Source organism: Oreochromis aureus, linkage group 16, assembly GCF_013358895.1.
Source record: "Oreochromis aureus strain Israel breed Guangdong linkage group 16, ZZ_aureus, whole genome shotgun sequence".
NCBI lineage: Eukaryota > Metazoa > Chordata > Actinopteri > Cichliformes > Cichlidae > Oreochromis > Oreochromis aureus.
In genome coordinates this window covers 28,467,670-28,611,848 of record NC_052957.1, presented here as the reverse complement: position 1 = coordinate 28,611,848, position 144,179 = coordinate 28,467,670, and the positions used below count along the sequence as shown (strand labels likewise).

General features: G+C 41.3%; 10 protein-coding genes and 4 pseudogenes across 10 annotated transcripts; 1 reads left to right on the top strand and 13 right to left on the bottom strand.

Moving 5' to 3' along the window:
• Window positions 1–8,693: 8,693 nt before the first annotated feature.
• Window positions 8,694–9,642, bottom strand: LOC120433500 (annotated as a pseudogene).
• An 18,487-nt stretch (window positions 9,643–28,129) lies between these two features.
• Window positions 28,130–29,077, bottom strand: LOC120433499 (olfactory receptor 13C2-like). Its single transcript, XM_039599777.1, has one exon. It carries the CDS (start codon window positions 29,075–29,077, stop codon window positions 28,130–28,132), a length of 948 nt encoding a protein of 315 aa, XP_039455711.1.
• Window positions 29,078–39,051: 9,974 nt separating this feature from the next.
• LOC120433498 lies at window positions 39,052–39,999 on the bottom strand (annotated as a pseudogene).
• Window positions 40,000–46,850: 6,851 nt separating this feature from the next.
• Window positions 46,851–47,786, bottom strand: LOC120433497 (olfactory receptor 6N2-like). The gene has a single exon (XM_039599776.1). It carries the CDS (start codon window positions 47,784–47,786, stop codon window positions 46,851–46,853), a length of 936 nt encoding a protein of 311 aa, XP_039455710.1.
• Window positions 47,787–54,707: 6,921 nt separating this feature from the next.
• On the bottom strand, window positions 54,708–55,643 carry LOC116316163 (olfactory receptor 6N2-like). Its single transcript, XM_031734674.2, has one exon. The coding sequence runs from the start codon at window positions 55,641–55,643 to the stop codon at window positions 54,708–54,710; it is 936 nt and encodes a 311-aa protein (XP_031590534.2).
• Window positions 55,644–60,722: 5,079 nt separating this feature from the next.
• Window positions 60,723–61,670, bottom strand: LOC120433496 (olfactory receptor 13C2-like). The gene has a single exon (XM_039599775.1). The coding sequence runs from the start codon at window positions 61,668–61,670 to the stop codon at window positions 60,723–60,725; it is 948 nt and encodes a 315-aa protein (XP_039455709.1).
• Window positions 61,671–67,805: 6,135 nt separating this feature from the next.
• On the top strand, window positions 67,806–68,726 carry LOC116316174 (olfactory receptor 11A1-like). Its single transcript, XM_039599773.1, has one exon. It carries the CDS (start codon window positions 67,806–67,808, stop codon window positions 68,724–68,726), a length of 921 nt encoding a protein of 306 aa, XP_039455707.1.
• A 3,902-nt stretch (window positions 68,727–72,628) lies between these two features.
• On the bottom strand, window positions 72,629–73,528 carry LOC116316184 (olfactory receptor 6N2-like). The gene has a single exon (XM_031734697.2). It carries the CDS (start codon window positions 73,526–73,528, stop codon window positions 72,629–72,631), a length of 900 nt encoding a protein of 299 aa, XP_031590557.2.
• A 2,165-nt stretch (window positions 73,529–75,693) lies between these two features.
• Window positions 75,694–81,333, bottom strand: LOC120433495 (olfactory receptor 6N2-like). The gene is made up of 2 exons (XM_039599772.1): window positions 80,422–81,333; window positions 75,694–75,843 (listed from the first exon to the last, which is right to left on the bottom strand). The coding sequence occupies exons 1-2, from the start codon at window positions 81,331–81,333 to the stop codon at window positions 75,694–75,696; spliced, it is 1,062 nt and encodes a 353-aa protein (XP_039455706.1).
• Window positions 81,334–88,708: 7,375 nt separating this feature from the next.
• On the bottom strand, window positions 88,709–89,629 carry LOC120433494 (olfactory receptor 6N2-like). Its single transcript, XM_039599771.1, has one exon. It carries the CDS (start codon window positions 89,627–89,629, stop codon window positions 88,709–88,711), a length of 921 nt encoding a protein of 306 aa, XP_039455705.1.
• A 16,794-nt stretch (window positions 89,630–106,423) lies between these two features.
• LOC120433493 (olfactory receptor 6N2-like) lies at window positions 106,424–107,344 on the bottom strand. The gene has a single exon (XM_039599770.1). It carries the CDS (start codon window positions 107,342–107,344, stop codon window positions 106,424–106,426), a length of 921 nt encoding a protein of 306 aa, XP_039455704.1.
• Window positions 107,345–121,335: 13,991 nt separating this feature from the next.
• Window positions 121,336–122,252, bottom strand: LOC120433492 (annotated as a pseudogene).
• Window positions 122,253–128,240: 5,988 nt separating this feature from the next.
• Window positions 128,241–129,161, bottom strand: LOC120433491 (olfactory receptor 6N2-like). The gene has a single exon (XM_039599769.1). It carries the CDS (start codon window positions 129,159–129,161, stop codon window positions 128,241–128,243), a length of 921 nt encoding a protein of 306 aa, XP_039455703.1.
• Window positions 129,162–132,828: 3,667 nt separating this feature from the next.
• Window positions 132,829–133,747, bottom strand: LOC120433490 (annotated as a pseudogene).
• Between the last annotated feature and the right edge of the window lie 10,432 nt (window positions 133,748–144,179).

The window sequence follows — 144,179 nt, the reverse complement described above, 5'->3', positions numbered from 1 at the left end:
CACAGAGGGCAGCTATTAAATACTCAGAACTAAAGAGAATACAAGAAGGCCAAACTAAGACACTAGACTAAAGAATAAACTGGGGGAACAAAGGGAACAAAGACCACAATACAAAACTCAGAGACACAAGAAACTCAAAACACTGGGTCACTGACCCAGGACCATGACACTATATTGCTAAAAGCATGGTTGTCTGCTTTCATACACATATGAATTTGAGTGACATCCCATTTTTAATCCATAGAGGTTAATATGACGTCAGCCCACCTTTTGCAACTATAACAGCTTCAACTTTTCTAGGATTTCTGACCCCCAGATTTAGGAATGTATTCAGGGGAATTTTTCACCATTCTTCCAGAAGTGCATTTGTGAGGTCAGACACTGATGTTGTACAAGAAGCCCTGGCTCGCAGACTCCACTCTAATTTATTTCATAGGTGTTCTATCAGGTTCAGGTCAAGACTGACTCATATAGGTCTTTATAGACTTTGCTTTGTACACTGACGCACAGTCATTTTGGAACAGCAAGGGGCTATCCCAAACTGTCACCACAAAGTTGGGAACATGAAATATAATCCCCCCTCCACCAAACTTTACATTAAGGACATAGCAGTCAGAGAACCACCATTCTCCTGGCAAACAAAGAACCCAGAGATGTCCATTGGATTGAAAGATGGAGAACTGTTACAAGTCAATCCAGAGAACACATCTCCGTTGCTATAGAGTCCAGCAGCCTTTTTGCTATGAGGTGGTAGCACTAACCACTCCTCCACTCCACCTAGCACTGTTACAGCTACAAACTGAAATGACAGTACGTGGTGGTTTCCAGCTCAGCTGCAAGTGAGGCAGAGTGATTCAGTGAGTAGTGTCAGGTGAGGTTCTCCTTACATCTAATGTAAATTTGTCAATTATCTTCTCTCTTCTTATGTGTTAGAAGTGAGGCTAGTTGAAGAGTCACAAACACAACTCTGCCCACATAGCAGACAGGTCTGGCCCGGATCTGGTGTCAAGTCGGCACTGCTGGCTGATGTGAAGAATAGAAATATTTTCCTGCTATTATTTGCTGCTATTAGTATAATCATCATTAACATTTCATGATTGAGAGTGATGTTGCATTCAGATGCATTCAGATGTTCAAATATATTGGTATTATATAAGTCTTTATTATAGGTCCAGTAAGAACCACTTTAAATTGTTGAGTTGAATCTATAATTTAAAGGTTTTTGAATGTTTTGTATTCTTATACTGAAGTCTTCAGTGGGTGAGAAGCTGACTGCAGGCTGACAGGAAATGCGTCTGCAAGCCATGCTTTTGCAGAAGTGAAACTGTTCAGAGAGCAGATGCACATCTGTGCACCCACAGACAGACGAGACATACACACACACTTAGTTAGAGGGATCACTGATAGGGAAAGTTCAAATTGCTTTGCTTGGGGTTGCTTTTAGACTATATTAGGAGGAGCAAACATATTGGCAGATCTGAGAAGGAAAACCTGTGTTATGAAAATGATTTTAATCTTTTATACATGATTGCATTTGAACTTATTAAAGAGCTGTGGCTCCTGGTCAAGTGAAGGTCAGAAACTCTTGGCGAGCTGTTATGATCTGCCAATACACGGTGAGGAGGACAGGAGCTCTGAAAGGAATTGCAACACACCTGCTTACATGACATATGCCTGAGTTATATCCTTATATTCTTATATTCTTTAGAGCTAAGAGTTAAGTTTGTATCATTTATCACTTATATCCTTTTGAGTAAGTCTTAAGTTTCATTTATGTTCAGTTTGAGTAAGTTTCCTTCATGGTTTGAGTATCATCATTTGAGTGTGACATTTAGAAGTCACACATAGTTCAGCTGTGCACGAGCACAGGCCTTATGTCTGGCTAGGACGAGGGGTGTGAGGTGAGCCGGAGTGCAGGAGAGGTCATGACACATACATAGCATACACTGCAGACACACACATACACACCATAATAGATCTATTTTGGTAAGTAAGAAGTGAAGATGGGTTTTTGCTGCAATTGCAGAATTGTGCCGAAGTACTTAGAGGAAGTGCACCAGATGTCCCAGGAGATAAGCGACAGCGAAGGCGGGCTGACAGGAAGCATCTGCCGTTGACCCGAAGAAGATGTTCTATTTTAGACTATGTTAAGAGTCATTGTGGTTTTGGAGTTGACGTATGCTGTATTAAATCTGCCTAGCAACAGAAAAGGGGGCTGTACTATCTTAACCCTATAAAACCGTTGTCTGAATATGGTAAAGCAGTTCAATACTGATTGGGTTGTTGAACTCACACATGTGTTCATTAAAATGCCGTCTAAATTGCACACGCCTGGATCTGTGGTTATTTATGGATTCCTCTCTCAACATTTGAACCCTAACACTGACTTCTGGCATGGTAAGTGGTATGTCATCCAGATATGGGCCAGGCCTGGTCCAAAACCTGCTCTACGTCTCAGGAGGTAGAGCAGGTCATCTTCTGATCGGAAGGTTAGTGGTTCAATCCCTGGCTCCTCTAGCCTGCATGTCAGGACTATGAATGTAGTTAGGAAGCACTCGGTTTAGAGAAAGTGTGTGAATGTGACATGTTGTATGGAGCACTTTTAGTAATCTGGGAGAGTAGAAAATCACTATGCAAGAATCAATCCATCCACTGTCTGAACAGAGTTTTGTCATGTTACTTTTGCACTATTATGTTCTGGCACATGTTGTTATTACATGGCTTCATTAAGGTACACATTAGGCTGACATGTGGGGCCAGAGCTGAAACTGTTCTGGGCCAGCACAGGGCCAGCAGTGTGTCTGCAACTGGCTTTGTGCTGGCCCATGTGTGGGCCACCTCTGGCAAACCAGATCTGGGCCACCAAAGGGCCGTCATTCTTTGTGGTATGTAGGCCATGTGTAAGCACATTGTGTGGGCCAGATCTGGGCCATACCAATTTTGCTATGTGGGTACCTTGGGCCAATGTGATGTGGATGACAGTAAAAGAGAATTACTGTGGAAAGCTTGGGCTTCTAGTGTGATTCCCAGCGATGGGAAGTAATAAAGTTACTTTTGATTGAAGACGTGATGGAAGTTTTTATTTCCCAGCAGCTTCTTCAGTTCTAGGGTCAAATGGTGGAGTGTCCCAGATTTAAGCTCTGTGGGAGTATCCCTCCAAGAGGAACAATGGACCCGTAATGATCCTCTACCTAATCACACGAGCCAAGGTGTGTGGCGGTGTAGGTCACAATCAGCCAAAGTTTGGTTGAGCTCATTGTGAAACCTAACCCCACGCTATTATGTGATTTCCTGAAGTCAGATGGCCCAGGATGTGAGTGGGCATTAAGGCGTCTGGGAAGGGATCTCAAAACTGGATTATAGATGGCAGACAGTTTGTGTCGTAAGCCACTGCCTCTGTTCATCTATATCCACTGTTGTTCACAGCGGATATAGATGGGTTCTTTCACTACTCTTTCAAACCATCTGTCTTCTCTGTCCAAAATGTGAACATTGGCATCCTTGAAAGAGTGACCTTTGTCCTTTAGATGCAGATGGACAGCCGAGTCTTGTTCCATGGAGGTGGCTCTTCTATGTTGTGCCATGCGTTTATTAAGTGGCTGTTCGGTTTCTCCAATGTAGAGGTCTGGGCATTCCTCGCTACACTGTACAGCATACACTACATTCTTAAATTTGTGTTTAGGAGTTCTGTCTTTGGGATGAACCAGTTTCTGTCTGAGTGTGTTGCTGCGCCTGAAGTATACTGGGATGTCGTGCTTGGAGAAGACTCTCCTGAGTTTTTCCGAAACACCGGCTACCAGTGTTGTTGCGTTTGTCTTTCTGATCCTCCCTAGTTGGTGTCTGATCTTATTTTCTGTGCATCTTGCTCTTGTGCAGGCAGGGATGGAAGTTTACTTTGATGAACACACCATGTGGCCAATCACATGCAAAGACAGACTAGGACAGGCCCTCAAAAGACAGCAAATGTAATGGTACAGGCCAGGTGTTGGGAAGGTTACTTTTAAAATGTATTCCACTACAGATTACAGAATACATACCCCAAAATGTATTTTGTAACGTATTCCGTTAAGTTACTCAATGAGAGTAACGTATTCTGCATACTTTGGAATACTTAATATATTGTCATGCTTTTTACAACTGCATGAATGTACTATTGCTATGTGATTTATTACTTTTACTGAAGGTTATTCACCATAGCAATACCAACTAGATTTTTAAATCTTAATATAAAATGAGTAACAGTAGGGCGAACATCAGGTAAGGCTGCACTTTTTGCAGTGAACTCGTATAGAAAACAATTTCTGTATCAGTAATATATCTTCTTTTTGTCTCTTAATAATCATGTGGAACTGCACATGATTATTTGCAGCTAGAAGCTTGTTAATGCTATCCATCAAGTCTAAAAACAGCATGGTAATACGAGAAGATCCTGAAGGCTGCGCCAGAAATTATCAGAATATATTTTAAATATTTGTTCAATTCTCTTCCAAACCCCAGCTGTCTATTGTCAGTTTGGAGTGTTTATTAAAATAAAAATAAAAGCGTTCTAACATCTCACTTGTTTGTTTTTATTCAGGCATACATGTATACTATTTTTATTAAGAGAGATAAAGTTTATGTTTCTGCCAGGTAGTGATTGTGCTCAACGTATGAACCTTATGAAACAGATGATACGATGATGATAACAGATGATCTTAGTGCCTAAGATACTTATTTAAATTATCCTTTTTTCCTTAAAGAAATCTGCTACATCATGTGTATTTTTTTCATGTCATGTGTAATTTACATTGCAAATATTAATCAATTTTTTTTTTTTTTTTTTCCCCCAGCCTGTCCCGTCTGGTTCTTTTGCCATCAGAATTATTGTCTAAAGGCAAAGAAAGATGCCCCATGGATTTACTTTACCAAATGGACCATCCCGGTCTTGCCGTATTGGTTTATTTGATTCACCTTTGCTTTTATTGTTTATTTTATTTTATTTTCACTTGCTACACACAGGACAGACATGACTGGGGGAAAGAAAAGGGAGAAAGAAAGAGAGGTAGGAAAAGCAAAACAGCGGGGAAGAGGAACGGTGATAAAGGGCAAAAAACAAAAATCAACAAAACAAACAGACAAAAAATACATATATCGATCACCTGGATCATCTGTTGAGAAAGAAAAAAGAGAAAACAAGCAAAAAAAGAGAGCAATATAATAAACAACATCATCGCGATAATCTATGTGAATATAACAGTAAATACTAAATATTGAATATTATTCTGCAGCACGTAGGATCGACAGCGCACAGTGTGCTTTGAGGTAGGAGCCAAAAAGGGTGTAGTTTGTGTGTGTGAGCACCCGTGTGTACACCTGTGAGCGCGCTTGTATTTAAAAGGTTCCTTCATGTAATGATCTGCTAGAGTGTGTGGGGGGCCATAGCCCCTTCCTCCAGGCATGAAGCAGGTATGGAGGAGATCCAGGCTCCCGACATCCAGAGGCCCCCAGAGCACAAGAGACCAAGGAAGACCAACAGAGGGGCAACCGTGCCACTCTCCCGGAAAGAGCTGAGGAGAGCCGCAGATGAGGGGTCACTCAGCAGCCGCGGAGCAGAAGCTAGAGGGGGTTGCAGTGACGTGCCCGTGAACTCCGCCGGCAGCCAGCTGTGCCAGAGTGACCAAGCCCCAGGCCGAGAGGCCGAGGGCACCCCACCCCCGAAGGGGCCTGAGCGAGCCCCAGGCTCCAGGCCCCGACAAGCAGCCACCAGGAGTGAGCCGGTGCGTACCTGGACGCCCATCCCCGGACACAAAGAACCACCAATGCACCGATGTCTGAGGGCCTCCCCTGCACCCTGGTGACACACCTTCACCCCAAGGCCCTGCATGTGTGGGTGATTGTGGTGGAGCGGGAAGAGGGAAGCAGCTGGAGATGGGGAGGGAAGGAAGGAGGGCAGTGGCCTCCTGGGGCCAGCTCCCCCGCTGACCCCAGTAGGCACCCCCATACTCTGCAACCCACCAAGGCAAGGGGGCCCAGAACCATCCGGACTGGGTCCCAGTTCAGCAGCGCCGCCCAGCCCCACAGAGCACGAGACAGCCCACCCGACCCCACCACTGAGAAAACTGCACCCACCCCGTCATCCACTCATCTTCCAGACTACACAAGAATATAGACACCCAGGCTGAGTTCTTCTTCCACCTCTCCTATATCTCCCCCACCTGCAGAGTGAGTTCCTGGAGAGAGGAGACCTCCTGCAAGATGTAACAGCCTCCCCCACCAGTTGAAGAGCCCCTCAGGTGGCTCGATGCACTGGCGGCCCCCCGTACCAGGGCTTAGCCCCCATGTACCCACCCGCCCACAACCCCGGCGACACACCAACCAGGACCCAAACCCCCAAGGCCCAGCCAGCGCCCCAGCCCGGAGACGGAGCACCCCCAGAACCCCACGCCCGCCCCGGATCCACCCAGGGGCAACCAGGCTACCAGGTCAGTAACCCACGTCCGTCAGCACAGACCCTCCCCTAGCCCCGCTGCACGCAGCCACGAGGAAACCATCACCTAAGAGCCAACAGAGCCCTTAACAGGCCATGACCGCAACCCTGGGTTGAGCCCTCCAAGGAAGACGCTCCTGGGGAATCCCCCGACGCCCCAAGCCTGTCCCTACCCCCACACCAATCACAACAGTGAAGGTGGGACCAAACTATGACCCCCCACCCCCACTAATATTAATCAAAATTAAATTAAGAGGGGATAGTAGTAAAAATGCCAGAGCCGTGATGTCATCACGTACACTGCCGTTTCAATGTAGAATGATCGAGCTGCATTCTCGGGAACTTACGAAGTCCGGACTAGCAAGAACGGGAGTACGGACTCGCATACTTGAGTATTTAGAAATACTAATACTGCCAAACAGTCTGCAGTCTATGAACTAACCTCAGCTAATGCCAGCTAACAATGTTAGCTCGGTTGCGAGCAGCCTTCATTGACAGTAATAAAAATCACACAGCAATAGTACATCGAAGATACTGAACTTTCACCCATCCCATTCTTCTTATGAAGTGGTGTCAGAAATTCCAAGTAAGAAATGCATTTCTGCCCGTGCACTGCTGGCTCCGGGTCCATTGTGTAACTGACGCCACCAACATTAGCAGGAGACTTACATTAGACATGATTATTGTGTGTTTTGTTTGGGTTTCCAGCAATCAAAATCAGAGAAACTTTATTAATCCCAGATGGAAATTGAGTACAAAAAAAAAAAAAATTATAGAAAGGGCCGCGGATCGTATTCGAAACAGGGCTGGCTGTTCTCAGTCATGCGATATATGATTACATGCTCATGCAACTGAGCTAAACCTGCGCCTAACAAATAAAACAGGAAATGATTGCCGTGTATTCTATTTTTTTCAACAAAGTAACTGTATTCTGATTACCACCTATTTAAATGGTAACTGTAACGGAATACAGTTACTCATATTTCCTATTTTAAATATGGAACGCCGGTACATGTATTCTGTTACTCCTCAACACTGACCATAGGGAAGATTTTGAACCCACCCTGCAACAACAGAAGTAATGACAAAGATGCCATGTCATGAAAAAAACATTATAATTTTCATCTACTTTTCCCAATGATATATTCATTATAGTTAGATTTGACAAAAGAACTTAAGATTGAGTTTAGAAGTTTCATTTGTTTTACTAATTATTTATATAATTTAATTACATGTTGTGAAGTTAGATTCTAGAACCTATCTGTCTGTAGTGGTGTTAATATTTTTCATGAAATGGTAAAATATTGAACTTTCATTTCAAAACATTTGATATGTTTTTAATGTTCTATAGTGAATAAAAGATGGGTTTATGAGAGCAATTTTTTACTTTTTTTTTCATTCTTGTTTTTTTCACATCTTTTTTCATTTTCATGTTACACGGTGTCCCAATTTTTTTGTAATTTAGATTGTACTTTTTAAAAGGTTTTTTTCTACATACATCTGTTTGGTTAATAACTCACAATGACTGATAAAATGTGACAAGTGGTGAAGATGAAGGACCTTATGCAACAGTGACTTATCCACTTATTCCTTCAGTGGATAATCTATGTTCCACTTATAGCATACTGTAAATAAGAATCAGTAATAATGTAAAAATAAGGAAATACAAAAGTTTAAAAACATTAATCTGAAAATTGATTTATTACCTATCATTTTACCTATGGCAAAATGGATATGTTAAGACAACTGCATACATTTTTCATTAATTGCTTCTCCAAAAGCTCTTAGGTTGTGACTTACCAAAAGTCTATAGCTCTGAAACTGTAGGTATTGCATCCATTTACATGAGCATTGTACTGAGTACAGCAACATACAATTTAAAAAAAAAATAAAAAAAGAATTGTGTGAAATGAAATTTATGTGGAATTTATTTTGCTTAAATATGTTTTCTTTAAAAAGATTGATTACTCTGTCAGACTTGTAATTATTAGAAACTACAGAAAAACATGTTGAGGAGTAGTATATCTACAAAATAAACTTTGAACATGTTTGTCCTATTATCAATATGGACTTGGATATGGACTATATCTACAGCAAATAATTGCAATAATTTATGAATAATTAAATGAGTAAAAATGACATTTTTATGTTTTACTTTTTGATTATGTTAAATGAAAGGTGTTTTCAGTAACTTTGACAAACTGATTACATAACGAATTACGGCACATTAGCATTCATAGTTAATACACGTAATGATTCTGGCATGACAAAAGAATCTTTTTAGCTGTTTAGAAATTTCCTTCATTTTGAGCCCATAAATGAATGGATTAAACAATGGATGATAGAGCACTATTTGTAATGTCATTAGTAATCGAGCAATTTTTGGAAAATCTGATTCCACTCGAGCTATGCTTATATCATAGATACTTTAGACAGGAAATACTGATTAAAACTAACAGGTGGGGTAAACAGGTCTCTGCAGCTTTCTTCCTAATTTCTTTACAACTTTGATATGAGATGATAAAAATGTTTGTATAAGTGAAAACTATGAAGAGCAGAGGAAGTATTATAAGATCTATTAAACCAACAACTCCAAATACAATAATTAATCTTGACCTTACACACTGAAGAGTGTAAACTGCATTATTACAAAATATTCCCTTTAAATTAAAGTTACACAGTGTTGCTTCAGCACTCCCTATTGCTTGGACTGCAACATGAAAAGCAGGTATAAGCCAAGATACAACCAGGAAAATGCTCACAGTGGTTTTGTTCATGATAGTTGGATATTCAAGAGGTTTACAAATAGCCACATATCTGTCATAGGCCATGGCTGCCAAGAGAAAGAACTCCGAACTGCCTAAAGTGTAAAACATAAAAAACTGAAAGAGACAGGCTGAATATGTTATGACTTGTTTTTCAGATAAAAAGTCAATCAGAAGTTTGGGGTAAATAGTTGTGCTGTAAAGGAGACAGTTCAGTAGCAAAGCTGCAATGAAAATGTACATAGGCTCATGAAGATTTTTATGAATCCAGATCACGTACACGATGGTAGAATTACTGCAGATTATTATAATGTATAATGTAAAGATAATACAAAAATAAACATATCTGTACTTGTTAACTTCAATGTATCCATCTAGAGTTACATAGGTGGTATTTAACTCCTCATCCATGAATTAAAAAAGATAAAAATCCTTTAACAATAAAACAGATATATAGCAGCATAACCAGTTTACATGAAGAAAAAAAATCTAAATTGCACTAACATGCAACCTGTGTTGTCTGTATTATTCTTTTAAAGATATCTGAACTTCAAATGCAAGTACACTCTTTAATCAAATGCATATAGTGAATCATATGTATGTGGATTGAAGAAGAGTTTTATTGGTTTGCTTCATCGTTAAGGGAGCTGAACTGTGAAAGTCGCTTACATCATGGATCGTCATCATCAGCCTCTTTTACTTGAGGCTTTAGTAGTTACAACTAATGGATCATAGGTTGCCGCTAACAATGACAATGATCAGCCAACTTCTAATAATCTAGTATAAAATTTTTATAATGTAGCAAGATTTTATTGTTGAGTGTATTCTGGCTTTGGATAACCACAATACTAAATAATAATAATAAAACCTTAATTAATAAAGGACATCAAGCTTGTGCATTACAAATATCCAACTTGTCATAAGTTTTCTTTTTTATATTTATAGTCTAAATGACCTAAAAAGGCTCTTGGTTGTATGTTCACAGAGTGAACAGTTGTTATGTGGTAAGTTCTTGGATCATCCTCATCCACAAAGGAACTCATTTACAACCACCAATGCAGATTATAGCAAGAACAGAATTTAAATAAACCCAGAGGCCTGAAATTACACCAGTGTTTTACTTTTTGATGTGCCAAGATAAACAATCTTATTATACACAATCTGGAAAAGTGTTGTTATTTTTATGGCGTTTATCCTCTGTCTTCTTATGTGTTAGAAGTGAGGCTAGTCAAAGAGTCACAAACACTTACCTTGGGCCAATGTGATGTGGATGACAGTAAAAAGAGAATTACTGTGGAGAGCTTGTGCTTCTAGTGCTTCTAGTGTGATTCCCTGCAGTGGGAAGTAATAAAGTACAAATTAAGTTCTTTACTTGAGCATTTATTTTTCTGACAACTTGTATTTTCTACAGGATTATTACTTTTGATTTGAGACATGTGATGGAAGTTTTTATTTCCCAGCTCTAAACACCTTCAAACATCAAAGCAATTTTAGCTTGAACAGTAACACATGAAAGGCAGCCCTGTTGGTGTATTAGTCACCAGAGGTTATCGTAAAGAAATGAAAGAGGCAAAGTCATATCATTTACGCATTACTTACAGTGACATGGTCAGGGGTAATGTGGGCTGATGTTTATTGGTACAACACCTGAACTAGTCCAGATGTCTGTGAGCTGTGGTTGCGGTGCATGAACATCATCTAGCTAGTCCTAAAGAGGAGGAGCAAGCAAAAAAGGAGTTTTTTTTTTTTTTTTAAATTAGCAGCTAATTTAAAATATAAAGTTTCTATCAGTTCAACAAATCTCAGCAAATACACAAACTGTTTGTGTTCAGTTAGTGCCTGGTCTAAGAGACAATTCTTCTTAGGGAATATGAAGATCTGACTTCTGTCAAGAGAGCTGAATCTTCACCTGCTGTCGTGCAGGCAGGAATGGGAGTTTACTTTGATGAACACAGCGGGCAGACCCCGAAAGACAGCAAGTGTAGTGGTACGGGACCAGGTACAAAGAGGAACAGAGAGATGGGGAAATGAGTGACATTTGTAGTCTCCATTATCACTGACGGCACTGGTGGCATTTCAATGATGTTGGAGACTACAAAACTAAGTGCAGTCAATAATAAACCTGCACAGATTACTACGAAGCTGGAGTAGACCTTCCCCTCGCTCCTCTAGCTGCCATCGACTGACCCTATAAAAGTATCCTGTTGTGAGCCAAGTACTTCTGCTTTAGCATCTACTATCTTGTGAAAAACTCCAAGTATACCACAGACTTCTGCAACTCAAACCAAAAGAAGCGCATTTGTTCTAAAACATATGACCACAGCCAAATAAATAAGTGTTGATGAGGAGCTGGCTAAGACGATAGATAGTGACATTTAAACATTTTGATTGTGAAATACAAAACATTTCAAACTTTTGTCAAGGCCTTAAACCCTATGTATATTCTCTCCAGTAGTAGAAAATGCATAAAAACAAAAATAAAAAAATGAAGTTAATACTGAAAGTATAACCATTCGGAAGCTGTGAGAGCCAGTTCTATTAAGGGAGCTGAGCCAAACGAACCAAATCTTTAACAGAAGCTGGATTTCCTATTATTATTTGCTTCACTTGTTGGGAAAATGCTGCAAGGTAAGTGAGCAGGGCAATTCTGTAGTATAGTAGCAGTATAGAAACGAAAAATTGGCAGCATTGAACATGGGACAGCACCAGACTGTGACAGGGACAACGCCTACTGGCTGAAAAAGCTGACTGCACTCCACAAGTGTCTGGCAGCACACATGAAGCAGCTTCTAGTTGATGAGAGACACCCAGAATGGCTAACCGAAGGCCGGACAGTCCTGATCCTCAAGGATGTCCAGAAGGGACCGGTCCAATCCAAATACCAACCAATAATCTGCCTCAGTACCACGTGGAAGGTCCTGTCAGGCATCATAAAGGCTAAGATGACTAGGCACACGCCTCAATACATGAGTGGGGCACAGAAAGGAATTGCAAGAATACCAGAGGTGCAAAACACTAGCTACTGGTAGACAGAGCAGTCACCCAAGACTGCAAGACTAGGCTGACCAACCTGTGCACTGTGTGGATTGATTACAAGAAGGCCTATGACTCGATGCCCCACTCCTGGATTCTGGAATGCCTAGAACTATACAAGATCAACAGATCCCTAATCATCTGGAATTCAATTGGGATGTGGCAGACAACACTAGAGGACAACTTCAAGCCAATAGCACAAGTAACCATCAAGTGCAGGATCTACCAAGGAGATGCTCTGTCCCCACTGCTTTTCTGCATAGGCCTGAACCCCTCAGTAAAATCATTAACAAAACTGGTTACAGATACCGACTACAGAATGGAGCACTTGACAGCCACCTCCTCTACATGGATGACATCAAGCTGTATGACAAGATTGAACGAGACATCGATTCACTGATTCACACCACCAGGATGTACAGCAATGACACTGGAATATCGTTCAGACTGGAGAAGTGTAGTCAGATGATAACGAGAGAGGGAAGGTGAGACAATCCAGCACATAACAGCAGGGTGCAAGATGCTAGCAGGCAGGGCATACATGGCATGCTATCACCAAGTGGCTGGCATAGCATACAGAAATATCTTTTTTGAATATGGCGTGGAGGTGGTGGAGAATGACCGAGCTAAGATCCTGTGGGACTTCCAGATACAGACAGAAAAAATGGTGGTGGCTAACCAACCGGACATAGTGGTGGTAGACAAACCGAAGAAGACAGCTCTAGTGATAGATGTAGCGGTTCGGAATGACAGCAACATGAGGAAGAAGGAACATGAGAAGCTTGAGAAGTACCAAGGGCTCAGAGAAGAGTTTGAGAAGATTTGTAGGGTGGATGTAACAGTGCTCCCAGTGGTAATCGGAGCGCTAGATGCGGTGACTCCCAAGGCGAGTGGCTCCAGTAGATCCCAGAAACAACATTCGAGATCTCTGTCCAGAAGAGCACAATCCTAGGAACAGCTAAGATATTTGCAGGACCCTCAAGCTCCCAGGTCTCTGGTAGAGGACCCAAGCTTGAAGGATAGACCTCCCACAGGGGCGAGAGGGTCAAAAAAATGTGTGTACCAGAACTGCCTGAGGTTAAAAAAGGTAAGGTAAGGTTACCCAAACGGAAAAATAATGTACATTATACAAAAAGGCCTTTTTAGGGAACACAAAATGGGTTAACAATTTAAAGCTGTTCTGCAGCAATGGCAGTTGATCAAGCCTTGAAAACTGGCGCTACTAATTTTTACAGGTGTTCCAACTTTTCTGGATTGCTTAGTACTAGTGCTGTCAGTATTAATCTCGTTAAAATGGCGTTAACGGCATAACCGCAGTAATTCTGCAAATCTCTGTTAGCGAAGTTAGCGCGGATTTCCCCCGTGCGTGGGGCTGCACGGCGTCACATTAGCGCCATTACTGTTAAACAGTTACTGTTTATTTATTTGTTCCATTAAACACTTGTGTGAAAATCCCTTGATGTTTTGTTAAAATAAAAATGCTAATTTTAAATCAATTAGTTGTTTGCTTATAAATTTACTAAATGGCTATAAACAGAAAATGTGACTGTGACTCTTGGGCATTACCTTGAGGCAACAAATCAATTTCACGTGGGGGTAATTTACGGATTCATATATAAAACAGTAGTCCCAACTCCCAAAAAGTAGGGTTTTCTCTGAAAAGCTAACATTCATGCCATAGTAATGGTATTATAACAAAGTGTAAGTGACTAAGAATGACAGCAACTGCATAGATTTTAACAGAATGGGTTTCCATGACCCAGCAGGTGCATCCAAGCAAGATCAGGCTCAGTGCAAAGAGTCAGACGCAGTAGTTTTGTACCTTGTGTGCTTTTTCTGTTGCTGCTGCATAGTACTTCTAACATTCCACAAGTTAATGTTGCTGTCACGCTATTCATAAAGCACTGACTTTCTTGAGTACGCCCACCTACAAGATAATGGTGAAAAGTCTTTCCTTAAAATAAGCCTCATTATTGTCTTTTTTGGGTTATTACCTGAAAACTGTCTACAAATAATATTGTATGACATTATATGACCAATGATGATCAAGATTGACTTGATTAATTAAACTTTCAGTACTTGTTTTAATGAGCCACATAGTGCCCATAATAATATCTGTTTACTTTGACTATGTTTCGTTGTTGTTGAAGGGTACTCTTTGAAGGGTATGCCTATTAATACCAAGCTGAAGTTTAATTGCTCTCTTGGGCCAAAGACATAATAACCTGTTGACCACCTTATCATTTTGACAGTTACATCTCTTAACTTAGCAACTAATTATGGCGGCAAATGAAGGAAACATTCTCTGGTCTTAAGACCCAAAGGTATACTGGATGTTTATTGTGATATAATACATTAGATCAGTTCCATGGGTCATAATAATGGGAGAACCTGCTCATTGTAGCGACTGAGTCATAATTAGCTGTTTAGAGACTGGCTGTAGTCCAGCCACTCCTATGAGGCTTGGCTTGTTGTCTTACACAGTCCAGGTGGCACAGATGTAAACTCACTAATGATACTCATTACAGAATCCTTATATCACCTGTGGGCTGTCAGTTTACTTTCTGTACCATCATACACGTGCATTTGCAACACACAAAACAAAAGCCAAAACAAAACAGGAGCACCAGAAAACACAACACGAGCCCAAAACCAAAAGAAGATAAAAAGGAAACACACCAGAGCACAGGAAAACAGGCCAAAACAGAACACCACAGGGGCTGGCTGTGAGGATGGCGACGTGGACACAGTTCAGGGGGACGGCCAGGGGGCCAACAGCACCGGAGCCCAAACAGTTCAGGGGGCCGGCCGTGCGGACGGCAGCGGCGGTGACGTGGGCACAGCTCAGGGGGCCGGCCGTGCGGACGGCAGCGGCGCCGACGTGGGCACAGTTCAGGGGGCCGGCCGTGCGGACGGCAGCGGCGCCGACGTGGGCACAGTTCAGGGGGCCGGCAGTGCGGACGGCAGCGGCGCCCGACGTGGGCACAGTTCAGGGGTCGGCCGTGAGGACGGCAGCGGCGGCGACTCAGGCGAAGGCGGTCCGGGGCCGCCCCACGACGGCGATGTCGCCTGGCCAGTGGCCTGGAAAGTGGCCAGTCAGCTGCAGACCCCGACGGGGTAGGACCAGGCGACGCTGAAGACTCGGAGGCTGGACCAGGCGACGCTGAAGACTCGGAGGCTGGACCAGGCGACGCTGAAGACTCGGAGGCTGGACCAGGCGACGCTGAAGACTCGGAGGCTGCTGCTGGCGTGGCTGATGAGGCCGCAGGTGACGGCGAGGAAGCCGGAGACTAAGAGGCCGCAGGTGACGGCGAGGAAGCCGGAGACCAAGAGGTCGCAGGTGACGGCGAGGAAGCCGGAGACCTAAGAGGCCGCAGGTGACGGCGAGGAAGCCGGAGACTAAGAGGCCGCAGGTGACGGGCGAGGAAGCCGGAGATTTAAGAGGCCGCAGGTGACGGCGAGGGAGACGGAGACGAAGAGGCCGCAGGTGACGGCGTGGGAGACGGAGGCGCTGCAGCTGGCGGCGTAGATGGTGAGGCTGCCGCTGGCGTGAATGAAGAGGCGGCAGCTGGCGTTGAAGCCGGAGACGGAAGCGCTGCAACTGGCGTGAATGAAGAGGCGGCAGCTGGCGTGGAAGCCGGAGACGGAAGCGCTGCAACTGGCGTGAATGAAGAGGCGGCAGCTGGCGTGGAAACCGGAGACGGTGGCGCTGCAGGCGGCGGCGTGGAAGCCGGAGGCGGTGGCGCTGCAGCTGGCGTGAATGAAGAGGCGGCAGCTGGCGTGGAAGCCGGAGACGGTGGCGCTGCAGGCGGCGGCGTGGAAGCCGGAGGCGGTGGCGCTGCAGGCGGCGGCGTGGAAGCCGGAGGCGGTGGCGCTGCAGCTGGCGTGAATGAAGAGGCTGCAGGCGGCGTGGAAGCCGGAGACGGAGGCGCTGCAGCTGGCGTGAATGAAGAGGCTGCAGGCGGTGTGGAAGCCGGAGACGGAAGCGCTGCAGCTGGCGTGAATGAAGAGGCGGCAGCTGGCGTGGAAGCCGGAGACGGAGGCGCTGCAGCTGGCGTGAATGAAGAGGCGGCAGCTGGCGTGGAAGCTGGAGACGGTGGCGCTGCAGGCGGCGGCGTGGAAGCCGGAGGCGGTGGCGCTGCAGGCGGCGGCGTGGAAGCCGGAGGCGGTGGCGCTGCAGCTGGCGTGAATGAAGAGGCTGCAGGCGGCGCGTGGAAGCCGGAGGCGGTGGCGCTGCAGCTGGCGTGAATGAAGAGGCTGCAGCTGGCGTGGAAGCCGGAGACGGAGGCGCTGCAGGCGGCGGCGTGGAAGCCGGAGACGGAAGCGCTGCAGGCGGCGGCGGCGTGGAAGCCGTGGATGAAGAGGCTGCAGGCGACGGCGTGGAAGGTGAGGCTGCAGCTGGCGGCGGCGTGGAAGCCGGAGACGGAGGCGCTGCAGCTGGCGGCGGCGTGGAAGCCGGAGACGGAGGCGCTGCAGGCTGGACGGATCCCTTGGACCCTCCAGCGGAGACACGAGGCAAAGGCCGGAGCGGTCCTTCGGACCCTCCAGCGGAGACACGAGGCAAAGGTCGGAGCGGTCCTTCGGACCTCCAGCGACGACAGGAAGCAAAGGTCGGAGCGGTCCTTCGACCTCCAGCAGAGACACGAGGCAAAGGTCGGAGCGGTCCTTCGGACCCTCCAGCGGAGACACGAGACAAAGAGTCCACTAGCCCGACATAAAGGCAGCTGGCACTGCACGGAGCACTGGCTTTGCCCAGGCAACACTAACATGGAGGAGTTCTCTGAGGGCTGCTTAATCTTCAGGGGTCCAGTAATAGCTGGGGTGAAACCTAGCTTCTGGGAAGCCCTGGAGTGCATTACTTCGCCTGAAGCAGCTAAAGAGCAAGAATCTCCTGGGTGGAACTAAGACCTTCTCCCTGCCTAAAGCGAGAGTGTGAGACTGGAGCTATGGGGGACACTGGAGCTACGGGGGACACCGGGGCCTGAACTACAGGCGGCACAGGGGCCTGGGCTGCGGGTGAAACTGGGAGCACTGGAGGCTGGGCAGCTAAGTGAGCTACTGGAGGCTGGGCAGCTAAGTGAGCTACTGGAGGCTGGGCAGCTAAGTGAGCTACTGGAGGCTGGGCAGCTAAGTGAGCTACTGGAGGCTGGGCAGCTAAGTGAGCTACTGGAGGCTGGGCAGCTAAGTGAGCTACTGGAGGCTGGGCAGCTAAGTGAGCTACTGGAGGCTGGGCAGCTAAGTGAGCTACTGGAGGCTGGGCAGCTAAGTGAGCTACTGGAGGCTGGGCAGCTAAGTGAGCTACTGGAGGCTGGGACGAGGAGGTGGGAAGTTTGTGTAGCTCCGAACATGGAAGTCCCAAAAACAAAGCAAAGGATTGTAGCGGAGTAAGCCCAGTGTCCTCCACCACATAATCCTTCCTTCGCCGCTGCTTGCTCCTCCTGCAGGGCCTGGCTTCTGAAAGCAGCGGTGGAGTGACACCAGGAAACTGAGCAGAGAGCGGCTGCTGAGCAGGCGATGAGCTGTTCTCAAAATCATCTGCCGCACAGAAGACAGCCCCAGAATGAACAGTCACATAGTCCGAAAAAGAGCCCTCACTCTCCACAACCCGGCGAATTAAAAGTCCGGATGTCCGGCTGTGGGGTGGCGCGCGCGGCGGCGCGATCGACATTTCCTCCCGCACGGCGGCTCCGACGGGCCAGGCAAGATCACATTCGGCGAGTCGGGCGGCGAGGCAGGAGTGGCAGAGAGCAGGTGAGGTGTGCGCTGAAGGAAGGCCTGAATGGTCGGAGAGAGCGAGCCAAACAGCCACGGAAGACCAGAGAAGAGCCGCTGTAGGCGTGTTTCCACAGCGACAAAGCTCCTCCGGGATGTTCCAACCACAGGCTGAGAAGGTTCTCAACGGAGAAAATGATGTCATCCCTCAGCTCCTCCGAAGGGTCGCAAGCTGCTGGGTCCATGTTGGCTGGTTCGTGCTGTCACGGTTTGCGGGTGCAAGCCGTGTGGAAGTTAATTAGGACCGGGCAGCGGCAGCTCAAGTGCAGGTAAGAATTTATTAACAGTAAGGCAAATAAACAGAAATGGCGAGTGACACTAACAGGTAACCTAAACTGGGAAAACTAACAAAGCAAACCAGAAACGAAGATGCAGGGAGGTCCGAGGAAACACATATGGAGACGCAGGGACATCGAGGGGAAACAACACAGACGAACCAGCAACTAACAGAGGCAGACACGAGGTTTAAATACACAGAAGGATAACGAGGAATGAGACACAAAAGGAGGGCACAGCTGGGAGTAATCAGACCTGACGAGACAGGGGAAGAGTAAACTGAACACACTGAGATAAGACAGAGACCTTTAAAGTAAAACAGGAAACACATGCACGTAATGACACCGACTCAAAACGCAGACTAAACACAGGGATACACTGGTAGGAAAGAATGAACACTAACCGAGGAAGAACAGAACCAAAATTACAATAATAGAAAACACAAAACGCTGGGTCAAAAGGACCCAGGATCATGACAAATATGACCTTCTTGACTTCCTAAATGATACAGCTTTACAGCAGTGGTTAAGAATGCATCTTCAGCAACATTCTCTCACTTATTAGCTGATATGGTTTCAGTATGTTAATTATAAGCTCAGCAAAATTCTCTGTTCTGTGACTACCAAGAAAAGTCTGGCCAGCCTGCACAAATGCTATCCAAGCTGTGGATGTGGATTTTCACTTTTTCATGGATTTCAGGGCCAACAAAAATACGTTCCTTAATTTTGGCTTTGATATTTGAAAGACAAAACAATTTCTTAATTGCTGAAATTGCTGAATGTCTGCAAGAATGAGTTACGGGAAATTCCAAAAGAATTTTTCATTCAAAAACACACCTTTCTTAAGTACTGTAAACTTGTAGCTGAAGGAAGTCATCTAGCAATTGGTCATGTGCTCAGCTATAGACTAGTACATGTAAACAAGCCACAATGTGAGTGTGTGTTATCGATCCAATACAAATACTACTATCATATCACTATAAATGAAAGGCTTTGAAATGTTCTGATGTTTGATAGGATTAATATAAAAATCTCATTTTTTTGCCCTGAGAAATGCATCTTTTACTCAATATATACAGCTTACTTAGCTGCATATAATTATAAGATAAGATAAGATAAGATAACCTTTAACAGAATACTTCAACCATGCACTGGATTGTGATGAATATTCACATTTGAATCATTTATTGAGGACAACAATGCATAAAATCAATTATTGGAAACCAAATTTATAAGTGTTTCAATTTAAATACATTTCAGTTCAATTCGGTTGTACCCCAAATCACAACAACAGTCACAAGACGCTTTAGCCATGTCCAAATTCATAGGTTGCATCCTCCTGAGGACCCAGCTTTCGCGGCCTACGTGGGCCGGGTCCTTCGAAGGGTAGGCCGGAAGTGAGCGACTGTGAAATTGGACAGTCTAGCCTTCAGTTATCTGTCACCAGCTGTCTCGGTGGAGTTTAATAATCTCAGCCGTCTGCTCCTTGCTATCTAAAATATAATTGGACACTGGCATAAATTCTTGATCATCTCACACTTCTGTTTATTCAGTTTTCCGTTTGACTTCAAAAGTGGATTCTGTTCATCTGGACGTAGCGTTTTAGGGAGAAACGTTTCATCACTCATCCAAGTAAGAAGTCACTTGGATGAGTAGCCCACGCATGTGCCTTCATCTTTGCTGCTATGATGCTTGACATGAGCTTCTATGTGGTACTGAAGCAGGTTATTTGCCTGTAGGTGGATGGGACCAGTCCCTTCTGTTGCTACTATGATATTACTTGAATATTAAGTGGTTATTACTTTGGTAATCGCACAGAAAGTGCTGCCACAATTTGAATTTGAAAAAAAAAGGGGTTTTCCTTTCATTGACATTGATATGTCAGTTACAATACTAAAAGGGCGTTCTGCATCACTGAGAGACCGGTAGCATTTGATTTATTTTACTAAATTGTTTTTTGTGCATTTACAAACATCAATAGTAAATAATCATCTCTGACAAAAAAAAGGAAAATGTTAAATGCAGGCAAATAAGCTGTTCAGTCATCAAATATTACCAGCAACAGTAACATGACAAAACAATATCTTGAGGCTTTTTAAAATTTCATTCATTTTGAGTCCATATATAATAGGATTTAAAAGAGGATGGAATAAAATTGACTGAAAAGTCAATATTAAGCGAAGAGTTTTGATAAATCAGATTCCAGTTGAACTATAACTACATCAAAACAATAAAACAGGAAAAGTTGATTAACACCAGCAAGTGGGGTAAACATGTCTTTACAGCTTTTTTCCTCACTTCTCTGCAACTTTGGTAAGATATTCTGACAATCCTGATGTATGTAAAAAGTATGAAAAGCATTGGTAGAAGGGCAATATTTATCAACATGACCACACCATATATCGATATTGCTACTGAGGACACACACTGAAGCTTATACCCTGAATTGTTACAAAAAATTCCTGTCAGAGTAAAGCTACAGAGTTTTACATTAGAATACAATACAATACAATACAATACAATTTTATTTATATAGCACATTTAAAAACCCGAAGGCACACCAAAGTGCTTCACAGTAACATGTAGAGTCAACATAAATCAATAACAGGGTACAAATCAGGCACTAGCACAGACAGGATAGAGGCACTAACAGACCAGGAGATTTAGGTAAATACAAAATCTGCTAAGACAAAAACAGCAGTAAAATTAATAAAAAATAATAATAAATTTAATAAAATCTAATAAAAGATTTAACAGATTAAAATTTAAAAGATTAAAAGGGTGTTAACTGGTCAGGAAAGCCAAGTCAAACAGATATGCTTTTAATCTTGATTTAAAGGATTGGACAGAATTGGAATACAACACAACTGACACTGCTGTCTCAAAAGCAGGTATAATCCAAGCTAAAACTAGAGAGACATATATAGTTATTCTATTCATAATAACTGCATATTGCAGGGGTTTGCATATAGACACATACCTGTCATATGCCATTGCTGCCAACAGTAAAAACTCTGACCCAGCTGAGGTGTAATATAAAAATCCTTGGAAAAGACAAAGTGGATACAATATAATTTGTTTTTCAGACAAAACATCAGATAAAAGCTTTGGATAGATAGTCATGCTGTAAAGAACAGAGTTGATTAACAAAGCTGCAATAAAATATACATTGGCTCATGAAGGTTTTGTGAGTCCAGATAAGGCACACTATAGTGGAATTAAAGCAGAGTATCAGAATATAAAGTGTGAATATAACCACAAAATAGAGATACCTGTATTTGTGCAATTCTGCAAACCCACCAAGAGTTAACAATGTTACATTTAATTCAACATCCATTGAATGAACAAAAATGTTATTGACCATGGAACTAGATTACATAAACTGTATTCATGAATAACAAATGAGAAGACAAGTGTTAGAGTATTGGAGTAATATATTTCTAACACTAAACTAAGAAGGTAAGTGACTGACTATGTGGCTTTGTTTTATCAGAAAACCTTCAATCCTCTGTGGGACTCATTAAGTTCTCCACTAACATGTAAACAACTTCAGGGAATCTGACCAGTTGACATTTATAGTCCTATGCCCTTCATTGTGTTTGGCCACACATTTTTTTAAATCTATGGGACTAGTAAAGGCTTAGTAGCATAGGCAAAAGGACGGTGTTGATGACAAAAAGGCTAAAGAAACACCTTAAATAAGAAGGTCTGTTTTTTTTCTTGTTTCCATATGTGAATGAGGATGATTAAAGTCTTATAGCTGTGGGTTGGACCTCTAACTCTATTCAACCTGCGAGTCCCCTCAAGCTGGGGTCTTCTACCAGAGACCTGGGAACTTAAGGGTACTATGCAGTATTTTAATGTTCCTAGGATTCCGCTCCTCTGGACAGAGATCTCGGATGGCGTTTCGCTATCTGGTCATTGCCTTGAGTGCTCTGATTATCACAGAAACAACTGTGGCTTTCAACCGCTACATCTTCTCATGTTCCTTTCTCAGTTTTTTAGTCTCAAGCTTATGGTAAATGGTAAACGGCCTGTATTTGTATAGCGCTTTTACTAGTCCCTAAGGACCCCAAAGCGTTTTACACATTCAGTCATTCACCCATTCACACACGGGTGATGGCAAGCTACATTGTAGCCACAGCCACCCTGGGGCGCACTGATAGAGGCGAGGCTGCCGGACACTGGCGCCACCGGGCCCTTTGACCACCACCAGTAGGCAACGGGTGAAGTGTCTTGCCCAAGGACACAACGACCGAGACTGTCGGAGCCGGGGCTCGAACCGGCAACCTTCCGATTACAAGATGAACTGCCAACTCTTGAGCCACGATCGCCCCACAAGCTTATCGTGTTTCTTCTTCCCGATGTTGTTATCACTTCTACGTATTTAAAAGTAGAATGGGAGGCAGAGCCTTCAGTTTTCAGGCCCCTCTTCTGTGGAACCAGCTTCCAGTTTGGATTCGGGAGACAGACACTATCTCTACTTTCAAGATTAGGCTTAAAACTTTCCTTTTTCTAAAGCATATAGTTAGGGCTGGACCAGGTGACCCTGAATCCTCCCTTAGTTATGCTGCAATAGACGTGAGGCTGCCGGGGATTCCCATGATGCATTGAGTTTTTCCTTTCCAGCCACTCACTATGTGTTAATAGACCCTCTGCATCGAATCATATCTGTTATTAATTTCTGTCTCTCTTCCACAGCATGTCTTTCATCCTGTTTTCCTTCTTCACCCCAACCGGTCGCAGCAGATGGCCGCCCCTCCCTGAGCCTGGTTCTGCCGGAGGTTTCTTCCTGTTAAAGGGAGTTTTCCTTCCCACTGTCGCCAAAGTGCTTGCTCATAGGGGGTCATATGATATGATTGTTGGGGTTTTTCTGTATTTATTATTGTGCGATCTATTGTACAATATAAAGCGCCTTGAGGCGACTTTTGTTGTGATTTGGCGCTATATAAATAAAATTGAATTGAATTGAATTGAATTGAACTTTGTATAGAGAAATCTATCACTACAGCTGTTCATGTATATTATGTCCGCCATCTGGTTATGGCGTTCCATGTATGCCCTGCCTACTAGCATCTTCCACCAAGCTGTTATGTGCTGAATTGTCTCAGGGGCATCTTTGCACAGTCTGCACATGGGGTCTCTCCTGGGTTGGTAGACCCTAGCCTCTATGGATCTTGTGCTCAGAGCTTGTTCCTGTGATGCCATGATTCATGCCTCTGTGCTGTCTCTCAGTCCGGCTTTGTCCAGCTACTGGTTGGATTCTTTTGAATGTTAGCCACTTCTTCTATCTGCTGGTGGTACATACCATGCAGGGCCTATCCTTCCATGATGGTTCTTCTCCTTGCTCCTCTTCTTTCTTGGGTTTCTGCCGCCTGAAGTACTCACTAAGGAATTAACAACCCTAGTCTGTAAGAAAGTCAGCAAAGAAGGAGGTAAAGCTATAAAACTCCACTGTATTATTCACCAACAAGTACACTGTGCTAAACATTTGAAATATGACCATGTTATGAAACTGGTGATAAAGGCTATTAATTATATTCGCTCCAAAGCCCTGTGCCACTGCCAGTTTCAACAGATTCTACTCAACATCCAGGCTGAATACGGAGATGTTGTGTATTACAATGACATGAGATGGCTCACTCGGAGGTCTGCACTGCAGCGGTTCTACTCTCTTAGGGAGGAAATCGGACAATTTTTTTTGAATTTCACCGTCATATCCCCTGATGCAAAATGTTCTGTTCAGTATTTAAACAGCTGACTCTGAATTAAATCCAACATTAAAAAATGTTTAAATTCAACAGGAAACATTTTCATAATATAACAGGTGAAATTCAAAATATACTGACAGCTCTCCAAGTAAGACTTCACTATTAAATAAAATAGTCTAGTTATGAAGTTGAACTTTAATCTCAGCCAAAACCGATTTACTCAGGAACAAATCAAACACAGAAATAAACCAAACATTGACATTTAGAAGTTCTCTAAGTGACTTATATCATGTTTAATCCAAGTAGCGAAAGACTGCAGGGGGTTTAGGGGGGTTGAAAACGATGTGCCTTGTCATGGTCCTGGGTCTTTTGACCCAGTGTTTTGAGTTTTTGTGCAGTTTTGATCATTCTGTATTATTTGGTTCCTAGGTTATTCTGTTCACCATGGTTTGTTAGATTTCCCCTTGTGTCTTTGCCCTCTGTCTCCCCCTGTGCATCTGTGTTTATTTAGTTGTGCGAGTCCTTGTCCCTTGTTTCGAATCCTTGTGTTTTAGTCCATCATGTTTCCCCAGCCCGTCATGTCTGTGCTCTCCCTTGTGTTACCTTGCAACCTCTAGCCTGCCTCTCCTCCACTCACACATCATGTTTCCTGTTTTATTGTAAAGGTCCCATGTTTTCATGTTCATTCCGTTTAGTCTAGCTTCCCCTGTCTCGTTATGGTTGTTCGTATCAGCTGTGTGTGTCCTCACGTCCCTGTCATCCCTCTGTGTATTTAGGTCAGCGTCTCTCTCAGTTCTGTCCTCCCTCATGGCTGTGTGTCTCTCCCTGTGTTTCCCTGAGTAATTAGATTAGATTAGCATTAGAATTTCCCAGTTTAGTTTTGCATTTTGTCTTGTATGGCCTTTTCCCCCATTCAGTAATAAAGCTGTATCTTGAGTTAAGTCCCGTTTTCCGTGAGTTTGCGTTTGGGTCCTCTCCTGCCAGCACACAGATGTTTCACGACAGTCAAATGAGAAGCTTGGCTCCTAGTGGTCTGCAACACTGCAAAGTAAATACAGGTTCAGCATTACTGATACTGAGTACTGATTTTGATACTTTTAACTTATAAAGGCAGCTTATATGGCAGAGAGCCGTGTGTGTCTTGATTTATCAAATAAATCATCATCAATTTGAAAATTCGGAGCACATTTTAATGACAATTAAATCACCTTCCACAAGAAATAGTTAACACAATAAAACAGACCTGTCAGCTTGCCATATATTTAGGAACTGGGTTTCTTTAAGACTTGGAATGTAAATGTAAGTTTCCTTTTTCTTTTGGTCAACTTCTGTTGATTATTGTGCTATATAAATAAAGTGAACTTGACAGTCAACACAAAAGGTTATCATATTCAGATATTTTTCATAATTCAAAATTGTGTAAACATGGGAATGACTGAGTAGATTACAATTCAATGGCCCATCTCGGTGGAACGGAACCAAAGCTATGAGAGAGGATTAGAGCAGGACCCCCAGAGCCTAGATGCTGGTGGTGGAGATGAAGATTGCTTGAATGGAAAAGTGGGAGTGATAAAACTTAGATTTAGCTGGCAGCACCTGGGAATGCACAGATATGAATATTCACCTATATCTTGTCGTGGAATTTTTTAAAATAAAATGCAAACACTTGATGAGTGTCTTTGAAGTGAGTTTTATTCACGCTGCAGCAAGAGAGACCAATTCAGGAGACTGAATAGATTTGAATGTCTGAATGTAGTAAGTAAAAAGTTTATTTATATAGCACTACTCAAGAACAAAATTCACAAGTGCTTTACAAAATAACAGTAGGTAAACACCAGATTAAAATAGCGAAGAAATAAAACTAAATAAAAGAAAGCCAGCACAGGTGGGTCTTAAGTTTCATTTAAAGATCAACAGTGTCCACAGATCTTAGTTCCACCGCTTTGGGGCCACAACCTCAAAAGCACCGTCACTTTTGGTCTTTAACCTGGTCCTAGCAACAAGCATTAATCAGTAGACCTCAGAGCCAACATGGTTTTCCATCCAGTTCTTTATAACAAGAATGCAGTCTTGAGGAATAGATCCATTGGCTACATTCTGGGGTTCGAAAGACATACAACTGAATATCACCTCTATAACAATGATAGGATGTGTCTTTAAAGCTATTCAGGGTGTGCCTAAGTGGGAGCATGTATAGTGCAAATAGGATAGGTCTAAGAACCAAACCTTAGGGTACACCACAAGATAAGATAGCAAAGGAGGACACAAAATTGGCAAGCACAACCAAAAAATTCCTATGAGAGAGAAAGGAAGAAAACCAGCCAAGAGTTGACCCAGAAATCCCCACCAAAACTCTCCTAATAAGTATACTATGATCAACTGTGTCAAAGACAGATCAGTACAAGGACTGAATATTCACCTATATCTTGTCATGGAATTTTTAAAAATAAAATCCAAACACTTGATGAGTGTCTTTGAAGTGAGTTTTATTCACGCTGCAGCAAGAGAAGGAGTCCAGTCAGTCAAAGTCAAGCCAGAGTCTCTAAAGCAGAAGCAGAGCTGTGCTTCCCTTATACAGTCAGGCACACAGACACACAACTTTCATAACTTGTAGCACAACTTATCATTTCCATATAAGGTGTTGGTGGTTTATTCCTCAGTTCTTCCTTGGAACACACACAGCGTCTACTCCCTGAAAGCAGTAAAGCAGTAACAGTCATACCCAAAGAGGGATATGTTTTGCAGATTATCATGTCTTACTAGTGCTGTGATGAGTGTCTGTCCCACCATGCTTCAAATAAACATGTTATATATGTGTTATTGTCAGAACAGGTAATCAATACACTAAGGAAAAATACAGTTTCATTACAATCTCTACACATTAAAATATCAAATGCTATGATGACTAATTGGGTTGTTATAATACTAGAATTTCAAACTCGATACATATTAACCAGGAAAATACTTGATACCATATTTGATATCATGGGGAAGATTCTGAACCCACCCTGCAACGACAGAAGTAATGGCAAAGATGTCATATCACGAAAAAAAAAGAAGTTTTAATTTTCATCTACTTTTCCCAATTATATATTTATTATAGTTAGATCTGACAAAAGAAGAACTTAAGATTAAGTTTAGAAGTTTCATTTGTTTTACAAATTATTTATATAATTTAATTACAGATTGTGAAGGTAGATTTTAGAACCTATCTGTTGTAAAGGTGTTAATATTTTTCATGAAATGGTAAAATATTGAACTTTCATTTCAAAACATTTGACATGTTTTTGATGTTCTATTGTTAATAATATTGTGGGTTTATGAGATGAGGTAAATTTTTACATTTCTTTTTTTTCATTTCTACATACATCTGTTTGGTTAATAACTCACACTGACCGATAAAATGTGACAAGTGGTGAAGATGCACGCCCTGGACAACAGTTACAAAGTGTTACCACTTATTCCTTTAGTGGAGAATCTATGTTTCACTATGTTCCAATTATAGCATATTGTAAAAAAAGAATCAGCAATAATGTAAAAATGAAGAAATACAAAGTTTAAAAACATTAATCTGAAAATGGATTTAATTACCTATCATTTTACCTATGGCAGAATGGATATGTTTATGTTAAGACAAATGCATACATTTTTCATTAATTGCTTCTCCAACAGCTCTTATGTTGTAACTTACCAAAACTCTTTAGCTCTGAAACTGTAGGTATTACATCCTGTTTAGATGAGCATTGTACTGAGCACAGCAACATACAACTTAAGAAAATAAAAAAAGAATTGTGGGAAATGGATTAAAACTAATGTCATTTATTTTGCTTAAATATGTTTTCTTTAAAAAGATTGTTTACTCTGTTAGACTTGTAATTATTAGAAACTACAGAAAAACATGTTGAGGAGTAGTATATCTACAAAATAAACTTTGAACATGTTTGTCCTATTATCAATATGGACTATACCTACGGCAAATAATTGCAATAATTTATGAATAATTAAATGACTAAAAATGACATTTTTATGTTTTACTTTTTGATTATGTTAAATGAAAGGTGTTTTCAGTAACTTCAGCAAACTGATTACATAACGAATTACGGCACATTAGCATTCATAGTTAATACACGTAATGATTCTGGCATGACAAAAGAATCTTTTTAGCTGTTTAGAAATTTCCTTCATTTTGAGCCCATAAATGAATGGATTAAACAATGGATGATAGAGCACTATTTGTAATGTCATTAGCAATCGTGCAGTTTTTGGAAAATCTGATTCCACTCGAGCTATGCTTACATCATAGATACTTAAACAGGAAATACTGATTAAAACTAACAGGTGGGGTAAACAGGTCTCTGCAGCTTTCTTCCTAACTTCTTTACAACTTTGATATGAGATGATAAAAATGTTTGTATAAGTGAAAACTATGAAGAGCAGAGGAAGTATTATAAGATCTATTAAAGCAACCACTCCAAATACAATAATTAATCTTGACCTTACACACTGAAGAGTGTAAACTGCATTATTACAAAATATTCCCTTTAAATTAAAGTTACACAGTGTTGCTTCAGCACTCCCTATTGCTTGGACTGCAATATGAAAAGCAGGTATAAGCCAAGATACAACCAGGAAAATGCTCACAGTGGTTTTGTTCATGATAGTTGGATATTCAAGAGGTTTACAAATAGCCACATATCTGTCATAGGCCATGGCTGCCAAGAGAAAGAACTCCGAACTGCCTAAAGTGTAAAATATAAAAAACTGAAAGAGACAGGCTGAATATGATACGACTTGTTTTTCAGATAAAAAGTCAATCAGAAGTTTGGGGTAAATAGTTGTGCTGTAAAGGAGACAGTTCAGTAGCAAAGCTGCAATGAAAATGTACATAGGCTCATGAAGATTTTTATGAATCCAGATCACGTACATGATGGTAGAATTACTGCAGATTATTATAATGTATAATGTAAAGATAATACAAAAATAAACATATCTGTACTTGTTAACTTCAATGTATCCATCTAGAGTTACATAGGTGGTATTTAACTCCTCATCCATGAATTTTAAAAAATAAAGGTTTTAATTACAAAACAGATGTTTAGCAACAGAAACAGTATATATGAAGAAAAAAAATCTAATTGCACTAACATGCAACCTGTGTTGCCTGTATTATTCTTTTAAAGATATCTCAACTTCAAATACAAGTACACTCATCAATCAAATGCATATAGTGAATCATATGTATGTGGATTGAAGAAGAGTTTTATTGGTTTGCTTCATCCTTGAGGGAGCTGAACTATGAAAGTCAGTTACATCATTGTTCAGCCTCTTTTACTTGAGGCTTTAGTAGTTACAACTAATGGATCATAAATTGCAGCTAACAATAACAATGATCAGCCAACTTCTAATGTAGCAAGATTTTATTGTTGAGTGTATCCTGGCTTTTGTGCACTCAGGTTCATACCTTATTTTTATCAGGAGTTTTTATTTGGTTACCATTCCAGGTAATGTGGTCTTATGCCTTGTGTATATATAAAGTGCGATGTAGTTCATCACCAAAAAAAAAAAAAAAAACAAAAACAAAAAAACTTGGATAATAAAATAAAATTCTAATAAAGGACATCAGGTTTATGTGTCATAACTTGTCTTTCAAAAGTCTTTTTATTAAACAAAGGTTTCAATGCAATGTATACAATAACACAAAGTGCTTCAGAATTTTTCAAAATTTCAATCTTGTTCCCACCCTGACCCTTAAAACAACAAATAATTGGCAGCCTGCTGCCCAACTAAACCAAAAACACAGAGATAATGAAAAGTAATGAAAAGTTTAATGTTCTGAGCCTGGAGTTGGACAGATTCAAATTCTGGACCGCACCAAACATAGCACAGAGTGGCTCTGGTTCAATTTGATGCTGCAGGACATCAGACATCGTATGGAAAACAGATTTCCAAAAGGTGGACAATGAAGGACAGGACCAGTACATATGAAACAATGTACCAGGAGCACCCCCACACCTTATACAGGCTGGGTCCACCCCTGGGTATATGTGTGCCAGCCTATCCCTGGACCAATGCCCCCGATGAACTATCTTAAATTGGATAAGTGTATGTCGAGCACACATTGATATATTGTGAACCAACCAAGAGCCATTATGTGGTAAATTCTTGGATCATCCTCATCCACAAAGGAACTCATTTACCACCACCAATGCAGGTTATAGCAAAGAAAAAATTCAAATAAACCCAGAGGCCTGAAATTATACCAGTGTTTTACTTTTTTGATATCATACACCATATGGAAAAGTGTTGCTATTTTCTGTACAAACCACTATTTGCCTCTTTGAAGATTAGAGACTTGTATAGGTACAGTTTCAGATCTCAGTTTACTGACATACACTATATGTGATGATTCGGCTGTGTGGCAGGCAGGAAGTGGACCCAAACGCAAGCTTGCGGAGGCAGGAATAAACTCAAAACACAGCTTTATTGCTGGACAGGAAAACGGCGAAGCAAACTGACATGAAACTAAACTGGGAAACAATATACAGGTACACGGAGAAACACACGGCCATGAATGAGGGAGAACGCGACACTGACACAGGGAAACGCAGGGCTAAAATACACTGGGACGTAACGAGGGGAATGAGACACAGAAGGGGAGCACAGCTGGGAGAAATCAGAACTGACGAGACGAGGGAGCAAAGTAGAATACACTCACAAGAGACATGGACCTTCAAAGTAAAACAGGAAGTAGCACAGACGCATAAACTAGACTAGGGGAGACGGAGCAACTAAGAAACACAGAACAACAACAAAGAGACACAGAGGGCAGCTATTAAATACTCAGAACTAAAGAGAATACAAGAAGGCCAAACTAAGACACTAGACTAAAGAATAAACTGGGGAACAAAGGGAACAAAGACCACAATACAAAACTCAGAGACACAAGAAACTCAAAACACTGGGTCACTGACCCAGGACCATGACACTATATTGCTAAAAGCATGGTTGTCTGCTTTCATACACATATGAATTTGAGTGACATCCCATTTTTAATCCATAGAGGTTAATATGATGTCAGCCCACCTTTTGCAACTATAACAGCTTCAACTTTTCTAGGATTTCTGACCCCAGATTTAGGAATGTATTCAGGGAATTTTCACCATTCTTCCAGAAGTGCATTTGTGAGGTCAGACACTGATGTTGTACAAGAAGCCCTGGCTCGCAGACTCCACTCTAATTTATTTCATAGGTGTTCTATCAGGTTCAGGTCAAGACTGACTCATATAGGTCTTTATAGACTTTGCTTTTTGTACACTGACGCACAGTCATTTTGGAACAGCAAGGGCTATCCCAAACTGTCACCACAAAGTTGGGAACATGAAATATAATCCCCTCCACCAAACTTTACATTAAGGACATAGCAGTCAGAGAACCACCATTCTCCTGGCAAACAAAGAACCCAGAGATGTCCATTGGATTGAAAGATGGAGAACTGTTACAAGTCAATCCAAAGAACACATCTCCGTTGCTATAGAGTCCAGCAGCCTTTTTGCTATGAGGTGGTAGCACTAACCACTCCTCCACTCCATCTAGCACTGTTACAGCTACAAACTGAAATGACAGTACGTGGTGGTTTCCAGCTCAGCTGCAAGTGAGGCAGAGTGATTCAGTGAGTAGTGTCAGGTGAGGTTCTCCTTACATCTAATGTAAATTTGTCAATTATCTTCTCTCTTCTTATGTGTTAGAAGTGAGGCTAGTTGAAGAGTCACAAACACAACTCTGCCCACATAGCAGACAGGTCTGGCCCGGATCTGGTGTCAAGTCGGCACTGCTGGCTGACTTCTGGCATGGTAAGTGGTATGTCATCCAGATATGGGCCAGGCCTGGTCCAAAACCTACTGAGGGTTTACCCAAGTTTGCCACCGGGTGGCTGTAGCTCAGGAGGTAGAGCAGGTCATCTTCTGATCGGAAGGTTAGTGGTTCAATCCCTGGCTCCTCTAGCCTGCATGTCAGGACTATGAATGTAGTTAGGAAGCACTCGGTTTAGAGAAAGTGTGTGAATGTGACATGTTGTATAGAGCACTTTCAGTAATCTGGGAGAGTAGAAAATCACTATGCAAGAATCAATCCATCCACTGTCTGAACAGAGTTTTGTCATGTTACTTTTGCACTATTATGTTCTGGCACATGTTGTTATTACATGGCTTCATTAAGGTACACATTAGGCTGACATGTGGGGCCAGAGCTGAAACTGTTCTGGGCCAGCACAGGGCCAGCAGTGTGTCTGCAACTGGCTTTGTGCTGGCCCATGTGTGGGCCACCTCTGGCAAACCAGATCTGGGCCACCAAAGGGCCGTCATTCTTTGTGGTATGTAGGCCATGTGTAAGCACATTGTGTGGGCCAGATCTGGGCCATACCAATTTTGCTATGTGGGTACCTTGGGCCAATGTGATGTGGATGACAGTAAAAAGAGAATTACTGTGGAAAGCTTGGGCTTCTAGTGTGATTCCCAGCGATGGGAAGTAATAAAGTTACTTTTGATTGAAGACGTGATGGAAGTTTTTATTTCCCAGCAGCTTCTTCAGTTCTAGGGTCAAATGGTGGAGTGTCCCAGATTTAAGCTCTGTGGGAGTATCCCTCCAAGAGGAACAATGGACCCCGTAATGATCCTCTACCTAATCACACGAGCCAAGGTGTGAAAACGCGTGTAGGTCACAATCAGCCAAAGTTTCGGTTGAGCTCATTGTGAAACCTAACCCCACGCTATTATGTGATTTCCTGAAGTCAGATGGCCCAGGATGTGAGTGGGCATTAAGGCGGCTGGGAAGGGATCTCAAAACTGGATTATAGATGGCAGACAGTTTGTGTCGTAAGCCACTGCCTCTGTTCATCTATATCCACTGTTGTTCACAGCGGATATAGACAGTGTTGGGGAGTAACGGAATACATGTACCGCCGTTACGTATTCAGAATACAAAATATGAGTAACTGTATTCCGTTACAGTTACCGTTTAAAAAGGTGGTATTCAGAATACAGTTACTTTGTTGAAATAAATGGATTACACGGCGGTACTTCCCTGTTTCATATTGTCGCTGGTCAGGACTGTTTGGGTTTGTTTGACAGCTATGTTCTGTTGTTCCAGGCGGCAGCGTTACGGTTGCCATGGTTACAGGGTGACGCGCTCTCTCTGCGTGTTTCTTTGGTGAGAGAGCGCCTTTTGTTGTTGTTGTTGTGCTAAGCTAAAAGGCAGAATGCTACAGGCATAGCTCTAAAGCATGTAGCCTCATGGGCAGTGTAGTCCGTGCTGCAGGGAGAATGGACTACCATACCCGTTATGTGTCTGTGAGCGAGGGAGGAGAGAAAGGAAAAGTCCGAGCTGTCACGAGCAAAAGCGGGAGCTGGAAGCATGTAAATATAATAATAACCACAGCAGCCAAGAAGAGTGCCTGACGAGCCCATTTGTAAGTAAGCTATTAAGACTCAACTGTACACTGTGTTCGTGTTTTCCTCCGGAAAAATAAGTTCCATTGGAGCAGCCTTTCAACGCCTCTCTCTGTCTCCCGCAAGCAAAGTTGACCCAGACAACAAAGTAAAGCTAGTTTTCGGCTACCAGCCCGACACAGAACCCGACGTATTAGCCAGAGGTCCCTTTACTACGTTTCGAGCCGCGGACCTTCAGTAACAGTAATAAATCACAGCAATAGGACATTCATGTAGTTGTAAACAGCATGATAATATATTAAGTATTCCAAAGTATTCAGAATACGTTACTCTCATTGAGTAACGTAACGGAATACGTTACAGAATACATTTTGGGGCATGTATTCAGTATTCTGTAGTGGAATACATTTTAAAAGTAACCTTCCCAACCAGTGTTGGTCAAGTTACTTGAAAAAAGTAATCAGTTACTAATTACTGATTACTTCCCCCAAAAAGTAATCCCGTTACTTTACTGATTACTTATTTTCAAAAGTAATCAATTACTTAGTTACTTAGTTACTTTTTAAAAACACGATTTACAACCTGAATAGGTGATAAAGCGATAGATCTTTCAGCCCAATTCTACTTTTTCTGCATAATTCATCATACAAAATGTAATCAAATGGAAAAGTCTCTTTTAAAACTTGTTTTATTAGTTTTAATCTTTTAACTTTATGCATCAAGCAAAAATTAAATTATATGCAACATTCTCTGACTGGAAGAAATTTGTTTAACATTTAAACCTATTTTCTGCACATTCCAGCACATAAAATATTTTTTGTGTTTACACTCACTCTTTCAAATAGATGCAAGTAAAACACAGCAGAAAATAAATAAAATCAAAGACTAGCGGTCCTGTTGCTCTATTTTCACCTGTAAAGCAGGACTGGGGTAGGCGGAGGAGGTTTACCCTGGTGCAGGTGTGCTGCAGCGGTCAGTGGAAGAATCCATGAGTTTCTCTGTGAATTTCACATTACGTCGTAGTACACTCGGTGCTTGCTTGGAAGTTTAGGGTTTTTTCGCTGTAAAAGAAGTTTTCTTCCACGCACAACGGACACTAATGTTTTTGTCACTTTTATGGACTCAAACTCAAAATAAGGTCAGTACTTCCACGCTTTAAACGCTGCATGCTACACTCTGTCCCGCACTCGATATATTATGATCTGCAGACAGCTGTTGTCACGAACGTCGCACTCGCTTACGTCACTGTCATGAGACGTTCTCATAAAAATCACGGTTTTAGTAACGCAGTAACGCAGGCGTTCCTACGTGAAAGTAACGGTAATCTAATTACCGTTTTGCAATAGTAAACCCTTACATTACTCGTTACTTGAAAAAAGTAATCAGATTACAGTAACGCGTTACAAGTAACGCGTTACTGCCCATCTCTGTTCCCAACACTGGATATAGATGGGTTCTTTCACTACTCTTTCAAACCATCTGTCTTCTCTGTCCAAAATGTGAACATTGGCATCCTTGAAAGAGTGACCTTTGTCCTTTAGATGCAGATGGACAGCCGAGTCTTGTTCCATGGAGGTGGCTCTTCTATGTTGTGCCATGCGTTTATTAAGTGGCTGTTCGGTTTCTCCAATGTAGAGGTCTGGGCATTCCTCGCTACACTGTACAGCATACACTACATTCTTAAATTTGTGTTTAGGAGTTCTGTCTTTGGGATGAACCAGTTTCTGTCTGAGTGTGTTGCTGCGCCTGAAGTATACTGGGATGTCGTGCTTGGAGAAGACTCTCCTGAGTTTTTCCGAAAACACCGGCTACCAGTGTTGTTGCGTTTGTCTTTCTGATCCTCCCTAGTTGGTGTCTGATCTTATTTTCTGTGCATCTTGCTCTTGTGCAGGCAGGGATGGAAGTTTACTTTGATGAACACACCATGTGGCCAATCACATGCAAAGACAGACTAGGACAGGCCCTCAAAAGACAGCAAATGTAATGGTACAGGCCAGGTGTTGGGAAGGTTACTTTTAAAATGTATTCCACCACAGATTACAGAATACATGCCCCAAAATGTATTTTGTAACGTATTCCGTTAAGTTACTCAATGAGAGTAACGTATTCTGCATACTTTGGAATACTTAATATATTGTCATGCTTTTTACAACTCCATGAATGTACTATTGCTGTGTGATTTATTACTTTTACTGAAGGTTATTAGCCATAGCAATACCAACTAGATTTTTAAATCTTAATATAAAATGAGTAACAGTAGAGGCTTAACATCAGGTAAGGCTGCACTTTTGCAGTGAACTCGTATAGAAAACAACTTCTGTATCAGTAATATATTTTCTTTTTGTCTCTTAATAATCATGTGGAACTGCACATGATTATTTGCAGCTAGAAGCTTGTTAATGCTATCCATCAAGTCTAAAAACAGCATGGTAATACGAGAAGATCCTGAAGGCTGCGCCAGAAATTATCAGAATATATTTTAAATATTTGTTCAATTCTCTTCCAAACCCCAGCTGTCTATTGTCAGTTTGGAGTGTTTATTAAAATAAAAATAAAAGCGTTCTAACATCTCACTTGTTTGTTTTTATTCAGGCATACATGTATACTATTTTTATTAAGAGAGATAAAGTTTATGTTTCTGCCAGGTAGTGATTGTGCTCAACGTATGAACCTTATGAAACAGATGATACGATGATGATAACAGATGATCTTAGTGCCTAAGATACTTATTTAAATTATCCTTTTTCCTTAAAGAAATCTGCTACATCATGTGTATTTTTTTCATGTCATGTGTAATTTACATTGCAAATATTAATCAATTTTTTTTTTTTTTTCCCCCCAGCCTGTCCCGTCTGGTTCTTTTGCCATCAGAATTATTGTCTAAAGGCAAAGAAAGATGCCGCATGGATTTACTTTTACCAAATGGACCATCCCGGTCTTGCCGTATTGGTCTATTTGATTCACCTTGCTTTTATTGTTTATTTTATTTTATTTTCACTTGCTACACAGGACAGACATGACTGGGGAAAGAAAAGGGAGAAAGAAAGAGAGGTAGGAAAAGCAAAACAGCGGGGAGAGGAACGGTGATAAAGGGCAAAAAAAAAAAACAAAAATCAACAAAACAAACAGACAAAAAATACATATATCGATCACCTGGATCATCTGTTGAGAAAGAAAAGAGAAAACAAGCAAAAAGAGAGCAATATAATAAACAACATCATCGCGATAATCTATGTGAATATAACAGTAAATACTAAATATTGAATATTATTCTGCAGCACGTAGGATCGACAGCGCACAGTGTGCTTTTGAGGTAGGAGCCAAAAAAAGGGTGTAGTTTGTGTGTGAGCACCGTGTGTACACCTGTGAGCGCGCTTGTATTTAAAAGGTTCCTTCATGTAATGATCTGCTAGAGTGTGTGGGGGCCATAGCCCCTTCCTCCAGGCATGAAGCAGGTATGGAGGAGATCCAGGCTCCCGACATCCAGAGGCCCCCAGAGCACAAGAGACCAAGGAAGACCAACAGAGGGGCAACCGTGCCACTCTCCCGGAAAGAGCTGAGGAGAGCCGCAGATGAGGGGTCACTCAGCAGCCATGAGCAGAAGCTAGAGGGGTTGCAGTGGCGTGCCCGTGAACTCCGCCCGGCAGCCAGCTGTGCCAGAGTGACCAAGCCCCAGGCCGAGGCCGAGGGCACCCCACCCCGAAGGGGCCTGAGCGAGCCCCAGGCTCCAGGCCCCGACAAGCAGCCACCAGGAGTGAGCCGGTGCGTACCTGGACACCCATCCCCGGACACAAAGAACCACCAATGCACCGATGTCTGAGGGCCTCCCTGCACCCTGGTGACACACCTTCACCCCAAGGCCCTGCATGTGTGGGTGATTGTGGTGGAGCGGAAGAGGAAGCAGCTGGAGATGGGGAGGGAAGGAAGGGAGGGGCAGTGTGGCCCTCCCTGGGGCCAGCTCCCCGCTGACCCCAGTAGGCACCCCCATACTCTGCAACCCACCAAGGCAGGGGCCCAGAACCATCCGGAGTGGGTCCCAGTTCAGCAGCGCCCGCCCAGCCCCACAGAGCACGAGACAGCCCACCCGACCCCACCACTGAGAAAACTGCACCCACCCCGTCATCCACTCATCTTCCAGACTACACAAGACAATAGACACCCAGGCTGAGTTCTTCTTCCACCTCTCCTATATCTCCCCCACCTGCAGAGTGAGTTCCTGGAGAGAGAGACCTCCTGCAAGATGTAACAGCCTCCCCCACCAGTTGAAGAGCCCCTCAGGTGGCTCGATGCACTGGCGGCCCCCGCACCAGGGCTTAGCCCCATGTACCCACCCGCCCACAACCCCGGCGACACACCAACCAGGACCCAAACCCCCAAGGCCCAACATGTATTCTGTTACTCCTCAACACTGACCATAGGGAAGATTTTGAACCCACCCTGCAACAACAGAAGTAATGACAAAGATGCCATTTCATGAAAAAAACATTATAATTTTCATCTACTTTTCCCAATGATATATTCATTATAGTTAGATTTGACAAAAGAACTTAAGATTGAGTTTAGAAGTTTCATTTGTTTTACTAATTATTTATATAATTTAATTACATGTTGTGAAGTTAGATTCTAGAACCTATCTGTCTGTAGTGGTGTTAATATTTTTCATGAAATGGTAAAATATTGAACTTTCATTTCAAAACATTTGATATGTTTTTAATGTTCTATTGTGAATAAAAGATGGGTTTATGAGAGCAATTTTTTACTTTTTTTTTCATTCTTGTTTTTTTCACATCTTTTTTCATTTTCATGTTACACGGTGTCCCAATTTTTTTGTAATTTGGATTTTTCTACATACATCTGTTTGGTTAATAACTCACAATGACTGATAAAATGTGACAAGTGGTGAAGATGCAGGACCTTATGCAACAGTGACTTATCCACTTATTCCTTCAGTGGATAATCTATGTTCCACTTATAGCATACGGTAAATAAGAATCAGTAATAATGTAAAAATAAGGAAATACAAAAGTTTAAAAACATTAATCTGAAAATTGATTTATTACCTATTATTTTACCTATGGCAGAATGGATATGTTAAGACAACTGCATACATTTTTCATTAATTGCTTCTCCAAAAGCTCTTAGGTTGTGACTTACCAAAAGTCTATAGCTCTGAAACTGTAGGTATTGCATCCCATTTACATGAGCATTGTACTGAGTACAGCAACATACAATTTAAAAAATAAAAATAAAAAAAGAATTGTGTGAAATGGATTAAAACTAATGTCATTTATTTTGCTTAAATATGTTTTCTTTAAAAAGATTGATTACTCTGTTAGACTTGTAATTATTAGAAACTACAGAAAAACATGTTGAGGAGTAGTATATCTACAAAATAAAAGTAGAACATGTTTGTCCTATTATCAATATGGACTTGGATATGGACTATATCTACGGCAAATAATTGCAATAATTTATGAATAATTAAATGAGTAAAAATGACATTTTATGTTTTACTTTTGATTATGTTAAATGAAAAGTGTTTTCAGTAACTTTCGACAAACTGATTACATAATGAATTACGGCACATTAGCATTCATAGTTAATACACGTAATGATTCTGGCATGACAAAAGAATCTTTTTAGCTGTTTAGAAATTTCCTTCATTTTGAGCCCATAAATGAATGGATTAAACAATGGATGATAGAGCACTATTTGTAATGTCATTAGCAATCGAGCAATTTTTGGAAAATCTGATTCCACTCGAGCTATGCTTATATCATAGATACTTAGACAGGAAATACTGATTAAAACTAACAGGTGGGGTAAACAGGTCTCTGCAGCTTTCTTCCTAATTTCTTTACAACTTTGATATGAGATGATAAAAATGTTTGTATAAGTGAAAACTATGAAGAGCAGAGGAAGTATTGTAAGATCTATTAAAGCAACCACTCCAAATACAATAATTAATCTTGACCTTACACACTGAAGAGTGTAAACTGCATTATTACAAAATATTCCCTTTAAATTAAAGTTACACAGTGTTGCTTCAGCACTCCCTATTGCTTGGACTGCAACATGAAAAGCAGGTATAAGCCAAGATACAACCAGGAAAATGCTCACAGTGGTTTTGTTCATGATAGTTGGATATTCAAGAGGTTTACAAATAGCCACATATCTGTCATAGGCCATGGCTGCCAAGAGAAAGAACTCCGAACTGCCTAAAGTGTAAAACATAAAAAACTGAAAGAGACAGGCTGAATATGTTATGACTTGTTTTTCAGATAAAAAGTCAATCAGAAGTTTTGGGTAAATAGTTGTGCTGTAAAGGAGACAGTTCAGTAGCAAAGCTGCAATGAAAATGTACATAGGCTCATGAAGATTTTTATGAATCCAGATCACGCATTACGATGGTAGAATTACTGCAGATTATTATAATGTATAATGTAAAGATAATACAAAATAAACATATCTGTACTTGTTAACTTCAATGTATCCATCTAGAGTTACATAGGTGGTATTTAACTCCTCATCCATGAATTAAAAAGATAAAATCCTTTAACAATAAAACAGATATATAGCAGCATAACCAGTTTACATGAAGAAAAAAATCTAAATTGCACTAACATGCAACCTGTGTTGTCTGTATTATTCTTTTAAAGATATCTGAACTTCAAATGCAAGTACACTCTTTAATCAAATGCATATAGTGAATCATATGTATGTGGATTGAAGAAGAGTTTTATTGGTTTGCTTCATCGTTAAGGGAGCTGAACTGTGAAAGTCGCTACATCATGGATCGTCATCATCAGCCTCTTTTACTTGAGGCTTTAGTATTTACAACTAATGGATCATAGGTTGCCGCTAACAATGACAATGATCAGCCAACTTCTAATAATCTAGTATAAAATTTTTATAATGTAGCAAGATTTTATTGTTGAGTGTATCCTGGCTTTGGATAACCACAATACTAAATAATAATAATAAAACCTTAATTAATAAAGGACATCAAGCTTGTGCATTACAAATATCCAACTTGTCATAAGTTTTCTTTTTTAGATTTATAGTCTAAATGACCTAAAAAGGCTCTTGGTTGTATGTTCACAGAGTGAACAGTTGTTATGTGGTAAGTTCTTGGATCATCCTCATCCACAAAGGAACTCATTTACAACCACCAATGCAGATTATAGCAAGAACAGAATTTAAATAAACCCAGAGGCCTGAAATTACACCAGTGTTTTACTTTTTGATGTGCCAAGATAAACAATCTTATTATACACAATATGGAAAAGTGTTGTTTTTTTATGGCGTTTATCCTCTGTCTTCTTATGTGTTAGAAGTGAGGCTAGTCAAAGAGTCACAAACACTTACCTTGGGCCAATGTGATGTGGATGACAGTAAAAAGAGAATCACTGTGGAGAGCTTGTGCTTCTAGTGCTCCTAGTGTGATTCCCTGCAGTGGGAAGTAATAAAGTACAAATTAAGTTCTTTACTTGAGCATTTATTTTTCTGACAACTTGTATTTTCTACAGGATTATTACTTTTCATTTGAGACATGTGATGGAAGTTTTTATTTCCCAGCTCTAAACACCTTCAAACATCAAAGCAATTTTAGCTTAAACAGTAACACATGAAAGGCAGCCCTGTTGGTGTATTAGTCACCAGAGGTTATCGTAAAGAAATGAAAGAGGCAAAGTCATATCATTTATGCATTACTTACAGTGACATGGTCAGGGGTAATGTGGGCTGATGTTTATTGGTACAACACCTGAACTAGTCCAGATGTCCGTGAGCTGTGGTTGCGGTGCATGAACATCATCTAGCTAGTCCTAAAGAGGAGGAGCAAGCAAAAAAAGGAGTTTTTTTTTTTTTTAAATTAGCAGCTAATTTAAAATATAAAGTTTCTATCAGTTCAACAAATCTCAGCAAATACACAAACTGTTTGTGTTCAGTTAGTGCCTGGTCTAAGAGACAATTCTTCTTAGGGAATATGAAGATCTGACTCCTGTCAAGAGAGCTGAATCTTCACCTGCTGTCGTGCAGGCAGGAATGGGAGTTTACTTTGATGAACACAGCGGGCAGACCCCCGAAAGACAGCAAGTGTAGTGGTACGGACCAGGTACAAAGAGGAACAGAGAGATGGGGAAATGAGTGACATTTGTAGTCTCCATTATCACTGACGGCACTGGTGGCATTTCAATGATGTTGGAGACTACAAAACTAAGTGCAGTCAATAATAAACCTGCACAGATTACTACGAAGCTGGAGTAGACCTTCCCCTCGCTCCTCTAGCTGCCATCGACTGACCCTATAAAAGTATCCTGTTGTGAGCCAAGTACTTCTGCTTTAGCATCTACTATCTTGTGAAAAACTCCAAGTATACCACAGACTTCTGCAACTCAAACCAAAAGAAGCGCATTTGTTCTAAAACATATGACCACAGCCAAATAAATAAGTGTTGATGAGGAGCTGGCTAAGATGATAGATAGTGACATTTAAACATTTTGATTGTGAAATACAAAACATTTCAAACTTTTGTCAAGGCCTTAAACCCTATGTATATTCTCTCCAGTAGTAGAAAATGCATAAAACAAAAATAAAAAATGAAGTTAATACTGAAAGTATAACCATTCGGAAGCTGTGAGAGCCAGTTCTATTAAGGGAGCTGAGCCAAAAGAACCAAATCTTTAACAGAAGCTGGATTTCCTATTATTATTTGCTTCACTTGTTGGGCAAATGCTGCAAGGTAAGTAAGCAGGGCAATTCTGTAGTATAGTAGCAGTATAGAAACGAAAAATAGGCAGCATTGAACATGGGACAGCACCAGACTGTGACAGGGACAACGCCTACTGGCTGAAAAAGCTGACTGCACTCCACAAGTGTCTGGCAGCACACATGAAGCAGCTTCTAGTTGATGAGAGACACCCAGAATGGCTAACCGAAGGCCGGACAGTACTGATCCTCAAGGATCTCCAGAAGGGACCGTTCCAATCCAAATACCAACCAATAATCTGCCTCAGTACCACGTGGAAGGTCCTGTCAGGCATCATAAAGGCTAAGATGACTAGGCACATGCCTCAATACATGAGTAGGGCACAGAAAGGAATTGCAAGAATACCAGAGGTGCAAAACACTAGCTACTGGTAGACAGAGCAGTCACCCAAGACTGCAAGACTAGGCTGACCAACCTGTGCACTGTGTGGATTGATTACAAGAAGGCCTATGACTCGATGCCCCACTCCTGGATTCTGGAATGCCTAGAACTATACAAGATCAACAGATCCCTAATCATCTGGAATTCAATTGGGATGTGGCAGACAACACTAGAGGACAACTTCAAGCCAATAGCACAAGTAACCATCAAGTGCAGGATCTACCAAGGAGATGCTCTGTCCCCACTGCTTTTCTGCATAGGCCTGAACCCCCTCAGTAAAATCATTAACAAAACTGGTTACAGATACCGACTACAGAATGGAGCACTTGACAGCCACCTCCTCTACATGGATGACATCAAGCTGTATAACAAGATTGAACGAGACATCGATTCATTGATTCACACCACCAGGATGTACAGCAATGACACTGGAATATCGTTCAGACTGGAGAAGTGTAGTCAGATGATAACGAGAGAGGGAAGGTGAGACAATCCAGCACATAACAGCAGGGTGCAAGATGCTAGCAGGCAGGGCATACATGGCATGCTATCACCAAGTGGCTGGCATAGCATACAGAAATATCTGTTTTGAATATGGCGTGGAGGTGGTGGAGAATGACCGAGCTAAGATCCTGTGGGACTTCCAGATACAGACAGAAAAAATGGTGGTGGCTAACCAACCGGACATAGTGGTGGTAGACAAACCGATGAAGACAGCTGTAGTGATAGATGTAGCGGTTCGGAATGACAGCAACATCAGGAAGAAGGAACATGAGAAGCTGGAGAAGTACCAAGGGCTCAGAGAAGAGTTTGAGAAGATTTGTAGGGTGGATGTAACAGTGCTCCCAGTGGTAATTGGAGCGCTAGATGCGGTGACTCCTAAGGTAGGCGAGTGGCTCCAGTAGATCCCAGAAACAACATTCGAGATCTCTGTCCAGAAGAGCACAATCCTAGGAACAGCTAAGATACTCTGCAGGACCCTCAAGCTCCCAGGTCTCTGGTAGAGGACCCAAGCTTGAAGGATAGACCTCCCACAGGGGCGAGAGGGTCAAAAAAATGTGTGTACCAGAACTGCCTGAGGTTAAAAAAAGGTAAGGTAAGGTTACCCGAAACGGAAAAATAATGTACATTATACAAAAAGGCCTTTTTTAGGGAACACAAAATGGGTTAACAATTTAAAGCTGTTCTGCAGCAACGGCAGTTGATCAAGCCTTGAAAACTGGCGCTACTAATTTTTACAGGTGTTCCAACTTTTCTGGATTGCTTAGTACTAGTGCTGTCAGTGTTAATCTCGTTAAAATGACGTTAACGGCATAACCGCATTAACTCTGCAAATCTCTGTTAGCGAGTTAGCGCGGATTGCCCCGTGCGTGGGGCTGCACGGCGTCACATTAGCGCCATTACTGTTAAACAGTTACTGTTTATTTATTTGTTCCATTAAACACTTGTGTGAAAATCCCTGTTAAAATAAAAATGCTAATTTTAAATCAATTAGTTGTTTGCTTATAAATTTACTAAATGGCTATAAACAGAAAATGTGACTGTGACTCTTGGGCATTACCTTGAGGCAACAAATCAATTTCACGTGGGGGGGGGGTAATTTACGGATTTATATATAAAACAGTAGTCCCAACTCCCAAAAAGTAGGGTTTTCTCTGAAAAGCTAACATTCATGCCATAGTAATGGTATTATAACAAAGTGTAAGTGACTAAGAATGACAGCAACTGCATAGATTTTAACGGAATGGGTTTCCATGACCCAGCAGGTGCATCCAAGCAAGATCAGGCTCAGTGCAAAGAGTCAGACGCAGTAGTTTTGTACCTTGTGTGCTTTTTCTGTTGCTGCTGCATAGTACTTCTAACATTCCACAAGTTAATGTTGCTGTCACGCTATTCATAAAGCACTGACTTTCTTGAGTACGTCCACCTACAAGATAATGGTGAAAAGTCTTTCCTTAAAATAAGCCTCATTATTGTCTTTTTTGGGTTATTACCTGAAAACTGTCTACAAATAATATTGTATGACATTATATGACCAATGATGATCAAGATTGACTTGATTAATTAAACTTTCAGTACTTGTTTTAATGAGCCACATAGTGCCCATAATAATATCTGTTTACTTTGACTATGTTTCGTTGTTGTTGAAGGGTACTCTTTGAAGGGTATGCCTATTAATACCAAGCTGAAGTTTAATTGCTCTCTTGGGCCAAAGACATAATAACCTGTTGACCACCTTATCATTTTGACAGTTACATCTCTTAACTTAGCAACTAATTATGGCGGCAAATGAAGGAAACATTCTCTGGTCTTAAGACCCAAAGGTATACTGGATGTTTATTGTGATATAATACATTAGATCAGTTCCATGGGTCATAATAATGGGAGAACCTGCTCATTGTAGCGACTGAGTCATAATTAGCTGTTTAGAGACTGGCTGTAGTCCAGCCACTCCTATGAGGCTTGGCTTGTTGTCTTACACAGTCCAGGTGGCACAGATGTAAACTCACTAATGATACTCATTACAGAATCCTTATATCACCTGTGGGCTGTCAGTTTACTTTCTGTACCATCATACACGTGCATTTGCAACACACAATTGGAAAAGATTTTTTTTTTATTCTTCTAAGGCACACATGGTCTCACACACACACACACACACACACACATATTACGTTCCCATAATATGACTTTCTTGACTTCCTAAATGATACAGCTTTACAGCAGTGGTTAAGAATGCATCTTCAGCAACATTCTCTCACTCATTAGCTAATATGGTTTCAGCATGTTAATTACAAGCTCAGCAAAATTCTCTGTTCTGTGACTACCAAGAAAAGTCTGGCCAGCCTGCACAAATGCTATCCAAGCTGTGGATGTGGATTTTCACTTTTTCATGGATTTCAGGGCCAACAAAAATACGTTCCTTAATTTTGGCTTTGATATTTGAAAGACAAAACAATTTCTTAATTGCTGAAATTGCTGAATGTCTGCAAGAATGAGTTACGGAAATTCCAAAAGAATTTTCATTCAAAAAACACACCTTTCTTAAGTACTGTAAACTTGTAGCTGAAGGAAGTCATCTAGCAATTGGTCATGTGCTCAGCTATAGACTAGTACATGTAAACAAGCCACAATGTGAGTGTGTGTTATCGATCCAATACAAATACTACTATCATATCACTATAAATGAAAGGCTTTGAAATGTTCTGATGTTTGATAGGATTAATATAAAAATCTCATTTTTTTGCCCTGAGAAATGTATCATTTACTCAATATATACAGCTTACTTAGCTGCATATAATTATACAACTAAGTAACAGAATACTTCAACCATGCACTGGATTGTGATGAATATTCACATTTGAATCATTTATTGAGGACAACAATGCATAAAATCAATTATTGGAAACCAAATTTATAAGTGTTTCAATTTAAATACATTTCAGTTCAATTCGGTTGTACCAGAAATCACAACAACAGTCACAAGACGCTTTAGCCATGTCCAAATTCATAGGTTGCATCCTCCTGAGGACCCAGCTTTCGCGGCCTACGTGGGCCGGGTCCTTCGAAGGGTAGGCCGGAAGTGACCGACTGTGAAATTGTACAGTCTAGCCTTCAGTTATCTGTCACCAGCTGTCTCGGTGGAGTTTAATAAACTCAGTCGTCTGCTCCTTGCTATCTAAAATATAATTGGACACTGGCATAAATTCTTGATCATCTCACACTTCTGTTTATTCAGTTTTTCGTTTGACTTCAAAAGTGGATTCTGTTCATCTGGACGTAGCGTTTTAGGGAGAAACGTTTCATCACTCATCCAAGTAAGAAGTCACTTGGATCAGTAGCCCACGCATGTGCCTTCATCTTTGCCGCTATGATGCTTGACATGAGCTTCTATGTGGTACTGAAGCAGGTTATTTGCCTGTAGGTGGATGGGACCAGTCCATTCTGTTGCTACTATGATATTACTGGAATATTAAGTGGTTATTACTTTGGTAATTGCATAGAAAGTGCTGCCACAATTTGAATTTGAAAAAAAAAGGGGGGTTTTCCCTTTCATTGACATTGATATGTCAGTGACAATACTAAAAAGGGCGTTCTGCATCACTGAGAGACCGGTAGCATTTGATTTATTTTACTAAATTGTTTTTGTGCATTTACAAACAACAATAGTAAATAATCATCTCTGACAAAAAAAAGGAAAATGTTAAATGCAGGCAAATAAGCTGTTTAGTCATCAAATATTACCAGCAACAGTAACATGACAAAACAATATCTTGAGGCTTCTAAAAATTTCATTCATTTTGAGTCCATATATAATAGGATTTAAAAGAGGATGGAATAAAATTGACTGAAAAGTCAATATTAAGCGAAGAGTTTTTGATAAATCAGATTCCAGTCGAACTATAACTACATCAAAAACAATAAAACAGGAAAAGTTGATTAACACCAGCAAGTGGGGTAAACATGTCTTTACAGCTTTTTTCCTCACTTCTCTGCAACTTTGGTAAGATATTCTGACAATCCTGATGTATGTAAAAAGTATGAAAAGCATTGGTAGAAGGGCAATATTTATCAACATGACCACACCATATATCGATATTGCTACTGACTGCACACACTGAAGCTTATATCCTGAATTGTTACAAAAAATTCCTGTCAGAGTAAAGCTACAGAGTTTTACATTAGAATACAACACAACTGGCACTGCTGTCTCAAAAGCAGGTATAATCCAAGCTAAAACTAGAGAGACATATATAGTTATTCTATTCATAATAACTGCATATTGCAGGGGTTTGCATATAGACACATACCTGTCATATGCCATTGCTGCCAACAGTAAAAACTCTGACCCAGCTGAGGTGTAATATAAAAATCCTTGGAAAAGACAAAGTGGATACGATATAATTTGCTTTTCAGACAAAACATCAGATAAAAGCTTTGGATAGATAGTCATGCTGTAAAGAACAGAGTTGATTAACAAAGCTGCAATAAAAATATACATTGGCTCATGAAGGTTTTTGTGAGTCCAGATAAGGCACACTATAGTGGAATTAAAGCAGAGTATCAGAATATAAAGTGTGAATATAACCACAAAATAGAGATACCTGTATTTGTGCAATTCTGCAAACCCACCAAGAGTTAACAATGTTACATTTAATTCAACATCCATTGAATGAACAAAAATGTTATTGACCATGGAACTAGATTACATAAACTGTATTCATGAATAACAAATGAGAAGACAAGTGTTAGAGTATTGGAGTAATATATTTCTAACACTAAACTAAGAAGGTAAGTGACTGACTATGTGGCTTTGTTTTATCAGAAAACCTTCAATCCTCTGTGGGACTCATTAAGTTCTCCACTAACATGTAAACAACTTCAGGAATCTGACCAGTTGACATTTATAGTCCTATGCCCTTCATTGTGTTTGGCCACACATTTTTTAAATCTATGGGACTAGTAAAGGCTTAGTAGCATAGGCAAAAGGACGGTGTTGATGACAAAAGGCTAAAGAAACACCTTAAATAAGAAGGTCTGTTTTTTTCTTGTTTCCATATGTGAATGAGGATGATTAAAGTCTTATAGCTGTGGGTTGGACCTCTAACTCTATTCAACCTGGGAGTCTCCTCAAGCTGGGGTCTTCTACCAGAGACCTGGGAACTTAAGGGTACTATGCAGTATTTTAATGTTCCTAGGATTCCGCTCCTCTGGACAGAGATCTCGGATGCGTTTTCGCTATCTGGTCATTGCCTTGAGTGCTCTGATTATCACAGAAACAACTGTGGCTTTCAACCGCTACATCTTCTCATGTTCCTTTCTCAGTTTTTAGTCTCAAGCTTATGGTAAATGGTAAATGGCCTGTATTTGTATAGCGCTTTTACTAGTCCCTAAGGACCCCAAAGCGCTTTTACACATTCAGTCATTCACCCATTCACACACTGGTGATGGCAAGCTACATTGTAGCCACAGCCACCCTGGGCGCACTGACAGAGGCGAGGCTGCGGACACTGGCGCCACCGGGCCCTCTGACCACCACCAGTAGGCAACGGGTGAAGTGTCTTGCTCAAGGACACAACGACCGAGACTGTCGGAGCCGGGGCTCGAACCGGCAACCTTCCGATTACAAGACGAACTGCCAACTCTTGAGCCACGATCGCCCCACAAGCTTATCGTGTTTCTTCGTCCCGATGTTGTTATCACTTTGTATAGAGAAATCTATCACTACAGCTGTTCATGTATATTATGTCCGCCATCTGGTTATGGCGTTCCATGTATGCCCTGCCTACTAGCATCTTCCACCAAGCTGTTATGTGCTGAATTGTCTCAGGGGCATCTTTGCACAGTCTGCACATGGGGTCTCTCCTGGGTTGGTAGACCCTAGCCTCTATGGATCTTGTGCTCAGAGCTTGTTCCTGTGATGCCATGATTCATGCCTCTGTGCTGTCTCTCAGTCCGGCTTTGTCCAGCTACTGGTTGGATTCTTTTGAATGTTAGCCACTTCTTCTATCTGCTGGTGGTACATACCATGCAGGGCCTATCCTTCCATGATGGTTCTTCTCCTTGCTCCTCTTCTTTCTTGGGTTTCTGCCGCCTGAAGTACTCACTAAGGAATTAACAACCCTAGTCTGTAAGAAAGTCAGCAAAGAAGGAAGTAAAGCTATAAAACTCCACTGTATTATTCACCAACAAGTACTCTGTGCTAAACATTTGAAATATGACCATGTTATGAAACTGGTGATAAAGGCTATTAATTATATTCGCTCCAAAGCCCTGTGCCACTGCCAGTTTCAACAGATTCTACTCAACATCCAGGCTGAATACGGAGATGTTGTGTATTACAATGACATGAGATGGCTCACTCGGAGGTCTGCACTGCAGCGGTTCTACTCTCTTAGGGAGGAAATCGGACAATTCTTTTTTGAATTTCACCGTCATATCCCCTGATGCAAAATGTTCTGTTCTTATTTAAACAGCTGACTCTGAATTAAATCCAACATTAAAAATGTTTAAATTCAACAGGAAACATTTTCATAATATAACAGGTGAAATTCAAAATATACTGACAGCTCTCCAAGTAAGACTTCACTATTAAATAAAATAGTCTAGTTATGAAGTTGAACTTTAATCTCAGCCAAAACCGATTTACTCAGGAACAAATCAAACACAGAAATAAACCAAACATTGACATTTAGAAGTTCTCTAAGTGACTTATATCATGTTTAATCCAAGTAGCGAAAGACTGCAGGGGTTTAGGGGGTTGAAAACGATGTGCCTTGTCATGGTCCTGGGTCTTTTGACCCAGTGTTTTGAGTTTTTGTGCAGTTTTGATCATTCTGTATTATTTGGTTCCTAGGTTATTCTGTTCACTATGGTTTGTTAGATTTCCCCTTGTGTCTTTGCCCTCTGTCTCCCCCTGTGCATCTGTGTTTATTTAGTTGTGCGAGTCCTTGTCCCTTGTTTGAATCCTTGTGTTTTAGTCCATCATGTTTCCCCAGCCCGTCATGTCTGTGCTCTCCTTGTGTTACCTTACAACCTCTAGCCTGCCTCTCCTCCACTCACACATCATGTTTCCTGTTTTATTGTAAAGGTCCCATGTTTTCATGTTCATTCCGTTTAGTCTAGCTTCCCCTGTCTCGTTATGGTTGTTCGTATCAGCTGTGTGTGTCCTCACGTCCCTGTCATCCCTCTGTGTATTTAGGTCAGCGTCTCTCTCAGTTCTGTCCTCCCTCATGGCTGTGTGTCTCTCCCTGTGTTTCCCTGAGTAATTAGATTAGATTAGCATTAGAATTTCCCAGTTTAGTTTTGCATTTTGTCTTGTATGGCCTTTTCCCCATTCAGTAATAAAGCTGTATCTTGAGTTAAGTCCCGTTTTCCATGAGTTTGCGTTTGGGTCCTCTCCTCCCAGCACACAGATGTTTCACGACAGTCAAATGAGAAGCTTGGCTCCTAGTGGTCTGCAACACTGCAAAGTAAATACAGGTTCAGCATTACTGATACTGAGTACTGATTTTGATACTTTTAACTTATAAAGGCAGCTTATATGGCAGAGAGCCGTGTGTGTCTTGATTTATCAAATAAATCATCATCAATTTGAAAATTGGAGCACATTTTAATGACAATTAAATCACCTTCCACAAGAAATAGTTAACACAATACAACAGACCTGTCAGCTTGCCATATATTTAGGAACTGGGTTTCTTTAAGACTTGGAATGTAAATGTAAGTTTCCTTTTTTCTTTTGGTCAACTTCTGTTGATTATTGTGCTATATAAATAAAGTGAACTTGACAGTCAACACAAAAAGGTTATTATATTCAGATATTTTCATAATTCAAAATTGTGTAAACATGGGAATGACTGAGTAGATTACAATTCAATGGCCCATCTCGGTGGAACGGAACCAAAGCTATGAGAGGGATTAGAGCAGGACCCCCAGAGCCTAGATGCTGGTGGTGGAGATGAAGATTGCTTGAATGGAAAAGTGGGAGTGATAAAACTTATATTTAGCTGGCAGCACCTGGGAATGCACAGATATGAATATTCACCTATATCTTGTCGTGGAATTTTTAAAATAAAATGCAAACACTTGATGAGTGTCTTTGAAGTGAGTTTTATTCACGCTGCAGCAAGAGAGACCAATTCAGGAGACTGAATAGATTTGAATGTCTGAATGTAGTAAGTAAAAAAAGTTTATTTATATAGCACTACTCAAGAACAAAGTTCACAAGTGCTTTACAAAATAAAAGTAGGTAAACACCAGATTAAAATAGCGCGAAGAAATAAAACTAAATAAAAGAAAGCCAGCACAGGTGGGTCTTAAGTTTCATTTTAAAGATCAACAGTGTCCACAGATCTTAGTTCCACAGCTTTGGGGCCACAACCTCAAACGCACCGTCACTTTTGGTCTTTAACCTGGTCCTAGCCAACAAGCATTAATCAGTAGACCTCAGAGCCAACATGGTTTTCCATCCAGTTCTTTATAACAAGAATGCAGTCTTGAGGAATAGATCCATTGGCTACATTCTGGGGTTCGAAAGACATATACAACTGAATATCACCTCTATAACAATGATAGGATGTGTCTTTAAAGCTATTCAGGGTGTGCCTAAGTGGGAGCATGTATAGTGCAAATAGGATAGGTCTAAGAACCAAACCTTAGGGTACACCACAAGATAAGATAGCAAAGGAGGACACAAAATTGGCAAGCACAACCAAAAATTCCTATGAGAGAAAGGAAGAAAACCAGCCAAGAGTTGACCCAGAAATCCCCACCAAAACTCTCCTAATAAGTATACTATGATCAACTGTGTCAAAGACAGATCAGTACAAGGACTGAATATTCACCTATATCTTGTCGTGGAATTTTTTAAAATAAAATGCAAACACTTGATGAGTGTCTTTGAAGTGAGTTTTATTCACGCTGCAGCAAGAGAAGGAGTCCAGTCAGTCAAAGTCAAGCCAGAGTCTCTAAAGCAGAAGCAGAGCTGTGCTTCCCTTATACAGTCAGGCACACAGACACACAACTTTCATAACTTGTAGCACAACTTATCATTTCCATATAAGGTGTTGGTGGTTTATTCCTCAGTTCTTCCTTGGAACACACACAGCGTCTACTCCCTGAAAGCAGTAAAGCAGTAACAGTCATACCCAAAGAGGGATATGTTTTGCAGATTATCATGTCTTACTAGTGCTGTGATGAGTGTCTGTCCCACCATGCTTCAAATAAACATGTTATATATGTGTTATTGTCAGAACAGGTAATCAATACACTAAGGAAAAATACAGTTTCGTTACAATCTCTACACATTAAAATATCAAATGCTATGATGACTAATTGGGTTGTTATAATACTAGAATTTCAAACTCGATACATATTAACCAGGAAAATACTTGATACCATATTTGATATCATGGGGAAGATTCTGAACCCACCCTGCAACGACAGAAGTAATGGCAAAGATGTCATATCACGAAAAAAAAAGTTTTCATTTTCATCTACTTTTCCCAATTATATATTTATTATATAATAAATAAATAATCCTGAACTCTGCCTCCTGACATCTGACCCACGTTAAACTCATGGACTGAACATACACACACCCACAACCACTAGCACTTTATCACTATCACAATTATCCTAACTGCACTACTGTATAGTTCTGTGTAAATATCATTCTGTACATATGATAATTTTTAATCCTACAACTGTTTATAACCTGCATAGTTCACATTTCTGTATAACTGTATATCTCAGATTTCTGTATAGTTTTTATTTCATATTTATATCCTGTTCATAGCCTGTACATAGCTTGTACTCACTACAGCCTGTACATACTTATAGTTATAGAATATTCATAACATACTTCACACCGTGTACATTATAACATACAATAATAGACCCATTTCTGTAATATACTTACACATCCATATTATTGCTAATATATATTGTAATATATCTATATCACGGCTAAAGCACTTCTGGATGGATGCAAACTGCATTTCGTTGCCCTGTACCTGTGCATGTGCAATGACAATAAAGTTGAATTCTATTCTATTCTATTATATTCTATTATAGTTAGGCACACATGGTCTCACACACACACACACACACACATATTACGTTCCCATAATATGACTTTCTTGACTTCCTAAATGATACAGCTTTACAGCAGTGGTTAAGAATGCATCTTCAGCAACATTCTCTCACTCATTAGCTAATATGGTTTCAGCATGTTAATTACAAGCTCAGCAAAATTCTCTGTTCTGTGACTACCAAGAAAAGTCTGGCCAGCCTGCACAAATGCTATCCAAGCTGTGGATGTGGATTTTCACTTTTTCATGGATTTCAGGGCCAACAAAAATACGTTCCTTAATTTTGGCTTTGATATTTGAAAGACAAAACAATTTCTTAATTGCTGAAATTGCTGAATGTCTGCAAGAATGAGTTACGGGAAATTCCAAAAGAATTTTTCATTCAAAAAAACACACCTTTCTTAAGTACTGTAAACTTGTAGCTGAAGGAAGTCATCTAGCAATTGGTCATGTGCTCAGCTATAGACTAGTACATGTAAACAAGCCACAATGTGAGTGTGTGTTATCGATCCAATACAAATACTACTATCATATCACTATAAATGAAAGGCTTTGAAATGTTCTGATGTTTGATAGGATTAATATAAAAATCTCATTTTTTTGCCCTGAGAAATGTATCTTTTACTCAATATATACAGCTTACTTAGCTGCATATAATTATACAACTAAGTAACAGAATACTTCAACCATGCAAAATACATTTCAGTTCAATTCGGTTGTACCCCAAATCACAACAACAGTCACAAGACGCTTTAGCCATGTCCAAATTCATAGGTTGCATCCTCCTGAGGACCCAGCTTTCGCGGCCTCACGTGGGCGGGTCCTCAAGGGTAGGCGGAAGTGAGCGACTGTGAAATTGTACAGTCTAGCCTTCAGTTATCTGTCACCAGCTGTCTCGGTGGAGTTTAATAAACTCAGTCGTCTGCTCCTTGCTATCTAAAATATAATTGGACACTGGCATAAATTCTTGATCATCTCACACTTCTGTTTATTCAGTTTTCCGTTTGACTTCAAAAGTGGATTCTGTTCATCTGGACGTAGCGTTTTAGGGAGAAACGTTTCATCACTCATCCAAGTAAGAAGTCACTTGGATCAGTAGCCCACGCATGTGCCTTCATCTTTGCCGCTATGATGCTTGACATGAGCTTCTATGTGGTACTGAAGCAGGTTATTTGCCTGTAGGTGGATGGGACCAGTCCCTTCTGTTGCTACTATGATATTACTTGAATATTAAGTGGTTATTACTTTGGTAATCGCATAGAAAGTGCTGCCACAATTTGAATTTGAAAAAAAAGGGGTTTTTTTCCCTTTCATTGACATTGATATGTCAGTTACAATACTAAAAAGGGCGTTCTGCATCACTGAGAGACCGGTAGCATTTGATTTATTTTACTAAATTGTTTTTGTGCATTTACAAACAACAATAGTAAATAATCATCTCTGACAAAAAAAAAAAAAGGAAAATGTTAAATGCAGGCAAATAAGCTGTTTAGTCATCAAATATTACCAGCAACAGTAACATGACAAAACAATATCTTGAGGCTTTTAAAAATTTCATTCATTTTGAGTCCATATATAATAGGATTTAAAAGAGGATGGAATAAAATTGACTGAAAAGTCAATATTAAGCGAAGAGTTTTTGATAAATCAGATTCCAGTCGAACTATAACTACATCAAAAACAATAAAACAGGAAAAGTTGATTAACACCAGCAAGTGGGGTAAACATGTCTTTACAGCTTTTTTCCTCACTTCTCTGCAACTTTGGTAAGATATTCTGACAATCCTGATGTATGTAAAAAGTATGAAAAGCATTGGTAGAAGGGCAATATTTATCAACATGACCACACCATATATCGATATTGCTACTGAGGACACACACTGAAGCTTATACCCTGAATTGTTACAAAAAATTCCTGTCAGAGTAAAGCTACAGAGTTTTACATTAGAATACAACACAACTGACACTGCAATCTCAAAAGCAGGTATAATCCAAGCTAAAACTAGAGAGACATATATAGTTATTCTATTCATAATAACTGCATATTGCAGGGGTTTGCATATAGACACATACCTGTCATATGCCATTGCTGCCAACAGTAAAAACTCTGACCCAGCTGAGGTGTAATATAAAAATCCTTGGAAAAGACAAAGTGGATACGATATAATTTGTTTTTCAGACAAAACATCAGATAAAAGCTTTGGATAGATAGTCATGCTGTAAAGAACAGAGTTGATTAACAAAGCTGCAATAAAAATATACATTGGCTCATGAAGGTTTGTGTGAGTCCAGATAAGGCACACTATAGTGGAATTAAAGCAGAGTATCAGAATATAAAGTGTGAATGTAACCACAAAATAGAGATACCTGTATTTGTGCAATTCTGCAAACCCACCAAGAGTTAACAATGTTACATTTAATTCAACATCCATTGAATGAACAAAAATGTTATTGACCATGGAACTAGATTACATAAACTGTATTCATGAATAACAAATGAGAAGACAAGTGTTAGAGTATTGGAGTAATATATTTCTAACACTAAACTAAGAAGGTAAGTGACTGACTATGTGGCTTTGTTTTATCAGAAAACCTTCAATCCTCTGTGGGACTCATTAAGTTCTCCACTAACATGTAAACAACTTCAGGGAATCTGACCAGTTGACATTTATAGTCCTATGCCCTTCATTGTGTTTGGCCACACATTTTTTTAAATCTATGGGACTAGTAAAGGCTTAGTAGCATAGGCAAAAGGACGGTGTTGATGACAAAAGGCTAAAGAAACACCTTAAATAAGAAGGTCTGTTTTTTTCTTGTTTCCATATGTGAATGAGGATGATTAAAGTCTTATAGCTGTGGGTTGGACCTCTAACTCTATTCAACCTGCGAGTCCCTCAAGCTGGGGTCTTCTACCAGAGACCTGGGAACTTAAGGGTACTATGCAGTATTTTAATGTTCCTAGGATTCCGCTCCTCTGGACAGAGATCTCGGATGCGTTTCGCTATCTGGTCATTGCCTTGAGTGCTCTGATTATCACAGAAACAACTGTGGCTTTCAACCGCTACATCTTCTCATGTTCCATTCTCAGTTTTTTAGTCTCAAGCTTATGGTAAATGGTAAATGGCCTGTATTTGTATAGCGCTTTTACTAGTCCCTAAGGATCCCAAAGCGTTTTACACATTCAGTCATTCACCCATTCACACACTGGTGATGGCAAGCTACATTGTAGCCACAGCCACCCTGGGGCGCACTGACAGAGGTGAGGCTGCCGGACACTGGCGCCACCGGGCCCTCTGACCACCACCAGTAGGCAACGGGTGAAGTGTCTTGCTCAAGGACACAACGACCGAGACTGTCGGAGTCGGGGCTCGAACCGCAACCTTCCGATTACAAGACGAACTGCCAACTCTTGAGCCACGATCGCCCCACAAGCTTATCGTGTTTCTTTGTCCCGATGTTGTTATCACTTTGTATAGAGAAATCTATCACTACAGCTGTTCATGTATATTATGTCCGCCATCTGGTTATGGCGTTCCATGTATGCCCTGCCTACTAGCATCTTCCACCAAGCTGTTATGTGCTGAATTGTCTCAGGGGCATCTTTGCACAGTCTGCACATGGGGTCTCTCCTGGGTTGGTAGACCCTAGCCTCTATGGATCTTGTGCTCAGAGCTTGTTCCTGTGATGCCATGATTCATGCCTCTGTGCTGTCTCTCAGTCCGGCTTTGTCCAGCTACTGGTTGGATTCTTTTGAATGTTAGCCACTTCTTCTATCTGCTGGTGGTACATACCATGCAGGGCCTATCCTTCCATGATGGTTCTTCTCCTTGCTCCTCTTCTTTCTTGGGTTTCTGCCGCCTGAAGTACTCACTAAGGAATTAACAACCCTAGTCTGTAAGAAAGTCAGCAAAGAAGGAAGTAAAGCTATAAAACTCCACTGTATTATTCACCAACAAGTACACTGTGCTAAACATTTGAAATATGACCATGTTATGAAACTGGTGATAAAGGCTATTAATTATATTCGCTCCAAAGCCCTGTGCCACTGCCAGTTTCAACAGATTCTACTCAACATCCAGGCTGAATACGGAGATGTTGTGTATTACAATGACATGAGATGGCTCACTCGGAGGTCTGCACTGCAGCGGTTCTACTCTCTTAGGGAGGAAATCGGACAATTCTTTTTTTGAATTTCACCCGTCATATCCCCTGATGCAAAATGTTCTGTTCGTATTTAAACAGCTGACTCTGAATTAAATCCAACATTAAAAAATGTTTAAATTCAACAGGAAACATTTTCATAATATAACAGGTGAAATTCAAAATATACTGACAGCTCTCCAAGTAAGACTTCACTATTAAATAAAATAGTCTAGTTATGAAGTTGAACTTTAATCTCAGCCAAAACCGATTTACTCAGGAACAAATCAAACACAGAAATAAACCAAACATTGACATTTAGAAGTTCTCTAAGTGACTTATATCATGTTTAATCCAAGCAGCGAAAGACTGCAGGGGTTTAGGGGGTTGAAAACGATGTGCCTTGTCATGGTCCTGGGTCTTTTGACCCAGTGTTTTGAGTTTTTGTGCAGTTTTGATCATTCTGTATTATTTGGTTCCTAGGTTATTCTGTTCACTATGGTTTGTTAGATTTCCTTGTGTCTTTGCCCTCTGTCTCCCCTGTGCATCTGTGTTTATTTAGTTGTGCGAGTCCTTGTCCCTTGTTTGAATCCTTGTGTTTTAGTCCATCATGTTTCCCCAGCCCGTCATGTCTGTGCTCTCCCTTGTGTTACCTTACAACCTCTAGCCTGCCTCTCCTCCACTCACACATCATGTTTCCTGTTTTATTGTAAAGGTCCCATGTTTTCATGTTCATTCCGTTTAGTCTAGCTTCCCTGTCTCGTTATGGTTGTTCGTATCAGCTGTGTGTGTCCTCACGTCCCTGTCATCCCTCTGTGTATTTAGGTCAGCGTCTCTCTCAGTTCTGTCCTCCCTCATGGCTGTGTGTCTCTCCCTGTGTTTCCCTGAGTAATTAGATTAGATTAGCATTAGAATTTCCCAGTTTAGTTTTGCATTTTGTCTTGTATGGCCTTTTCCCCATTCAGTAATAAAGCTGTATCTTGAGTTAAGTCCCGTTTTCCGTGAGTTTTGCGTTTGGGTCCTCTCCTGCCAGCACACAGATGTTTCACGACAGTCAAATGAGAAGCTTGGCTCCTAGTGGTCTGCAACACTGCAAAGTAAATACAGGTTCAGCATTACTGATACTGAGTACTGATTTTGATACTTTTAACTTATAAAGGCAGCTTATATGGCAGAGAGCCGTGTGTGTCTTGATTTATCAAATAAATCATCATCAATTTGAAAATTCGGAGCACATTTTAATGACAATTAAATCACCTTCCACAAGAAATAGTTAACACAATACAACAGACCTGTCAGCTTGCCATATATTTAGGAACTGGGTTTCTTTAAGACTTGGAATGTAAATGTAAGTTTCCTTTTTTCTTTTGGTCAACTTCTGTTGATTATTGTGCTATATAAATAAAGTGAACTTGACAGTCAACACAAAAAGGTTATTATATTCAGATATTTTTCATAATTCAAAATTGTGTAAACATGGGAATGACTGAGTAGATTACAATTCAATGGCCCATCTCGGTGGAACGGAACCAAAGCTATGAGAGGGATTAGAGCAGGACCCCCCAGAGCCTAGATGCTGGTGGTGGAGATGAAGATTGCTTGAATGGAAAAGTGGGAGTGATAAAACTTAGATTTAGCTGGCAGCACCTGGGAATGCACAGATATGAATATTCACCTATATCTTGTCGTGGAATTTTTTAAAATAAAATGCAAACACTTGATGAGTGTCTTTGAAGTGAGTTTTATTCACGCTGCAGCAAGAGAAGGAGTCCAGTCAGTCAAAGTCAAGCCAGAGTCTCTAAAGCAGAAGCAGAGCTGTGCTTCCCTTATACAGTCAGGCACACAGACACACAACTTTCATAACTTGTAGCACAACTTATCATTTCCATATAAGGTGTTGGTGGTTTATTCCTCAGTTCTTCCTTGGAACACACACAGCGTCTACTCCCTGAAAGCAGTAAAGCAGTAACAGTCATACCCAAAGAGGGATATGTTTTGCAGATTATCATGTCTTACTAGTGCTGTGATGAGTGTCTGTCCCACCATGCTTCAAATAAACATGTTATATATGTGTTATTGTCAGAACAGGTAATCAATACACTAAGGAAAAATACAGTTTCGTTACAATCTCTACACATTAAAATATCAAATGCTATGATGACTAATTGGGTTGTTATAATACTAGAATTTCAAACTCGATACATATTAACCAGGAAAATACTTGATACCATATTTGATATCATGGGGAAGATTCTGAACCCACCCTGCAACGACAGAAGTAATGGCAAAGATGTCATATCACGAAAAAAAGTTTTAATTTTCATCTACTTTTCCCAATTATATATTTATTATAGTTAGATCTGACAAAAGAAGAACTTAAGATTAAGTTTAGAAGTTTCATTTGTTTTACAAATTATTTATATAATTTAATTACAGATTGTGAAGGTAGATTTTAGAACCTATCTGTTGTAAAGGTGTTAATATTTTTCATGAAATGGTAAAATATTGAACTTTCATTTCAAAACATTTGACATGTTTTTGATGTTCTATTGTTAATAATATTGTGGGTTTATGAGATGAGGTAAATTTTTACATTTCTTTTTTTTCATTTCTACATACATCTGTTTGGTTAATAACTCACACTGACCGATAAAATGTGACAAGTGGTGAAGATGCACGTCCTTGGACAACAGTTACAAAGTGTTACCACTTATTCCTTTAGTGGAGAATCTATGTTTCACTATGTTCCAATTATAGCATATTGTAAAAAAGAATCAGCAATAATGTAAAAATGAAGAAATACAAAAGTTTAAAAACATTAATCTGAAAATGGATTTAATTACCTATCATTTTACCTATGGCAGAATGGATATGTTTATGTTAAGACAAATGCATACATTTTTCATTAATTGCTTCTCCAAAAGCTCTTATGTTGTAACTTACCAAAACTCTTTAGCTCTGAAACTGTAGGTATTACATCCTGTTTAGATGAGCATTGTACTGAGCACAGCAACATACAACTAAAGAAAATAAAAAAAGAATTGTGGGAAATGGATTAAAACTAATGTCATTTATTTTGCTTAAATATGTTTTCTTTAAAAAGATTGATTACTCTGATAGACTTGTAATTATTAGAAACTACAGAAAAACATGTTGAGGAGTAGTATATCTACAAAATAAACTTTGAACATGTTTGTCCTATTATCAATATGGACTTGGATATGGACTATATCTACAGCAAATAATTGCAATAATTTATGAATAATTAAATGACTAAAAATGACATTTTTATGTTTTACTTTTTGATTATGTTAAATGAAAAGTGTTTTCAGTAACTTCGACAAACTGATTACATAATGAATTACGGCACATTAGCATTCATAGTTAATACACGTAATGATTCTGGCATGACAAAAGAATCTTTTTAGCTGTTTAGAAATTTCCTTCATTTTGAGCCCATAAATGAATGGATTAAACAATGGATGATAGAGCACTATTTGTAATGTCATCAGGAATCGAGCAATTTTTGGAAAATCTGATTCCACTCGAGCTATGCTTACATCATAGATACTTAGACAGGAAATACTGATTAAAACTAACAGGTGGGGTAAACAGGTCTCTGCAGCTTTCTTCCTAATTTCTTTACAACTTTGATATGAAATGATAAAAATGTTTGTATAAGTGAAAACTATGAAGAGCAGAGGAAGTATTATAAGATCTATTAAAGTAACAACTCCAAATACAATAATTAATCTTGACCTTACACACTGAAGAGTGTAAACTGCATTATTACAAAATATTCCCTTTAAGTTAAAGTTACACAGTGTTGCTTCAGCACTCGCTATTGCTTGGACTGCAATATGAAAAGCAGGTATAAGCCAAGATACAACCAGGAAAATGCTCACAGTGGTTTTGTTCATGATAGTTGGATATTCAAGAGGTTTACAAATAGCCACATATCTGTCATAGGCCATGGCTGCCAAGAGAAACAACTCTGAACTGCCTAAAGTGTAAAATATAAAAAACTGAAAGAGACAGGCTGAATATGTTATGACTTGTTTTTCAGATAAAAAGTCAATCAGAAGTTTTGGGTAAACAGATGTGATGCAAAGGAGACAGTTCAGTAGCAAAGCTGCAATGAAAATGTACATAGGCTCATGAAGATTTTTATGAATCCAGATCACGTACACGATGGTAGAATTACTGCAGATTATTATAATGTATAATGTAAAGATAATACAAAAATAAACATATCTGTACTTGTTAACTTCAATGTATCCATCTAGAGTTACATAGGTGGTATTTAACTCCTCATCCATGAAATAAAAAAGATAAAAATGCTACAAAAAAGATATATAGCAGCATAACCAGTTTACATGAAGAAATAGAATCAAAATTGCACTAAAACTGTGTTGTCTGTATTATTCTTTTGAAGATATCAGAACTTAAATACAAGTACACTCATCAATCAAATGCATTTAGTGAATCATATGTATGTAGATTGAAGAAGAGTTTTATTGGTTTGCTTCATCCTTGAGGGAGCTGAACTGTGAAAGTCGGTTACATCATTGTTCAGCCTCTTTTACTTGAGGCTTTAGTAGTTACAACTAATGGATCATAAGTTGCAGCTAACAATGACAATGATCAGCCAACTTCTAATAATCTAGTATAGAATTTTAATAATGTAGCAAGATTTTATTGTTGAATGTATCCTGGCTTTTGTGCACTTGGGTTCATATCTTCTTTTATCAGGAGTTTTTATTTGGTTTCCATTTCAGGTGCAGTGGTCTTATGCCTTGTGTACATTTTCAGTGTAAAAAAAACTTGGATAACTAACATACTATATAATAACAATGATAAAAATAATAATTAAAAAAACTTTAACAAAACCAAGGACATCAAGCTTGTGCATTACAAATGTCCAACTTTTCATAAGTTGTTTTATTTATACCCTATAAATAAAGCCTATATATAGCATACATGGAAAAAATTCCCCCGCTCGCCCCTGCGCGCGGTCTATCCTACAAGCTCGGGTCCTCTACCAGAGGCCTGGGAGTTTGAGGGTCCTGCGCAGCATCTTAGCTGTTCCTAGGACTGCGCTCTTCTGGACAGAGATCTCCGATGTTGTTGGGAGTCACCGCACCTAGTGCTCCGATTACCACTGGGACCACTGTTAACTTCATCCTCCACATCCTCTCGAGCTCTTCTCTGAGCCCTTGGTATTTCTCGAGCTTCTCGTGTTCCGTCTTCCTGATGTTGCTGTCATTGGGAACCGCTACATCTATCACTACGGCCGTCTTCTTCTGTTTGTCTACCACCACTATGTCCGGTTGGTTAGCCACCACCATTTTGTCCGTCTGTATCTGGAAGTCCCACAGGATATTAGCTTGGTCATTCTCCACCACCCCTAGGGGGCATCTCCCATTTCGACCTCAAGATTTTAAGGCCATACTCGGCACAGATGTTCCTGTACACTATGCCAACCACTTGGTTATGGTGTTCCATGTATGCCCTGCCTGCTAGCATCTTACACATTGCTGTTATGTGCTGGATTAGCTCAGGAGCATCTTTACACAGCCTGCACCTGGGGTCTTGCCTGGTGTGATAGACCCCAGCCTCTATCAATCTTGTGCTCAGAGCTTGTTCCTGTGCTGCCATGATTAGTGTCTCTGTGCTGTGTTTTAGTCCAGCTTTGTCCAGCCACTGGTAGGATTTCTGGATGTCAGCCACTTCCTGTATCCTCATGTCCTTCTATGATGGTTCCTTCTCTTCCTCCTCTTTCTTGAGTTTCTGCTGCCTGAGGTATTCCCTGAGCATGTGGTCTGTCGTGGCCATCTTCCTGATGTATTCATGGATGTTTGCTGTCTCATCCTGGACTGTGGTGCTGACACAACAGTCCCCGGCCTCCTTCCTTTTGCTTAGCATACAGCCTCAGGGTGCTGGATTTGGGGTGAAACCCTCCATGCATGGTCAGAATTTCCTGGTCACTGATGTCACTGGCTTCTATCTCCACCTTTGGCCAACTTATTATGCCAGCAGGGTACCTGATAAAGGGCAGGGCGTAGGTGTTGATAGCCCAGATCTTGTTCTTACCACTCAGCTGACTCCTCAGGACTTGCCTGACCCTCTGCAGGTAGTGTTACGACCGAAAAGGCCAGGCTGTGTGTGTGAACTCAAGTGCAGACACAGACGGAGGAAAGATTGACGTGGATACAGTGCTTTATTTACAGTGACTAATTTGATAACAATGAACAGTAATTTTGCAAGAAATTCTGAAGGCTATGAACTATAAACTGTGAGGTTGAGAACTATGAACTATGAGACAAAACTATGAAACGCGAATCCTAAACTGTGAACTATGGCTAGATTCAATCCAGTGAATCACAGCCAGTTTGCTAAACGATGTTGTAATGGCTTACGAGTTGCAGGTGAAGACGTCGTGGGAGGAGGGAGTCCAAGGGGTCCGGGTGAGCAATGATCCAGAAAGAGTCCAGAATGTACTTGATCCAACAGCTGTGGCAGGGAGGCAGGCAGGTGGAGCCCCACAATGAAGGGAGTGTGACCTGATAGCAGAAAACCAGCGTCCAAACAGAGGTGAGTATTGTTCCAGCTGTGAAGCATGATGACCAAGCGGGTAACTATGGCAGAGAGAAAATACTATGAAATCAAATTCAAATTTTATTTGTCACATAAAAAGTACAACATGTAGTGAAATGTTTGTGTCCGAGCTGCAGATGCAGCCGTGCCATTCCAGGGCTTGGTTTTAGCATGGGAGGTCTAGCCAGGACCCTTATACTAGGTGGAAATCGAACTTGTGATTCCCTTTCCGAAGGTGTGTAGTCTTACCACTACACTATCCAACTGCATGAGCAAAACCGACCAGTAACTAAATTAATCTAGAATGCATGATGAAAATGTTCACAAATGGGTAAAAATGTTCTCTCTTTCACAGTGAAATTTCTATCCCAGCTGCATCCTGAGTTGGACCTTCCAGACAATGCAGGATGGTTCCTCAATTGAATCTAGAGGTGAAACCAAACTAAAGTTAGCTGCTTCAGGTTTGGCTAATACTTTACTGTCTAAGTCTGGCCTGTTGCAGTGGTATGCGTCTAACTAACAAACAGTATGGTCCTGACAAGATGCTAACTTGTTGAACTTCTGCTCAGCAGCACAGTGTTTTAGACGCTTGATTATCTATGCATTCCTGGCTTGGCCACCAAGCCAATGTCCACTTTGTTCAAGACAGTCCAATGAAATCTAAAAACCATTGCATTCTTCAGTTATTCAGTTGTCACCCCACTCTGCCCAACTGAATCCAGTTCTGGGACTGATAGAGTACGACCACCCAAGAGCTCCGTGTTGAAAAATCCATGAGAAGACTTTAACAAAGACGCTTCCTTTAAATCAGAATCAGAATCAGCATACTTTATTAATCCCTTGTGAAATTATGTGGGTTACGGGTTGCTCCAGTACGGTGACATTAGAAAAAACAATAACAAAAACAAAAACAGACTATTAACAATACAATATCTTAAGATCTAAGGAATAGCACAATATATACAAATCACCAAATAATAAATATCCAGGGGTGACAGATGTGATTGCAAATAAATATCAAGAAAATAGACAGCAACATTACAGGGTAAGAAGAGAGCGTGTGCAAAAGGATGTAACTATTGCAGTGTTTACAGTGTATTAGATGGAGGAGTTGTACAGGGAGATGGCCACAGGCAGGAATGATTTCCTGTGTCGTTCAGTGGTTTTTGGTAATCTCAGTCTCTCACTGAACGTAAATGTGGTACTACAGAACTTTAATAACTTTTATCTGAGTAGAGTGAGTTTCACTTTAGTGGACCTAAGCCTCCTAGTTTTTTCTCATGAAAGACAGAATAAGTTAATCAAGTTTTGGTTGTTTTTATTTTTTCTTTACTACCCTAAGAGATCAATTGTCAAAGCACCTTAAGTAGATGGTAGGGCTGCTCGATTATGGCAAAAATGATAATCACGATTATTTTCACTGAAATTGAGATCTCGATTATTTGACGATATTTATTTAACAATAACAATGTATTGAATAATGGCTTTAAAGATTGTCAAAAAATAATATAAAATAGTGTGCAAATACTGATTACAGTGCAAATGTTTGCAATATAAAAAATAAATGAAAAATGTAAACATCTATGTTTAGTGAACTTCAAAATACTGCTTAATATTTGATCCACGTCTGACTCCGCGAACCCATAATGTTTCCACCAATGTTCCCTCAAATATTTCATGTGTCTGAGCGAACACACAAACTCCCTGAGCGATCCCTTGGACCACTGTGAGCGACATCAGACGTGTGCACTGTGGTCACGCCAGCATCGAATCCTTCCAAGTTACATGGTTTATTAAAATAATCAAATTACAGCATTTACATTTATGTTAGACTACTTTTAATTAACTTCTTTAGCCCACTTACAATGAAAATTTAAAAATCCTGTTCATGACCTGTGTAGTATGTTAACACTATTGGAAGTAAAATAACTTTAACTCCAATTTTGAAAACACAACTTTCTTTCTTTTTTTTTTTTTTCATAAAGCTCTGACTTGTATTATGAGTCTGTGGTCTGCGAGAGAGTCCTGTAACTCTCTGTCTGCAAAATACAGTATATAATGACCAATGTTGGGCAATTAATTATATAGTTACTTCTTCAAAAAAGTAACTCAGTTTGGCAAACAACAAAGTTTTTGCAGCTATTTATTTTTTTTAATGCAGCCAGCGTTTTTTAAATAAACATTTCAAACTATTTACAGAACAATCAGCTGTTCTGCATCAAATCTGATGCCACACAAATTATTTGTGCCACTCCAAAAATAATTTCTGTCCAATATGAGATAAAGGAGAACAACAGCCTGATACCTGCAGGCCTGACAACAGGAGATGTATCACTCCTGTAACACCTGTAACATTCAGCAGTCGCCTCATTGTTCTGACACACACAACAAAACTATTGACTGCACTACACACTAACTACACACTAACTACACAAGATTTGCGCTAAATGTCTCAAATCTCTCACATCTCAGAACACCGCCGTCGCTCCTAAAACTTCCCCCGTTTCTTAACAACTAGATGCCACGTTGCCATATCATTTTTTGATTGGTCGACACAGTACATTTTTCGACCAATAGGAAAGGGTGGGGGGTTTTGGTTTTGTTTTTGCTCACAGGCGGAGAGTGCTTTCGAGCGTTTTCCTTATAAAACGCAGTTTTTACCGTTTCTTCCCGCAGTAAATATAAACAACGACAGTATTCAGGAAGAAAACCAAACATTGCATATATTTTTATCATAACTCTGGTTTTACGTGGCTATCAACACAATTTAAAAACTGGTATGAAGTCCACACTTTTTCCGTCAATTGTTCCGTCTGTCCTGCTCACATTTCCAATGGTTGTACACGTTGTCATTAATGTGGCTTCACTGCACATCAGCCACGCCGCTTTGCTCGCTAAAACACCGGTGTCGGCACATAAGGACGCTGTCATAGCCTGTCAACAACGTTGATTAGCTGCGTATATACGAATGTGAATCGCATTATTGGCTGGGCTATAGGATAAGGTGGCATCGTTCTAATCCCATACAGGAGCAGCCAGTCACTTACTGACTAACACTGCAAAAGAGAATTGTTAAAGTTTTAATTTTAATTTCAATTCAGGTTAGATTTTTTTGTGCGCAACGCAGATTTTCTGTGCGCAGACACCGTGCCAGCAGTGCGCATTGCGCACGTGCGCAGCTTAGAGGGAACATTGGTTTCCACACCACTGAAGTTGTTTTACCTCTCTTTTCAACCAACGGCATTCTTTCTTCAGCAGCCATTATCCTCTCCTCTCCAAATAACTTCTGCTTAGCTTTCCGAGCTTTCCGAGCTTCCCTCGGGTCCTCTTAATTGTTGTGACGGGTGTTCGAAACGCAGAGAGGTGCGCTCGATTTGCCACACGGAGCAGCGCGAGAGTAAAGCACGAGGGAGGTGCTAATAATCGGCTCAGTCATTTTTAATGATCGTTGAAAACCCAGATCATAATCGAGATTAAAATTCGATTAATTGAGCAGCCCTAGTAGATGGCATAATAAATTCAAGCTTTGAAGTAAATTGTGATTCTATTGCTTTGTATGCAAAAACAGAATTACGATTTAGCCATACTACTTGCATGCTGATGTAGGCTCATTAAGTTACATATCTTTGCCACTGTTTTTTAGACACTGAACTTGTGGACTGCAAAGCTGCCTCGAAGTCCGGCAAAAAAACTCTTCAGTTTAAAGAAGGTCACATGAATGCCTGTTGTGGTGGAGAGTTTGCTGAAATCCGTGGAGGGTGAAGTAGTGTGGTTAAAAACATACTGCATGCTCAGAGCATGCCCCATTAGAACTGTGGATAGGATCTCGTAAATACAATTCACAGCCAGGTAACTCAATGGACAATAAACTAAATTTAACTTACATAACACTTAATGGATATGTAGAGGTGGAAAAGTACAGATATGTTTATTTTCTGATTATTTGTACAATATATGCTGCAGTCATTTTCTCTAATTCCACCATCATTTATCTTATTGTGATTCATCAAAGCCTTCATGAGCCCATGTATATTTTTATTGCAGCTTTGCTGATTAACTCTATTTTTTATTGCACAACCATCTACCCAAAGTTTTTGTTTGATGTTTTATCTGAAAAACAGATTGTATCACACACAATGTGTCACTTTCAATATTTTGTACTTTACACTTCAGGAGCTTCAGAATTTTTACTGTTGGCAGCCATGGCCTATGACAGATATGTGTCTATATGCAAACCTTTGCAATATCCTGTAATCATGAAAAAAACTACCATCTCTGTTTTCTTGGTCTTAGCGTGGCTTGTGCCTGCTTGTCAGGTTGCAGGAACAACATCACTAAGTGCTACTAGAAGAATGTGTAACTTTACTCTGCAAGGGATATTTTGTAATAATTCAATTTACAAACTTCATTGTGTGAGTTCAAGAGTCTTGTCTATATATGGTGTGATTCTTTTGCTCAATATTGTATTTTTTCCCATGCTCTACATAGTTTTCACTTACTCAAAGATACTTGTAATATCTTATCAAAGGTGTAGAGAAGTCAGGAAAAAAGCTGCACAGACCTGCTTACCTCACCTGCTGGTTTTATTCAACTATTCATTCTTCTGTACATGTGAAGTTATTATACTTCGACTGGAATCTGATATTTCACAGACTGTACGTTTAATAATGACTTTGCAAGTGGTTTTATATCATCCACTATTTAATCCAATCATATATGGACTAAAAATGAAAGAAATTTCTAAACACCTAAAGAGATTGTTCTGCCAAGAAAAGTGATGTACAAAAAAGTATAGTGAGATGTTTGATGTTGATCCCTGAAACAGATTTATTGTTTATTTCATCAGATATTCTTTATATTGATAAAGCTCCTATATAAATATTGATTTATCTCTCTTTGTAATTTCTCCTTTTTCTTAAAAAGCAGACTCTTACCTGCATTTCTCATTACAGTAAAGTGTTAGAAGTGAAGAACGATAACACTTTTTTAAATCCATTAAATTCACTTTACAATCTCTCACTTTGTGTGAGAATCAACATTTTATTGATGTAATGAACTCTTCTTTTACAAATTGGTGAGGACTTCTATACTAACAGTCACATTTATAGCTACATATTGACAGACTTTTCAAAATCATATGTAATAGAAAAAAGTAAACACAAAAAGAAAAAGAATTATGAAAGCAGCTCTTCACGTGGGCACTGATAGGAAAAGAAACATAGCTGTTGATAACAATGCAGATTTGGGTCCTGCTGTTAAATGAAACCCTCCCCTTACATATGTAAGTATTCTTTTGCAATGTTATCAGACAGTAGAGTGACAAATTACTCAAACATAATAAGAAATATAAGAGTAGCACATAGGTGTAGAATTGCTAGCTAACAACAAGCTTGTAATACAGTGTGTTTTCATCATTGTTTTTTCCTGAAATTGGCTTTATTTTGGTATTAAAACTGTTTTTTCTAGAAGTAAAACTTCACACATCACCTACAGCAGAGTGCAAAAGCAACCCAAGAGTTTCTTGTGGCAAAGGAATGATGTTTATGTTAAGATGTGCTGCTGGTGAGATTGTTGAACCTTTGTGTCCTTAAAAGAAATATATTCGGAGCACTGGAAAACGATTCAAGTTTGTTGTGGTGTTTTTTTTTTTCATCATCTGGTCCTCTTCATGGCTGCCAGTATATCATCCTATCTGAGAGTTTGTTAACCACAGACCGCTATACCTACATTATTAGTGGCTAAGTTAACCGAAGTCAAAGTTCTCTGGTGTTGAATATATTTACTAATATAAGCTTAAGGAGCTTAAGGGTCCTGTGCAGCATCTTTGCTGTTATTTGGACTGCACTTTTCCTGACAGAGATCTGGGATGTCCTTCACTACCCCAAGTCCTAAAATTACTATGTAAACCATTGTTTCTTTCACCCTCCACATCTTCTAAAGTTCCTCTCTCAGCCCTTGGTACTTCTAAAGCTTCTCATGTTTCTTCTTCTTGGTGTTGCTATCACTTGGTAACACCACAGTACGTCTGTCACTACAGCTAGTAGACCCCATTCCAACAAGAATGCTCAAAGAAGTCCTACCTTAAATTATACCTCAATCTTAAATATGGGCTACATACCACAGGCCTTTAAAGTGGACATGAAACAATTCATTTATAGAGGCTAATTTACATAATGGAGCCCGGCTCTCACAAACTGACACAGTGTGTGTTGCTGGATTTAGGAAAATAGTGCTTAAAACGCTAAAGAAGCTGACTAGAGTCCATGAGCGTCTGGCAGCACAAATGAACAGGTCACCACCATGAGGGACAGGTCACCACACCACATGGACCCTGCTAAGATGAACAGACATATGGCTCAATACACAGAATGGAATAAGAAGGAATTCCGGAGGAACAAAACACCAGCTACTGGTACAAGGTACCTGTAACAAGAAAGCTTATGACTCGATACCCCACACACAGATCCTGGCATGCGTAGATTTCTACAAGATAAACAGGACACTAAGAGCCTTCATCAGAATTTTGATGGGGATGTGGCGAACTTCAAGCCTGTAGCACAAGTTGCCATCAAGTGCGGGATTTACCAACGAGATGCGCTGTCCCCACTCGTGTTCTGCATATGCCTGAAACCCCTGAGTAATTGACAGCAACAACATCGGAATGTCATTCAGACTGGAAAAATGTAGTCGGATGTACCTGGGAATCCCATAGGCAAATAACCATGAAGAAACTGCAAGGAAAGCCAGTCTCTAGCAGGGTTGACTGCCTGTTGCCACTGGTCCTTTGGGACTCATCCTTTGGCCGTGGGCAACATCTGGGCCTTCCTGATAAAAGTATTTAAAAAATTACTTTTTCACATCTAATTTAGTCTTAGTAGATTGTTACATTACTGTACACACAGTAGCTTTTTCACATTTTAGTTCAAAAACCAGAACCTCAGAGATACATAGTTCATCAATCTTAAAAAGTGAACATTTGATAAATGCTACAGCCGAAACATCACCCTGGCCACTTTCTCTGGGCCAATTAAAACAATCATAAAGGGAGGGCATAGTTCACCAACTAGGCTGTCCTCTCCAGAGTTTATTCACATTTCTGTTAAAAATATAAAATTGTAAAATCATTTAAAAATAAGTCTTATTATCAAGGGCTCTAACATTAAAAACTAAACTAAACTTAGCAAGGTGAATGGAGGTAGCAAAGCAGCTGTAGGTTGTAGATGAACAACAGTTAAAAAACTGGCAGAGACAAGAGATTTCCTATGCCTTGCAAAAACTGTCCTATTAGTTATTAAGGCCAGAATACCAAAAATGTCACTTGAGAGTTCAAGTCCAGCTGTATTTTATATCAGTCTATTATAATCAACAGGTATGGTTGTTCACTTCTGAGTTTGTTTGTTTGTTTGTTTGTTTGTTTGTTTTTGTTTTGTGTTTTGATACCCCATTCTGTGTCAGTGAAGGGCCTGTACTATTTCTCCAGTTGGTTAATACGTGGAAGCCTGGCTGGTCCTGAAGGCCTCTATTGATTGAAGTCATCTCAACAGAGACTTCAGGTTACACCCAGAACAAAAATAGTAAAAACTGACCAAATAAAGGATCGTTTCCAGACAAGAAAGTAATAACTAGTAGCTAAATTACATTTTGTTGCACTACACAGAAAACAAACTGGGAAAAAAAATCAAGATATACAGTTTTCAACTGTAAAATAAAATGTATTTTGAGGTGTCTGAACTGTATGTAACACAAGATTTTAATTCTATTTCATTTATGCAGAGCCACAGCACAAGATAAAAACTGACTGTTTCATTTTTTTAAGTACTCGACCTCATGTTACACTACTTCATCCCTTTTTCATTTCTCCTGAGGTTGTGTTAGTATCCATTGAGAAGGATGTTCACATGTGAAAATCAATAGGGGCAATCACAATAGATAAAACTATTAACACACGTATTATTAAGAAATATACTTGAGGAGAGTGATATCAGACATTCATTTTAATATCTGTTTACTTTTCATTTTGGTTTTTAAATATTGATCAACTCTTAGTTTTAGGAGGAAAACATTAAGCCAGTTTTTGAACATCACACTGTGCTGTGGTGCAGTTCAAATGATCCTGTGCTCTATATTTAACCCTAGAACACTATCGCTATAAACAGTAACACAATCACTAATGCCGGGTGATTTTTACCCGATATAATATAACCAATAAAAAGTAATCAAATATATCAAAATATGACAACACATGACAAATTAGAGTGGTCTTCTTTTACTTTCAACTGTGCCATGTCTAACAAAATGAAAAAAAAACACTCCTAAAACAAAATAATGGTCTTTGGTCCACCCATTCCTGGGACATTTGAGACTTTCCTGGTGAAGGCACAGGCTCCTCGACACGCAGACAGCTGCAGGAGAGAGAAATCATGTAAATGTATTTGCTCGGGTGTAAATCACCCAGCGATAGTGTTCTAGGGTTAAAAAGAATAAATAGAATACAAGTACAAAAAATAATATTTTTAATGATTAATCTAAAAATTTAAATGACTAAACAGAGTAAAACATTTTTGAATAGTTGCAGAAGCTTATCAGTTACTGCTGAAAATGGTGATTGTCTTTAGTGTTCAATTCATAAAAAAATGAGTAATAAAAAAGACTATAAATTAATAAATTGGTTTACTTGCAATTAACTGAACAGTATTTTGAGGTGTTTAGAAATTTCTTTCATCTTTAGTCCATATATAATTGGATTGCAGAGAGGGTTATATGTTACAAACTGTAATGTCATTATAAAACGTGCAGTTTTAGGAAACTCTGATTCCAGTCTAACTATAACCATATCATAAGTAAGCAAACAAGAATAGTTAATAAGCACTAGCACATGAGGCAAACAGGTTTGTGCAGCTTTTTTTCTGACATTTCCACAACTCTGATAGGCAACTATAATTATCTTTATGTATGTAAAAAGTATAAAAAACATAGGAGAAAGTGCAACGTTAAATAGAACAACCATACCATATATAGATAATTCTCTTGAATTAACACAATAAAGACGGTTTACCGAATTGTTACAAAAAATACCGTTCAGAGTAAAGTTACAGAGTGGTGTATTTGCATTTCCTGCTATCGGCACTGCAACCTGAATAGCAGGTAAAAACCAGCACAAAACCAGGAAAATATTGACTCTTGTTCTTCTCATTATAGAAGGATATTGCAGAGGTTTACATATAGACACATATCTGTCATAAGCCATGGCTGACAGCAGTAAGAATTCTGAGCAACTTAAGGCATAAAACAGGAATACTTGAAAGAGACAGGCTTGATACAAAATAATCTGTTTTTCAGATAAGAAGTCAATCAAAAGCTTCGGGTAGATGACAGTGCTCAAAACAACAGAGTTCACTAACAAAGCTGCAATGAAAATGTACATAGGCTCATGGAGGCTTTTTTGAACTATGATAAGCCACACAATAGTGGAATTGCTGCAAATTATTAGAACATATACCATAAACATGACCACAAAATAAAGATAACGGTATTTCTCCACTTCCACGTGACCACCAAAAGTTATATATGTTGCATTCATTTCAGCATTCGTAAAGATCAGAAGCTGAAATAAAATTTATAACAAGTAGAATGAGTAACAAGCAGTGTATATAAAATATTTGTTTTATGTAGATTGTCTTATTCACAGATACCTAAACTTGGTGTGTGTTCGTATTTTGAAAGTGAACAGCTCCAGTCACATCAGCTATATAATGAAACTTCCGTCTCTATGGATCACATTAAACCCTCCACATGGACTTGCTACTATGTTGACCACTTTAAGACACTGTTAGCTGTTAGACCTTACCTATATGGGTGCACATTCTTCTTTATTTTTCCTAACCACACTTTGCACTTTGAAAAAAAATAATTCAGCGTTAGGTGCACAGCAAACCATGCGATTCTAATAAGTAAATGTATTTTAAGAGAATTCTATTGCTTATAGGAATTTACTGTACTGTACTGTACTGAGAGCAAAACACTTGGAAAAGTTAGTAAAAAAGTGTGGGCTCTACATAATGGAACACTTTGTTTTGTCGGTCTATTCTGCCACAAAGACGCTACAGCATTTATAGAGTTTGCAATAAGAGGCCCAAATTTGTTATCGTTGCTGAGCTTTTTGGTGTGTATATTGGAAAACAAGAGATCTTGTAGTCTATGTGGTGCTGCCGTAGCGGATTCAATCATTTTCCATGCAATAGTAGCCTCATGAACAACCCCCTAAGCACACTGATTTTGAATGACCAGTAGTAAAACTCGAAGTTTGGTACTGCCAAACCACCAAGTAATTTGGCCCGCTGCAATGCTGAGAAACGTCTCCTACGCCTTTTCCCATTCCAAATAAATTTAGACACCACAGAGTGTATATCCTTAAAGTAAGTCAGAGGAGGGAGGACTGGCAACATGAATAAAAGGAAATTAAGACATAACAGTATGTTCATTTTGACTGTGCTAAGGCCCTAGTCTTAGTGTTAGGCAGTTCAACACTGCATAATAAAGCTGAGTGATCAGATGTCAAGATTGGCTGAATAGAATGTATTATAGATGTAGATGTATTACCTGAAATTAGGTGTGAGGGCACATACTTATAACTTGGGGAAAACTGCCATGTAGGGTCTCTAGCAGCCTGCCTGAATAAGCCAAGGGAAGTGACGTATTGGGAGAGTTTGTGCTGTTGCCGAGAGAGCGAGCGGGTTGCGGTAGGAAGCGGCGGCGTGCCATGTAAGTGGGAGACACCAGGAAAGCCCAGCGGTCAGAACGAACCCGAACGAGGAGCAACCGGGAGGTTAGTGGGGAAACTGAGCGGAATCGCCGTGAGTTTATCGCGAGTTTCCTCCGTGAGCGGAATCTGACCGGTTACAGCGGACTTCGGGCGCGGCGCTGGGGTGTAGTGTCGACGGAGTTAGCGTGAGCAGGGGAGCTAAGTGAGAGCTAAGGCTAGCTGCCCTTCCCTTTTAACCCACCTCCGTTTCCCATCGCTATAGGCAGAGTTTGACCGAGAAAGCGGATAGAAAGTGAGGCAGCACGGCTGGCTGCCTGGCAAAGGGCTAGCGTGTTTCCGGGAGGGAGTCGGACGGCTCCGCCCGCATTGCCCGTGGGCTGTCAAGCTCCCACGTTCAGCGGACCAAGTTTAGGACCTCAGGAGTCGGCGATGTTTGGACTACCCTGCCACTCAGGCGACGTCCCGACCGTTCACCCTGCTCCAGCTGGCTGTATGTGAGAGCATCGCTCTTTTCTAACCCCTTGGTTCTTCACGCCGTTTCTCGGGAGGCAAAGGTACAGTTTCTGTGTTTTTTTGTTTTTGTGTGAACCCGAGACTGGATATTCTGCTCGGCTGTGGAATTCTTGGGCAGCCTAACGGACTGAAACTCTGGTTCACGACAGCGACACCTAGAACTGTTTATTGGTTTCACATACCAGGGACAATTCACTGGATCGGGCTTTACTGTAAAGACTGGAACTATTTTTTGTTTGTTTGGACATTGCAAGTAATGTGATGAAGCTGTGTTAACCATTCTAGATAAGAGAATTTCTGTGTTAACCTCAATTGTTCTGCTGTATTGTGGTCTTTGCGCCCTTTTCCTGTGGCTAGTGTGGTTTGGGAGGGATCGAGGACTCTCAACATTGTGTCACAACAGCCTGTGTGATTTATTTTATTTTATTTCTTTTATTTCTTTGGTCTTGGGAGTTTCCTTACTGTCGCCCTTAGCTCTCCAGGGCCCTGTTAGAATTGATGATCAGTTTTGGTTCATGAGGGCCATCCAAGCGAATAAAAGGGGCCACGTTGTTTAAAAAGTCGTTGTTATATGCTTCTGTCCAACCCAGGTTGCCTTGGAGTAGGGGCACCCGAGTTGTCTGGTTAGGTACAGAAAAACGGAGGTAAGCGAGGCTGTGTTAATATTCAGCGCAGCCAGGCACTGTTTGTTTCGCATGTTTGGGCCCCCGGAGCCCTTCTTCTGTGCCTGTAGCAGCCAGATAGCAAAATCATTCTTACAGAAGTAAGTATCAGGGTCAACTGTACTAGGGGGTTACGGACTCAGATCCCACCACCCTTTAGTCGTTCAGGGCAGCCTGTGTGCCTCTTCACCCCTACATAGCTGGGCTAGTAGCCCCTCACATAGGGAAGGGCAAACAAAAATGTAGTCTTTCCTAGAGAATGTCTTATGTCTGTTGGAGAAGAATGTATAATCCCTGGTGTCAAAGTTCTGCATCCGCCAGAGATAGTTAAGGTTGAGATCTTTTATGAATGCATTCAACAGAGACGATGAGAGATTAGATGCTGCATCTGGATTAGATTTATCAATAACAGGGTTGATGACGGCATTGAAGTCACCTCCCAACACTAAGAATAATCATTGTCTTCTAATAGCAGGGCTGTACTGGGACAAAAAATCGGCCCGGGCATTTTGACTAGAGACCGGCCCACCAGGTATTATAGGAAAAGCCATAAAGCCTTTGGATGAAAACAAATGCTGTTGTGACAGTGATGTACACTGTCTTGCTGATATATGTATGATTTCCATACATTTTACTTCATACTAAAAACTTTGGTTGTAAGATTCAGATAATTATTTATTCAAAGCGAGACATTTTAAATGAGAATAAGAAAGAAAAGTATTTTATTTGTGCCCCCCTCTCCCTGTTAATGCCCTACCTGGCCCCCTGGCAAAACTTTGCTAGACCCGCCCCTGCACAGTTACCAGCTGTCAGCTACGTAGAAAAGGATCCTGGTGTTATTTGTCTCTCAGAAACAGTTCATAACTTCCCTTCAACTCATTCATGTCACCTAAAAGGTAAACCTGTTTCTCCATCACCTGTTCAGCTCTGATGATTTAGTAAGGACATCTCCTGGTTTCATCTTCATGTTTCCCTCTCACCAGATATACAAACCGATATCATGACCAGCAGTTTTTACAGCTGTGGCTCCAGCAAACATCAGCTGATACTAGATATTAATATTAAATACATTCTAACAACAGCTGACCAAGCTTAAACGTGCTGCTGTTGTTTAGCGCGACATCCGGCAGTTTCCTCTTTCTGGCGCAAAGTGAGCGATAAACAAACAAGAGAGAAAAGCCGATCAGCTGATCATTGATCAGTTTCATGATTGAAATAGCAACGGGAGAGGGAGAGGAGAGAATGACACCTTTGTGTCTTTTTCCATCCTGGCTGAAGTACGGGACAAACTGTGTTCCTTTTCAGCTCAATACGAAACGCGTAATATTTTCTCTGAATGCAGGACGATTCCGTTTTTTACAGGACGGTTGGCAACTATTAACTAACCTTATGAATAAAATAAAGTTCACTATCAGTAACATCATAGCACCCACCCAGCAGTATATAAATTCCGTCATGCTAGCTAGTACGCAGTACGAGTTATTGTAACTGACTGTAAAAAGTCAGCACAACGAAAATAAACTCCACCTAAACTTGGTTTATATCTGACCCAGATAGACTGCAGGTCATTAACTTCTTACCTGAAGTTCAGTTCACCTGACGCTCCGACCGGCGGCTGCCTCGGGTCTCTCCTCCTTCTGCCTCCCCTTCCCTCATCCACCTGCTGGCCTTTATGGTAGCTCCGCCATAGCCACCATCAAACAAATGAGTTATTTTTGCACATCGGCCAGCATCTGGCCAATCCACCACATTTCGTTGTTTATACCGTTACAAAAAAAACCAAAAAACGGTATGCCCGATGGCCAGTCCAGCTATGTCTAATAGTGTCTTGGCAATATAGATAAAAAAGTCTCTGTCTGGCACATTTGGAAAGTATACAGATACAAATGCTAGTTTGTGATTTAAAATACTGCCAGTGATAAGTGCCAGCCAGCCATTTTTATCATTTGTGCTATACCTGATGGCGAAGTCGAATTTCCTCTTCAGCAAGATACAAACATTCTTGGGTTTATTTGTTGCACAGGATGAAGCTATTAATTTGTAATGTTTGTTTTTAAAACGGAACTCATCATATTGTCTGAGATGTGTTTCTTGACCAATGTCAGCTTTTTAATGGTAAATGTACTCAAGGACATGTGCAGGCTTAATGGCTGAGTTAAGACCATTAACATTAAATGATAGAAAAGTCAACGGTAGCATCGATGTCGCAAATATTCAACACTGGTCCCAATATGAAGATAACCAAAGAGGGACATTGATGTATAGTAAGATATAAGGCTACTATTTTCCTGCCAGGTACCATGATGTTCTGCTAATGCTAGTGGAACTTTAACATTGGACAGGAATATGGGCAGGAATAGGTGCAGGAAAGGAGTTAACTATATACAAAAACTGGTGAAGACCGCAAAGAAATCCATCCATAGGTCTGCAAGTGTAACCATCGTGTTCCTGCATTGTGTCTGACAATGAAACGTAAAAGAAAGGAAGACCTCCAAGTCATTAACCTGCCTGCTCCAGGGGAATTGTAGATTTATTTTTACATTAAACATAAACTATGAACTTACATGGAACATATTTGACATAAGATTTTTAAAAAAAACACCAACATGAAATCCGACATACCTGACAATGAAAGGTAAAAGAAAGAAAAACCTCCAAGTAATTAACTTGCCCGCTCCAGCTCCTACAACCAAATACAAACAGTAGGGAAGAGGGTTAGCTCGACCGACCACAACTTCCAAGCTAGCAAAAATTATCTATTCGTTAGTGTCACAGCTGTCATACACCTAATGTGTCCGTTCGATGTCAAAGTGCCCTCCAGCGATGGAATCCACTTTGGGAGATTAGCCTTAATGTAGCCAACAGCCCTCTGTCATTTCTGGTAAGCCAACAAGTCTGATGTTATTCCTGCGACCCCTGTGCTCCACATCTGTGAGCTTTGTAGCGAGTTGGTCAAGTTGTTTCTTTAGATTGATAGTCAATTGTCTGTCCTCTCATGCAGCTGCTTGCACTGAACCCACTCGGTCTTGAGTACACTTAGCCATTGTAGCAATTCTCTCGAGTTCGCCGCTAACATCATTTACCACTTCATTGGTCCAAGATAGAGTCCATAGCTTCTCTGACTGCCGAAGCAACTATTGCATCGAGGGACTTTTGTTGTTCTTGAAGTGCTAGCTTTAAGCCGTTAGCAATAACCTAGTTGAGGTCATCCTTAGTAACGGAGGATTCTTTAAATTTCTTCTTTAAGGGTGATTGAACAATCTCCCTTTTCCATGAGTCTCTGGTTAACGAGGTGTCCACAGTAGGATAGGCCTCAAAATAACTAACTTGTATGACAGGATATGTGAAAAACTGTGACTATGTGAGCAAAGCTAGAAACTATGCTGGCATCGCTGCCGAAGGGTCACGTCACAAACTTAATTTCTTAATTGCTGAAAATGCATCACAATTTCTGTCCAGTCATACTTGTCCAATAATTCGAACATCACAATCAAAAAACAGGACATGCTTAGATGAAATGGTTTTCAGATTTGCAGTCATCAAGTAAAATTTGTTAAGGTATGGGTGAAAAATTCCTAGCAGTAACACGCTTGTTGACAATAGATTTTAACCATAAAATTTTTTTTAAAAAGCACTTAGTCATGGTAAAAGGGCTGTATGAATATGGATGTTATTTTGTGAATAAGACTTATTGTGGAAAGTGCTTTGAGTGCATAGAAGGGTGCTATAAAAGTACCAGTCCATTTATCATTTGTTAAGGTTTTTAACTAAGGTTTTTAACTCGTCTATAAATAACGAGTTATGGAAAGTTCAAAATAATTTTTCATTTAAAAAAAAAAACAACTTTTTAAAGTATTGTAAGCTTCATGTACCTGATGGAGGTGCAATTGGTCATGTGGTCAGCCGTCGACCATCACAAGCCACAACGTGGGTGTGTGTCAGTGACTGTCTATCGTTCCTCTAAAAATACTATCACATTACATGAAGAGATACACCAAATGGATGGATGGACAAATTAAAGGCTTCAAAATGTTCTGATGATAGGATCAACAGAAAAATGTAAATCATTATATACAGCTTATTTAGCTGCATAAATATATATAACTGAGAAAACAGAAGACACTGTGATGAATATCCACATGCTTGTGCTCATGCTTGTAAGCATCAAAGAGAGACTTCTACTAATTGATTCATTTTACTAAATTATTTTTATGCGACTATACAATAGTAAATAATAATCTATGACAATAAACAAGGGAAAATGTGAAATGCAGGCATATAAGCTGTTTAGAATGTAAACATTACCAGAAACAGTTTAAGAACTTGTTTGTCTTTGTTTTATGACCATTATGTTGTCATCAATAGAAGAACAGAAATCAACATTTACATAAATGTCATGACATTTCTATAAATTTGATCTCTTTTCTCTATCTTGTATGTAAAATCAGAGATAAGGTACGCCATTATCTAGTTTGCATTACAATTGCAAATGATATGCCATACATTTGATAATGGTGCAGTAATACCAGTGTAAACTTGACACAACAATATTTTGATATGTTTAAAAATTTCATTCATTTTGAGTCCATATATAATTGGATTTAAAAGAGGATGGAATAAAATTGACTGAAACGTCAATGTCAAACGAAGAGTTTTCGATAGATCAGAATCCAGTCGAACTATAATTATATCAAAGAAAATAAAACAAGAAAAGTTGACTAACACCAGCAAGTGGGGTAAACATGTCTTTAGAGCTTTTCTCCTTGTTTCTCTACAACAATGGTAAGATATTCTGAGAATCCTTATGTATGTAAAAAGTATGAAAAGCATTGGTAGAAGGACAAGATTTATCAACGTGACCACACCATATATAGATATTGTGACTGACGGCACACACTGAAGCTTGTAAATTGAATTGTTACAAAAAATTCCTGTCAGAGTAAAACTACAGAGTTTTACATTAGAATACAACACACCCAGCACTGAGGTTTCAAAAGCAGGTATAAGCCAAGCTAAAATCAGACAGACATATATAGTTATTCTATTCATAATAACTGGATATTGCAGGGGTTTGCATATAGACACATACCTGTCATATGCCATTGCTGCCAACAGTAAAAACTCTGACCCACCTGAGGTGTAATATGAGAATCCTTGAAAAACACAAAGTGGATACGATATAATTTGCTTTTCAGACAAAACATCAGATAAAAGCTTTGGATAGATAGTCATGCTGTAAAGAACAGAGTTGATTAACAAAGCTGCAATAAAAATGTACATTGGCTCGTGAAAGGTTTTGTGAGTCCAGATAAGGCACACTATAGTGGAATTACAGCAGAGAATCAGAATATATAATGTGAATATAACAACAAAATAAAGATACCTGTATTTGTGCAATTCTGCAAACCCACCAAAAGTTACCAATGTTACATTTAATTCAACATCCATTGACAAAAACAAAAACGTTACTGACTATGGAACTATATTATATAAACTGTATTCATGAATAACAAATGAAAAGGCAACTGTTACTGTATTGGAGTAATATATTTTCAGCTCTAAACTAAGAAGGTAAGTGACTGACTATATGGCTTTGTTTTATTAGAAATCTTTCATCCTCTATGGGACTCATTAGGTTCTCAATTAACAGGTAAACAACTTCAGGAAATCTGACCTATAAACATCTGATCTGATGTTTACATCACTGGGCAATTCAGTGTATTTGCCCATGCATTGTTTTTAAATCATTGAACTAGTATAGGCTTACTATACATGCAAAAAAATTAGAGTGAATGAAAAAGGCTAACGAAACATCTTGAAAAGGAAACATTTTCTTTTTCTGTTTTCCATATGTGAATGGACATATCTCTCTGGGTTTCTGGACAGAGATCTCGGATGTTGTATCGGTATCAGATCATTTCCCTGAGTGCCCCAATTAACATAGAAACCAATGTTGCTGTGACCCTCTACATTTTCTCAAGCTCCCCTCTTAGCCTTTGATACGTCTCAAGCTTATCATGTTCCTTCATGTTCCCGATGTTGTTATCAGCTAATATAGCTACATCTGTCACTACGGTCAACTTCCTCTGCTTGTCCATCACTACAGTGTCTGGTTGTTTTGCTAGGTTGTCTATCTTTATGTGGAAGGCCCACAAGATCTTAGCTTGGTCATTCTCAGCTACCTTGGGGGATGTATCCCATTTTGACTTCCAGAACGCACAAATGCTCATGTATACTATGCCGGCCACATGGTTATGGCGTTTTGTGTATGCCCTGCCAGCTAGCATCTTGCACTCTGCTGTTATGTGCTGGATTGTCTCATCTCATCACCAGTCTTGCCTGGTGTCGTAGACCCCAGCCTGTCCCACTCTAGTCTAAACAACAGTGTTACACAAGCATTCAGTAGTCACGTTGCATTCCTTACTCAGAGGTTATTGTCTATTAGCTCGAACACATGTCTTCTCAGCTCCGGCGAGGCTGCGACCTTGCCCTACTTCTCTGGGTGTTTCCCGCTATCTCTAGAGTGAGAATCTCCTGCAAACTTACTTCTAAGAGAGTTACACGCTGTAAGAACCTTTATTATTCAGGGCCATGTCCACTTAATACTACACTATATGACTTTATAACACTTTAGTTAATATAAAGCATAGAATTGAGGCACTTCAGGCAACTTCTGAGTTTCTGCTGCCTGAGGTATTCACTAAGCACACGGTCTGTTGGGGCCATTTTCCTGATGTATTCGTGGATGTTTGATCTTGGACTATGATAATGCATGGTCAGGAGCCTTCTTGTCTTAATGTCACTGGCTTCTATCTCCTCCTTTTGCCAGCCTTTTATGCCAGCAGGGTACCTGATCCCAGGCAGGGCGTAGGTGCTTATAGCCCAGATCTTGTTCTTACCATTCAGTGGACTTCTCAGGATTTGCCTGAACCTCTGCAGGTACTTAGTGGCTGCAGCTTTCCGAGTGGCCTCTTTATAGTTCCCATTGCCTCCCAGGTACTTGTGGCTGTCCTCGATGCTTGCAATGTTGCCTTCTGGTAGTTCGATCCCCTCAGTTCTGACTACCTTCCCTCTCTTCATACTCAGTCCAATCTGACTGAGTACTGACAGGGTCTAGAAAGAGAGTGCATATTTCTCTTATGTTGCCTTCCCTCCATTGGCTTCCTGTTAGTTCCCATCGTATCTTCATGACTTTATAGTACTGTCAGGAGTTTTCCTGTAGTGCAACTCAGGTTAGAATAAATCACACCCAGACAGGTTTGCAAGTTAACGTGCACACGGGTGAGAGCTCAACGGAGACTCACACCCTGCAGCAGTTGTCAGCCTTTATTTGTACTCAAGACAAGACATCATAAAATAGTGGGTTTTGTGAGTATGTTATATCCAAATGTCTATCTCATTATCATCTTCTTCATTCTGTGATAGGGTGATGTAAGCATGAATTGAAGCAGTTACCATTTTTGATACCATGTTCTTCAAACAAGGTATGACACATGAAGTGAAAAGACACAATAACAGTATTATAACACCAACAAAAACAAGTCCTTTAATCAGCAGGGACCTCCAAGAGCCGCTTAAAAGCCACGTGAGCCAGTCTTCTGTGTTTGTGACATAGTCTTGTTGTTGTGCATCCCGAAGTTGAGTGTTTTCAGAGCATCAGTCACGTTGGATGAGTGCACATTATCTGGAATGTATGTGCAGCATGTGTTGTTAAAGAGGACACATAGTCCTCCTTTCTCGGCGAGAATCATGTCCAATGCTACCCTGTGTTACATTACTGCAATGCGCAGAGCGTCAATTTCTTGATCCTGTTAAGTGGTTGATTTTACATGAAGCATTCAGAAAAAGTCCAAAACGGTAGTTTAGAGTCTCTATTCTTAAAGCGTGTTTTCCTACCCCACCCATGGGAAGAGTGCGTGAGCAACCTTTTGTCTTTCAGTCCAAAGTTTAAATTCCTCTGGGACATCGGAAGCCCACATGGAATCATGCTGCTTGAGGTCTGGGGTGCTTCGTCTTTTCCTTATTGTTGACGTGGCGTCCATGGTTATTTTGAAAGTGTGGTCAGATATGAAAATGGGAGCGCACTGACCTGTCCAATTCCTAGGAAGGATAAAATAGGCTCGTTGGGCGCAGAGCCAGGCCATTCCTTGCACCCAATAGGTGCCATTCGAGATGTTGCTGCTCTTCACTGGTCCTCCAGGAGCGTGTGTCTGTACTGCTTTGCAGTTGGTGGTGTTTCCATTGGCGTGGATCCGTTCTCTTGGCGGTAGCATAGGGTGTGGCTCAAATTCCCATTGTTTTCGAGAAAGACTGGGAATGATTTAGCCTTACTCCTGTGCTTCACTTTCAGGTCAACCCAGAACCATTCGTCACATGTGCCATTTCGTAGTCCTATCTGGAGGTTCCTCATGGTTGATCACAATTCCCTGGAATTGATACCCAAGGCTGGCGTAACTTGCGGCACACTTTGCCTGAATTATGTCCATTGCCTTCGGCGTACAAGGTGGCGTATTGTGTCGTTGAGGGGCATATAGGAGCAAGCGTAGCAGTCTTTCCTGGGTGTGCTGTCATGTATATATCGATACCATGCGTTGTTCATCCATGGGTGAATGTGGTCTTGTGTCATGTCACGAAGATGTGAGTTGTCATGTGTCCATCTTGTCTGCAGGTGGTGTTGTTCATCTTCTTTCTTTCGGGTGAGTGTTAATAAACTCACCAGGAGTGCAACAGCAGCCACTAGGAGGACGAGCGTCTTCATGATGACCAGACACACCTGTGACTTCTGATGAGTAGACTACCGGCAAGAAGTAGAGGGCGGGGTGTACCCGATCAGCCCTCCCTTCACCAATAGATCACCAGGAGTTAGGGGTGTCGGCGTCTAAGCGTTTAGGTTGTCACTCACTTTTTGCAGTGGCTTTGATGAATCCAGGACGGTCTTTCTGCTATTTTGCAGGCAGTAGGTGTGGTGAGTAGCACCTGATAAGGACCTTCCACCTTGGTGAGCTCAATTTTTCCTTTGGAGTACTTTGATCAGGATCCAATCACCTGGTTTCAACCTGCAAGACACTGGAGAGATATCACTCGGCAGTTGGTTGTTTAGAACAATCTCTTTATGTTCAAGTAATTTAGTCATCCATTCGGCTAGTGTAGTTTCTCTTATTGACTTATCTATGGGCTCACTTGTGATTGGTAGTGGAAATGGTCTACCGTGAATGATTTCAAAAGGTGTGAGTTTCTGAGAACTTTGTGTCAGTCTCATCCACATTTTTACCAGGCCTATACACTCAGGCCATGGTCTCCCTGTTTCTTCCATGCATTTTCTCAGTCTCTGTTTTATTGTGCCGTTAGTTCTTTCCACTAGTCCGGCACTTTGTGGGTGGTAAGCACAGTGGTGTTTGATGCTAAATCCTAGTGCTTCAGAGACCTTACTGATTACTTCATTAACAAAATGTGTCCCATTGTCTGATCTTATCAGAGTGGGGATGCCATATATTGGAATGAAATGGTTGCACAAACATTTTGCTACTGAGATGGCGTCTGCTTTTTTTACTGGATAGATTTCTGGCCATTTTGAGAATACGTCTATGATCACTAGAGCGTATTTTGAGCCTTGGCATTCATTTAGCTCAATAAAATCCATGTGGATTGTATGAAAAGGATGAGGTGGTGTGGGAAAGTTACCTCTTCTCGGTCTGAGGTTTCCCTGTGCATTATGTTTTTGGCAAATCATGCATGTTCTGACAAATACTTTTGCTGAAGTTTCGAAATCTTGTAGCTTTAGCTGTTGTATACAGGGTTTGGCTCATTAGTTGTTAGTATAGGTTTGCTCTTCATCTTAACAAAGTCTCATCTAAGATGACAGGTTTACAAGCAGGTCAAGTGTCTCTATGCACTTGATTAGATTTGGTATTTTCTTTATTTTCTTCATCTCATATATCATTGTACTGTACTGAGTTTGAGGAAACCTTAAGCTTGATTTAGACTACTTTTAACAATTATCCACCTCATATCATAACTGAATAAGATGCTTCTTCTCATTTATATTATATCATTATTAATATTGTTATCAATATTATTATCTCTTAATTATTTCCTCTTATTTCTATATAACATCAATAGTATATTACAATATACTACTATACTACAAATATACAATAGTCTATTTTAATATTTCATATATATTTTATTATGTATCCATCAAGGGCTGGGGTGATCTGCAGTTTCACCCCTACCCAACTGGAGACACACTTTCCTTGGCTGAACAATGACACAGCCTCAATATACCTTATGCATCTCTCTTTTTTATTTGATATATTTTCGTGTGAATTATCTGGTTTCATGCATTCTGTTCATCCTAGGCACGGTCGTCATGCCAACTATGTTTCATTGTTAATACCAGTTTACAGGTTGTTATCCTTCCTATTATTAGTTTGAATACATTAGATAAGCTCTAATTTAATTTAACCTTTGTTTATTCCATTTCACTCCTCTTTCCATGCTTTAAAATATTACAACTCTTGTGTACGCTTTGTTTTCTTTTTAGCATCCTTTTCAGTATTTATTTCTGCTTGGAGGGTTTCTTTTAATTTAGTCAATGCAGAGGGCTACATTTTCCCTCCCACGTGGGACATATAGTTTTCTTTGGGCTCCCTCATCTGCATGTACTAATTTGTCCGGCTCAACGGAGACTCACACCCTGCAGCAGTTGTCAGCCTTTATTTATACTCAAGCATATTTGTGTAGCATGTTCTTCTCAGAGATGTACAGGAAGAGATAAAATAGAACTGTGCTGCGTGCAGGCTTCCTGTTGAGCTTGCACAGTTAGTCACATAACAGATAGCGTAACTTCCCGATTTGAGCTGAATACTAAAAGAGCAAACACATCTAGAAAATAAAATGTACTTTTAAGCATAAACATAATAAAATCTTTTGACAAGTACCATATCACCCCATTCGAGCACTTCGCTCTCGCACTGCAGGCTTACTTGTTTATAGTAAGCAGGCTTACTTTAAAATACTAGTATTTTAAAGTAGAACGGGAGGCAGAGCCTTCAGTTTTCATGCTCCTCTTCTATGGAACCAGCTTCCAGTTTGGATTTGGGGGACAGACATTATCTCAACTTTTAAGATTAGGCTTAAAGCTTTCCTTTATGCTAAAGCATATAGGTAGGGATGGATCTGGTGTCCCTGATCCCTTGGTTATGCTGCAATAGGTGTAGGCTGCTGGGCGATGATGCATTGAGTATTTCTACTTCAGTCACTGTTTTTCACTCACTGTTGTGTGTGTGTTAAGTCGACCTCTCTGCATTGAATCATTACTTGTTATTAATCTCTGGATTTTCCTTAACACTTCTTCTCTCTTCTCTGCATTGCATGGCTTTTGACCTGTCTTTCCTTCTCTCACCCCAACTGGTCGCAACAGATGGCCGCACCTCTCTGAGCCTAGTTTTGCTGGAGGTTGCGTCCTGTTAAATGGATTTTTCCTTCCCACTGTCGCCAAAGTGCTCACTCACAGTGGGTCATATGATTGTTGGGTTTCTCTCTGCATACTGAGGCAACTGTTGTTGGGATTTGTTTAAATAAAATTGAATTGAAATCAATATGAACTGTTAAAACATATCCCAGTTTCTGTTCATTCACCCTAGTTATCCAGTTCTTGTTCACCATATGTTTTACACACATATAAATGAACAAAAGATTACTATACATTGTACAATAACCTGTCATTTTATTAAATTTGAACTTTTTGACTGTATTTCTTATGACTCATTCAAACCCCAAATGTGGGCCTGCTATTACATTTTTCTTTTATATAAACCAGTAAATAATCTAATTATGAAATATGCCATAATTTCTGGAATTTAATCAGTTTTCTATCACTCACATTTACATTAAATCAGAGAATGAACAATACCTGTTCTCTATCAAGGAAGTCACTTGCTTGATACACTCACACCTGACAGTCTGGTTTGCTGTCCTCGTGGAGACATCTCATTGACATAATGCTTTCCCTCGCGACTTACCCTAACCCAGTGATTCGCAAACTGTGGTAAGCGTACCACTGGTGGTACTTGGGCTCCCTTTAGTGGTACCTGGGAAGTCTCCAGATTAAATAATATGCCATGTTCTGGTTGAGGGACTTCTGGAAAATGGAGGGCCAGAGGAAGAGGCAGGAGAGTATATGGATCTCCAGGCTTGGAACCAAGCATCTGATGTGTTGAATGTCGATTAAAATGACTTTCTTTGAATGAATCTCTCTAACTCTAAAGGGTGAACTTATGTGACATAAGAGGTGAGGGAGAGGCGACAGTGACCAGACGGCTGTTGGCCAGTGCACCTGACTCACAACTGTGACTATATAAGACCTAGCATGCCTCTAACCTGACCATAACCCAATATTAACCCTGACACTGAAAACACATTTTGAGTGTGAAAAATGCCTTTACCCTCGTGGGGACCAAAATCCAGGTCCCCACCAGTGTAGTAAATTTCAGATTTTGGTCCCCACAAATATAATAAGAACCTGTACACACACACACACACACACACACACACACACACACACACACACACACACACACAAAAGGCCAGCGGAATTTGACTCTTTTTACTAAATCATTTTCATAACAGCGATTGATAATCTGTGATAAATGGAAAAGAAGAAAAAACATGAAATGCAGACATGTTTAGACTTTAAATATTACCAGCATCAGTCTAAAAAGTTAAATATCTTTGCTTTATGACCATTACATATGTCAACAATAACAGAATAGACATGAACACTTACATAAATGCCATAAATAATAGTGCAGTCATTTCAGTGTTATTTAACTAGACATAACAATATCTTGAGATGTTTAGAAATTTCATTCATTTTGAGTCCATATATAATTGGATTTAAAAGAGGATGGAATAAAATTGACTGAAACGTCAATGTCAAACGAAGAGTTTTTGATAAGTCAGTTTCCAGTCTAACTATAATTATATCAAAGAAAATAAAACAAGAAAAGTTAATTAAAACCAGCAAGTGGGGTAAACATGTCTTTACAGCTTTTCTCCTTGTTTCTCTACAACAATGGTAAGATATTCTGAGAATCCTTATGTATGTAAAAAGTATGAAAAGCATTGGTAGAAGGACAATATTTATCAACATGACCACACCATATATAGATATTGCGACTGACGGCACACACTGAAGCTTGTAAATTGAACTGTTACAAAAAATTCCTGTCAGAGTAAAACTACAGAGTTTTACATTAGAATACAACACACCCAGCACTGAGGTTTCAAAAGCAGGTATAATCCAAGCTAAAATCAGACAGACATATATAGTTATTCTATTCATAATAACTGGATATTGCAGGGGTTTGCATATAGACACATACCTGTCATATGCCATTGCTGCCAACAGTAAAAACTCTGACACAGCTGAGGTGTAATATGAGAATCCTTGAAAAACACAAAGTGGATACGATATAATTTGTTTTACAGACAAAACATCAGATAAAAGCTTTGGATAGATAGTCATGCTGTAAAGAACAGAGTTGATTAACAAAGCTGCAATAAAAATGTACATTGGCTCGTGAAGGTTTTTGTGAGTCCAGATAAGGCACACTATAGTGGAATTACAGCAGAGAATCAGAATATATAATGTGAATATAACAACAAAATAAAGATACCTGTATTTGTGCAATTCTGCAAACCCACCAAAAGTTACCAATGTTACATTTAATTCAACATCCATTGACAAAAACAAAAACGTTACTGACTATGGAACTATATTATATAAACTGTATTCATGAATAACAAATGAAAAGGCAACTGTTACTGTATTGGAGTAATATATTTTCAGCTCTAAACTAAGAAGGTAAGTGACTGACTATATGGCTTTGTTTTATGAGAAATCTTTCATCCTCTATGGGACTCATTAGGTTCTCAATTAACAGGTAAACAACTTCAGGAAATCTGACCTATAAACATCTGATCTGATGTTTACATCACTGGGCAATTCAGTGTATTTGCCCATGCATTGTTTTTAAATCATTGAACTAGTATAGGCTTACTATACATGCAAAAAAAATTAGAGTGAATGAAAAAGGCTAACGAAACATCTTGAAAAGGAAACATTTTCTTTTTCTGTTTTCCATATGTGAATGGACATATCTCTCTGGGTTTCTGGACAGAGATCTCGGATGTTGTATCGGTATCAGATCATTTCCCTGAGTGCCCCAATTAACATAGAAACCAATGTTGCTGTGACCCTCTACATTTTCTCAAGCTCCCCTCTTAGCCTTTGATACGTCTCAAGCTTATCATGTTCCTTCATGTTCCCGATGTTGTTATCAGCTAATATAGCTACATCTGTCACTACGGTCAACTTCCTCTGCTTGTCCATCACTACAGTGTCTGGTTGTTTTGCTTGGTTGTCTATCTTTATTTGGAAGGCCCACAAGATCTTAGCTTGGTCATTCTCAACTACCTTGGGGGATGTATCCCATTTTGACCTCGGGACTTCCAGAACGCACAAATGCTCATGTATACTATGCCGGCCACATGGTTATGGCGTTTTGTGTATGCCCTGCCAGCTAGCATCTTGCACTCTGCTGTTATGTGCTGGATTGTCTCATCTCATCACCAGTCTTGCCTGGTGTCGTAGACCCCAGCCTGTCCCACTCTAGTCTAAACAACAGTGTTACACAAGCATTCAGTAGTCACGTTGCATTCCTTACTCAGAGGTTATTGTCTATTAGCTCGAACACATGTCTTCTCAGCTCCGGCGAGGCTGCGACCTTGCCCTACTTCTCTGGGTGTTTCCGCTATCTCTAGAGTGAGAATCTCCTGCAAACTTACTTCTAAGAGAGTTACACGCTGTAAGAACCTTTATTATTCAGGGCCATGTCCACTTAATACTACACTATATGACTTTATAACACTTTAGTTAATATAAAGCATAGAATTGAGGCACTTCAGGCAACTTCTGAGTTTCTGCTGCCTGAGGTATTCACTAAGCACATGGTCTGTTGGGGCCATTTTCCTGATGTATTCGTGGATGTCTGTTGTCTCATCTTGGACTATGATAATGCATGGTCAGGAGCCTTCTTGTCTTAATGTCACTGGCTTCTATCTCCTCCTTTTGCCAGCCTTTTATGCCGGCAGGGTACCTGATCCCAGGCAGGGCGTAGGTGCTTATAGCCCAGATCTTGTTCTTACCATTCAGTGGACTTCTCAGGATTTGCCTGAACCTCTGCAGGTACTTAGTGGCTGCAGCTTTCCGAGTGGCCTCTTTATAGTTCCCATTGCCTCCCAGGTACTTGTGGCTGTCCTCGATGCTTGCAATGTTGCCTTCTGGTAGTTCGATCCCCTCAGTTCTGACTACCTTCCCTCTCTTCGTACTCAGTCCAATCTGACTGAGTACTGACAGGGACTAGAAAGAGAGTGCATATTTCTCTTATGTTGCCTTCCCTCCATTGGCTTCCTGTTAGTTCCCATCGTATCTTCATGACTTTATAGTACTGTCAGGAGTTTTCCTGTAGTGCAACTCAGGTTAGAATAAATCACACCCAGACAGGTTTGCAAGTTAACGTGCACACGGGTGAGAGCTCAACGGAGACTCACACCCTGCAGCAGTTGTCAGCCTTTATTTGTACTCAAGCATATTTGTGTAGCATGTTCTTCTCAGAGACGTACAGGAAGAGATAAAATAGAACTGTGCTGCGTACAGGCTTCCTGTTGAGCTTGCACAGTTAGTAACATAACAGATAGCGTAACTTCTCTATTTGAGCTGAATACTAAAAGAGCAAACACATCTAGAAAATAAAATGTACTTTTAAGCATAAACATAATAAAATCTTTTGACATTCCCTCCTGTTGTTTGATCTTTTCTTCTATATATGTACACAGCAACTCGCTAACATTGTATCAGTCTATGGCCACTTGTAAACATTTTTAGCCAAGACATCATAAAATAGTGGGTTTTGTGAGTATGTTATATCCAAGTGTCTATCTCATTATCATCTTCTTCATTCTGTGATAGGGTGATGTAAGCATGAATTGAAGCAGTTACCATTTTTGATACCATGTTCTTCAAACAAGGTATGACACATGAAGTGAAAAGACACAATAACAGTATTATAACACCAACAAAAACAAGTCCTTTAATCAGCAGGGACCTCCAAGAGCCGCTTAAAAGCCACGTGAGCCAGTCTTCTGTGTTTGTGACATAGTCTTGTTGTTGTGCATCCCGAAGTTGAGTGTTTTCAGAGCATCAGTCATGTTGGATGAGTGCACATTATCTGGAATGTATGTGCAGCATATGTTGTTAAAGAGGACACATAGTCCTCCTTTCTCGGCGAGAATCATGTCCAATGCTACCCTGTGTTGCATTACTGCAATGCGCAGAGCGTCAATTTCTTGATCCTGTTCGTCGTTGATTTTACATGAAGCATTCAGAAAAAGTCCAAAACGGTAGTTTAGAGTCTCTATTCTTAAAGCGTGTTTTCCTACCCCCACCCATGGGAAGAGTGCGTGAGCAACCTTTTGTCTTTCAGTCCAAAGTTTAAATTCCTCTGGGACATCGGAACCCCATATGGAATCATGCTGCTTGAGGTCTGGGGTGCTTCGTCTTTTCCTTATTGTTGACGTGGCGTCCATGGTTATTTTGAAAGTGTGGTCAGATATGAAAATGGGAGCGCACTGACCTGTCCAATTCCTAGGAAGGATAAAATAGGCTCGTTGGCCGCAGAGCCAGGCCATTCCTTGCACCCAATAGGTGCCATTCGAGATGTTGCTGCTCTTCACTGGTCCTCCAGGAGCGTGTGTCTGTACTGCTTTGCAGTTGGTGGTGTTTCCATTGGCGTGGATCCGTTCTCTTGGCGGTAGCATAGGGTGTGGCTCAAATTCCCATTGTTTTCGAGAAAGACTGGGAATGATTTAGCCTTACTCCTGTGCTTCACTTTCAGGTCAACCCAGAACCATTCGTCACATGTGCCATTTCGTAGTCCTATCTGGAGAGGTTCCTCATGGTTGATCACAATTCCCTGGAATTGATACCCAAGGCTGGCGTAACTTGCGGCACACTTTGCCTGAATTATGTCCATTGCCTTCGCGTACAAGGTGGCGTATTGTGTCATTGGGGGCATATAGGAGCAAACGTAGCAGTCTTTCCTGGGTGTGCTGTCATGTATATATCGATACCATGCGTTGTTCATCCATGGGTGAATGTGGTCTTGTGTCATGTCACGAAGATGTGAGTTGTCATGTGTCCATCTTGTCTGCAGGTGGTGTTGTTCATCTTCTTTCTTTCGGGTGAGTGTTAATAAACTCACCAGGAGTGCAACATTAGCCACTAGGAGGACGAGCGTCTTCATGATGACCAGACACACCTGTGACCTCTGATGAGTAGACTACCGGCAAGAAGTAGAGGGGGGTGTACCCGATCAGCCCTCCTTCACCAATAGATCACCAGGAGTTAGGGGTGTCGGCGTCTAAATGTCTAGGTTGTCACTCACTTTTTTGCAGTGGCTTTGATGAATCCAGGATCGTCTTTCTGCTATTTTGCAGGCAGTTGGTGTGGTGAGTAGCACTTGATAAGGACCTTCCCACCTTGGTGAGCTCCAATTTTTCCTTTGGAGTACTTTGATCAGGATCCAATCACCTGGTTTCAACCTGCAAGACACTGGAGAGATATCACTCGGCAGTTGGTTGTTTAGAACAATCTCTTTATGTTCAAGTAATTTAGTCATCCATTCGGCTAGTGTAGTTTCTCTTATTGACTTATCTATGGGCTCACTTGTGATTGGTAGTGGAAATGGTCTACCGTGAATGATTTCAAAAGGTGTGAGTTTCTGAGAACTTTGTGTCAGTCTCATCCACATTTTTACCAGGCCTATACACTCAGGCCATGGTCTCCCTGTTTCTTCCATGCATTTTCTCAGTCTCTGTTTTATTGTGCCGTTAGTTCTTTCCACTAGTCCGGCACTTTGTGGGTGGTAAGCACAGTGGTCTTTGGGTTGAATCCTAGTGCTTCAGAGACCTTACTGATTACTTCATTAACAAAATGTGTCCCATTGTCTGATCTTATTAGAGTGGGGATGCCATATGTTGGAATGAAATGGTTGCACAAACATTTTGCTACTGAGATGGCGTCTGCTTTTTTTACTGGATAGATTTCTGGCCATTTTGAGAATACGTCTATGATCACTAGAGCGTATTTTGAGCCTTGGCATTCATTTAGCTCAATAAAATCCATGTGGATTCTATGAAAAGGATGAGGTGGTGTGGGAAAGTTACCTCTTTTCGGTCTGAGGTTTCCCTGTGCATTATGTTTTTGGCAAATCATGCATGTTCTGACAAATACTTTTGCTGAAGTTTCGAAATCTTGTAGCTTTAGCTGTTGTATACAGGGTTTGGCTCATTAGTTGTTAGTATAGGTTTGCTCTTCATCTTAACAAAGTCTCATCTAAGATGACAGGTTTACAAGCAGGTCAAGTGTCTCTATGCACCTGATTAGTGTAGTTATTTCCTTATTTTCTTCATCTCCTATATCATTGTACTGAGTTTGAGCAAACCTTAAGCTTGATTTAGACTACTTTTAACAATCTTCCACCTCACATCATAACTGAATAAGATGCTTCTTCTCATTTATATTATATCATTATTAATATTGTTATCAATATTATTATCTCTTAATTATTTCCTCTTATTTCTATATAACATCAATAGTATATTACAATATACTACTATACTACAAATATACAATAGTCTATTTTAATATTTCATATATATTTTATTATGTATCCATCAAGGGCTGGGGGTGATCTGCAGTTTCACCCCCTACCCAAGCTGGAGACACACTTTCCTTGGCTGAACAATGACACAGCCTCAATATACCTTATGCATCTCTCTTTTTTATTTGATATATTTTCGTGTGAATTATCTGGTTTCATGCATTCTATTCATCCTAGGCACGGTCGTCATGCCAACTATGTCTCATTGTTAATACCAGTTTACAGGTTGTTATCCTTCCTATTATTAGTTTGAATACATTAGATAAGCTCTAATTTAATTTAACCTTTTGTTTATTCCATTTCACTCCTCTTTCCATGCTTTAAAATATTACAACTCTTGTGTACGCTTTGTTTTCTTTTTAGCATCCTTTTCAGTATTTATTTCTGCTTGGAGGGTTTCTTTTAATTTAGTCAATGCAGAGGGGCTACATTTTCCCTCCCACGTGGGACATATAGTTTTCTTTGGGCTCCCTCATCTGCATGCACTAATTTGTCCGGCGCTCAACGGAGACTCACACCCTGCAGCAGTTGTCAGCCTTTATTTATACTCAAGCATATTTGTGTAGCATGTTCTTCTCAGAGACGTACAGGAAGAGATAAAATAGAACTGTGCTGCGTGCAGGCTTCCTGTTGAGCTTGCACAGTTAGTAACATAACAGATAGCGTAACTTCTCTATTTGAGCTGAATACTAAAAGGGCAAACACATCTAGAAAATAAAATGTACTTTTAAGCATAAACATAATAAAATCTTTTGACAAGTACCATATCACCCCATTAGAGCACTTCGCTCTCGCACTGCAGGCTTACTTGTTTTTCCTAGAGTATTTTAAAGTAGAATGGGAGGCAGAGCCTTCAGTTTTCATGCTCCTCTTCTATGGAACCAGCTTCCAGTTTGGATTTGGGGGACAGACATTATCTCAACTTTTAAGATTAGGCTTAAAGCTTTCCTTTATGCTAAAGCATATAGGTAGGGATGGATCTGGTGTCCCTGATCCCTTGGTTATGCTGCAATAGGTGTAGGCTGCTGGGGGATGATGCATTGAGTATTTCTTCTTGCAAAAAGATTTTTATTAAATGCATTGCTGTTTGTGATTCATATTGCTTGCCGGAAGCTTGTCCTTGGACGGCCTGCTGGGCGGGAGAGCACGCTGTGTAACATGTCTTGATAAAAAGAGGAACGGAATGTTCCAGTAAGATAGCCACATACTGTTGTATAGTCATTTTTCTGAGAAGAGCGAAAATACGCTGCCCTGTTGTGTAGGCACCAGTGACTATAAATGCACGAATAAAAAGGTACACTGTGTGACTCTCTTCTGAGACGCTCACCCATGTACATGTGATTCATTACACTGTCTCATTGTGTTCTGTTTATATTTGCAGTTTGCCATTTGGGATTTTCCCTTAACATTTCTTGGTCCTTCGAGCCGGATGGGACGGGCTATTTAAAGCAGCTCCCATAAGAGGCACCTCACCAGATCCCGTCGGTGCGAGAAGCCCACGTTGAAGTCTGCCGGCAGCTCACGCACTGGGTGTGTGATAAAGTCCAGGGCGTGAATTCGGGTCTTGGCCAACGTTTTACAAGCGGTCCGCACCGCCGGGGCTGATCGGGTGCATCTGAAGAAACCACTACTAAGGTAAGACGGAAAACTTTGAGACAGTGAAAGTTTGAAAGCGAAACTTAGAGAATAGGCTCGCCCAAGAGGGGCTGGAAGCCATAAAATAAAATAGAGCTCATCCAGAGGATTGGTAGCTCCCGCAGAGGGTAAAATAGGCTCGCCCAGAGGGGCTGGAAGCATTAAGCTTGTCTTGAGGACTGGTAGCTAGCTCGCCCAGAGGGCTGGAAGCATTAAGCTCGTCTTGAGGACTGGTAGCTAGCTCGCCCAGAGGGGCTGGAAGCATTAAGCTCGTCTTGAGGACTGGTAGCTAGCTCGCCCAGAGGGGCTGGGAGCACTAAGCTCGTCTTGAGGACTGGTAGCTAAAGATAACGCGTCTCTAAAAATTGTTTGTTCTATACTGTTTGTTTATGTTGGTGGAATAAGTTGATTTTTACAGCACAATAAGTAGGCTGAACTATTCCACTAATTTGTTTACTGTTGGTCGCTGAAGTACTGGTGAACTGAGAGGAAGGTCGTGTTTCATCACGTAAAGGTGACACCGCTTTCAAGAATAGCTTGAAAGTAGAAGGGCGTGTCAGCTACCTCTCTCTGTTCTCGTGCCAGTGAAAGCGCCGCCAGGTGTGTGTGTATTAGTAAGCGCTAAAGAAGCATAAACTAATAATGGGTAATAAAACAACAAAACTCACTGCTGACGAGCAGTGGCTAGAAAAGAAATGTCCAGGCGCCGGACAAATTAGTGCATGTAGATGGAGAAATCCTAAGAAAACAAAATGCCTGACATGGGAGGGAAAGTGTAGCCCCTCCGCTTTAACAAAACTAAAAGAAACCTTACAGGCAGAAATAAATACTGAAAAAGATCCAAAAAGAAATCAAAACATACACAAGAGTTGTAATATTTTAAAAGCATGGAAAGAGGAATGAAGTGGAATAAACAAAAGGTTAAATTAAGGTTAACTTAAATTAAAGCAATGAAACAAAATTGGGAAGACAACCAGGCTGAATGAATAGAATGCATGAAACCAGATAATTCACACAAAATATATCAAATAAAAAAGAGATGCATAAGGTATATTAAGGCTGTGTCATTGTTCAGCCAAGGAAAATGTCTCCAGCTTGGGAAGGTGTGAAGCTGCAGATTCACACAGACCCGTGATGGATACATAATAAAATATAAACTAATATACTATTGTATATTAGTAGTAAAGTAGTGTATTGTAATATACTGTTGCTGTTATAAAAAGGAAAAACAATACAATGATAACATTAATAATGACATACTATTAATAGGAAGAGGCACCTCAGTCAGTTATGATGTGAGGTGGAAGATTGTTAAAAGTAGTCTGATTCAAGCTTAAGGTTTGCTCAAACTCAGTACAATGATATAGGAGATGAAGAAAATAAGGAAATAACTACACTAATCAGGTGCATAGAGACACTTGACCTGCTTGTAAACCTGTCATCTTAGATGAGACTTTGTTAAGATGAAGAGCAAACCTAGACTAACAACTAAGGAGCCAAACCCTGCATACAACAGCTAAAGCTACAAGATTGAGAAGCTGAATTAAATATGTGGACACTACCAAGCTAATGAGGAGCGGTGACGCACATGGAGATGCTGGTTTTGCTCACTACAATTGTATAAATAGAGTTTGAATTCATTACTGTGGATATACAGTGAGTGACCTCTATATATCTTGAAAAGCATGTCTGAAATACTCGTATGAAAGCATATTTTGAGTGATTTTGACTGTGTGAATGCTGTGAGTAGTAGGTTTTGAGTGATTGGGTGTGATTTGTACAAAAATAATAAAACATAAGTAATAATAACACCACAAACGTTCATAGTAGAGTGTGTGAACAAGTGGAAGTTTGAGAGAAAAGGCAGTGTGTGTGATGATTCCTGATGTCTGAAAGAGCTCAATTTAAAAGTGTGTGTGAAATAAAGGTGTATCGTTTTTAGATCAAGGGATTTAGATTGTTTTTAGTAGAATTAAAGAGGGTTTTTAGATTATAAATACAATGGAAGACAGAGTCTGCAGAAACAGGAAATGTGTGCCTGTCGGTGACAGGAAACCGTGTGTGTTTGAGGAGATAGGTTGAATTTAGAACTCTGTGATAAGATGCATGAATTAAACCGTATTGTAATAAATACTTGCAATGAAGAAAGCAGCTTACACTCAATTAATATGAATGCAAAGCCTTGATGATGCCATAGGCAACTTGTTTTATTTTTGTTTGTTTGCTTAGTAAGTTTGGAAAATAAATTTGTGATCATACTTGTGGATCACAGTGGCACATAATGATTAGGCATATGATTTACTAATGGAGATGTAATAACTTTATTCTAAAATTCAAGGAGAACAAACAAGAACAACACCTTCAGTTGTGTCTTGTTGTTGTTCTCTGTGTAGTGTGCTGAGTTTTGTTTTTGTTCCTTTTTAAATGTTGCTTGAGTAATGAGCACTGTAACTTCTGAAGTGGCTCTCACCATGCGTCCTTGATGATGATAAGTCCAGAGCCAGCTGAGAGCTGGGTTGTCTGTTTTGTTTTATGTGACAAGGCTGAAAAATTAAAACTTAGTTTCTTGTTTTGAAAAAAAAAAAAAAGAGAGAGGTTTTGTGTTTCTCAGCCAAGAACAACTACAATTTCATTTTCTGTTTTGAGACAGGATAATAATAACAATAATAATAATAATGATGATAATAAAACAAAGAGTGGTGTTTTGCTTAAGTGTTGAAGCAGGCTAATACTGCAACATACCGTCTAGTGCATGATCTGCGAGCAATATATGAAATCATCTTATTTATCTTTAAATAAACTCAATTATGGAGACCTGAAGTCACATGCTTAGGGCACACCCTCAGGTGAAGGCAGAAAGCTACTAAACAAAGAAAAGAAGCCATACAAAATGCGCCACAGCCAAAAAACTAAGTATTCACATTCTTTCTGACTCTTTGTGAGCCTGAGTTATGACCTTGGCTCCCTGTTTTTCTGCTTCCACCAAGGGTGGGGTGACGCTCCGTGGCTCTTTACTATCACAAAGAAAAAAAAAAAGAGAGGCCCCTACTCTCTGAATACAATATTCTCTTCATAACTCGGCAGTATGAAATGTCATGAAACAGTGTAACTCACTCACAGTAAATCAGCAGTATAGGATAATACAAACCTATCTAATAAATCTAATGATTTTCACATTCTTTTAACTAAGAAGTGTGATGCAAACTATAACTACATACTGATTACACAAGAAGTATGATGTGGCCTACAGCAGTATCATGATTCACTCATTTTGATTACAGGTATAATGTAATATAATCTCACAACTGCTACAAGCACATTTGCCTTTCTTAACACCGCGAGTGAAAGGCAACTGTTAAGAAAATGCCCTTTTGGGTGAGACAGGCCCAGAGGCCCTGCATGCAAGCGTGCTAACACACATACATGCAATGAAGAGCAGCTTACACTAGAGCACACACTATATGTGCGCCTCTATATCTCACATTGGTGTTAAAACAGGAAAACTTAATAGTTTTGTTATCAACTGCTGAATTTACCCACTACTGACATTTAACTCTCCAGCTTGCAGGACAATAGGTGAAACGTTTGTGAAAACAGAGAAGGAAAAATAAAGACACAGAGAGAGTCTGGTATGACCAAGCAGTAATCAGACAATAAATTTAGTTGGTAATACAATAAATTGTGAGATGCTTTCTGCTTGATTGATGCAACACCAGTAGTTTACTGTATGGAGGAAATTCTCTTTTGTGATAATCTTTTGAACGTGCATTTCTGTTGACCTGTCAATTTAGCGCATTATAAGCTGATATGCAAATTAGTTGATTGATATTAGATTTGAAAAAATAACTGTATTATAAAATAAGTGAATAAGATGTAACAACGGTTGAAATTAGTTTTTTGTTTCTAGTGTGTAGAGAAGGTTTTATCATGGCACACATCTGTTTACATGGGAGGAAACTCCTCATGTGATGCGACATTTAGCAATTTGCAAGTGTGCAGCACATCAGAAGAATGACTATGAAAATACAAAGGGAAACAATTTTACTGACAAAGGATGAACAAAAAGCAGCTCCCACAGCTCAGCAAAAGAAATGGCTGAAATGCGGAGCACAACTAAGAGATGACTTGATGATTTGTGAAGGAAAACCAATACTTCCAAAATCTCTACACACAACAGCTGCCTTAGTGACACATGGAGTTACTCTCCATGTGTCAACAGGAAGGATAGTAGATATAATTTCCAAAACACTTTTACACTCTAAATTTTTACACTCTAAATTTCGAAACTTCAGCAAAAGAATTTGTCAGAACATGCATGATTTGCCAAAAAAAAAAAAACACAATGCACAAAGGAATCTCAGACCAAGAAGAGGTCATTTTCCCACACCACCTCATCCTTTCCACACAATCCACATGGATTTTATTGAACTAAATGAATGTCAAGGCTCAAAATACGCTCTAGTGATCATAGACGTATTCTCAAAATGGCCAGAAATCTATCCAGTAAAGAAAACACATGCCATTTCAGTAGCAAAATGCTTATGTAACCATTTCATTCCAACATATGGCATCCCCACTCTAATAAGATCAGATAATGGGACACATTTTGTCAACAAGGTAATCAGCAAAGTCTCTGAAGCACTAGGGTTTAACATCAAATATCACTGTGCTTATCATCCTCAAAGTGCCGGCCTAGTAGAAAGGACAAAGCGGCACAATAAAACAGAGATTTAGAAAATGTATGGAAGAAACAGGAAGGCCGTGGCCAGAGTGCATAGGCCTAGTAAAAATGTGGATGAGATTAACACAAGGTTCACAAAAACTTACACCTTTTGAAATCATTCATGGCAGACCATTTCCGCTGCCAATCACAAGTGAGCCTTTAGACAAATCAATCAGAGAAACTACACTAGCAGAATGGATGTCAAAACTGCTGGAAAACAAAGATATTGTTTTAAACAATAAACTGCCTTCTGAATCTTCTCCAGTATCTTGCAGGTTGAAACCAGGTGATTGGGTCCTGATTCGAGTTCTCCAGAGAAAGAATGGGAAGGCCCATACCAAGTGCTTATCACCACACCAACTGCCTGTAAGATAGCAGAAAGACCATCTTGGATTCACCAAAGCCACTGCAAGAAAGTGAGTGACAGCCTAGACTCATAGACTCCAGCACCCCTACCTTCTGGTGATCTACCTGGTGAAGAGAGGGCTGATTGGGTATATCCCGCCCTCTACTTCTAGCCAGTAGTCTACTCACCCGAGGATCTAGGTGTGTTTGGCTGTCATGAAGACACTCGCCGGCCCTAGCAGCTGTCCTCCTGCTCCTAGCAGGACTCCTCGCGCCGAGGACAATAAAGAAGACAAACAACACCACCTACAGACAAGGTGGACACATGACAACTCACACCTTCGTGACATGACACAAGACCACATTCACCCATGGATGAATAACGCATGGTATCGCTACGCACATGACAGAACTAAGGGAGAGCCTAACAACACTGCATGTTACGTCTGCTCCCACATGCCATGCACCTCGACACATCCCACCTTTTATGGAGACTACATGAATAAAACACAAGCCAAATGCACGCTGCCAGTTTCGCGGGCATTGGCTATCAACATAAGAAAATCATCATTAATGAGACAAGCTCTACCATTCACTCGCTTAACCTGTTTAGTATGTTTATGGGACATCCACAATATGAGTTGATCACCACTGAAAAGCGTTGGATTAGACAATGGGCGATGTGATCAACTTTTTCTGGATCAACTTCAACATGACGAACTGGAACACATCCATTCACTTCCCAGTGTTCTTGGACCAAACTAGAGATGGACCGATCCGATATTAGGTATCGGTATCGGTCCGATACTGACGTAAATTGCTGGATCGGATATCGGTGAGAAATAAAAATGTAATCCGATCCATTAAATATCAAAAAGCACCTCACAAAACTTGGTAACTCGGCTCATAACCGTAGCACGTTGGAGCAGTGCGCTCACGTCATAGAGCTGCTGTGTGTATTTGTAGCCTCGCTAGCAATCCAGCATTTCATCTCCGAGGAAGTTATCCCAGAGAGAGGTAAAGCAAGTGTGTAAGTTCATCTCTGAATGTTTGTAAAAGCGTTCCCACGTTAAGCTTAACAACCGATATATGGGCGACTGCCTCTCTCTCTCTCTCTCTCTCTCCTGCCGCTACTTCAATCGTGAAACTGCTTAATGATCAGCTGATCGGCTTTTCTGTCATGAGTCCGTCTCTCTTGTTTGTTTTTGGCCCACTTTGCACCAGAAAGAAGAAACCAGCGGCTGAACAACAGCAGCACGTTTAAGCTTCACAAGCTGTTGTTAGAATTTATTTAATATTACTTTCTACACCAGGATCCTTTTTCACGTAGCTGACGGCTGGTAACTGTGCAGGGGCGGATCTAGCAAAGTGTAGCCAGGGGGCCGATAGGGCATGAACAGGGAAAAGGGGCACAAAGACATACTTTTCTTTCTTATTCTCATTTAAAATGTCTAGCTTTTAATAAATAATTATCTGAATCTTACACCCAAAGTTTTAATCTGATGTAAAATGTATAGAAGTCCATTACTGTATATAGTAACTGTTAAGTCTAATATACCCTAGTAAGCTATAGTACTTTTTCCTTTGGGAAGGTACCGTCTGTGCAGTCTGCAATTCTGTTGAAGAAAGATGTTGAATCTATTTAATTATTCTTGAAAAATAATTTAATTCTGTGCATTTTTTTCACACTGCATCAAATTAAAGTTGATTACGTTGATTAAGCATCATGAGGTGGAGGGTGGGGGTGGTTCCCTATTTTTTTTTGCTGGGAGTTTGCAACCCTATTAGTTAGGTTGCTTAATATTTCTGCTAAGTACTCTTTAAAATACCAGAATAGGGAGGATGGAGTAGGTTTAAGTTTATTAGATTGATCAGTGTTGCTGAACTATGAAATATTTTGGGTGCAGTGTATTTTTACATACAGGTATAACAGAATAGCTTTAGTGTTGTTGTTTATTTAAACTTGAGTATGAACTTATACAAAATGCAGCAAGATATTAAAAAACAGTTTTATTGATTAAAAAAACACTATATCGGATTAATATCGGTATCGGCAGATATCCAAATTTATGATATCGGTATCGGTATCGGACATAAAAAAGTGGTATCGTGCCATCTCTAGACCAAACCCCAGGGAAGAACCACTCCATGTGCTACCGGCAAGACAACGGTAACAGACCGCTTGGAAACACCACTAATTGTAATCAGACCGCTGGAAGCGGAGAAGGTGCCCTGTGAACACAGCCAACCCCTCTAATGGCACCTACTGGGTGCAAGGAATGGCCTGGCTATGTGGACAACGTGCTTATTTCATACTACCTCCAGGGTGGACCGGAGTTTGCGCTCCCATCTTCATCTCAGATCACACCTTCAAAATAACTACGGAAGCGCCACAAGGACCCGGCGATGACGAGGCGTCTCTGCAGTACAACCACATGACCCTATCTGGGGATCAGATGTTCCACAGGAATTTAAGCTTTGGACAACCGGCCAGAAAAGAGACCCACGCCCTGTTTCCCTGGGTAGGAGTCGGAAAACATGCTTTACGAATTGAAACTCTGGACTACTGTTTTGGACTGTTCCTGAATGCATCCTGTAACATAAAGGATAAACAGAATCAAGAAATTGACGCTCTGCGCATTGCAGTAATGCAACACAGGGTGGCGTTAGACATGATCCTCGCTGAAAAGGGAGGACTATGTGTCCTCTTTAACAACACATGCTGTACATACATTCCAGATAATGTTCACTCTTCCAACATGACCGACGCCTTACGCACGCTGAAACAACTCAGGGATGCTCAGCAACAGGACTATGTCACGAACACTGAAGACTGGCTTACCTGGCTGTTGAGTGGTTCCTGGAAATCTCTTTTAATAAAAGGACTGGTTTTTGTAGGAGTTCTTTTACTTTTACTCTGTTGTTTTACCACTTGTATTTTGCCATGTGTACAATCAATGATAAATAAAGTTGTTGCAGTCCGTGTACAGGCGTATTTTGACCCTGCCCATGGGACGAAAGGCGAAGATGACCCTCCTAAAGATGACTTATCTATGATGTTGTAATTGATCTGTGAATGACATGCTGATTAAAAATGCCAAGCCAAGAAATCATGCATAGATAACAAACAGATTGTTTAACTATTAGAGAAGTTAAACAACAGGAGGAAATGTAAAAGATTTTATTAAATGCATTGCTGTTTGTGATTCATATTGCTTGCCGAAGCTTCGTCCTTGGGCGGCCTGCTGGGCGGAGAGCACGCCTGTGTAACATGTCTTGATAAAAGAGGAACGGAATGTTCCAGCAAGATAGCCACATACTGTTGTATAGTCATTTTTTCTGAGAAGAGCGAAAATCGCCGCCCTGTTGTGTGGGCACCAGTGACTATAAATGCACGAATAAAAAGGTACACTGTGTGACTCTCTTCTGAGACGCTCACCCATGTACATGTGATTCATTACGCTGTCTCATTGTGTTCTGTTTATATTTGCAGTTTGCCATTTGGGATTTTCCCTTAACACTTCTTCAGTCACTTTTTTCACTCACTGTGTGTTAATCGACCTCTCTGCATTGAATCATTACTTGTTATTAATCTCTGGCTCTCTTTCGCAGCATGGCTTTTGACCTGTCTTTCCTTCTCTCACCCCAACTGGTCGCAACAGATGGCCGCACCTCTCTGAGCCTAGTTTTGCTGGAGGTTGCGTCCTGTTAAATGGATTTTTTCCTTCCCACTGTCGCCAAAGTGCTCACTCACAGCGGGTCATATGATTGTTAGGTTTCTCTCTGCATATTGAGGCAACTGTTGTTGGGATTTGTTTAAATAAAATTGAATTGAAATCAATATGAACTGTTAAAACATATCCCAGTTTCTGTTCATTCACCCTAGTTATCCAGTTCTTGTTCACCATATGTTTTACACACATATAAATGAACAAAAGATTACTATACATTGTACAATAACCTGTCATTTTTATTAAATTTGAACTTTTTGACTGTATTTCTTATGACTCATTCAAACCCCAAATGTGGGCCTGCTATTACATTTTTCTTTTATATAAACCAGTAAATAATCAAATTATGAAATATGCCATAATTTCTGGAATTTAATCAGTTTTCTATCACTCACATTTACATTAAATCAGAGAATGAACAATACCTGTTCTCTATCAACGAAGTCACTTGCTTGATACACTCACACCTGACAGTCTGGTTTGCTGTCCTCGTGGAGACATCTCATTGACATAATGCTTTCCTCGCAACTTACCCTAACCCAGTGATTCGCAAACTGTGGTAAGCGTACCACTGGTGGTACTTGGGCTCCCTTTAGTGGTACCTGGGAAGTCTCCAGATTAAATAATATGCCATGTTCTGGTTGAGGGACTTCTGGAAAAGGGAGGGCCAGAGGAAGAGGCAGGAGAGTATATGGATCTCCAGGCTTGGAACCAAGCATCTGATGTGTTGAATGTCGATTAAAATGACTTTCTTTGAATGAATCTCTCTAACTCTAAAGGGTGAACTTATGTGACATAAGAGGTGAGGGAGGCGACAGTGACCAGACGGCTGTTGGCCAGTGCACCTGACTCACAACTGTGACTATATAAGACCTAGCATGCCTCTAACCTGACCATAACCCAATATTAACCCTGACACTGAAAACACATTTTGAGTGTGAAAATGCCTTTACCCTCGTGGGGACCAAAATCCAGGTCCCCACCAGTGTAAGTAAATTTCAGATTTTGGTCCCCACAAATATAATAAGAACCTGTACACACACACACACACACACACACACACACACACACACACACAAAAGGCCAGCGGAATTTGACTCTTTTTACTAAATCATTTTCATAACAGCGATTGATAATCTGTGATAAATGGAAAAGAAGGAAAAACATGAAATGCAGACATGTTTAGACTTTAAATATTACCAGCATCAGTCTAAAAAGTTAAATATCTTTGCTTTATGACCATTACATATGTCAACAATAACAGAATAGACATGAACACTTACATAAATGCCATAAATAATAGTGCAGTCATTTCAGTGTTATTTAACTAGACATAACAATATCTTGAGATGTTTAGAAATTTCATTCATTTTGAGTCCATATATAATTGGATTTAAAAGAGGACGGAATAAAATTGACTGAAACGTCAATGTCAAACGAAGAGTTTTCGATAGATCAGAATCCAGTCGAACTATAATTACATCAAAGAAAATAAAACAAGAAAAGTTGACTAACACCAGCAAGTGGGGTAAACATGTCTTTACAGCTTTTCTCCTTGTTTCTCTACAACAATGGTAAGATATTCTGAGAATCCTTATGTATGTAAAAAGTATGAAAAGCATTGGTAGAAGGGCAATATTTATCAACATGACCACACCATATATAGATATTGCGACTGACTGCACACACTGAAGCTTGTAAATTGAACTGTTACAAAAAATTCCTGTCAGAGTAAAACTACAGAGTTTTACATTAGAATACAACACACCCAGCACTGAGGTTTCAAAAGCAGGTATAAGCCAAGCTAAAATCAGACAGACATATATAGTTATTCTATTCATAATAACTGGATATTGCAGGGGTTTGCATATAGACACATACCTGTCATATGCCATTGCTGCCAACAGTAAAAACTCTGACCCAGCTGAGGTGCAATATAAAAATCCTTGAAAAACACAAAGTGGATACGATATAATTTGCTTTTCAGACAAAACATCAGATAAAAGCTTTGGATAGATAGTCATGCTGTAAAGAACAGAGTTGATTAACAAAGCTGCAATAAAAATGTACATTGGCTCGTGAAGGTTTTTGTGAGTCCAGATAAGGCACACTATAGTGGAATTACAGCAGAGAATCAGAATATATAATGTGAATATAACAACAAAATAAAGATACCTGTATTTGTGCAATTCTGCAAACCCACCAAAAGTTACCAATGTTACATTTAATTCAACATCCATTGACAAAAACAAAAAGCGTTACTGACTATGGAACTATATTACATAAACTGTATTCATGAATAACAAATGAAAAGGCAACTGTTACTGTATTGGAGTAATATATGTTCAGCTCTAAACTAAGAAGGTAAGTGACTGACTATATGGCTTTGTTTTATTAGAAATCTTTCATCCTCTATGGGACTCATTAGGTTCTCAATTAACAGGTAAACAACTTCAGGAAATCTGACCTATAAACATCTGATCTGATGTTTACATCACTGGGCAATTCAGTGTATTTGCCCATGCATTGTTTTTAAATCATTGAACTAGTATAGGCTTACTATACATGCAAAAAAATTAGAGTGAATGAAAAAGGCTAACGAAACATCTTGAAAAGGAAACATTTTCTTTTTCTGTTTTCCATATGTGAATGGACAGAGATCTCGGATGTTGTATCGGTATCAGATCATTTCCCTGAGTGCCCCAATTAACATAGAAACCAATGTTGCTGTGACCCTCTACATTTTCTCAAGCTCCCCTCTAGAGTTGGATGTCTCGAGACCGGTCTTGGTCTCGAGACCACTTTTACATGGTCTTGGTCTCGTCTTGGTCTCGACGGACTTTTGTCTTGGTCTTGTCTTGGTCTCGACTGACTTTGGTCTCGGTCTTGGTCTCGGTCTTGCGTTCTCAAATCGACATAGTGTTCGGGAGATTTGGAGTCTGTAACAACCCTTTTGGGTTATAGCACCACTAGGGGGGGTTGCCCTACTATTGTAGTAGTTGTGGGAGTCTCCTGGTGGGTGTGCTGTTGTTAGCGGCAGCCATTCCATGCTGCTCATGTTCTTTTCTCTGAAAGGAAACCTTACCGTTGTGACCAACTGGCGACGGCGACTACCGATCCCCACACATGTATGTGCGGACAGAGTAGAGCCGTGGAGACCTGGCTTGTATGGTCTTATGTTGCTGTCAGTGAATAAAGGTCTGTTATTGGATTTAACCGACTGGCTTGGTATTTCAACTAACCTCCACACCACATGCCCGCTGGACCTGCTAGCCGCTCGCCCGCCTCGCCAGACTGCTGTTACAAAGTGGCGCCCGAACATTGTTCTCTGGATCTTCATCGTCATCCGGACCGACTGACGGTTGGCTCGGATATTTTTCCGTGTTTTTCAACGATCGACACCCGGCTGAGGTGGCGTGTTTTTTTCTCTTCGTCTGGCTGTATTGGCGGGCGATAAGACCCCGTGAAGGAGCCGACTCCCGTGATTTCAACGATATTTGCAGGCACGGAAGAGCGCCGACCCATTGCTTGACATGCTCGCCTGCAGAGGGAGAGTGCTCCGTGAGTAACTGTATGGTCCGTTGGACCGCTAACTCAGTGCTATTGGACCGTTAAGACATCGGTGGTGCTAAAGCTAAGGCTAACGCTACGGTGACTTTGACTCAGTGTTCATTCAGAGGGACGTATTGTTTTGTGTGAAGCATCGAAGCATCAGAGTGTGCACGGACGCTCTCTGTCTGACGGATATTAACGCTTAGGTACTGTGTGTGAACGCTCTTTCACTTTGCCATAACTTTTGTGGGAGAGAGTTGTTTCGGCCATACTTTTGAAATGGCGTCCCACCCAGACACAGGGAGCGAGGGAGATGGCTACGACTCGGATGCTGAAGCTCCCAGCCTGACAAAGTACATTATCCCTCGCTCTACCCCTCATGACCTCAACCTTAAGGTGGAAAGCTTGCAGGAAGAGGTGGAGAAACTGCGAGTCTGCTTGCACGATTTGCTGGAGCTACAAAGAGCCTTCTGAAGCACTTGGATGGTGTCACGAGGGGAACCGGGGGAGCAAACATCTCCTCAGAGAACCCCCAACCCAGTGGCTTTTTCCACACCGTTCACGCAGAAAGGGATTAACATGGAGCTTCTCCAGCGTCAGTCGGCAGAACTCTGCAATACATCGAGGATGATCGCTGCAGCGCTGCACCAGGCCAAGCTGGAGCCCCCAGTGTTCGCTGGTGACGGTGGAGTGTCACCGGAGGAGTGGCTCCAATCAGTGGACAGCTACAGATTGTCACTGCGCCTAACCGACTCGCAGGTTCTGAGGGAGCTCCCTCACTTCCTCAAGGGAGAGCCCAGTAAATGGTTTAGGGCCCTCAGCTCTCACATTACTACATGGGCACATTTTTACCAACTTTTTGAATCAGTGTTTGTGTCAGCTGATAACCAAGAGCATGTTTGGCGGGGTATCCTCGATCGTGTCCAATCACCGGAGGAGCCCCTCCCGGCGTTTGTAGCTCACATGCTCGGTGAGTTTAATAAGCTAAGGTGCCCTTGGCGGAGCATGAACAGATCAAGCTCATATGTAAACATTCATTGGAGAAGTATCGGGTTGCGTTGTATGCGATGCACGCGGTCCCGTCGGTTATGGACCTACTGCTTCGCTCGCATGAGCTCCACACAGCCTTAGGGCCAGTTGGCCGCTCAACCCCTACTTCATCCCCTAGTGTTGCAAGCGCGAGAGAACCACATTGTTTTAAGTAGGGATGGGTATTGATAAGATTTTAACGATTCCGATTCCATTTTCGATTCTGTTTAACGATTCGATTCTTTATCGATTCTCTTATCGATTCTTATTTTTAAAAAGGAGAACACTAAGGTCGATTAGCTTAGAATTTTGTTTTATATCTTCTCTTTGAACAAGATAGAAATTTAGGAGTAACATGGCCTTATAAACCCAAAAGTGAGATCTTAAGAGATCCAGCCTATGGCTCTTCAATGGGGTGTCACAGGGTCCCCAGGGAAAATTGTAAATGTAAAATAATAAAATAAATATTCTTCTGTAGCAATAACAAAGTATAACATAAATTATTCTGTAGCAATTACACAAGAATATCCAGTAATGTCCCTGCCTACAATTAAACACATTCACTTACCATCTGCTGTGGCAAATGGCTGCAAGGTTTTACCACAAACTTAGTCACTGCTCGGTGACATTCGGGCCTGAAAAGAGACACTACCGGTGGACTGCAGCGACAACTGCCAGCGGCGCCAGCCAGACTGTCTGTCTCTCTCATCACGGTCACCTAAATGCACAGTAATGGCAGGTTTTGTAATAAAGCAGATCGCGCTAACATAATATGCACTGTTAGTTGATTATTTAGATTGATTATTGATTATTTACCTGCCGCATTAACGGGAGATGACGTGCAAACGTTACCGCTGCTGCTGGGTTGAGATTCACGAGTCCGGAGCGGAATTAAAAACACGACATTCATTTAAGGTTATCGCGTGTTTTGTGAGCAAATGCTTTTGCATATTCGTAGTGTTTCCTCCCTTAAATGAAATATCTACTTTGCAAGTATTGCAAGTTGCCCTGTTGTCATCCGTTCTGGTAAAGTATAACCAAACTTTTGAGCGTTTGAGCCGTGTTAAGAGAATATGGTATATATGTGATCAGCTACATGAAATGTATTATCATTAAGCACATTTCTACGTGACTTTTCACCTAGTAACTTGTGTGCTGAACCTCTGCAGATACTAACCGCATCCTGTTGTTCTGAACATTTAGATGTAGAAGAAGACCAAGCTCAGCTCTATTACAAGAACATACAGGCGTAGAAAAGGGAAAGTCCCGCTACTGGAGTGATGATGTTATCTATGTAACACACACACACACACACACACACACACACACACACACAACAATCTTGTATAAATAAAGGTCGCGGACAGTCGTGGGTTGCAGATCCTGCGTCTAAAGGGCTGCCCTCGCGAGTAAAAGAAGAACTGCAGTGTTTGTGTGTTTTCTAAACTCAGGAGTCTTGGCTAAAGAAAGAACGGCAGGGAGATTTAAAGAAATCCCCTGTCAAGCTGCTTACGCGCCGTGTTTCCTGCCAGGTACGCTCCGACGCTCCGCAACATGGTGACGTCATTCGGGGCGACTGGAATCGATAAGGGAATCGTTTGCAAAAATGGCAAGCGATTCCAAGGAAATGAAAAAGTGGGAACGGTTCTCAACAAGAACCGGTTTTCGATACCCATCCCTAGTTTTAAGTGCTCCCGCCCGGGTTTACCACACGCATGTGCCCCAAGTTGCACCTGGGTCGCCCCAAAAGACCGAGGTGCTACCAGACCCAGGGCAACTTCCACCGACCTCTCCCAGGCCCACCGCCGGGCCTGGAACCGGCCGATGCAGAGGAGCTTGATTCGCTGCCGGCAGCTCGTCGCGATCAGTCAGCAGTCGGAAACCCCGAGGGAGGACATTTCAATGAGGCAGCCCTCCCCATTTGCAAAGTATGCCTCGCCCGCATGATGTCCACCACATTGTGCAAGGCATCGTGGGGCACATGGAAGATGTAGAGTCTGGAGCACACTGGAATACTCCACTGAAAGCCAAAATTAACTTCAACTCAGTGGCAGTGAGCGCTACACTAGATACGGGGGCATCCCTGTCTGCTGTGCGGGCTGAACTCATTTTGGAGAACAACTTGTCTCCCAACAGGACCCACCAGTGGATGGGTCCACCGGTGAGCCTAGTAGGCGGTGCTCGCTGTCTTCCGGAGGGTGTTACATGGCTGCCCATAGGGTTCTTGAACAAAAGGTTTTATCACCGGTTTGCTGTCATCCGCAACTTGTCGTCCCCTTTGTCTTGGGGATGGACTTTATGAGCAGGGCCTCTTTGACAATCCCATCCCCTCAAGAACCGTGGTTATGGACGACATTCCATGCCCAGGCGCGGATGAGGAGGAGGGTTACTCAGTTGATCTGTTGAGCGATGATAATGTCATTATGATGCTTGACATGGTAGAGCCCTCGCTGGAGACCAAAGCTCTGGAGGCAAACCTAACAGATAGTCAGAGAACTATTAGTTGTCCTCCTTGAACAATTTAGCAGTATGTTTGATGGTCATTTGGGTTGCACATCTTTAACTGAACATGTGATCGACACGGAGATGCGAGGCCTATTAACCTCCCCATACCGCACCTCCTGCAAAGAAACAACTCATTGAGGAGCAGGTCCAGAAGATGCTGGAAGATGGCATAATTGAACCGTCCATGAGCCCTGGGCCGTACCTGTCGTGATCATTAACAGGTTGGGCGCTGACCCACGGTTCTGTGTGGACTTTAGGGGGCTGAACCAGGTGACTGGAAGGACTCATACCCCTTACCGTGGTTCGATGAGTCTCTCGACTTCCCTAGCGAGAGGTCGATTCATTTCAACATTGGACCTGGCGAGGGGTTACTGGCAGGTGCCGGTCTCAGGGACTCACGCCCTAAAACAGCCTTTGTTTCCCATTGTGGGCTGTTTCAGTTTCGCGTGCTCCCTTTCGGACTCTGCAACGCACCAGCCACCTTTCAGAGACTGATGCACGCGTCCTCAGCGGCCTTGTTTACAAGACATGTGCTGTATATCTGGACGACATCGTGGTTGTGTCCCCTTCCTTGAACAGCATTTGGTGGACCTCATGGGAGGTCCTTGAGAGACTTAGGTCTGCGGGTCTCTCGTTGAAGCTTAAGAAATGCCAGTTCTGCCTAAAGGAGCTCACGTTCCTGGGCTACCGGGTTACCCGGATGGCATTAAACCGGACGACGACAAAATCAAGGCTGTGATGCAGTTCAGAACTCCGTCCTCAATGAAACAGGTGCGGCAGTTCCTCGGTCTGACAGGTTACTACCGCAGATTCGTAAAGGAATATGCTTGCCATGCAGAACCTCTGCATGCCCTGACAAGGAAGGATGTTACCGTTCAGTGGGATGACAGGTGTCAGGAGTCCATGGACTTCCTGAAACAGAGCATTGCGACAGCGCCTGTCCTGTCACTCCCTGACTTTTCCCGGCCTTTCTCCATCCATACGGATGCATGTGACCTGGGCTTGGGGCGGCCTTAATGCAGAAGGATGCAGAGGGTAGGGAAGTAGCGGTCGCTTACGCGAGTCGAGCTCTTCACAAGGCAGAGAAACCATACTCTACGCCAGAAAAAGAGTGTCTGGCTGTGATTTGGGCTTTAGAACACTTTCGTCCCTATGTGGAAGGGCTTCACGTGACGGTCTTGACTGACCACAACAGCCTTAAGTGGCTGATGTCACGCCCAAACCCCACTGGCCGGTTGGCGCGGTGGTCCCTGCGCTTGCAGGACTTTGACTTTACCATCGTACATAAGGCTGGGGTGCACAACAGGGTGCCAGACGCTCTGTCTCGCAACCCACTACCTGCACCAGAGGGTCCTCCTATTGAAATCTTGCCAGAGCATGCTGTCATCTGGGGCATGGATCTTCGTGCCCAGCCTCCCCTTTTGTTAGAGGACCGAACACAACTAAGGCAGCTGCAGTTGGATGACCCAGGTGCAGGTCCGAAGCTCCGAGACCTGGAGTGTTCCCCCGACCTGGGTTCGGACGTCAGTCCTCCACCATCCTTGGTGGTCAATGACGGCCTGCTCTATTACCGAGGCCCGAAACATAAGCGCAATCTTCGGCCACAGGGGAGCTGAAGCTGTATGCTCCTATGGCTCTCGGGGCACCTTGTGTGGTTATTATCATGACCACCCTACAGCAGGTCACCTGGGGATTGCTAAGACACTAGCGAGAATGCAGTCTAGGTTTTATTGGCCCAAGATGGCATCTGGCGTTAAGCGCCACGTCTTGTGTCGTGCCCAGTTTGTCAACTCATGAAACCCAGTCAAAAGAAAGTCGGCGGGCTTCATGGTCCCCATTTCGCCCCAGCGACCCTGGGAATACGCAGGGGTCGATTTTGTCGGACCACTACCTCGCACCGCTTGGGGAACTTCGTACATACTGGTCTTCGTGGACTACTTCTCCAAGTGGATCGAAGTGTGTGCGGTTCGGGATGCGACGGCTCGAGTGGCAGCCAGTAAGTTCATTAACGAGGTGTTTGCTAGGCATGGGGCCCCTAGGTACCTTATTTTGGACAGGGGCTCACCTTTTGTCAGTGAGCTTCTTGAGTCTGTTCTCTCCACTCTTGCGTCCACCCACTGCCTCACGACGGCGTATCATCCGCAAACTAATGCGACCAAAAGAGTGAACAGAACTCTCAAAAGCGGCCATCCAGCGCATACGTGGGCGATAAGCGCAGCGTCGTGGGATAAGTTCATGTCCCAAATCTGTTTCGCACTGCGCTCAGCCCCCATGAGAGTACAGGACTCAGCCCTGCTATGATGTTGTATGGTAGGGAGCTGGAGACACCCCTTGACTTGCTTACTAAGCCGTCTGGAGAACGAGAGTCATCCATGCCCTACCCAGAGACCCTTAAAGCGTCGCTTCAGGAGGCCACGATCGTGCCAGGGAGACACTTGCTCGCAGCCACGCTAGGCAGAAGCGCTACTACGACCTGAGACACCGGCCGATGACCTATGCAGTTGGAGACTTGGTGAAAGTCAAAGCTCATCATCGATCGGACGCTCAATCTTGCTTCACGGCCAAGCTGGCACCCTTGTTTACAGGCCCCTCCAGGTTACTCAGAAGCTTGGGAGGTCAACTACAGATTAGCCAAGATTGACACTGGTGAAGGCGCAGGAGTCTTCCACGTCGTGAACATTCAGCCGTTTTACTCCTGGGACTCCGCATCTCCTTCAGGGCACCAGACTTCGGCCCAGGAGAGCCTGAATGAGACTGAAATGTGGGAACAGCCCTCATTCCCGAGTTCAGGAGATATCAGAGCAGGCGGGCACCCCGCTGTGGGCGCCTCTGAGTTGCCACCGGCCGAGGGGGAACACTATCGTTTGAGACCCCGCCGGTGCCCCAGAATCACTGCTACCAGGTGGACTAACCGTTATCATACGGACAGACTCAATGTTGACTGAGGTTGGTCTCATACATGTACGCGCTGTTATTATTCTGTTCCTAAGGGGTGATTACTTGTTCTGTTCCACTGAGCCCTCGTCATCGTGGCCCGTGAGAGCCTTTGTTTGGTTTTCTGTTGTACTGATTTGAGTGACCGGTTATGATGTATGTTTGACTGTTTCCCTTGTCTATGACCATCTCTGGAAGATGGATTGGCAGTAATACTGCATATTCTGTATTGTTTGCTTCAAGCACTAATTTTGTTTATTGATTGTATTGACTGTACCGATGCTGTATAACAATTCCTCCACAGCCTGCTTACTACCTTAAGTAGCTATGTATAGTGAAAGGGGTAGCGGGAGGAGGGTTGCCTGGGTCGGCTGAGGACAGCCTTCTAATTGCGGGGGGGTGATGTAACAACCCTTTTGGGTTATAGCACCACTAGGGGGTTGCCCTACTATTGTAGTAGTTGTGGGAGTCTCCTGGTGGGTGTGCTGTTGTTAGCGGCAGCCATTCCATGCTGCTCATGTTCTTTTCTCTGAAAGGAAACCTTACCGTTGTGACCAACTGGCGACGGCGACTACCGATCCCCGCACATGTATGTACGGACAGAGTAGAGCTGTGGAGACCTGGCTTGTATGGTCTTATGTTGCTGTCAGTGAATAAAGGTCTGTTCTTGGATTTAACCGACTGGCTTCGGGTATTTCAACTAACCTCCACACCACATGCCCGCTGGACCTGCTAGCCGCTCCCGCCTCGCCAGACTGCTGTTACAAGTCAACCATCAGCGGAGCGAGGGGTGGCTTACTGGGCTTAAGCCGGGTCATTTTTCAGAAGCATGGGGTCTTTTGGGTGTAATTTGTTAGTTAGATGCCTGACTGACAACTGTATAAAACAAAAACAACACACGAAGCACAGAGCGCACCGTTGTAAATTCCCCTAATTTTGGTATGATCCGAGCTCAGGCACTGGCGACTGAGCACAGCACCCATGTGAGCGAGGGGAGAAGATGCTGCCTGCGAGTTTGCTGCAGACAGAGGAGAGCTTAAGTTTGACCAGGTACCAAAACAAATCATTTGTACTTTACAAATAATGTAAATATGACGGTGTATCACAAAAGATTGATATCAAACTGATCACTTGGTTGCGTTACTTGCTCTTGGTGAATCAACAAATGGATAAATAAAAAGCCGAACGACAATGCTGATTTTTTAGAAAGTCTTAACTTACATTTCATATTTTCAGTTCTTACCCTCCACGGCTAAATCGGTTTCAATTGTGTACTGATGTACACAACAATGGACATAAGGAGCTTCTTTTAAAGAAAAAACTCAGGTAGATGTTATTTTATATATTATGCTTTGTATGTTGTTCAGTATATCTATGCAAAACAAGAGGAATTTCAATACACAGCAGTATATTCACAGCTGAAACCAGATATTTACATACACTTTAGGGAGAAAACATAAACTTGTTTTTTTTACTGTTAAACATCAATTTAGAGTAAAGTTGTTTTGTTTTAGATAAATAAATGTTGAAATATCTTTTGAATTAGTTAAATGTCAGAATATAAAGAGGGAGCTGTCTATTTTAATCACTTTCATCAAATTTAGGAGTACATATACACTAAGTTTATTGTTAATTAATAAGAAAACTCCAGACGATTCCATTCTGAGCTGAAGAAGCTTCTGATAGGTTAGTAGAGTCCATGTGAGTAAATTGGTGGCACACCTGTGGATGCATATAAGGCAAAGCACAGAGCCTGTTTCTTTGACATGGGAAAAATCAAGAGATATCAACCAAAACACCAGGAAAAGAATCGTGGAGCTCCATAAGTGTGGCTCAGTTTTGAATACAAAAATACAAAAGTTAACAAATATGTTTTTTATATTCATCAATCTAAAAAAAAAACAACATTTAGTCTGATTTGATGTTACAATTAAAAAAGTGTTTGTGCTTTTATCTGAAGAGTATGTAAATATCTGGTTTCCACTGTATATTTGATGATGTTGGTGTTTGGCTTGATTGTCAGCACAGAGGGAGAGAGAGGAACAGAGGGGGAGAGAGAGAGAGAGAGAGAGAGAGAGAGAGAGGAACAGAGAGGGAGATGGAGAATGAGGACAGAACAGAGATGGAACAAGAGCAGGTGAGACACACATGTTAGTCAAATGGTTGTTTACCAAAACTCATCAGAACATGTATTTAGTGCCTAGTGTAACTTTTTAGATACCATTTGTTACTTTTCAAATTCTATATTTATTAAGTTATGCAGGCTTATGAGGGCTAAATAATTATATAAACTTTTCTGAATCTAAATAGTGTACTTTGGTAGAATTAAAAATAAGCGTAGTGCAGGTCTATGATGATTTTAGTGCTAGTATCATGTAGTTTTGATTCTGGTTCTGTCTTGGTTAAGTCCTAAGTGGTCCTGATTTTGAACTGTTGTAGTCCTGTTTTAATTCTGGATCAGTTCTGGGTCTGGTTGAATTGGGGTTTAGTCCCTGTGTCTTGATACAGCCCCGACTTTGTTCTGCCTTGCTGCTTAATTAAAACTAGTTTAAGGTGTCCTGCATATGTGATATTTATTTTCCTATATGAAGTCATTCTTTATTGAACAAAACTCAAAACAGAGCCTATCTTACAGTCATTTCTAACCTCAATTTCCTTTTGCTGCTCAGCTCTCACACAGTGGCTCAGCTATGCTCCAATCCCTCCATATTGTGGCCAATCACATGCGAGGATATAGGATAATATCATTATGTGAGAAACAGAGAGGGTGAGAGGCGCAACAGTCAAGTGGAGCATCCGTCTATCCTCTCAGTAAGTGAGTGAGACAGTAGACAGCGGTGAGGAGGGCTGTGCGAAAGCAAAAACACATAAATATGCCTGACACCCGTAAACGAAGCAGCATCTGGGTGCAGTTTAAAGACTTTTTTTGTCTCGGTCTTGGTCTTGGTCTCGTCTCGACTTGGTCTCGGTCTTGGTCTCGTCTCAACTTGGTCTTGGTCTTGTCTTGGTCTCGGATTAGGCGGTCTTGACTACAAGTCTACTCCCCTCTTAGCCTTTGATACGTCTCAAGCTTATCGTGTTCCTTCATGTTCCCGATGTTGTTATCAGCTAATATAGCTACATCTGTCACTACGGTCAACTTCCTCTGCTTGTCCATCACTACAGTGTCTGGTTGTTTTGCTTGGTTGTCTATCTTTATTTGGAAGGCCCACAAGATCTTAGCTTGGTCATTCTCAACTACCTTGGGGGATGTATCCCATTTTGACCTCGGGACTTCCAGAACGCACAAATGCTCATGTATACTATGCCCGGCCACATGGTTATGGCGTTTTGTGTATGCCCTGCCAGCTAGCATCTTGCACTCTGCTGTTATGTGCTGGATTGTCTCATCTCATCACCAGTCTTGCCTGGTGTCGTAGACCCCAGCCTGTCCCACTCTAGTCTAAACAACAGTGTTACACAAGCATTCAGTAGTCACGTTGCATTCCTTACTCAGAGGTTATTGTCTATTAGCTCAAACACATGTCTTCTCAGCTCCGGCGAGGCTGCGACCTTGCCCTACTTCTCTGGGTGTTTCCCGCTATCTCTAGGGTGAGAATCTCCTGCAAACTTACTTCTAAGAGAGTTACACGCTGTAAGAACCTTTATTATTCAGGGCCATGTCCACTTAATACTACACTATATGACTTCATAACACTTTAGTTAATATAAAGCATAGAATTGAGGCACTTAAGGCAACTTCTGAGTTTCTGCTGCCTGAGGTATTCACTAAGCACACGGTCTGTTGGAGCCATTTTCCTGATGTATTCATGGATGTCTGTTGTCTCATCTTGGACTATGATAATGCATGGTCAGGAGCCTTCTTGTCTTAATGTCACTGGCTTCTATCTCCTCCTTTTGCCAGCCTTTTATGCCAGCAGGGTACCTGATCCCAGGCAGGGCGTGGGTGCTTATAGCCCAGATCTTGTTCTTACCATTCAGTGGACTTCTCAGGATTTGCCTGAACCTCTGCAGGTACTTAGTGGTTGCAGCTTTCGAGTGGCCTCTTTATAGTTCCCATTGCCTCCCAGGTACTTGTGGCTGTCCTCGATGCTTGCAATGTTGCCTTCTGGTAGTTCGATCCCCTCAGTTCTGACTACCTTCCCTCTCTCTTTGTACTCAGTCCAATCTGACTGAGTACTGACAGGGACTAGAAAGAGAGTGCATATTTCTCTTATGTTGCCTTCCTCCATTGGCTTCCTGTTAGTTCCCATCGTATCTTCATGACTTTATAGTACCATATCACCCCATTAGAGCACTTCGCTCTCGCACTGCAGGCTTACTTGTTTTTCCTAGAGTATTTTAAAGTAGAATGGGAGGCAGAGCCTTCAGTTTTCATGCTCCTCTTCTATGGAACCAGCTTCCAGTTTGGATTTGGGGACAGACATTATCTCAACTTTTAAGATTAGGCTTAAAGCTTTCCTTTATGCTAAAGCATATAGGTAGGGATGGATCTGGTGTCCCTGATCCCTTGGTTATGCTGCAATAGGTGTAGGCTGCTGGGCGATGATGCATTGAGTATTTCTTCTTCAGTCACTTTTTCACTCACTGTGTGTTAATCGACCTCTCTGCATTGAATCATTACTTGTTATTAATCTCTGGCTCTCTTTTCGCAGCATGGCTTTTGACCCGTCTTTCCTTCTCTCACCCCAACTGGTCGCAACAGATGGCCGCACCTCTCTGCGCCTAGTTTTGCTGGAGGTTGCGTCCTGTTAAATGGATTTTTCCTTCCCACTGTCGCCAAAGTGCTCACTCACAGCGGGTCATATGATTGTTGGGTTTCTCTCTGCATACTGAGGCAACTGTTGTTGGGATTTGTTTAAATAAAATTGAATTGAAATCAATATGAACTGTTAAAACATATCCCAGTTTCTGTTCATTCACCCTAGTTATCCAGTTCTTGTTCACCATATGTTTTACACACATATAAATGAACAAAAGATTACTATACATTGTACAATAACCTGTCATTTTTATTAAATTTGAACTTTTTGACTGTATTTCTTATGACTCATTCAAACCCCAAATGTGGGCCTGCTATTACATTTTTCTTTTATATAAACCAGTAAATAATCAAATTATGAAATATGCCATAATTTCTGGAATTTAATCAGTTTTCTATCACTCAGATTTACATTAAATCAGAGAATGAACAATACCTGTTCTCTATCAACGAAGTCACTTGCTTGATACACTCACACCTGACAGTCTGGTTTGCTGTCCTCGTGGAGACATCTCATTGACATAATGCTTTCCCTCGCGACTTACCCTAACCCAGTGATTTGCAAACTGTGGTAAGCGTACCACTGGTGGTGCCAGGCTCCCTCTAGTGGTACCTGGGAAGTCTCCAGATTAAATAATATACCATGTTCTGGTTGAGGACTTCTGGAAAAGGGAGGGCCAGAGGAAGAGGCAGGAGAGTATATGGATCTCAGGCTTGGAACCAAGCATCTGATGTGTTGAATGTCGATTAAAATGACTTTCTTTGATTGAATCTCTATAACTCTAAAGGGTGAACTTATGTGACATAAGAGGTGAGGGAGAGGCGACAGTGACCAGACGGCTGTTGGCCAGTGCACCTGACTCACAACTGTGACTATGTAAGACCTAGCATGCCTCTAACCTGACCATAACCCAATATTAACCCTGACACTGAAAACACATTTTGAGTGTGAAAAATGCCTTTACCCTCGTGGGGACCAAAATCCAGGTCCCCACCAGTGTAGTAAATTTCAGATTTTGGTCCCCACAAATATAATAAGAACTTGTACACACACACACACACACACACACACACACACACACACACACACACACACACACACACACACACACACACACACACAAAAGGCCAGTGGAATTTGACTCTTTTTACTAAATCATTTTCATAATGATAAATGGAAAAGAAGGAAAAACATGAAATGCAGACATGTTTAGACTTTAAATATTACCAGCATCAGTCTAAAAAGTTAAATATCTTTGCTTTATGACCATTACATATGTCAACAATAACAGAATAGACATGAACACTTACATAAATGCCATGTGTGAGTGTGTGCGTTAATGGGTGGATGACTGGATATGTAAAGCGCTTTGGGGTCCTTAGGGACCAGAAAAGCGCTATATAAACTCTGAGCCATTTACCATAAATAATAGTGCAGTCATTTCAGTGTTATTTAACCAGACATAACAATATCTTGAGATGTTTAGAAATTTCATTCATTTTGAGTCCATATATAATTGGATTTAAAAGAGGACGGAATAAAATTGACTGAAACGTCAATGTCAAACGAGAGTTTTCGATAGATCAGAATCCAGTCGAACTATAATTACATCAAAGAAAATAAAACAAGAAAAATTGACTAACACCAGCAAGTGGGGTAAACATGTCTTTACAGCTTTTCTCCTTGTTTCTCTACAACAATGGTAAGATATTCTGAGAATCCTTATGTATGTAAAAAGTATGAAAAGCATTGGTAGAATGGCAATATTTATCAACATGACCACACCATATATAGATATTGCGACTGACTGCACACACTGAAGCTTGTAAATTGAATTGTTACAAAAATTCCTGTCAGAGTAAAACTACAGAGTTTTACATTAGAATACAACACACCCAGCACTGAGGTTTCAAAAGCAGGTATAAGCCAAGCTAAAATCAGACAGACATATATAGTTATTCTATTCATAATAACTGGATATTGCAGGGGTTTGCATATAGACACATACCTGTCATATGCCATTGCTGCCAACAGTAAAAACTCTGACCCAGCTGAGGTGTAATATAAAAATCCTTGAAAAGACAAAGTGGATACGATATAATTTGCTTTTCAGACAAAACATCAGATAAAAGCTTTGGATAGATAGTCATGCTGTAAAGAACAGAGTTGATTAACAAAGCTGCAATAAAATGTACATTGGCTCGTGAAGGTTTTTGTGAGTCCAGATAAGGCACACTATAGTGGAATTACAGCAGAGAATCAGAATATATAATGTGAATATAACAACAAAATAAAGATACCTGTATTTGTGCAATTCTGCAAACCCACCAAGAGTTACCAATGTTACATTTAATTCAACATCCATTGACAAAAACAAAAACGTTACTGACTATGGAACTATATTACATAAACTGTATTCATGAATAACAAATGAAAAGGCAACTGTTACTGTATTGGAGTAATATATTTTCAGCTCTAAACTAAGAAGGTAAGTGACTGACTATATGGCTTTGTTTTATTAGAAATCTTTCATCCTCTATGGGACTCATTAGGTTCTCAATTAACAGGTAAACAACTTCAGGAAATCTGACCTATAAACATCTGATCTGATGTTTACATCACTGGGCAATTCAGTGTATTTGCCCATGCATTGTTTTTAAATCATTGAACTAGTATAGGCTTACTATACATGCAAAAAAAATTAGAGTGAATGAAAAAGGCTAACGAAACATCTTGAAAAGGAAACATTTCTTTTTCTGTTTTCCATATGTGAATGGACATATCTCTCTGGGTTTCTGGACAGAGATCTCGGATGTTGTATCGGTGTCAGATCATTTCCTGAGTGCCCCAATTAACATAGAAACCAATGTTGCTGTGACCCTCTACATTTTCTCAAGCTCCCTCTAGAGTTGGATGTCTCGAGACGGTCTTGGTCTCGAGACCACTTTTATGGTCATGGTCTCGTCTTGGTCTCGACGGACTTTTGTCTTGGTCTCGTCTTGGTCTCGACGGACTTTTGTCTTGGTCTTGTCTTGGTCTCGACTGACTTTGGTCTCGGTCTTGGTCTCGGTCTTGCGTTCTCAAATCGACATAGTGTTTGGGAGATTTGGAGTCTGTAAGAACCCTTTTGGGTTATAGCACCACTAGGGGGGGTTGCCCTACTATTGTAGTAGTTGTGGGAGTCTCCTGGTGGGTGTGCTGTTGTTAGCGGCAGCCATTCCATGCTGCTCATGTTCTTTTCTCTGAAAGGAAACCTTACCGTTGTGACCAACTGGCGGCGGCGACTACCGATCCCCACACATGTATGTACGGACAGAGTAGAGCCGTGGAGAGACCTGGCTTGTATGGTCTTATGTTGCTGTCAGTGAATAAAGGTCTGTTATTGGATTTAACCGACTGGCTTCGGGTATTTCAACTAACCTCCACACCACATGCCCGCTGGACCTGCTAGCCGCTCCCGCCTCGCCAGACTGCTGTTACAAGTCAACCATCAGCGGGAGCGGGGTGGCTTACTGGGCTTAAGCCGGGTCATTTTTTTCAGAAGCATGGGGTCTTTTTGAGTGTAATTTGTTAGTTAGATGCCTGACTGACAACTGTATAAAACAAAAACAACACACGAAGCACAGAGCGCACCGTTGTAAATTCCCCTAATTTTGGTATGATCCGAGCTCAGGCACTAGGCGACTGAGCACAGCACCCATGTGAGCGAGGGGAGAAGATGCTGCCTGTGAGTTTGCTGCAGACAGAGGAGAGCTTAAGTTTGACCAGGTACCAAAACAAATCATTTGTACTGTACAAATAATGTAAATATGACGGTGTATCACAAAGATTGATATCAAACTGATCACTTGGTTGCGTTACTTGCTCTTCGAGTGAATCAACAAATGGATAAATAAAAAGCCGAACGACAATGCTGATTTTTTAGAAAGTCTAAACTTACATTTCATATTTTCAGTTCTTACCCTCCACGGCTAAATCGGTTTCAGTTGTGTACTGATGTACACAACAATGGACATAAGGAGCTTTTAAAGAAAAACTCAGGTAGATGTTATTTTATATATTATGCTTTGTATGTTGTTCAGTATATCTATGCAAAACAAGAGGAATTTCAATACACAGCAGTATATTCACAGCTGAAACCAGATATTTACATACACTTTAGGGAGAAAACATAAACTTGTTTTTTTTACTGTTAAACATCAATTTAGAGTAAACTTGTTTTGTTTTAGATAAATAAATGTTGAAATATCTTTTGAATTAGTTAAATGTCAGAATAAAAGAGGGAGCTGTCTATTTTAATCACTTTCATCAAATTTAGGAGTACATATACACTAAGTTTATTGTTAATTAATAAGAAAACTCTAGACGATTCCATTCTGAGCTGAAGAAGCTTCTGATAGGTTAGTAGAGTCCATGTGAGTAAATTGGTGGCACACCTGTGGATGCATATAAGGCAAAGCACAGAGCCTGTTTCTTTGACATGGGAAAAATCAAGAGATATCAACCAAAACACCAGGAAAAGAATCGTGGAGCTCCATAAGTGTGGCTCAATTTTGAATACAAAATACAAAAGTTAACAAATATGTTTTTTATATTTATCAATCTAAAAAAAACAAACATTTAGTCTGATTTGATGTTACAATTAAAAAAGTGTTTGTGCTTTTATCTGAAGAGTATGTAAATATCTGGTTTCCACTGTATATTTGATGATGTTGGTGTTTGGCTTGATTGTCAGCACAGAGGGAGAGAGAGGAACAGAGGGGGAGAGAGAGAGAGAGAGAGAGAGGAACAGAGAGGAGATGGAGAATGAGGACAGAACAGAGATGGAACAAGAGCAGGTGAGACACACATGTTAGTCAAATGGTTGTTTACCAAAACTCATCAGAACATGTATTTAGTGCCTAGTGTAACTTTTTAGATACCATTTGTTACTTTTCAAATTCTATATTTATTAAGTTATGCAGGCTTATGAAGGCTAAATAATTATATAAACTTTTCTGAATCTAAATAGTGTACTTTGGTAGAATTAAAAAATAAGCGTAGTGCAGGTCTATGATGATTTTTAGTGCTAGTATCATGTAGTTTTGATTCTGGTTCTGTCTTGGTTAAGTCCTAAGTAGTCCTGATTTTGAACTGTTGTAGTCCTGTTTTAATTCTGGATCAGTTCTGGGTCTGGTTGAATTGGGGTTTAGTCCTGTGTCTTGATACAGCCCCAACTTTGTTCTGCCTTGCTGCTTAATTAAAAACTAGTTTAAGGTGTCCTGCATATGTGATATTTATTTTCCTATATGAAGTCATTCTTTATTGAACAAAACTCAAAACAGAGCCTATCTTACAGTCATTTCTAACCTCACTTAATTTCCTTTTGCTGCTCAGCTCTCACACAGTGGCTCAGCTATGCTCCAATCCCTCCATATTGTGGTCAATCACATGCGAGGATATAGGATAATATCATTACGTGAGAAACAGAGAGGGTGAGAGACGCAACAGTCAAGTGGAGCATCCGTCTGTCCTCTCAGTAAGTCAGTGAGACAGTAGACAGCGGTGAGGAGGGCTGTGCGAAAGCAAAAACACATAAATATGCCTGACACCCGTAAACGAAGCAGCATCTGGGTGCAGTTTAAAGACTTTTTTTGTCTCGGTCTTGGTCTTGGTCTCGTCTCGACTTGGTCTCGGTCTTGGTCTCGTCTCAACTTGGTCTTGGTCTTGGTCTTGTCTTGGTCTCGGATTAGGCGGTCTTGACTACAAGTCTACTCCCCTCTTAGCCTTTGATACGTCTCAAACTTATCATGTTCCTTCATGTTCCCGATGTTGTTATCAGCTAATATAGCTACATCTGTCACTACGGTCAACTTCCTTTGCTTGTCCATCACTACAGTGTCTGGTTGTTTTGCTTGGTTGTCTATCTTTATTTGGAAGGCCCACAAGATCTTAGCTTGGTCATTCTCAACTACCTTGGGGGATGTATCCCATTTTGACCTCGGGACTTCCAGAACGCACAAATGTTCATGTTGGGGCCATTTTCCTGATGTATTCGTGGATGTTTGTTGTCTCATCTTGGACTATGATAATGCATGGTCAGGAGCCTTCTTGTCTTAATGTCACTGGCTTCTATCTCCTCCTTTTGCCAGCCTTTTATGCCAGCAGGGTACCTGATCCCAGGCAGGGCGTAGGTGCTTATAGCCCAGATCTTGTTCTTACCATTCAGTGGACTTCTCAGGATTTGCCTGAACCTCTGCAGGTACTTAGTGGCTGCAGCTTTCCGAGTGGCCTCTTTATAGTTCCCATTGCCTCCCAGGTACTTGTGGCTGTCCTCGATGCTTGCAATGTTGCCTTCTGGTAGTTCGATCCCTCAGTTCTGACTATCTTCCCTCTCTTCGTACTCTGTCCAATCTGACTGAGTACTGACAGGGACTAGAAAGAGAGTGCATATTTCTCTTATGTTGCCTTCCTCCATTGGCTTCCTGTTAGTTCCCATCGTATCTTCATGACTTTATAGTACCATATCACCCCATTAGAGCACTTCGCTCTCGCACTGCAGGCTTACTTGTTTTTCCTAGAGTATTTTAAAGTAGAATGGGAGGCAGAGCCTTCAGTTTTCATGCTCCTCTTCTATGGAACCAGCTTCCAGTTTGGATTTGGGGGACAGACATTATCTCAACTTTTAAGATTAGGCTTAAAGCTTTCCTTTATGCTAAAGCATATAGGTAGGGATGGATCTGGTGTCCCTGATCCCTTGGTTATGCTGCAATAGGTGTAGGCTGCTGGGCGATGATGCATTGAGTATTTCTTCTTCAGTCACTTTTTTCACTCACTGTGTGTTAATCGACCTCTCTGCATTGAATCATTACTTGTTATTAATCTCTGGCTCTCTTTCGCAGCATGGCTTTTGACCTGTCTTTCCTTCTCTCACCCCAACTGGTCGCAACAGATGGCCGCACCTCTCTGCGCCTAGTTTTGCTGGAGGTTGCGTCCTGTTAAATGGATTTTTTCCTTCCCACTGTCGCCAAAGTGCTCACTCACAGCGGGTCATATGATTGTTGGGTTTCTCTCTGCATACTGAGGCAACTGTTGTTGGGATTTGTTTAAATAAAATTGAATTGAAATCAATATGAACTGTTAAAACAAATCCCAGGTTCTGTTCATTCACCCTAGTTATCCAGTTCTTGTTCACCATATGTTTTACACACATATAAATGAACAAAAGATTACTATACATTGTACAATAACCTGTCATTTTATTAAATTTGAACTTTTTGACTGTATTTCTTATGACTCATTCAAACCCCAAATGTGGGCCTGCTATTACATTTTTCTTTTATATAAACCAGTAAATAATCTAATTATGAAATATGCCATAATTTCTGGAATTTAATCAGTTTTCTATCACTCACATTTACATTAAATCAGAGAATGAACAATACCTGTTCTCTATCAACGAAGTCACTTGCTTGATACACTCACACCTGACAGTCTGGTTTGCTGTCCTCGTGGAGACATCTCATTGACATAATGCTTTCCCTCGCGACTTACCCTAACCCAGTGATTATGCAAACTGTGGTAAGCGTACCACTGGTGGTACTTGGGCTCCCTCTAGTGGTACCTGGGAAGTCTCCAGATTAAATAATATACCATGTTCTGGTTGAGGGACTTCTGGAAAAGGGAGGGCCAGAGGAAGAGGCAGGAGAGTATATGGATCTCAGGCTTGGAACCAAGCATCTGATGTGTTGAATGTCGATTAAAATGACTTTCTTTGAATGAATCTCTCTAACTCTAAAGGGTGAACTTATGTGACATAAGAGGTGAGGGAGAGGCGACAGTGACCAGGCGGCTGTTGGCCAGTGCACCTGACTCACAACTGTGACTATATAAGACCTAGCATGCCTCTAACCTGACCATAACCCAATATTAACCCTGACACTGAAAACACATTTTGACTGTGAAAATGCCTTTACCCTCGTGGGGACCAAATCCAGGTCCCCACCAGTGTAGTAAATTTCAGATTTTGGTCCCCACAAATATAATAAGAACCTGTACACACACACACACACACACACACACACACACACACACACACACACACACACACACACACACACACACACACACACACACAAAGGCCAATGAATTTGACTCTTTTACTAAATCATTTTCATAACAGCGATTGATAATCTGTGATAAATGGAAAAGCAGGAAAAACATGAAATGCAGACATGTTTAGACTTTAAATATTACCAGCATCAGTCTAAAAGTTAAATATCTTTGCTTTATGACCATTACATATGTCAACAATAACAGAATAGACATGAACACTTACATAAATGCCATAAATAATAGTGCAGTCATTTCAGTGTTATTTAACTAGACATAACAATATCTTGAGATGTTTAGAAATTTCATTCATTTTGAGTCCATATATAATTGGATTTAAAAGAGGATGGAATAAAATTGACTGAAACGTCAATGTCAAAGCGAAGAGTTTTGATAAGTCAGTTTCCAGTCTAACTATAATTATATCAAAGAAAATAAAACAAGAAAAGTTAATTAAAACCAGCAAGTGGGGTAAACATGTCTTTACAGCTTTTCTCCTTGTTTCTCTACAACAATGGTAAGATATTCTGAGAATCCTTATGTATGTAAAAAGTATGAAAAGCATTGGTAGAAGGGCAATATTTATCAACATGACCACACCATATATAGATATTGCGACTGACGGCACACACTGAAGCTTGTAAATTGAATTGTTACAAAAAATTCCTGTCAGAGTAAAACTACAGAGTTTTACATTAGAATATAACACAAATGACACTGCAATCTCAAAAGCAGGTATAAGCCAAGCTACAATCAGACAGACATATATAGTTATTCTATTCATAATAACTGGATATTGCAGGGGTTTGCATATAGACACATACCTGTCATATGCCATTGCTGCCAACAGTAAAAACTCTGACCCAGCTGAGGTGTAATATAAAAATCCTTGAAAAAGACAAAGTGGATACGATATAATTTGCTTTTCAGACAAAACATCAGATAAAAGCTTTGGATAGATAGTCATGCTGTAAAGAACAGAGTTGATTAACAAAGCTGCAATAAAAATGTACATTGGCTCGTGAAGGTTTTTGTGAGTCCAGATAAGGCACACTATAGTGGAATTACAGCAGAGAATCAGAATATATAATGTGAATATAACAACAAAATAAAGATACCTGTATTTGTGCAATTCTGCAAACCCACCAAAAGTTACCAATGTTACATTTAATTCAACATCCATTGACAAAAACAAAAACGTTACTGACTATGGAACTATATTACATAAACTGTATTCATGAATAACAAATGAAAAGGCAACTGTTACTGTATTGAGTAATATATTTTCAGCTCTAAACTAAGAAGGTAAGTGACTGACTATATGGCTTTGTTTTATGAGAAATCTTTCATCCTCTATGGGACTCATTAGGATCTCAATTAACAGGTAAACAACTTCAGGAAATCTGACCTATAAACATCGGATCTGATGTTTACGTCACTGGGCAATTCAGTGTATTTGCCCATGCATTGTTTTTAAATCATTGAACTAGTATAGGCTTGCTATACATGTAAAAAATTAGAGTGAATGAAAAGGCTAACGAAACATCTTGAAAAGGAAACATTTTCTTTTTCTGTTTTCCATATGTGAATGGACATATCTCTCTGGGTTTCTGGACAGAGATCTCGGATGTTGTATCGGTATCAGATCATTTCCCTGAGTGCCCCAATTAACATAGAAACCAATGTTGCCGTGACCCTCTACATTTTCTCAAGGTCCCTCTTAGCCTTTGATACCTCTCAAGCTTATCATGTTCCTTCATGTTCCCGATGTTGTTATCAGCTAATATAGCTACATCTGTCACTACGGTCAACTTCCTTTGCTTGTCCATCACTACAGTGTCTGGTTGTTTTGCTTGGTTGTCTATCTTTATTTGGAAGGCCCACAAGATCTTAGCTTGGTCATTCTCAACTACCTTGGGGATGTATCCCATTTTGACCTCGGGACTTCCAGAATGCACAAATGCTCATGTATACTATGCCGGCCACATGGTTATGGCGTTTTTGTGTATGCCCTGCCAGCTAGCATCTTGCACTCTGCTGTTATGTGCTGGATTGTCTCATCTCATCACCAGTCTTGCCTGGTGTCGTAGACCCCAGCCTGTCCCACTCTAGTCTAAACAACAGTGTTACACAAGCGTTCAGTAGTCACGTTGCATTCCTTACTCAGAGGTTATTGTCTATTAGCTCGAACACATGTCTTCTCAGCTCCGGCGAGGCTGCGACCTTGCCCTACTTCTCTGGGTGTTTCCCGCTATCTCTAGGGTGAGAATCTCCTGCAAACTTACTTCTAAGAGAGTTACACGCTGTAAGAACCTTTATTATTCAGGGCCATGTCCACTTAATACTACACTATATGACTTTATAACACTTTAGTTAATATAAAGCATAGAATTGAGGCACTTCAGGCAACTTCTGAGTTTCTGCTGCCTGAGGTATTCACTAAGCACACGGTCTGTTGGGGCCATTTTCCTGATGTATTCGTGGATGTCTGTTGTCTCATCTTGGACTATGATAATGCATGGTCAGGAGCCTTCTTGTCTTAATGTCACTGGCTTCTATCTCCTCCTTTTGCCAGCCTTTTATGCCAGCAGGGTACCTGATCCCAGGCAGGGCGTAGGTGCTTATAGCCCAGATCTTGTTCTTACCATTCAGTGGACTTCTCAGGATTTGCCTGAACCTCTGCAGGTACTTAGTGGCTGCAGCTTTCCGAGTGGCCTCTTTATAGTTCCCATTGCCTCCCAGGTACTTGTGGCTGTCCTCGATGCTTGCAATGTTGCCTTCTGGTAGTTCGATCCCCTCAGTTCTGACTACCTTCCCTCTCTTCGTACTCAGTCCAATCTGACTGAGTACTGACAGGGACTAGAAAGAGAGTGCATATTTCTCTTATGTTGCCTTCCCTCCATTGGCTTCCTGTTAGTTCCCATCGTATCTTCATGACTTTATAGTACCATATCACCCCATTAGAGCACTTCGCTCTCGCACTGCAGGCTTACTTGTTTTTCCTAGAGTATTTTAAAGTAGAATGGGAGGCAGAGCCTTCAGTTTTCATGCTCCTCTTCTATGGAACCAGCTTCCAGTTTGGATTTGGGGGACAGACATTATCTCAACTTTTAAGATTAGGCTTAAAGCTTTCCTTTATGCTAAAGCATATAGGTAGGGATGGATCTGGTGTCCCTGATCCCTTGGTTATGCTGCAATAGGTGTAGGCTGCTGGGCGATGATGCATTGAGTATTTCTTCTTCAGTCACTTTTTTTCACTCACTGTGTGTTAATCGACCTCTCTGCATTGAATCATTACTTGTTATTAATCTCTGGCTCTCTTTCGCAGCATGGCTTTTGACCTGTCTTTCCTTCTCTCACCCCAACTGGTCGCAACAGATGGCCGCACCTCTCTGCGCCTAGTTTTGCTGGAGGTTGCGTCCTGTTAAATGGATTTTTCCTTCCCACTGTCGCCAAAGTGCTCACTCACAGCGGGTCATATGATTGTTAGGTTTCTCTCTGCATACTGAGGCAACTGTTGTTGGGATTTGTTTAAATAAAATTGAATTGAAATCAATATGAACTGTTAAAACATATCCCAGTTTCTGTTCATTCACCCTAGTTATCCAGTTCTTGTTCACCATATGTTTTACACACATATAAATGAACAAAAGATTACTATACATTGTACAATAACCTGTCATTTTATTAAATTTAAACTTTTGACTGTATTTCTTATGACTCATTCAAACCCCAAATGTGGGCCTGCTATTACATTTTTCTTTTATATAAACCAGTAAATAATCTAATTATGAAATATGCCATAATTTCTGGAATTTAATCAGTTTTCTATCACTCACATTTACATTAAATCAGAGAATGAACAATACCTGTTCTCTATCAACGAAGTCACTTGCTTGATACACTCACACCTGACAGTCTGGTTTGCTGTCCTCGTGGAGACATCTCATTGACATAATGCTTTCCTCATGACTTACCCTAACCCAGTGATTCGCAAACTGTGGTAAGCGTACCACTGGTGGTACTTGGGCTCCCTCTAGTGGTACCTGGGAAGTCTCCAGATTAAATAATATACCATGTTCTGGTTGAGGGACTTCTGGAAAATGGAGGGCCAGAGGAAGAGGCAGGAGAGTATATGGATCTCCAGGCTTGGAACCAAGCATCTGATGTGTTGAATGTCGATTAAAATGACTTTCTTTGAATGAATCTCTCTAACTCTAAAGGGTGAACTTATGTGACATAAGAGGTGAGGGAGAGGCGACAGTGACCAGACGGCTGTTGGCCAGTGCACCTGACTCACAACTGTGACTATATAAGACCTAGCATGCCTCTAACCTGACCATAACCCAATATTAACCCTGACACTGAAAACACATTTTGAGTGTGAAAATGCCTTTACCCTCGTGGGGACCAAAATCCAGGTCCCCACCAGTGTAGTAAATTTCAGATTTTGGTCCCCACAAATATAATAAGAACCTGTACACACACACACACACACACACACACACACACACACACACACACAAAAGGCCAGCGGAATTTGACTCTTTTTACTAAATCATTTTCATAATGATAAATGGAAAAGAAGGAAAAACATGAAATGCAGACATGTTTAGACTTTAAATATTACCAGCATCAGTCTAAAAAGTTAAATATCTTTGCTTTATGACCATTACATATGTCAACAATAACAGAATAGACATGAACACTTACATAAATGCCATGTGTGAGTGTGTGCGTTAATGGGTGGATGACTGGATATGTAAAGCGCTTTGGGGTCCTTAGGGACCAGAAAAGCGCTATATAAATACAGGCCATTTACCATAAATAATAGTGCAGTCATTTCAGTGTTATTTAACTAGACATAACAATATTTTGAGATGTTTAGAAATTTCATTCATTTTGAGTCCATATATAATTGGATTTAAAAGAGGATGGAATAAAATTGACTGAAACGTCAATGTCAAACGAAGAGTTTTCGATAGATCAGAATCCAGTCTAACTATAATTACATCAAAGAAAATAAAACAAGAAAAATTGACTAACACCAGCAAGTGGGGTAAACATGTCTTTAGAGCTTTTCTCCTTGTTTCTCTACAACAATGGTAAGATATTCTGAGAATCCTTATGTATGTAAAAAGTATGAAAAGCATTGGTAGAATGGCAATATTTATCAACATGACCACACCATATATAGATATTGCGACTGACGGCACACACTGAAGCTTGTAAATTGAATTGTTACAAAAATTCCTGTCAGAGTAAAACTACAGAGTTTTACATTAGAATACAACACACCCAGCACTGAGGTTTCAAAAGCAGGTATAAGCCAAGCTAAAATCAGACAGACATATATAGTTATTCTATTCATAATAACTGGATATTGCAGGGGTTTGCATATAGACACATACCTGTCATATGCCATTGCTGCCAACAGTAAAAACTCTGACCCAGCTGAGGTGTAATATAAAATCCTTGAAAAAGACAAAGTGGATACGATATAATTTGCTTTTCAGACAAAACATCAGATAAAAGCTTTGGATAGATAGTCATGCTGTAAAGAACAGAGTTGATTAACAAAGCTGCAATAAAAATGTACATTGGCTCATGAAGGTTTTTGTGAGTCCAGATAAGGCACACTATAGTGGAATTACAGCAGAGAATCAGAATATATAATGTGAATATAACAACAAAATAAAGATACCTGTATTTGTGCAATTCTGCAAACCCACCAAAAGTTACCAATGTTACATTTAATTCAACATCCATTGACAAAAACAAAAACGTTACTGACTATGGAACTATATTACATAAACTGTATTCATGAATAACAAATGAAAAGGCAACTGTTACTGTATTGGAGTAATATATTTTCAGCTCTAAACTAAGAAGGTAAGTGACTGACTATATGGCTTTGTTTTATGAGAAATCTTTCATCCTCTATGGGACTCATTAGGATCTCAATTAACAGGTAAACAACTTCAGGAAATCTGACCTATAAACATCTGATCTGATGTTTACATCACTGGGCAATTCAGTGTATTTGCCCATGCATTGTTTTTAAATCATTGAACTAGTATAGGCTTACTATACATGCAAAAAAAATTAGAGTGAATGAAAAAGGCTAACGAAACATCTTGAAAAGGAAACATTTTCTTTTTCTGTTTTCCATATGTGAATGGACATATCTCTCTGGGTTTCTGGACAGAGATCTCGGATGTTGTATCGGTATCAGATCATTTCCCTGAGTGCCCCAATTAACATAGAAACCAATGTTGCTGTGACCCTCTACATTTTCTCAAGGTCCCCTCTAGAGTTGGATGTCTCGAGACCGGTCTTGGTCTCGAGACCACTTTTACATGGTCTTGGTCTCGTCTTGGTCTCGACGGACTTTTGTCTTGGTCTCGTCTTGGTCTCGACGGACTTTTGTCTTGGTCTTGTCTTGGTCTCGACTGACTTTGGTCTCGGTCTTGGTCTCGGTCTTGCGTTCTCAAATCAACATAGTGTTCGGGAGATTTGGAGTCTGTAACAACCCTTTTGGGTTATAGCACCACTAGGAGGGGTTGCCCTACTATTGTAGTAGTTGTGGGAGTCTCCTGGTGGGTGTGCTGTTGTTAGCGGCAGCCATTCCATGCTGCTCATGTTCTTTTCTCTGAAAGGAAACCTTACCGTTGTGACCAACTGGCGACGGCGACTACCGATCCCCACACATGTATGTACGGACAGAGTAGAGCCGTGGAGACCTGGCTTGTATGGTCTTATGTTGCTGTCAGTGAATAAAGGTCTGTTATTGGATTTAACTGACTGGCTTCGGGTATTTCAACTAACCTCCACACCACATGCCCGCTGGACCTGCTAGCCGCTCCCGCCTCGCCAGACTGCTGTTACAAAGTGGCAACCGAACATTGTTCTCTGGATCTTCATCGTCATCCGGACCGACTGACGGTTGGCTCGGATATTTTTCCCGTGTTTTTCAACGATCGACACTTCGGCTGAGGTGGCGTTTTGTTTTTCTCTTCGTCTGGCTGTATTGGACGGGCCGATAAGACCCCGTGAAGGAGCCGACTCCCCGTGATTTCAACGATATTTGCAGGCACGGAAGAGCGCCGACCCATTGCTTGACATGCTCGCCTGCAGAGGGAGAGTGCTCCGTGAGTAACTGTATGGTCCGTTGGACCGCTAACTCAGTGCTATTGGACCGTTAAGACATCGGCGGTGCTAAAGCTAAGGCTAACGCTACGGTGACTTTGACTCAGTGTTCATTCAGAGGGACGTATTGTTTTGTGTGAAGCATCGAAGCATCAGAGTGTGCACGGACGCTCTCTGTCTGACGGATATTAACGCTTAGGTACTGTGTGTGAACGCTCTTTCACTTTGCGATAACTTTTGTGGGAGAGAGTTGTTTCGGCCATACTTTTGAAATGGCGTCTTACCCAGACACAGGGAGCGAGGGAGGCGGCTACGACTCGGATGCTGAAGCTCCCAGCCTGACAAAGTACATTATCCCTCGCTCTACCCCTCATGACCTCAACCTTAAGGTGGAAAGCTTGCAAGAAGAGGTGGAGAAACTGCGAGTCTGCTTGCACGATTTGCTGGAGCTACAAAAGAGCCTTCTGAAGCACTTGGATGGTGGCACGAGAGGGAACCGGGGAGCAAACATCTCCACAGAGACCCCCAACCCAGTGGCTTTTTCCACACCGTTCACGCAGAAAGGATTAACATGGAGCCCCTGTGCTTCTCCAGCGTCAGTCGGCAGAACTCTGCAATACATCGAGGATGATCGCTGCAGCGCTGCACCAGGCCAAGCTGGAGCCCCCAGTGTTCGCTGGTGATGGTGGAGTGTCACCGGAGGAGTGGCTCCAATCAGTGGACAGCTACAGATTGTCACTGCGCCTAACCGACTCACAGGTTCTGAGGGAGCTCCCTCACTTCCTCAAGGGAGAGCCCAGTAAATGGTTTAGGGCCCTCAGCTCTCACATTACTACATGGGCACATTTTACCAACTTTTGAATCAGTGTTTGTGTCAGCTGATAACCAAGAGCATGTTTGGCGGGGCATCCTCGATCGCGTCCAATCACCAGAGGAGCCCCTCCCGGCGTTTGTAGCTCACATGCTCGGTGAGTTTAATAAGCTAAGGTGCCCCCGCCGGGCATGAACAGATCGAGCTCATATGTAAACATTCATTGGAGAAGTATCGGGTTGCGTTATGCGATGCACGCGCGGTCCCGTCGGTTATGGACCTACTGCTTGGCGCGCGACGAGCTCCACACAGCCTTAGGGCCAGTTGGCGCTCAACCCCTACTTCATCCCCTAGTGTTGCAAGTGCGAGAGAACCACATTGTTTTAAGTGCTCCCGCCCGGGTTTACCACACGCATGTGCCCAAGTTGCACCTGGGTGCCTAAAAGACCGAGGTGCTACCAGACCCAGGGCAACCTCCCACCGACCTCTCCCAGGCCCACCGCCGGGCCTGGAACCGGCCGATGCAGAGGGGCTTGATTTCCTGCCGGCAGCTCGTGCGGCCAGTCAGCAGTCGGGAAACCCCCGGGGGGGGGGAGGACATTTCAATGAGGCAGCCCTCCCCCCATTCGCAAAGTATGCCTCGCCCGCATGATGCCCACCACATTGTGCAAGGCATCGTGGGGCACATGGAAGATGTAGAGTCTGGAGCACACTGGAATACTCCACTGAAAGCCAAAATTAACTTCAACTCAGTGGCAGTGAACGCTACGCTAGATACGGGGGCATCCCTGTCTGCTGTGCGGGCTGAACTCATTTTGGAGAACAACTTGTCTCCCAACAGGACCCACCAGTGGATGGGTCCACCGGTGAGCCTAGTAGACGGTGCTCACTGTCTTCCGGAGGGTGTTACATGGCTGCCCATAGGGTTCTTGAACAAAAGGTTTTATCACCGGTTTGCTGTCATCCGCAACTTGTCATCCCCCTTTGTCTTGGGGATGGACTTTATGAGCAGGGCCTCTTTGACAATCCACATGCCCTCAAGAACCGTGGTTATGGACGACATTCCATGCCCAGGCGCGGATGAGGAGGAGGGTTGCTCAGTTGATCTGTTGAGCGATGATAATGTCATTATGACGCTTGACATGGTAGAGCCCTCGCTGGAGACCAAAGCTCTGGAGGCAAACCTAACAGATAGTAAGAGAGAACGATTAGTTGTCCTCCTTGAACAATTTAGCAGTATGTTTGATGGTCATTTGGGTCGCACATCTTTAACTGAACATATGATCGACACGGGAGATGCGAGGCCTATTAACCTCCCCCCATACCGCACCTCCCCTGCAAAGAAACAACTCATTGAGGAGAAGGTCCAGAAGATGCTGGAAGATGGCATAATTGAACCGTCCATGAGCCCCTGGGCCGCACCTGTCGTGATCGTTAACAGGTTGGGCGCTGACCCACGGTTCTGTGTGGACTTTAGGGGGCTGAACCAGGTGACTCGGAAGGACTCATACCCCTTACCGTGGTTCGATGAGTCTCTCGACTTCCTAGCGAGAGGTCGATTCATTTCAACATTGGACCTGGCGAGGGGTTACTGGCAGGTGCCGGTCTCAGGGGACTCGCGCCCTAAAACAGCCTTTGTTTCCCATTGTGGGCTGTTTCAGTTTCGCGTGCTCCCTTTCGGACTCTGCAACGCACCAGCCACCTTTCAGAGGCTGATGCACAACGTCCTCAGCGGCCTTGTTTACAAGACATGTGCTGTATATCTGGACGACATCGTGGTTGTGTCCCCTTCCTTCGAACAGCATTTGGTGGACCTGCGGGAGGTCCTTGAGAGACTTAGGTCTGCGGGTCTCTCGTTGAAGCTTAAGAAATGCCAGTTCTGCCTAAAGGAGCTCACCTTCCTGGGCTACCGGGTTACTCCGGATGGCATTAAACCGGACGACGACAAAATCAAGGCTGTGATGCAGTTCAGAACTCCGTCCTCAATGAAACAGGTGCGGCAGTTCCTCGGTCTGACAGGTTACTACCGCAGATTTGTAAAGGAATATGCTCGCCATGCAGAACCTCTGCACGCCCTGACAAGGAAGGATGTTACCGTTCAGTGGGATGACAGGTGTCAGGAGTCCATGGACTTCCTGAAACAGAGCATTGCGACAGCGCCTGTCCTGTCACTCCCTGACTTTTCCCGGCCTTTCTCCATCCATACGGATGCATGTGACCTGGGCTTGGGGGCGGCCTTAATGTAGAAGGATGCAGAGGGTAGGGCAGTAGCGGTCGCTTACGCGAGTTGAGCTCTTCACAAGGCAGAAAAACCATACTCTACGCCAGAAAAAGAGTGTCTGGCTGTGATTTGGGCTTTAGAACACTTTCGTCCCTATGTGGAAGGGCTTCACGTGACGGTCTTGACTGACCACAACAGCCTTAAGTGGCTGATGTCATGCCCAAACCCCACTGGCCGGTTGGCGCGGTGGTCCCTGCGCTTGCAGGACTTTGACTTTACCATCGTACATAAGGCTGGGGTGCACAACAGGGTGCCAGACGCTCTGTCTCGCAACCCACTACCTGCACCAGAGGGTCCTCCTATTGAAATCTTGCCGGAGCATGCTGTCATCTGGGGCATGGATCTTCGTGCCCAGCCTCCCCTTTTGTTAGAGGACCGAACACAACTAAGGCAGCTGCAGTTGGCTGACCCAGGTGCAGGTCCGAAGCTCCGAGACCTGGAGTGTTCATCCGATCTAGGTTCGGACGTCAGTCATCCACCATCCTTGGTGGTCAATGACGGCCTGCTCTATTACCGGGGCCCGAAACATAAGCGCAATCTTCGGCCACAGGGGGAGCTGAAGCTGTATGCTCCTATGGCTCTCCGGGGCACCTTGTGTGGTTATTATCATGACCACCCTACAGCAGGTCACCTGGGGATTGCTAAGACACTAGCGAGAATGCAGTCTAGGTTTTATTGGCCCAAGATGGCATCTGACGTTAAACGCTACATCTTGTCGTGCCCAGTTTGTCAACTCATGAAACCCAGTCAAAGAAAGCCGGCGGGCTTCATGGTCCCCATTTCGCCCCAGCGACCCTGGGAATACGCAGGGGTCGATTTTGTCGGACCGCTACCTCGCACCGCTGGAGAACTTCGTACATACTGGTCTTCGTGGACTACTTCTCCAAGTGGATCGAAGTGTGTGCGGTTCGGGATGCGACGGCTCGAGTGGCAGCCAGTAAGTTCATTAACGAGGTGTTTGCTAGGCATGGGGCCCCTAGGTACCTTATTTTGGACAGGGGCTCACCTTTTGTCAGTGAGCTGTTTGAGTCTGTTCTCTCCACTCTTGGGTCACCCACCGCCTCACGACGGCGTATCATCCGCAAACTAATGCGACCGAAAGAGTGAACAGAACTCAAAAAAAGCGGCCATCCCGCGCATCGTGGGCGATAAGCACGCGTCGTGGGATAAGTTCATGTCCCAAATCTGTTTCGCGCTGCGCTCAGCCCCCATGAGAGTACAGGACTCAGCCCTGCTATGATGTTGTATGGTAGGGAGCTGGAGACACCCTTGACTTGCTTACTAAGCCGTCTGAGAGAACGAGGAGTCATCCATGCCCTACCGGAGACCCTTAAAGCGTCGCTTCAGGAGGCCCACGATCATGCCAGGGAGACACTGGCTCGCAGCCACGCTAGGCAGAAACGCTACTACGACCTGAGACACCGGCTGATGACCTATGCAGTCGGAGACTTGGTGAAAGTCAAAGCTCATCATCGATCGGACGCTCAATCTTGCTTCACGGCCAAGCTGGCACCCTTGTTTACAGGCCCCCTCCAGGTTACTCAGAAGCTTGGGGAGGTCAACTACAGATTAGCCAAGATTGACACTGGTGAAGACGCAGGAGTCTTCCACGTCGTGAACATTCAGCCGTTTTACTCCTGGGACTCCGCATCTCCTTCAGGGCACCGGACTTCGGCCCAGGAGAGCCTGAATGAGACTGAAATGTGGGAACAGCCCTCATTCCCGAGTTCAGGAGATATCAGAGCAGGCGGGCACCTGCCAGTGGCGCCTCTGAGTTGCCACCGGCCGAGGGGGAACACTATCGTTTGAGACCCTGCCGGTGCCCCAGAATCACTGCTACCAGGTGGACTAACCGTTATCATACGGACAGACTCAATGTTGACTGAGGGTTGGTCTCATACATGTACACGCTGTTATTATTCTGTTCCTAAGGGGTGATTACTTGTTCTGTTCCACTGAGCCCTCGTCATCGTGGCCCGTGAGAGCCTTTGTTTGGTTTTCTGTTGTACTGATTTGAGTGACCGGTTATGTTGTATGTTTGACTGTTTCCCTTGTCTATGACCATCTCTGGAAGATGTATTGGCAGTAATACTGCATATTCTGTATTGTTTGCTTCAAGCACTAATTTTGTTTATTGATTGTATTGACTGTACCGATGGTGTATAACAATTCCTCCACAGCCTGCTTACTACCTTAAGTAGCTATGTATAGTGAAAGGGGGTAGCGGGAGGAGGGTTGCCTGGGTCCGGCTGAGGACAGCCTTCTAATTGCCGGGGGGGTGATGTAACAACCCTTTTGGGTTATAGCACCACTAGGGGGGGTTGCCCTACTATTGTAGTAGTTGTGGGAGTCTCCTGGTGGGTGTGCTGTTGTTAGCGGCAGCCATTCCATGCTGCTCATGTTCTTTTCTCTGAAAGGAAACCTTACCGTTGTGACCAACTGGCGACGGCGACTACCGATCCCCGCACATGTATGTACGGACAGAGTAGAGCCGTGGAGACCTGGCTTGTATGGTCTTATGTTGCTGTCAGTGAATAAAGGTCTGTTATTGGATTTAACCGACTGGCTTTGGGTATTTCAACTAACCTCCACACCACATGCCCGCTGGACCTGCTAGCCGCTCCCGCCTCGCCAGACTGCTGTTACAAGTCAACCATCAGCGGAGCGGGGGGTGGCTTACTGGGCTTAAGCCCGGGTCATTTTTTCAGAAGCATGGGGTCTTTTGGAGTGTAATTTGTTAGTTAGATGCCTGACTGACAACTGTATAAAACAAAAACAACACACGAAGCACAGAGCGCACCGTTGTAAATTCCCCCTAATTTTGGTATGATCCGATCTCAGGCACTAGGCGACTGAGCACAGCACCCATGTGAGCGAGGGGGGAGAAGATGCTGCCTGCGAGTTTGCTGCAGACAGAGGAGAGCTTAAGTTTGACCAGGTACCAAAACAAATCATTTGTACTGTACAAATAATGTAAATATGACGGTGTATCACAAAAGATTGATATCAAACTGATCACTTGGTTGCGTTACTTGCTCTTCGAGTGAATCAACAAATGGATAAATAAAAAGCCGAACGACAATGCTGATTTTTAGAAAGTCTTAGCTTACATTTCATTTTTCAGTTCTTACCCTCCACGGCTAAATCGGTTTCAATTGTGTACTGATGTACACAACAATGGACATAAGGAGCTTCTTTTAAAGAAAAAACTCAGGTAGATGTTATTTTATATATTATGCTTTGTATGTTGTTCAGTATATCTATGCAAAACAAGAGGAATTTCAATACACAGCAGTATATTCACAGCTGAAACCAGATATTTACATACACTTTAGGGAGAAAACATAAACTTGTTTTTTTTTACTGTTAAACATCAATTTAGAGTAAACTTGTTTTGTTTTAGATAAATAAATGTTGAAATATCTTTTGAATTAGTTAAATGTCAGAATAAAAAGAGGGAGCTGTCTATTTTAATCACTTTCATCAAATTTAGGAGTACATATACACTAAGTTTATTGTTAATTAATAAGAAAACTCTAGACGATTCCATTCTGAGCTGAAGAAGCTTCTGATAGGTTAGTAGAGTCCATGTGAGTAAATTGGTGGCACACCTGTGGATGCATATAAGGCAAAGCACAGAGCCTGTTTCTTTGACATGGGAAAAATCAAGAGATATATCAACCAAAACACCAGGAAAAGAATCGTGGAGCTCCATAAGTGTGGCTCAATTTTGAATACAAAATACAAAAGTTAACAAATATGTTTTTTATATTTATCAATCTAAAAAAAACAAACATTTAGTCTGATTTGATGTTACAATTAAAAAAGTGTTTGTGCTTTTATCTGAAGAGTATGTAAATATCTGGTTTCCACTGTATATTTGATGATGTTGGTGTTTGGCTTGATTGTCAGCACAGAGGAGAGAGAGGAGAGGAACAGAGAGAGAGAGAGAGAGAGAGAGAGAGAGAGAGAGAGAGGAACAGAGAGGGAGATGGAGAATGAGGACAGAACAGAGATGGAACAAGAGCAGGTGAGACACACATGTTAGTCAAATGGTTGTTTACCAAAACTCATCAGAACATGTATTTAGTGCCTAGTGTAACTTTTTAGATACCATTTGTTACTTTTCAAATTCTATATTTATTAAGTTATGCAGGCTTATGAAGGCTAAATAATTATATAAACTTTTCTGAATCTAAATAGTGTACTTTGGTAGAATTAAAAATAAGCGTAGTGCAGGTCTATGATGATTTTTAGTGCTAGTATCATGTAGTTTTGATTCTGGTTCTGTCTTGGTTAAGTCCTAAGTAGTCCTGATTTTGAACTGTTGTAGTCCTGTTTTAATTCTGGATCAGTTCTGGGTCTGGTTGAATTGGGGTTTAGTCCCTGTGTCTTGATACAGCCCCAACTTTGTTCTGCCTTGCTGCTTAATTAAAAACTAGTTTAAGGTGTCCTGCATATGTGATATTTATTTTCCTATATGAAGTCATTCTTTATTGAACAAAACTCAAAACAGAGTCTATCTTACAGTCATTTCTAACCTCACTTAATTTCCTTTTGCTGCTCAGCTCTCACACAGTGCCTCAGCTATGCTCCAATCCCTCCATATTGTGGCCAATCACATGCGAGGATATAGGATAATATCATTATGTGAGAAACAGAGAGGGTGAGAGACGCAACAGTCAAGTGGAGCATCCGTCTGTCCTCTCAGTAAGTCAGTGAGACAGTAGACAGCGGTGAGGAGGGCTGTGCGAATGTAAAAACACATAAATATGCCTGACACCCGTAAACGAAGCAGCATCTGGGTGCAGTTTAAAGACTTTTTTTGTCTCGGTCTTGGTCTCGTCTCAACTTGGTCTTGGTCTTGGTCTTGTCTTGGTCTCGGATTAGGCGGTCTTGACTACAAGTCTACTCCCCTCTTAGCCTTTGATACGTCTCAAGCTTATCATGTTCCTTCATGTTCCCGATGTTATTATCAGCTAATATAGCTACATCTGTCACTACGGTCAACTTCCTTTGCTTGTCCATCACTACAGTGTCTGGTTGTTTTGCTTGGTTGTCTATCTTTATTTGGAAGGCCCACAAGATCTTAGCTTGGTCATTCTCAACTACCTTGGGGGATGTATCCCATTTTGACCTCGGGACTTCCAGAACGCACAAATGCTCATGTATACTATGCCGGCCACATGGTTATGGCGTTTTGTGTATGCCCTGCCAGCTAGCATCTTGCACTCTGCTGTTATGTGCTGGATTGTCTCATCTCATCACCAGTCTTGCCTGGTGTCGTAGACCCCAGCCTGTCCCACTCTAGTCTAAACAACAGTGTTACACAAGCATTCAGTAGTCACGTTGCATTCCTTACTCAGAGGTTATTGTCTATTAGCTCGAACATGTCTTCTCAGCTCCGGCGAGGCTGCGACCTTGCCCTACTTCTCTGGGTGTTTCCCGCTATCTCTAGGGTGAGAATCTCCTGCAAACTTACTTCTAAGAGTTACACGCTGTAAGAACCTTTATTATTCAGGGCCATGTCCACTTAATACTACACTATATGACTTTATAACACTTTAGTTAATATATAAAGCATAGAATTGAGGCACTTCAGGCAACTTCTGAGTTTCTGCTGCCTGAGGTATTCACTAAGCACACGGTCTGTTGGGGCCATTTTCCTGATGTATTCGTGGATGTATGTTGTCTCATCTTGGACTATGATAATGCATGGTCAGGAGCCTTCTTGTCTTAATGTCACTGGCTTCTATCTCCTCCTTTGCCAGCCTTTTATGCCAGCAGGGTACCTGATCCCAGGCAGGGCGAGGTGCTTATAGCCCAGATCTTGTTCTTACCATTCAGTGGACTTCTCAGGATTTGCCTGAACCTCTGCAGGTACTTAGTGGTTGCAGCTTTCCGAGTGGCCTCTTTATAGTTCCCATTGCCTCCCAGGTACTTGTGGCTGTCCTCGATGC

Coding starts and splice junctions, on each gene's coding strand:
- LOC120433496 (XM_039599775.1), bottom strand. CDS start 61,670: ATGGATGAGGAGTTAAATACCACCTATGTAACTCTAGATGGATACATT.
- LOC120433495 (XM_039599772.1), bottom strand. CDS start 81,333: ATGGATGTTGAATTAAATGTAACATTGGTAACTTTTGGTGGGTTTGCA. Junction 75,844..80,421: donor TCAAAATATTGTTGTGTCAA/GTTTACACTGGT, acceptor GTACCTAACCAG/ACAACTCGGGTGCCCCTACT.
- LOC120433499 (XM_039599777.1), bottom strand. CDS start 29,077: ATGGATGAGGAGTTAAATACCACCTATGTAACTCTAGATGGATACATT.
- LOC116316184 (XM_031734697.2), bottom strand. CDS start 73,528: ATGAATGCAACATATATAACTTTTGGTGGTCACGTGGAAGTGGAGAAA.
- LOC120433491 (XM_039599769.1), bottom strand. CDS start 129,161: ATGGATGTTGAATTAAATGTAACATTGGTAACTTTTGGTGGGTTTGCA.
- LOC120433497 (XM_039599776.1), bottom strand. CDS start 47,786: ATGGATGTTGAATTAAATGTAACATTGTTAACTCTTGGTGGGTTTGCA.
- LOC120433493 (XM_039599770.1), bottom strand. CDS start 107,344: ATGGATGTTGAATTAAATGTAACATTGGTAACTTTTGGTGGGTTTGCA.
- LOC116316174 (XM_039599773.1), top strand. CDS start 67,806: ATGGACAATAAACTAAATTTAACTTACATAACACTTAATGGATATGTA.
- LOC116316163 (XM_031734674.2), bottom strand. CDS start 55,643: ATGGATGTTGAATTAAATGTAACATTGTTAACTCTTGGTGGGTTTGCA.
- LOC120433494 (XM_039599771.1), bottom strand. CDS start 89,629: ATGGATGTTGAATTAAATGTAACATTGGTAACTTTTGGTGGGTTTGCA.